The 129997-nt window shown below is 46.7% G+C and overlaps 1 protein-coding gene and 2 long non-coding RNA genes across 6 annotated transcripts; all 3 read right to left on the bottom strand.

The window, feature by feature from the left end:
* Positions 1 to 14242: 14242 nt before the first annotated feature.
* Positions 14243 to 61196, bottom strand: LOC125716616 (ephrin type-B receptor 3-like). 4 transcript variants are annotated; one of them, XM_048989098.1, is made up of 16 exons: positions 61037 to 61196; positions 38212 to 38276; positions 34391 to 35063; positions 31994 to 32149; positions 30850 to 31185; positions 29421 to 29545; positions 28641 to 28803; positions 27919 to 28027; positions 26596 to 26648; positions 26049 to 26255; positions 24181 to 24428; positions 23425 to 23640; positions 23186 to 23335; positions 22690 to 22883; positions 19417 to 19572; positions 14243 to 17805 (listed from the first exon to the last, which is right to left on the bottom strand). In XM_048989098.1, the coding sequence occupies exons 1-16, from the start codon at positions 61107 to 61109 to the stop codon at positions 17697 to 17699; spliced, it is 3033 nt and encodes a 1010-aa protein (XP_048845055.1). In that variant the 5' UTR covers positions 61110 to 61196; the 3' UTR covers positions 14243 to 17696. The 4 variants fall into 4 exon arrangements, with proteins under 4 accessions (XP_048845055.1, XP_048845056.1, XP_048845057.1 ...); XM_048989099.1 differs by having other exon boundaries at positions 26133 to 26255; positions 61037 to 61195; XM_048989100.1 differs by lacking the exon at positions 19417 to 19572.
* Positions 61197 to 92850: 31654 nt separating this feature from the next.
* On the bottom strand, positions 92851 to 108756 carry LOC125717144 (uncharacterized). Its single transcript, XR_007384481.1, has 3 exons — positions 108632 to 108756; positions 102894 to 102976; positions 92851 to 95325 (listed from the first exon to the last, which is right to left on the bottom strand). It is a non-coding gene; the product is annotated as an uncharacterized LOC125717144 (long non-coding RNA).
* Positions 108757 to 113820: 5064 nt separating this feature from the next.
* LOC125717153 (uncharacterized) lies at positions 113821 to 116342 on the bottom strand. The gene is made up of 3 exons (XR_007384483.1): positions 116207 to 116342; positions 115856 to 116122; positions 113821 to 114470 (listed from the first exon to the last, which is right to left on the bottom strand). It is a non-coding gene; the product is annotated as an uncharacterized LOC125717153 (long non-coding RNA).
* Between the last annotated feature and the right edge of the window lie 13655 nt (positions 116343 to 129997).

Raw genomic sequence — 129997 nt, 5'->3', positions numbered from 1 at the left:
CTGAGTTTGTTTTTCATGCAGCTCGTCCTGGAGTCACCCGTCCAATCAGTAGCCCCAGGTTCCATCAGGTACCTGTTTCCTGCAGTGTGCTGTCCAATCAGCAGCCCTAAATCCCATCAGGCACCTGTTACAGGCAATGTGCTGAGTAATCAGTGGCCCCGAGTCCTGTCAGATACCTGTTACCCACAGTCTGTTGACCGATCAGCAGCCCCGAGGTGTGACAGGTACCTTTTTCTTGTAGTGTGCTATCCAATCAGCAGCCCAGAGTCCTATCAGGTAACCATTTCCCACAGTATCCTGACCAATCAGCAGCCCCGACGCCTGACAGATATCTGTTTCCAGCAGTGTGCTGCCCAATCAGCAGCCCAGAGTCCTGTCAGGCACCTGTTTCCAGCAGTCTGCTGCCCAATCAGTAGCCCGAGTCTTGCCAGATACCCGATTCCTGCCGCGTGCTGTCCAGTCAGCAGCCCGGGTCCCGCCAGGTGCCTGTCAGGTACCTGTTTCCTGCAGTGTGCTGACCAATGGTCTCAGGGCCCACTGGGCAGGGAATGGGGTATTGTGGGTGGGCGGCCCAGTCCGGGATGCTCTGTCTTGGATGCTGAAAAATCCCAATAAACATATTATAACTGAGCACTCTGAATCCTGGTTGTGACAGACGACTATAATATATTCAGTCCCTTGGAGTATTCTGCCTCCCTAGGAAGGCTGTTGCTGTGAATCATGCCATTAGACTTAAAAAAAAGAATCCTCATACTTCTATGATGAACAGTAACAACAGTAGTCATTTAGTAATGAAAGTAATTAACCATGTTTGAATCACCTCAGAAAGCATGTTAGCATGACACAACCCTTACTGAACATCTTTATAAAAAGGCATGAGTATGCGTTTGTAGAAAATGCTGTCCTTTCTTTGGAACAACCTGGATGTCGTCAAAAGGACATTAGTCACCCGTAATGCCGCACAGTCATCCAGTGAATGTCTCTTAAGTCATGCTTTCCATGTGATGGGCAGGTGCTGACGTGAGGCTGGGGGACAGGGGTCAGCCGTCCTGCTTATGGACCTCCGCGGTGGGGGCTTGGAAGGGCATGACACCCTGCGGGGTATTGATCAAGCCAACATGTTCCTGCTGTGGGTTTTAACAAGTCTCCTCTGTATCTAGCTGTCTCCTGTCTTCAACTCCGACCTCCCGCAATCCCCACCTGCTGTGGGGCCAGCAGTCGTTGCCGCCTCAGGTGAGGAAGATATTCTCAAACGTGGTTCTTCCACAATTTCCCACAATACCCTTCCTTAAACAGTCGTGCCTGAGAAATCTGTGATACGGAAGGTGTACAGGTCAGCAATAGGTCCGCGCTCCTGTCCTAAATTTGGATCGATGTTTTAGATCCTCGACGGAACGCATTCTTTTTACAACTGAACTGAAGCAAAAGTGAAAGTTTTAACAAAAGGCCTTTTATTTGAACAGCAAGACAAATCAGAGTGGAACATAAATACAAGCGCAGCAGCGGCACACGACTGGCATAAAGACCGCAGATTTGCTTTTCTGACTCAACAGTTTCTCGAGTGCATCGCTCGTGCGTTAGATATGCAAATCTCTTCGCAGCCAAGTCCTGGCTTTTTATGTTTTACGGAAACTTCAATTCCGTTTTTGAGAAGTCAGCAAGGTCTCAAAAGTACGCCCGGGGGACTTGGGGGTAATTGCAGGTGCAGGTTTATCCGGTGCTCGGCTGAAGCAAACCGTCGAGTGATACATCCCAATGGGGACTCCAGCGGCACAACGGTGCCATGATTCTCCAGTCTCTCCTGGTGTGGCCTCAAGCTATCGCTGCATTTAATGGGTCAAGGTTGTACTGAGATCCTGCTTGCATCCCAATGCATCTCCAACATCTTATAAAATCATGTTTCTTACTTTCCACTTCTACGCGTTACCACCCAGTGGTTGAAGGACTGGAGACCAACACTCTGGCCCCATACTCCGACTCACATAAAAGGCAATCAGACAATGGAGATGACTTCCAGATTAAAAAAACATTGACCACTGGGTATGGGGGTTCAAATCCCACTCCGTGTGTCCGTACATCTATTCATTGAGTAGATGTTTTTAATCTAAAGCAACATGCCGTTTCTGAGGAAACAGGATTAGACAGTCCCTGAGGCAATCGAGCTTAAGGACCTCGCTCAAGGACCTGACGGCAAAATCACTTTGCCCAGCACGGGATTTGAACTAACAACCTTTTGGTCATAGAGTCCTACCCTGCTGAGCCACTCACCACCCTACAGTCTCCTTCAATTTGTGTGATGAACTCTAACTTCCTCCTACAGTCACAAAATCATACAGTTTATTAGAAATGGCATCTCTAACCTGCCTGGAGTGTGTCACCTGTAATGAACTCCCCCCCAGGCAGTCCCCTGCCTCGTGCCCTGTGCATACTGGGAAAGCCTCCCAACTCCCTGTAACCCTGCTCTGGATGAGCAGTTATGGAAGACAGATGAAATAACCTGATGACCTGTGAATATTGATCTCAGTGGCTTTTTACTGAAATGCCACATTTGTCATTTTCATATTTGTGCCCTGGTTGACTATGAAAGCCTAAAACCTTTATACACCACATTCTCTTTTTAGGAATTATTCAGGTGACTATTTATGAGAAAAGTAAAACTTCTTCTATATCTAAAACATTTTCCACTATATGTTTCTGTTTGTTATTCTGTTACAGGGCGTGTGTGTGTGTTGTATCTCTGTACCAGTTCACACGCTCTGGTATATATTAATCTTTCAGCCCCAAGCTACTTCCCTCTCTAGGACATTGTAGAGTCACAACATGAAACTTCTTCATGTTTACCAGCCTTCCAGGCTAAAGAGAGAGACAGTCACTCGTAACAAGACTTATGGTGCGGCTGCTCTCATTTCTCCCAGAATTCCGTTTCCATCATTAGCAATTAGCTTGCCAGGCTCCTGTTCTGAAAGGTCCCCGAACCCATTCAACACACTGATTGAAAGCTGTTTATCATGCCGGCTCATCTCTCGCCGCCGTACACCACCACTGTAAGATTCACCCTCAGCCTGGTCCAAAATCGAATTTCTCTCCACCAGAAGTTATGCGGGGAAAAAAGATTTGCATCCCAATTATTAATTTATTTACCTTGTATTTGAAAAATTGGGACCATTTTAATTCTCTGGCATTTCAAATGTTGGTATGAAAAAAGCTCTAATGTCCATCTATGCATCCATCCTACACAACTGGCTATGCAGTGCCACAAGGCCACATGTGAGTTTTTAATTTATAATTGCCAAAACACATAATTGTCAGTGTTTGGCTAGAGCAGGTAAGGTTGCTGTGCTAGTGATCAGGAGGTTGTCAGTTTCAATCCCAGTGTGAGCAGAGTGATTAAACCCGCCCCCCTAATTGCTCCAGGGACTGGCTGACCTTGGTTGTATGTTGCTTTCTTTATAAAAGTGTCAGCTAAATGTATGCGTCTCTTACCAACATAGGCAGTTTACGTCTAAAGAGTTTGTTTGAATATTCAGATCTGAGGTTCCTTAAGCTAATAGAATAATGGCCACAGATGAATTTACTACTGCTTGCTGTCAGAACCTCATAATATCATATTTTTGGTGACAGGATGGGAGAGATAATGACTGCGTGTGGATGAGGAACCTGATACAGGTGTGCAGATTCATTTATTTAAGTTTCTTGTCTGGCTTTCTTATGTATGCATTTCGTTGGCAGATCTCCAGGAAAAAAAATCAACATCTCGGGAAAAAAAATAGCAAAGCAATCTTCAAAAGGCAAGAAATCTGCACGAAAAACTGAGGAAATGGAAAAGCAGCCTTTGCGAAAAAGTCAGATGAGCTTGTTTTGGACATACCGGAAAGCGGTTATTAATCCTGATCTGAAAGGGAACAAGATAGAGACGGTGAGATAGAGGAAGACAGGGAGGGGGGGACACATCCCCCGCTATTACCTGGGTTACCTGAATACACATACATGCTGCTTTAAACTCTAATGGTTCCTCTTCTGGCATTTTTTGATGCAAACAGAAGAGGTAGATTAAAAGAAAGAATGAGGAGCGTCGACGGCGATAGAGAGATCAGGGACGCGGACAGCGATCGCCAGCGTTTTCCTGAGCGCTGGCCCTCCCGGCCCAATCAGAACGAGCGCTTGCAAAATATGACACATCCCCTGACCTTCCAGCTGAAGCAGATGGCAAAGTGGATTAGTGGGTAATAAGCCTCGTGCATCAAACAGATAAAGGGGAGCGAAAACGCAGCGGCTTTCTAAACAGGCCAATTTCCATCAGGCAAAGTGGCGTCCGCGTAATCGGCCGGGTCGGCTATCGGTAGAACGATCCAATTCCATTGGCTGCCCTCCGGGAGGGGACCTCATTACCTGGGTTTTCAAGGTGAGCCGTGAAGTGCAACTGGCGGCCCTGCAGGGGGGAAACTCCTCTGGGGGGGGGGGGTAGGAGGATGTGGGGACGGACAACGGAATGCGGAGCAACCTCGGCTAACGACATCACGGAGCGGGAGAATTCCAGCACACGGCCTCCTAAGCCAGAACGGAATTAAACTCACAGACAAATGACTGTGCATTCGTTTAGGTACTGAGATGATTAAATATGGAGCAATAAAACATCATGCTATTAATTAAGCATTCGTCTGGCTGGCGCCGGCAGGAAGCAGTGGCCCAGGCGTGGGACACCCCCGAGGCTTCCCATTGGGCGGTTCAGCGGTGGCCGTTTTAAAGAGGCGGCGGCCCGGTGTGCGCGCGGCTGTAACGGATGGCGCTGTTTGGCGGCTCGTGCCGATGGGGTCAATTAGGTTGATTAAATGCCGAGGCCCCTGATGGGCCAAAGAAAATCTGCCTCCCCGCACCGGAGCTTAGAGCACAGCAGGTCGGCTGTGTGGATGTTAAGTAGGAGCCCCCCCCTTCCTGCAAAGCCCCCCTCCCTCCCACACACACAGTCCCATACGCCTCCTCCCCTGGCAGATCCACTCCAGCTGCATACAGGTGTGCCCAGACGGCCTGCTATAAAACTGAGCCATCTGTGTGGCAGAGGTAGCAGGGGGTGGGGGGAAGGAGAGGGAGGGGGGCTCATTCTTCGCCTGCGTCTTCCTCGTTTTCCCAGAAATCCCCCAAGGGGGTGGGAAAGCGGCAGGCAGACGGGGGCCGCGCGGTTCGGGGCCAAATTTCCAACACATTACGTGACGCCGTGCACCGAGTGACACATGTGACTGTTGGGCTAATTCTGTGATCATCCCAGGTTGGCTCCGCGTGCAGAACATACGCCTCTCGTGTACCCCCCCTTATGCCCCCCCCATTTTTGTTTAATTACTACTCTGTGTGCTTAAGCCTGACAGCCTCCTGCATCTAACGCAGCCGAACTGACCTAAATGTGTCAGTGTAAAGGCTGGTGCTGAAATGCGGCAAGCGGGGGGGGGGGGGGGGGGGCTAGGCGGCGGCAGCGATGTGGCAGACGGAGCGGGAGCAGGCGTGGACAAAGAGACGACAGCGAGATGGGGAACCGGGAACACCGTACCTCTTAGCGGTGATTAACGATAAAATTACTCCATATCCAGCAGGATTTCGTCTTAAAAACGTCTTACGCAGTACATGGGGGCCTGTCTGTGTAGCTTCCCCACATGCCAGTGAGCCACTATGTTACCATAACTGTACTACATTATTATTAATAACGTTCGAGGTAGGGGCACGCCTTGGCTCTACGCGTGTGGAATTCGCACGCTCCATCCGTGTCATCGTGCGGTTTCCCGCGGCTTCCCCGGGTTCCTCCTGCAGCCCTGAAACTTGCTAAGGTGAACCGGAGCTGCCAAGTTCCCTGTTGGTGTGAATGTCTGTGTGTATGTGTGTGTCTGTGTGGGTTATGTTTATATTTCATCATGGGGACCGAATGTCCACACAATGTCATACAAACCTGTTGTTTTGATGTTGTGGGCACCACGTTTTAGGTCCCCATAAGTGAAACTCAATTTTATAAAAATATGAGACTGCAATAAAAAAACCTAAAAATGTCAAAAGTCTTGTATTTTGTTTGGTTACTTATGGGTAAGCCTAGGGCTGGGTAGGGGTTAAGGTCGTCATTGTTGGAATTAGGGTTTTGCCCATAGAAATGAATGGAGAGTCCCCACAAAGATGAATACAAATTTGTCCCTAGTTTTTGTGATATGCTCTGGACAATAGAATTAGAAAATGAATGAACGAATGAATGAATAAATGAATGGATTGATGGATGAATGGACATGTCTAGAGTACCTCCTGTCACCAGTACACTGTCACTTTCCCCTTGGGTTGGATGTTTAAATCTCCATCAGTGGAGTTGTTCTCCTTATGTTCTCCTTGTGTTGCGTGCAGTTCCAGCAAACAGTGAGAATCCATCAGCTGGATCAGGCTCACCGCGGTTGGATCAGGCTCACTGCGGCTGGATGATTCTCACTGTGGCTGGATCAGGCTCACTGCGGCTGGATCAGGCTCACTGCGGCTGGATCATTCTCACTGTGGCTGGATCAGGCTCACTGCGGCTGGATCAGGCTCACTGCGGCTGGATCATTCTCACTGCGGCTGGATCAGGCTCACTGCGGCTGGATGATTCTCACTGCGGCTGGATCAGGCTCACTGCGGCTGGATGATTCTCACTGTGGCTGGATCAGGCTCACTGTGGCTGGATCAGGCTTACGCAGATGGATCAGGCTCACCGTGGCTGGATCAGGCTCACTGTGGCTGGATCAGGCTCACCGTGGCTGGATCAGGCTCACGCAGATGGATCAGGCTCACCGCGGCTGGATCAGGCTCACCGCGGCTGGATCAGGCTCACCGCGGCTGGATCAGGCTCACGCAGATGGATCAGGCTCATCACGGCTGGATCAGGCTCACGCAGATGGATCAGGCTCACCGCGGCTGGATCAGGCTCACCGCGGCTGGATCAGGCTCACCGCGGCTGGATCAGGCTCACGCAGATGGATCAGGCTCACCGCGGCTGGATCAGGCTCACCGCGGCTGGATGAGCCGCCTAAGAGAAAAGCTCGTCTAAGCCGTCTCAGCTCAACTAACTAACTAGCAACTAAGAGGAAGAAAACTCCTGAAATTAATTTCACAGAAAAATATTGATTATACATGGAAAACAAACGTATAATCTATTATCAACATGTGATTTATTACCACATTTAGGCAAATATATTATGAAATCAAAAATACATTTTTTTATCCAACAATAAATCATGGCTCCATTTGTGAATTTGTGAGTGATGGTAATTTTAAACGATATGTTCCACCTTCTGTGCGTATCACATACATAACAAACATGTCTGCTTGTTTTATTTTCTATGTTTTAATTTTGTTTAATGAATTAGCCCGGGGGCCTATTGTATTTTCCAGACAATTAAACAGACTATTAATTTTATGCTCTAATCAATAAAGGGCTGCGATTGTTAACACTTCATTACTACTTAATAACAGATATGATTATGCATGAAAATAGTAACAGATTATTGCTATTATTTTTATACCATTATTTTTGTGTAATAGTCATTACTGTAGTATTACCAATTATTTTAAAAAATGACTTTGAGCCAGAATGCATATCAGGACCCTATACTGCATAAGCAGTATGGATGGATGGATGGATGTAAGCCGGAATGTCCCTTTAATCTCCTGTGGTGACTCAAATGCACACTCTGTACTTCTTAGATATTATTTACTGACCCACATTAATGTCTGGTCAGTGCTTAGCTTTGGAGGTTTGCAAATCCAGTATCATTCATTAATGTGCATGTCAATACTCTGAGTGTTGCCCTAATCCCCCTCTCTTGCTCACCTCTTTCTCCGTGGCCCCACCCGGGCCGTAGATATATCTGATGTTCATATGGGGATGCTGCCTAACTTCTGTTTTTATTTTAAAAAATAAACTATAACTGGATTAAATCAGAAATGCCATCTGTTTCAAGTAAATTAAAGCGAGCTGGATTCATGTCTCCCTTAAGACGTGGTACCGCCCCCTTTCCCCAGAATGCACTGCTCTGTCCCGCATTCGACCCCACAGATGTCAGGAATTTCACTCCATGGGCGGGGCAACGGGACGGTCAGCCCTGCCTTCACCAGCGCTCCACTCACGCTGATGACGGACGGCGTGACTCTCATCAATGAGTTGATGAAAATGTCAAACGCGTAGCGCTCAGGGCAGGTCTGATAGAGGCCGGTCTGCCATTCAGTGTTGCACTTCATCTTACATCACTCTACTTCTGAGAGACTCCTGGATATTCTGCAGTTTCTGGTTCTTTCAGAAGAAAGCGCTTTTTTTTGCCAGGTGCTGCATGTCACAACAGCTCTCCTCCTTCTCGCTGTTTACAGGTCAGCGCCGGCACAGAAAGGTGATGTAAAAGTCAGTAATGAGTTGGCACTTTGTTCCACTTTAAAATGCTCCCCCGCCCAATTCCCTTGGCTCACACAGCTGCCAAACTATGTGGAATGTTAAACATTACCCACAACCCCCTGCTGCCGTGCCCTTTGTCTGCCTGTCAGCTAATATTAGGCGGTCTCCCTCTCTCACCCTTGGAGGGCAGAGGAAAAGCGGTAGGACACCTGGCAATCGGCGACTCCGCGAGGATCCTCACCGGCAGGACGAGCTCTTCGTATCTCGGAGACGGATTTTTTGCATGCAAATTAACGGTCAACCGACTGACCCGTTCAGGCTCGGCCATGCTAAAATATACAGGCATGGGATGTCAGCAGCATCCAGAGCAGGAGAATAATGTTAGCCCAGATTTCCCCTCTTTTGTTGGTGTCTGTGCAGGAGTCCACTGTTTGTGGATGCTGAGGTGAACGAATAATAGGCAACAGACTGACAAGCAGCGGAGCAATGTGATAAAAAATGACAAGTTTTCCACATCACTATCCTCTCGAGGTATGGACAATTCTGACAGCTAGGGGACCTCGGCGATGTGGCCCTAGGCTTTAGCAGCAGAAATGTCCTGCCCGTTCCCTAACGAAGGTTCCTTCCTTTGCTGAAAAGGTCTGCTTCCTTTCGTCCAATAGGAGTGCTGCTCTGGGTGATCACATGACCATGGGTCTTCTCGCCCATGGGAAGGATGTCATCTCACGGGATGCCAGTCGTCTCGTCCACCCAGCGACTCTCTTCCGGCGGTATCTATAAGACATTTCCTCTGCCCTCACCCCAAGAGTGTGCCGTACAAGAACAACATGACTTTCCAGATGCCGGCGGATTTATTGCCAAAGGCGCAGCGTGTCCGTACCTGCTTTGGTTCACATGTAAACCAGGCGCCTCGCAACACGAGGCTTTGTTTGAGTTCCAGTTTGGCTTTTGTAACCTGCCCTATACACCTTTCTCATGAATGTCTTCATTGTGAGGTTTGTTATAATTGAACTTGGACAGATCCACAGATATGAAAAAAAAGTATCTTATCTATCTAAGGATATACCTAAGGACATCTAAAAAGTTACTCCTCAAAGAGCTTTTGTTTACTGAAATATAGACAGTAAGATTTTGTACTCTTCTGGCGTTGAAGCGTTCTTACCTGTACTGGCGTTGGTGTGAATCGGCTCTTTTTAGTGAATTTGAGTTACTGCAGCTTCTCCTGTGAAAAAGCTCATGTTTCGCCCTCTCAAGGACGGCCAGAAGGCCGCAGTGATTGCTTCCTCACCCAGGATATAATCGCATTGTTGCTGCTGCAGCATTGATTAAATATGATAAATATCTGCATTTGGCTAATGAGCTGTCACCCAGAGCCAGCTCCCCCCTCGGCCGCCATTCCCACAGTCAACAACAACCTACCCTCTGTAATGTCACGACCGTCTTTCAGCAGCGCCGAACACACACCATTAATTATCGTGCACACATGACTTGGCCGGGAGATGCAAGCGAATTCGGCTGTGGGGACAATGACTCGAGGGTATGGAGAAATCAAGGGTATTGGTTTCAATTTTACACAGGGGAGGACTGCAGGACTAACAGGGATACACAGTGAACCAACCGCAAAGCGCTACATGGGGAATATAGCATCACGTCATATGCAGAACCGGTTAAACACGGGAGACGCTTAACGCAGGAAGGCTACGGTAATGAGGCAAGGAGGGCCACTACAGATACTGATGCTAACTGGCTAGCATGGAGGCATTTAGCTCAAAAACGTAAACGCTAGCAAAAATGTGTAAAAACATGCGGCCTCTGTCCTCAGAAATATTTTCGTCAATAAATTCATGGTGTGGGAGTAAGCGAAAAACAGGATTGACGGTGGAAACCTTCTGATTTGGGGCGGGGGAGGGGGAGAATGGTATAATATACAATACAATGATTATCTGGATTCTCACAGTGACTATTGTACTTGTAGTAAAGAGATCAGTCGTATCCATCGTTACGAGTTTCTTTTTTACGCGCCGTAATGAGAGAAGAACTGGACAATGGCAACTACATAACCAACATAACGAGAAGCTAAAATGTAATAAAATCCACGGATTTCCAGAAATCCGAGACGCCTTGTGCTGAAAAACAAGGATATTTTCCTGCTTCCTGTGGATTCTACTTATTTGCCGTTTTTTTACATTCATGAAGATACATTTTTAAAATGCTACAGATCTTCCCGGAAACCAGTCAAACCATTTGTTCTTGCACATAGGTGTGGCAAATGGCCCCATCTTAAAATAAATTGGGGTGGGCATGGCGTATACCACGACAATCCCAACTGCCCATCACTTACAGACAGACTGGAGCATTATCTGTCAACATGGGTGGAACCTTGGCTCAGACTGCTACTTTTTTATTTATTTTTTTTTTAGATGGGGGCCGCCATAATCCCTCAGAATATTCTCCCCGGGCAGGACCCGTGCAGGCTAATCCCACTGAGAGGCCCACAGATGTGGCCCAGGCCTTCCAACAAAAGGGTGACTGTCCCAACTGGGGCCAGCAGGAATGCGACCGCCTGTGGTGGTTATAGTGGTTGCTAATAAGAGAAGGTCTTATCTTTGATTATAGTGTGAGGTAATCCCCTGCGGACAGCCCCAATCAGACGGTCCCCAGGCACACGGCTCACTCGTTTGATGTCCTCCAAGACATGCTCTTCACATGTGACAGATCTAGAAATACCTTAAAGGTCACTTCAAACATGCTCATTTTCTGCCTGCATTATAATCTTCATATAACCCCAGAGGGGGTTAAAAATTTGTACTCAGAATTTAATATTCTTGTTGTTTCTCTCAGACCATCATTGTCATTTGGTGAGATGCAAACGGCCTGATGAAAGACTAAGTTATAAAATGTTAATAACTCAGTTTCAACGCGAAGCTCTCGTTTCACCCCGTCGCTGTTACCATGCAGCGTTCGTAAAAGCAATTAGAGCATCTTCTGACAAACTCTCGACTCCGCAACTAAATACCCCGATCTGGTCGTCGCTCTCCCCAGCCGGTGTTGCCCTTTCCTACGGAATAAAAAAAATCTGCTGCCAATTAACAATATTTCTTGAGCTCTAACAGTAATTAGGATTTCTTGTTAGCCCGTGTCCGTACAAACTTAACGGTACGGGCGCTCAGTCGGAAACGCCGCGGATCGGGTAATGACTCCGGGTCCCCGTGTCACGGTATGTATGTGACCAATTAAAGCCAAAGCAAACAATGGATTAGAGGAGATACAAAAAGAGGTATGGAGGGGGGAAGGGGAAGTCCCTGGCGGGAGTCAAGAAAAGTCAAACGGGGAATAAGGGTTTACTGGAAAACCTGCGCCCGTCTGATGTTTTACTTGCTGCATTGGATGAGTTTATTAGGAGGTTTGCAAACGTGCATCGGAGCCCCTGGGCTGCACGGAGACTGCGGTAATCAATACCACATCCGCAGGAGTCACAACAGTAAAAAGAGGGTTTAAATATTTCCAGCCTGATTTGCTATTCCGCTGTCTAAAACGTTCTCTTTTCATAGATACGGTTTAGTTTAAAATGTCATTGCTTCTAATTAAAGGCCATTCCCGAAATACCACAGCTTCATGTCCGTGATATTTGTTCATATAATTGCAATTGTCAACATATTACCTTCGCTGCTTTCAGTCTGGCGAAATTTATTGGCATGAAATCAAAAGTCCAATTAACTTCCAAAACAAAGAGCACGAAAAAAAAAAACTAAATTAAGCTTGACGTAGGAATAAATACTGAGACACAAATAAAAGCTAAAACGGACAGGGAGAATGATGGGGGATCTGCTGGCTGTGCTGGCAGACGGACACGCACTGTAGCCGCGGGTCCCCCTGCGCTGGCAGACGCACAAAGCCGGGCCGGCGGTCGGTGTCCGGTTGCAGGCGGAGAGACGGCACCCCGACGTGTCAGAGCCCCGTCTCCCGTTACGCCTCTCCCAGCCCCTTTGTAACCCAGCGGAGACACATTCGAGCTCCGCAGTGCTTTTTTGTATTTATTTTCACCTATGCCAGATCAAATTTATCTGGGGACGTTGGTGAGAAGGTAATCCGGCCGGGGAATGGCACCCCAGCGGCTCAGGTGAGGGCACTGCTTCTGGGAGGGAAGGAGGGGAGCACTAAGGGACATGTGAGCAGGTCACAGCATCGACGCCCAAACATCACAGCGTCACTGTAAGAAATCTCTGCTCTCCCCCTGCAGGGTATATGCTCAGCATATCAGTTGCACTGAGACTTTTCATTATTCTGACCCCAGGGTGTTCAAAGCTTGTATTTCCCTAATAAGAAATACTCGCCTTTTATTTTGAATTGTTGAATTACTTTGTTTTCCGTGACTGTGATGACCCCACCACTGCACAGACATCCATCTCCCTCACCTCTTCTGTTGCATGCCAGCCTGCATCATTCATGACAATAACTGCGAAAATGTTACTACTCAAAAACAGCATCGGATGTCTAACTTTTATCTCCATGAAGGATTGACTTTCATAAAATCACTGTGATGTCAATGAGTCAACTGGATTATTTACTTGAGTTACGTGATGAGTGGAACTTCTCCGTATGGAGATACATTTATGAGGTTTAGAGGTCCATCATCCATCCATCTTATAATCTCTAATCATGGTCATGCTCACCTGGAGCTTATTCCAGGCAGCACAAGACTGGGGCACACCCAGGATGGGCTGCCAGACAATGATCAGGTTCATAAACATGATGCAATGATATAGAGATGCTGGCTAACCATAACTGCATTTTTTTGAACTGCAGGAGGAAACCTGCATACCCAGAGGAAGGGAAGAACATGCAAACTTCACACTCAACCAAAGAGCAGAAGCCCCAACCTGGAGGCGTGAGACCACAATGCTACCTGCTGAACCATCATGCCACCCAGAAGATCTTAAGAGCTCCAACCATGTGCTCCTGCAGATTTTCAAAGGTGACCATGACAACAATATCTTGAGCTGATTTTTTTTTTATTTAAGAGAAACAGGAAGGAACAAAGGATGCTTCCATCCCACGTGTCCTTTTGGCGAATGTGCGTTTTTAGCTGAGACGTTCCCCAGAGACCACGTTATGCTAGTGAGCTACCACCAAATGGAGAAGATTCTCAGCTTCACTTCTTAGAATCGCAGAGCAGCTCGAAGGCGCCTGACACATCGGTAAGAGATGCTGGCCAAACCGGATGTCCGTCCGTCTTCCACAGCCACAAACAATGTGGGGTCGCAGAAAGCCGGGAGCCGATTCCTGTCAGTCTGGGACATAAGATAGGGGAGATCCTGTACAAGATGCCAGTTAATGGTAAGAAAACAGGCAAAGCAGGGAGTCCGATTCACTGGGCAGCATGAGGTGGAGCATCAGAGAAAACCAGAAGAACTGGATGTATCTCACAGAAGAGGGGGAGAATTTCTTGGGGGGCGGGGAGCAGGACAAAAACTTCCCAGCCAAAAGTGTTACAAACTCTGTGCCCCCCCCCCCCCCCCACCAAATCCCTGTGAACAACAATGCATGCCTTTAATTTTTAGCGATATTTTAGGCGAAGAGAAATTCCACAGTCTTTAAAGGGCAGTAGCACAATGCAATCTGCATATGTAATGTAACCAAACTGGGCACCATCTTCTTACTGACTGTAGTTAATCCCTTTGTTTAACAAGCACGTGTTTCTGTCGCTTTAGAGATATGCGGGAAATCCATCGCATTCGGGAGCGAGTGTAAACGAATCGACCGCATTGGCGAGGCTGTATCACGGTGCGCTGTGAGACAGCCATCCAAACTGGAAACGTTCTCTCAAAGTAATAAAACAAAGTACACAGACACCAAACATGTATAATAAATTTCTTAAATAATTTAATTGCAAAATGGGTCTTTAAAAATATTTCTACAAGAATGCATCTTTTTTTTTTAACTGTTTTTTCATCTTCACCATTAAATACATCTCATTCCTTTCCAAAAGTAAACCAATTCCTTTCCATTTTTCCATTACTATACACACACTATGAGCTTCTTTCTCTGAACTGGTTCTGAAAGTGACTAAAAGGCGCACAGTTTATGTGTTTGCTTACAAAACTCATAGAAAATCAGTAACAGGGAAGATAAGCTGTAAAATATTAAGCCACACAGCAGGTTGGGTTAGGGTGGGAGTTGGTAACATGGGTATGAAACATCGGGGTATGAACATTTCACAGCAATGAGAGGACAGTGGGAGTAAAGACTGTGGTGAAGCTGGACGAGTAGGACAACAAATGATAACGACAGCATCTTCAGTAGACCTCATTCCCCAGGTGAACATTCACAGGGGGCTGTGGACTATTATCGAAAGGATGACTCATCAGTAAAAAAAATAACAGCGATGAAGGATTGGATGTTGATTCTGCGTCAAAAAACATTTTATGTGGTCTGATGAGGAAAAATAAAACTAAGGATGTTTTTCATGTCCACACCACTTTAACTAAACCCAAAGATCATTGGCCACTGAAATTATGCTGTTTGTCAGAACATACTGATACCTCAGTATCCTGTAGATGTTCTGAAGGCGCCCATCATTCAAGGAGAACGTTTGTTTCTCGTTAATACCGTAGACTACAAAGGCGATCTTTAAAACGTTTTATTTTACAATCACAGTTAAGTGGATTACGATTCTCCCAAAGTTGATAAACATGTTTTCTAAGCATTTCCTACGGTGATACTTAAGTTATTAGCTCAATCAAGAAACAGGGTTGTTTCATTTAAATTAAATAAAAAAAAAATAAAAAAATGTTTTTTTTAACCTTTGCTGAAATATAATCACAGCAATGGTAAGAAAGTACAAGGAAGCAATGTAGCTGGACTGAACCAGTAAACTGAATTATTATTATCATTGGCTCTTTTATTATCAATATTGTAGAGTTAGCATGGGAAATAAATACATCCTTTTGTTTAAAAAAGAAAGAGTTTGCCGACACTTTGCATAATACCCAGAATGGTTCTCAGACCAGAGGAAGACGAGGGAGACTGCGGACTCTCAGATCAGAACTCATACATTAATACAAGAGAAGCCTCTCGCTCAGTGACAGCCACCGTGGGGCGCTAGCACCCTCAGATCAGGATGGGTCATGTGACAGCCCCAACCCCCCCATCAGTGATACAGTACCTCCGCTGTCGCTAATCACATCGTACAGACTACGCAGTCCTGGGTCAAGGCGGTGCCCCCCCCCCTCGACAGACTGTGTTGCATTAATCAGGCCAGGGGCAAAACAAGAAAGGGGGTGATTACAACCTGGGGCGGGGGTGGGGGGGGGGAACAGACAGGTAATGATATGGCGGCTCTGCCTTCTCCCGCAGAAAATGTACTCCTACGGGGCCGCAGACGGCGGGTGCGTAAATCACGCTGACAGGCTGGAGAGCAGGGGCTAAGCGACCTGACAACAGACTTGTGCTTCTGCTTTAGTGTGTGTGTGTATAGGTGGGGGGGGGGGGGGTAATAGGCACCCACACCGTGTACCACCGGATCCCTGGGGGCATGACGATTCCTTCTGGAACCCTCCGCCCACGCAGACGCTGCTCTGAGAGCCTCACCGGGAAGAAGGTATGAAGAGGCAGCTGAGGAAGCAGTGTCACTGATGAGCCTTCGGTATGTCTGAGGTGTGCTGGGGGGGGGCAGGGGGGGGGGGGGCGGCATCCCAGGGGTGCATTTCCATACCAGGCGACGGAGTATGAGCGCGGTCAGTATGGTGTGAGCTTCCCGGCCGTTTGTCTGCTCGCACCTGAAGGGGCTTCAGGTTACCGGTGCTCTGCGGAGAGCTGAGGCTGGAGGGGGGGGGGGGGTCCTCACACCTGTTTCTCGAGCAGGTGGGGGGGGTACAACTGGCAGTTGCTCACATCAGCATGTCATAGGTGTGTCCACAACAAAACCGATTTCCATTATTTTCCCCGACACCAGGCACACGTGTGCCCTGTAAACGCAGAATTAGCGATGCAAACACAGCCGTCCCCTTCACCAAACTGGTTTCGCGTCGAACATGACCACCGACCTCCTACAGCAAACCCCCCCCCCCCCCACCCCCCAAACCACGCCGGGACGGGCACTGTAATTAACCGCGATGCCCAGACATTGACGTCTGCCAATGAATGAAGCGAAAAAAAAAACCTTTGAAAACAAGCAGAGGGATAAGATAGGAAGGTATATTATTGAAGACGTAAGGTCCTTTTCTGCAGTCACGTTTGAATTTCTGAACAATGCATATATATATTTTTTTATTTTAGAACCAATAAAAATTGCAAAATTATCAATAGAATAACAGCTATGCTGTCTCAGAAATAAAGTCTTCTGATCACAACCGAGTTCAGTCCATGCGCTGGGTGTCTGCGGTGGTACAGCACTGTGGATCAGCATCTGTGTGCCGAGCTCACGCTCAGGCAGATATCACACTGGAAAGTGTCTCCATCAAGTCTTTTGCCATGGTCCTTTTGCTCCCTCCATCCACTGTCCCGATGGAGTGATCTTTGAGTCTCACAGAGCGATCAGCCTCTAAGCATCCCAATAAATGATTTTTAAAACTGGCTGACACACAAATGAATAGCCACGATTTTAATTCCTTAAAAAAAAGTCAGGATGATTGCAAAACTGTTCCTAATTGACCCAGACTTCACACTTGGTTTAGTCGGGAAATTCAACACTAAAGTCTCATTGTGGTTCCACGGATGTTTATGTTCCTCCCCTTTCCAGTTCTGGAACGTTCCGGTCCCTTCTGGCCTCATATCTGTCAGGCATGTGCATTTAAAATTAAACATCTTCAATATGAAGATCGGAAAATACAAAAAGAGACAGAATGTGGGAGAGATTGTCTATTACACTCTTTTCCGCTTTACACTCATTTAGACGCCGTGTCCTTTAGTTTGTTTGCCTCGTCATCCACTCGTAGTAAAGTGCTCCCTTCTTCCCTGGTTTCAGCCATCGAGTGGAGAGACTGCGTGAGGACAGATGTCACAAGGAGGAGTCCCAGAAATGAACGAAAGTCCAGCCAGAAAAGTAAAATAAAACAAAAGAAAATTTTAAAAAATCACACACGCATGCAAACACCATCCAGGAAGGCCTGCACAGGTAATGAGACTCTTTGAAATACAGAATAATCTTAATATCCGCTAGGTGTAAACGTAGCATAACGTGGAAAACAGGAAGTGGAGGAAACAAAAAAAAAGGAAAAAATGTCTGAGGCACTGCGAGTCAGTTTTCTGATTGGCAGAGACAGTCAGGCAGCTGGGGTTTCTATTGGCTCACTCTGGTGAAGTCCCTCCCCCTTTACACCTGGATTGGCAGTGTTTGGTTCATCTGTAGTCTCATGTCCTGAATGCTGCCCAGAATCTTTTTTTGATGGCCGGCCAACGTCACTCCTATCCGCAGCAAATCCCTGCGGAGCAAGAGGGAGATACCGGTGAAGCAGGCGGCGGCAGCACGGATGATAAATACGACATGGTTATAGTACAACTCCAGCTAAATGGGACACGGTGCCCAGACCCGCACAGGAGACAGACTGAACGCAAACAGTTTAAAGGGCTGAATCGCGGCCAAGGTCACACTCCGTCCGACGGACGGCTTCGCGGCAGAGTTCACATGCGGGTCTCCTACTTAACGCACCTTAACACGCTCCCACACAGAAAACAGGTGGTAAGCGGAGGGAGAGATCAAAGGTATGGGTGGGGGGGGGGCAGGTGGAGAGAAATCAATAACCCCCCCCCCCCCCCCCGGCCATTCCACACCTCCATGGAGCAGCTGCCACGGTCCACAGGGCGAATCCGATCAGAAAGTCGACACCGGGCCACATTGGATCATGGGGGGTGGGGGGTGGGCATCCAGGGAGGGCTCACCTGGCCGCCAGACCGTGGTACCGTTAATTAGAAACGAGAGTAGCAAGGCCACACAAAGATGGCACTGCAGGGGGGGGGGGGGGCGATAATCCGGGTTGACGTGCGACCTCCATGGAGTGTCTTAAACGACCTGTTTGCTTGGTGCCACCCGCTGGGCTAACCAAGCCCCTATTGTACAGGTTTAGTGGATCAGCCACCACGCCCGACCCCCCCACGCTGCCACACTCCCGCGGGGGATCACTCCCGAGCCCGCACGCTCTGCCCCCCCTGCCACCATGCCCGCAAACAGCCGTTAATTGCGTCCCTCCCCTCCCCCCTCCAGCAGCGCTCTCATCACACCGCCGGCGGACGGTGAAATGATAATGAACGGAGCCCATTACGCGGACGGCCAGGCATTAAGGACAGGAGGAATCCGCCGATCGGGCCGCTTGTCAGGGAGCCAAATTAAAACAAATTACCTGCCCCTCCATCTCCTGCACCCCCCTCACCACCTCCACCGACTGGGCCCACATTTAAATGATTATTATTCTTATTCATTCATTTGATCCCGCATGTACGATCCGTCTTCCTTCCCAGGCAATTTCCCGGCATCTCGGCCGTCGAGCTTTTCCTATTCAGTGACGGCCGACATGAAACATGCTTGTATGACGATGCTTGCAAAAAAAAATTGAGGGAGAGGGAGGAGTGACGTCTAACAGCTCTACGTCTAACCTTGGGCAGAGACACAGCCCTGTAGGCCTTGGTGGGTGGGACTGTTGTGTGCTGTCAGTCAAAGAACGATTGGCTCTAATTGGTTTATTGTTTTGCACGAGGTTAATTTAGACAGTGACTGACAGCTCGTGATAGGTAGGATTATCACCCATCTCACTTATTCTCCTGGCTTAACCACCCACTTAAATCTGCACCCTTCCTAAAACGCCTATCCTCTGCTTAACTCTTCCTCTACACCCTTCTTCTGTAAACAGACTGCATATTTATGTTTTAGTTACCCAGCAGACACCTTTATCCAAAGTTACATAAATTTTTTTTTGAGGGGAAGAAAACACTCTGGGATTTGAACCAGCAACCTTTCAGGCACCGTAGCCTCACCCTCTGAGCTACACGCCACCCCCTGATTCCTGCTTTCCCTAGCTCTGGAGGTCCCGCCCACTCACTCGGAGGTCATCTGCGCCACCAGGTCGAAGGAGGCGAAGCCGGCGTTGAGGAAGTTGTCTCGGTAACGACTCATCTTTATTCCGTCCAGCCAATCGCCCACAGTGGAGAAGGCACTGTAGTCGGGGACACAGCGACCGAGGAGGGGCTGGGAGGCCCTGCAGGGAGACAGACACAGAGAGAGGGGCGGTTAGGGAACCCCTCGGCACCCCCTTCGGAAACCCCCCGCCACCTCTCCAGCCCTGCAGGGTCCCACGACTCCGCCTCCTCCTCCACTGTGAGCGAATGGCCTCGGGATGCAGGTCATATGCTCTCGTACCCAAAACCGGACGCTCTCCTTATTCATGACGTGTCCTGCTCGTTCTTCCCTACCGTGTTAAGGTGGGTAAAAGCTCAACTTTAACAATCGGGAGTGGACCTCCTAGTTACTGTGGTTACGGTGGTTACCAAGGTTACTGTGGTATGCATCTGGACAGGGTGGGGAGGGGGCATAGAGTCATGTCCACTCGTCTGTTTGCTTTTGAAAAACTCAGATATAACCTTCTTATTCATTTCTTTCCCCCAGACTGTCGAAGCCTGCTCAGTTCCTGACACATCCGTTTTGCCTCGCGATGCACGCTGAGGTTTGGATACTGCTGCTGACGACGTAAGATCCAATACACTGTCTAAAAATGCAGCTAATTTGTAGATTTCAAATAGCAACAATATCTTTAGTCTTGCCTACAAACCACATTCTTGTTTATGAAAAAAAAATGGATACAATAATAATTTCTTAATGAAGTTTTATGGCATTAAATTATTTGTAGATAATTTTTTCGTGATACTCCAAAGGTTCCCCAACCTGGACCAAACCCCCCCCCCCCCCATCACCATAGCATCACCCCTGACTGACGTACCCGAATCGCTCTGGTAAAACACAGAAACCCTTTAGCCTTGAGTATCCCTTTGCATCGTCGTCCTACAGATGGAGTAATATGTAATTTCACACGTGGGGGAGCCACGTACGGAAATACCCCCACTACACCAGAATATAATATCCAGTGGGTAAGTAAGCATGCTCAGATTGCCGTCCGGGCAAGCACGCTGACACAGGTAATCGGATATCTCTCCGCGGGGGCATCACACGTCACATTCCAAGATGGGCCGCTAATTGCTACTCATTAAATCTTGGTAATTATTATTTAACAATTACGCAATTGTTTCGTGACATGGGTTTGGCTAAACACGTAGACCAAAATACTGGCATTCCATCCAGGGTGTTCCCTGTCTGGGATAGGCTCCAGGCCCCACTGCCACCCTGTATTGGATACAAGGTTGGAAAATGGGATGTAGACTGAGAGGTATGTCCTCCAAAGACCTGGAGACACACACGGGACACCCCCTGTCATGCACTCTGTGCTTCCTCACCATGACCTGGACATGACTACCAATGGGTATCAAAGCTTGGCTATCTTAGGGTGACGATACACGGGGCCAACTTTTTGAGCAATGTTACTTTCCTACTGATATTAAGCCACAAATTGCTATTTGAAAAACTCTGATGAAAGGCGGGCAACTTTTCACAGTCATCCAGATGAGTTGCCTTTTCTCTCACCTGGTTCGCAGTTGCCTGGCAACATTGCTGAAAAAGTTGCCCCGTGTATCGTGACAATTAGTGTATCGATTTGTCACACGATATACATCTTTCATATCTTGTCCTTCTAAATACAAGTAGCATAGCCTAACATTTCCTCTTCTATTCCATCGACACATAAAGCTACTGTACTTCTCATTCAAATACTGCTACCTTTGTGTGAAAAATATTTGATGTACCATACATTTGGAAAATACTGTGCACCAAGTCTTCATGGAAAAAAATACAGAAAATGAAACAACTAAATGCATTCCAAACAAACCATTCAAACTAAATGCCAAATTTCAAAGGCCCACATTTTTAGACAATTAAATTGTTTAGATTTTTCTGCAGGGAAATATCACACCCGCTCCGACATCAGACTTGCAAGTCCAGCGTGGTATGCGATGGCGTACATTGAGAGCACAGTGAAATATGTCTGGTAAACAGTAGACTACTATCCCATTCGGCGGAAAATACAATTCCGCACCAGCCAGGAGTATTAAGATGGTGTCCCAGAATTCAAATAGGCTCTGGCGTGGTCAAATAGGCTCCACGTGCTGTCCAACTGAGGGTGGGGTATTGAGGTATATTTTTTTCATGGTGGTCAAAGGGGGAAGCAGATTTGGGACCACGGGGTGGGGGGTGTCAAACAGAACCTCGTCACTGCCCTATTGATCCTTGTCATAATTAGTTGGCATCAGATTAATCAACAATTAAGAGCAGGAGTAGGTTAATAAGTCTATACAGTGGTACCATTGAGAAGCTGGGTGCAGATTGATGGATGTAGGAGATTTTTAATAAGCCTGCCTTAAGGGCTGAGGTACTCAGTCATTAACCTAACAGACAAGTTCCTTTAATGGCCCTTTGTTACCGGCCTGGCTCTCTCTCGCAGCGGCTGCTTTCTCTGACGTGAGGGCGACCTCCGCTAACAGCCCCAAAATCCAGTCGCCAATGCCGTCGGCCTAATCCAGGGGTCAGGGGTCAGTCGGAGCTGCCTGTCACCTATCAGAGCACAAGAGGACGTTGTCCTCGGGGAGTGCAGAGTAGCGCAGTTCAGCACAAAGCCAGCTGAAGATCATTCGGGGGCTTCTGGAGTCCAGCCTGGGGGAAATGTGGGCCTACAGACTATGAGTGGGAAGAGGCGTCCACTAGGGGCATCGTTAGGCCAACCAAATCAAGAAGTTTTTACTCATTTTCAGATAGATCAGACCCCCCCACCACCAAGTAAAGGTTTTTATTTACATTTCATAAATCTAGTGACACCCCTGGCATCCGCCTTGAATGATACACACTGAACCGCATACCAAAACACTCCAAAACACACTGACATGCACACCCCTCCCACCATTCATTATGCTCTGTGGCAACACCCGCTCCCCGATGGCCCATTTAAAATCTAGTTAACTAGCTAATTAAAACGAGTCCCCTCCATGCCTCATCTTAATCTCACTAATTGCCCTACTTCAATCATCTCTGCCATCTCTGTGGCAGCAACCATAAGTGTCCCCCACTTAAGAATTGATCCAGCCCCTAGTAACAGCTATGTTGGACGTGAGGTGTTAAAAAATGGATTAGCGTGTCAGGCAGCGTATGTTAGCTTTGATCTCTTTAGGAGAGAGACCCCTGAAGGGGTTTCCCGGGGATCCCCCGCCCCGCTTACCCTGAGTTTGTGCTGGTGACCACCTTCAGGCTGGCAGCGTTGCGGATGAGCTTGTCCAGGGTGTTGACGATCTGCGAGAACTTAGGCCTCAGATTTCTCTCCTTGAGCCAGCAGTCTAGCATCAGCTGATGCAGGGCGGTGGGACAGTCCATGGGAGGTGGCAGGCGGTAGTCTTGCTCCACGGCGTTGATCACCTGGAACGGAGATGGGGTGATGAAGTAGAGGAGAAGCTTAGCAACAGAGACAATCCCTGATACAACACTGCCTGAATGCTCTTAATCTTGAACTTTATGCTGACTGAATAGTAGTATTAAGTTCTTGCTTTGTTTGGAAGACATATTGCAGCTGCTACTCCAATACCGCTTACCTGGGCAGTCATTGGAAGATTAGCTTAGCCGCACTTAGCATTATTGTCTGTAATGTAAGTGCTGCCTACATAAAAGTAACACGTAACCTAAGAAGGAGTCAAAGCTAGAGAGCGGTACGTCATACTCACGTCTTGGTTGCTCATGTCCCAATATGGCCGCTCTCCGTACGACATCACTTCCCACATGACGATGCCGTAGCTCCAGACGTCGCTGGCGGAGGTGAACTTCCTGTAGGCGATGGCCTCCGGGGCGGTCCAGCGGATGGGGATCTTGCCCCCCTTTGGGGAACGCGAAAAAAAAAAGAGGGATGTCAAGCAGGCAGTAATAATAAGACAGGAAGGTTGCGGAGAGTGGGGCAGAGACCCACCAGCGAGCTGGTGTACGTGGGATCCGTCGAGTCGTCTTCCAGGAAGCGGGATAGGCCAAAGTCGGACACCTTGCACACCAGGTTGCTGTTGACCAGAATATTCCTGGCTGCCAAGTCCCGGTGCACATAGTTCATGTCCGAGAGGTACTTCATGCCAGCAGCGATGCCGCGCAGCATGCCGACCAGCTGGATCACCGTGAACTGCCCGTCGTTCATCTGTGGGGACCAGACAGACATCAGCTCAGAGCTCGGCCCGAGACGGTCCCAAGTCGCCATCGCGCTCTGCTTAAAATTCCAATAAGGCAGTGATTCATAGGCAGATGACTCCTATCTAAATGCCAAGGAAGAACGGGACAGGCAATTTGCAGGCGCCTTGGTGCGTTCGAGGAAGGACCTTTCCTAATGAAATGTGAAGAAAGATTATTTATAAATGGATTACGAAGATTAGCTTGCTGTTTGCGCTCATAGCTGAGTCGTGGCCGATCCCACATAAACTCGCAATTGGTCAGTTACCCAGGCTCAGATGGCTCCTTTAAAGCTGTGAGAGACATGCAAGCATATCAACAGGCCACCCATGTTAGGACCCTGACCGTAGCTCTCCGTGACCGCAGCATCTCCGGCACGTCCCCGCAAGACTAAGCAGCACAGATGTCCGAGGACGTGTGCAGGAGAGCGTGTCCTGCCACAAGTGTCAGAGGTGACAGGTACGCCCTTGAGTGTGGCGTGGAAGCAGGTCAAGTCCGTCGTTTCCCTTACTCTGAGGAAAGAGTCCAGGGCGCCATTCTCCATAAACTCTGTGACGATCATGACTGGCCGACTCTTGGTGACCACGCCCTCCAGGCGGATGATGTTGGGGTGATCGAACTGGCCCATGATGCTGGCCTCGCTCAGGAAGTCCCGCCTCTGGCGCTCCGTGTAGCCCACCTTCAGCGTCTTGATGGCAACGATAATCTCCCGCCGCCCCGGCTGTTTGAGGCGGCCACGGCAGACTTCGCCAAACTCTCCTAAGATTGGACGGTAGACGGGCAGAGATGGGGCGTTGTGGGGGGGAAGGCAGACAGAGGGGAGAAGGGAGTGTTACTGGCTGGAACTGAGAAGGGAAACTTGCACTGGGGTAAGAGGGGGAGGGGCAAGATGATGAGGGTGGAGCAAAATTATGGGGGCGGGACAAAACTGTGATAAAATGGCAGCAGGAGGCACCATAAGGTTGGGGAGGTTGGAGGGGGACAGGGAAGAGGGAAGGGGAGGGGACTAGGGGTGGGGGGGCACTAAGGAGGTGGAGCGGAGGGTGTGGTAGGAGGGGAGAGGAGTTTGACGGCTGGAGGGGGGGTGTAGTCTAAATCAGGACATGTGCATGTGTGAAGAAAGAGCGGGAAAGGGTGGGGCGGAGGGACACGACACACTTGTCATTCAAGGCAAAGCTGGGCGAAAACCAAGAGCAGCAGAGAGATGTTAGAAGCACTGCCGTGTAGCGGGGGCGGGGGGAGGGGGGGCAAGCCACACGGGACACTCCGTTACGATGCAGGTCTCCGAGTCGGAAATGCCAAACCCTGGTTCCTGGGGGGCACACTTCTGTAACCTTTGGAAACTATCATAATTACCAGCCTAATTTTTAGAGGGGTTGGGAGGGGTGGCTGAAGGGGTGGTAACAACATGGGGCCTGCAGACTAATTTAGAAGGGAGGGAAAGGTGATATTATTATTATTTAGGGACGGTCCAGCACTATCAAGACTTATCCTCCTGTAACGGGTCTGATCCACCATTAACAGGACAGTCGAGCATTAGCAGGAGAGTCCAACATTAACAGGCCATCCAACATTAACAGGATGGTCCAGCATTAACAGGACAGTCAAACAGTAATGGAACAGCCCAACATTAACCGGACATCCAACATTAACAGGACAGTCCAACATTAACAGGATAGTCCAGCATTAAAAGGATGTCCACCTTTAACAGGACAGTCTGCTGCTAATGGGACAGTCCAACAGTAATGGGACAGTCCACTATTAATGAGACAGTCTACCACTAATGGGACAGTCCAACAGTAATGGAACAGTCCACTATTAATGAGACAGTCTACCACTAATGGGACAGTCCAACAGTAATGGAACAGTCCACTATTAATGAGACAGTCCACCACTAATGGGACAGTCCAACAGTAATGGGACAGTCCACTATTAATGAGACAGTCCACCATTAATGGAACAGTCCAACAGTAATGGAACAGTCCACTATTAATGAGACAGTCCACCATTAATGGGACAGTCCAACAGTAATGGAACAGTCCACTATTAATGAGACAGTCCACCATTAATGGGACAGTCCAACAGTAATGGAACAGTCCACTATTAATGAGACAGTCCACCATTAATGGAACAGTCCAACAATGCAGCATTAATGGAAGTCCACCACTAGCAGAGTAGCTTCTAGATGGTTTAAAGAGAGATATGCACAATTCTGGCCCTGGGTCCACCTTCAGGAGGGGGAGGGTCAGATCAAATGACTTGTCAGGGGTGGGGGGTTGAGAGGGTCAGTGGGAAGCGAATCCTGAAGGTGTCCGTGCCCCCCCCAGGACCAGCATTGTGAGTAAAGCCGACAGGGGAAGGATTCCGTGGTCGAAGTACCGCTTGGGCTGATGTCCTTTAAGGGAATGGCCTGGCAGTGCCTAGCTGTCGTCCCCCTGCTGCTGAGGTGCCTGTGTCGATTACCTGCCCCGATGACCTCCTCGATCTTCACGCAGGAGATGTCGATTTCTTTGGCAAACTCGCGGATGGCCTCGTTCGGGTCTTCGTAGGTGAAGGGGTCAATATACACCTTCATCCCAGGAGTTACTAGAAGCAAAGAGAATACGGACGGTGCCCCTATCAGCCGTGTATTAGACACAAACTGCCGTGAGGCTCCTGTAATTGGTGGGACGCAGATCATGCTTACTGGTCACAGACAGGAGAACTAAACCTGCACCCTAATCAGCGATGAATCTAAGTGGCTCCACTTACGGAAGGTACTCAACCGCTGATGAGATATGACATAACATGCTCTAATAATTACGTACAGCATTGTTGTCATCATAAACCACGCAAACAGAAAGTTAGTGGCAGGTCAGCTGACTAGGGTCAGGGTTTTTGCAATACAAACATACACGCATATATATTTTATAAATGGGAAACCTACTGTACTGTTGAAGTTTCTCTGTGTATTCCAGTTCCGATCCACCACGCTGTTTCCTGTGGGGGGGGGGGGGGGGGCATAATGCAATTCCGTGAGCAGCTCTAGAATCATCGGTGCAAGTCCCCCCCTCCATTAAAGGCTCAGGACCTGGTACCCGCGAGTCATACGTATGTTGTTGTCGAGGAAGACTACAGAGCAAAAGGGATGTGGGTCTCTCACAGGATCTCACCGTCTCAGGTGAGTCGAGGGCGAGTCTCTGTCATCTGTTAAAAAGCTAACGGAGTCTGCTTCTAGTCGGGGCTGCGACTTCCTGCCATTTTTAGCCTCCGTTTGACAGTGTTATGTGAGCCTGTGTTTTAGTTACTAGTCCCACTCATAACATTTCTCTTGTTTTACCATTTCTCATGTCAGCCTATTAATATGTATGTCCGTGTGTGTGTGTGTGTCCGTGTATGTGTATCCATGTGTGTGTGTGTATATATATCTTTGTGTGTGTGCGTGTGTGACCGTGTGTGTGTGTGTGTTGGGAAGGAGGGTGTTGGAATTAGATGTTAATGTGGATCCTTTGTTGTCTAACCAGTAACCGGGACAATAATGCCCGCTAGTAATTTGCATCTCATTTCCAATTCAAATGCGGGATTCTGGGATATGCCAAAGCCTTCTGTCGCAGACATACTGAGATACTGAGACACAATGTATCGATGAAAGGCGAGGCAGAGGGGGCAGAGAGATTATTCAGGCCGGCCCGACAGGACCCGGCTTGCGGGAGAAGAGCGTGGGGAGGGGCGGTGTCACAGGGAAGGCTGGAGGTCATGCCTGGGAACGGGGCCAGCCCCCCCCCCCCCCCCACAAAGTTTTTTAGGCGCACAGGATAGGCGCGGTGACCACATGCATGCGTCTTTCATCCCGCCGGTCTTTGGGGGAGCGGGGGATTTCTTTGGTGGGGGTGTTTTGTATTCCTAAGGACCATTGATGACAGTTGCCATGGCGTGGTAATACGCTCCGAAATTGTGCCGGAGAGTTCCGTGGGCTGATGTTAAACGGATTCACCGGGAGTGTCTACTGACTAACACACTATAGAAAGGTAATCCAGGACTGAAAGACTGATCCTGCCAATTTTCTGCTGCTAAATATATAATAGGCATGTATAGCTGATAATGTAATAATGAGGTATTAGCCCCTAATGTGGACAATGATGGAAAAAATGCACAAAAATGGCAATAAAATGGATGGCCCGACTTATCCATGGCGTGTTTTGTCCAGTGCATTGTGGGAAGGTGCTTACTAAGCTAAACATGACTGCCAGAGCCAAAGGAGCGCCCTTACCTCATGCAGACGATGGCGATGACGACAAGGGCGATGACGAAGACCAGGCCTGCCGTCACTGAGCCCACGATAAGGGGAAGCTGCTCCTGCAGGGACTTCTCAGGGTCACCTGAGGTCGTGGTCAATGGAGAGAGGGGATTAGGCCAGGTCATGTGACACGCAACCTCTGCCGCCAGTGGCCACTCGTCCTCCCTCACTTCCAATGACTGCACAGAGCTTTCACTTGATTAGTGGTGCCAAACTGAATTCAAATGCTGTGATGTTTTTTCACAAAGAATTCATTACACTATATTGGACTGGATTGGGTAACATTAGATTAGATCAAGTTCATTGGTTCACATTGCTGCCTCACACCTCCAGGATTAGGGGTTTGAATTACAGCTCTGCCCTGACCAAATGATCTCCAATGGCTGTATGGGCATTCTGGGTAGTCCAGTTTCCTCCCACAGTCCTAAGACAAGCAGCAAGGTTAATTGGAGCTGAGGGAGGATGGATGGATGGATGGATGGGATGGGATTGAATTGGATTAGATTAGATTATATTAGATTAGGTGCCGCATGACAGTGGTTTGGTGGAATATGCATTGAGTTACAATTAAAGGCTCTGATATGTAGGCTGTGAGGTAAGATCTGCTACAATAGCATACTGTATGCATATATGTGACGAGTCACATACAAAGCAGGGGCCACTACGGGGGGTGGGGGGGGGAATTGCATACGTACTCTCCAGGTTGGTGCTGAAGTCCGCTGGGTTGCTGTAGCGCCCGTAGCCAGCCACGGTTCGCGCCCGCACCTGCACCACATAGCCTGTCCCTGGCTTGAGCCCCTCCACCCGTGCCGAGCTCCGCTGGGCTGTCACTGTGTGGGCGATGGCCTCCTCGCGTCCCTGCAAGGTGATGGCCACGACAAGCCAGCAGTCACGTGATCAGTGCCACAACCGCCCCTTAAACACCCTCCCTGGCCCACTACAGGGCTGCGTGGATCGGGCTCATGCGACACATAATCTGAAGGCAGGGAGTACAGAGGAGTATGGGGGAATGAATGAAGGACGCGTACAGAAGGAGGACTGCAGGAAGTGCAGAGGGGATAGAGAGAAGGAAGTGTGTAGGGGGAGGCGAGGAGCGGAAGAGGTATGAAGGTACAGAAGCAAAGGAAGTACATGGGGAGGAGTGGAGGAGGTGCCTAGGGGGAGGAGAGAAGGAGCTATGTAGAAGGAGGAGTGGAGCAGGTGTGTAAAGGGAGGATCAGTGGAGGCGTGTCAGGAGAGGAGTGGAAGAGGTATGGAAGGGTAATAGCAGTGGAGGATTATAGGGGTAGTTGTGAAGGAGGTATATATGAAGAGCAGTTGAAGGAGGTACATGAGGGAGGAGCAGAGGAGGTGCACGAGGGAGGAGTGGAGAAGGCATGGGGAGAATAAAGCACCTTCGCAAACCTGTCCGAAACATGGAGGTGAGCAGGAGCGACATTAACCGGCATGCTTTTATCATCTGCTCTGCTTCTCACCTTCTCATGGTATCTAATCTCGTAATCCAAGATGATCCCGTTGGGCTTCTCTGGGGGCAGCCAGGACAGGCTCATGGTGCTCGCCGTCGCCCCCATCAGGTGGACTGTAGGTACTGGGGAAGGTGCTATGAGAGGGGAAGTAACAGTTAGTACAGGAAGCATGTAAACTTTACTGCACTGTTACTCTGTCAAGTAATGTTCTTAGAAGGAGTTTGTGGAAGCTGGAAAACATGCAAAACGCATCCAGAACTTACGTTATGTCCCCTCAACCTATGTAACACACCTACTGACATTTTACAGTGAACTTCTCACCATCAGCTGAACACACGCACACTATCTGCTAGCCACATACGCCCCCCCCCGTGCCGGAGCCCTGCCCACCAACTCGCACAGCCTTCCGCATCGGTCCCTGTTCCCCCAGCCCCTGCTCCTCTCATTCTTCCCCCATTCAGGTCGTCCCATTCAGGCCCATTCTCTCTCCTCCAGCGCTGTAGACTTTCCCTTTTCTTATGCTCTCTCCCTGCTCCATTTCTGCTCTCACCCCTTCACCCTTCCACCTCTTCATTTTCCCTTCCTGTCACACACCCCCCCCCCTTTTTTTCTTCTACTTACTTTGTTAAAAGATTTTTTAAGCCCTAAGGCTGATTCTTTGATCCCAGCCTTGTCCTTATTCCCCTAGCCTTTGCCGGGCTGCTAGGCCGCACGGCAGCTGCTCCTCCCCAAAGACAATGCTCCCTGGGCAGATTCCCTCATCACTTTAGCTCCAGGATTAAGGGGCCTCTTCCTGCTGAGACTGTGGGTAACCATGGCGGCCCATCGGCTTATACCGCCCCCCCCCCCCCCGTATTTACTTTTGGTCTTAAAAGGTGAATGAATATTCAGAGCACCCCAAGAAAACCTGTGGTATAATCTGGTGGGGTAGACCCCCCCCCCCCGGTCCTGTGACCGTGTACTCTTGTACGGTACGGCTTTGGGTCATGGGACGGCGTCCCTCTAACCCCACAACTGACCAATACACAATAACAGAGAATAGTCAGGCCTAGGATGCCTGTCACCCCCTCCCCAAGTGTAAACAGGAGGCATTCCAGGGTCTTTGTTCCGAAACAGAAGGATGGGGCGGGCAATAGCAGACAGAGGAAGGATAATCCCACTGTTGTCTCAAGCATGGATCCCCCCCCATCTCACGCACATGGGACCCCGTCGTGTTGGGATCCCAGTCTCAGCATCGTAAAAGAGGTTAACATCTTATGCGACATCTGCTGGGAAAAGGGGGCCAGGTGGGGGGTCCCGTACAGGAGGTAAGACATGGCATTACTTTCCTAGATGCTGGAGGGGAGGCTAATTTGTCTAGGAGAATAGTGAGGATGAAGGCGGCTCTGGAGGGGCTCATGGAGGGAGAGGGTGTGTGGGGGGCAGGGGGGGTACGGACCGGCCTGGTTAGTGGTGATGTTGACGGTGGCATAATGCGGTGCCAAAGGACTCTTGCTGGACACGCCGTTGACAGCCTGGATCTCGAAGCTATACTGTGTGTGGGCCTGCAGGTGGCGCACAGCTACGCGCCGCTGCGTCAGGCCCAGGCGCCGGGGCGTCATCTCCACGTTGTCGTCGCAGCGCTGGCACGCGCCGCGCTCCGGCGGGCATTTCTTGCAGATGACGTTGTAGAGCAGGTCGTCGCGCCCGCCCGACTCTCGCGGCTCGCCCCACTCCAGCACCAGCGACGTCTCATTCACGATGGAGATGACGTTCCGAGGAGATGAGGGCATGGCTGCGGGGGCGAAAGATCCGTGAGGTCACACTGTCCGAGCCCCCCCCCCCCCCCAGCATGTCAGTATGAGACATGCCTGCTACATCCATCCATCCTATCAGTCATCTATCCATCCATCCCTCTGTCTTACACTATTGCATCACTATAAGCCTGTAGCACACACACACACACACACACACACACACTACGGGCAACGCAGACATGCTGATAACATAACTGCACAACCTTGTCATGCATGAGGAAACCGGAACGCCTGTAGAAGACACAGAGACGGAACATGCAAATGTTCTACACACATAACTGGGAGATGGCTATCCACCCCTGCGCCTCACACCCTCACCACGCCCCCTAGAGGCTAAATCCATCTGCACCTCAGGCTGCGTCTGACTGATTATCGGGGCTCATCAAAACCAAGGGGCAAATCTGCTCAGCTGGTGATGAACGACAGTCTTAGGAATGCCTCTCATCTCCAGTCTCCTGGTGCATCCCATGCTTTCAGGAACCATAGCAGCACTTCAAACCCAGTCTATTCCCTAAGCCCTGGACCTGACAAGCGGTCTTCAACATGTCCAGGTTCACTGGTAACCTATCAGAACTGCTCAGAAAGAGACCTCTGGCCCATGTTTACTGAATTATTTGTTCACTGTTTTCCGAGGCCGATAGGCTGTTACCCTTGAATAATATTTTCATGAGACTAAAATTCAGATGAACCACGGAGAACCACAAGAACAGAAACCCGGGAGCAGAACCGTCGACCTGCCGGGTCACACTGGCCATGGTCCGCGAGGATGCGAGTTCCGGAACTTACTGGTGCAGGGGGAGTCGGGCGAGTCGCTGTCGGCGCGGTAGAAGCCGCCGCGGCAAGGGCAGATGTTGGAGGCGCCGGAGCTGGCGCGGCTGTTGGGGGGGCAGGGCGAGCAGAAGGTGTCCCCCTGTTTGGACTTGAAGGTTCCTGGGCTGCAGGCTGAAGAGCAACGAGAGCGGAAGGTTCTGGTCAGGAATATTCCAACACACTGCCACAGCCCTCCCCCACACCCGAGATCCAAATTCCGTTTACGAACAACACAACCAACATTCCGGGCCACAGCACAGTGAACATAATTGGTTTTTCAACATCGGCTGCCGGTTCCACAAAGAAAGGTGCCCAGTACACTTTTTATACACTATTCTGCACATTTGCCATAATTAGGTTCCCATTACGTCTGCTTACAAAAAGGTGTGAAACACACACCGGTACTAGAAAGGAAAACACACACCTCTGAATAGGTTGTATAGAGGGAGGTCTACATTGTCTGTAGGTCTTTAGAATATGTTCCTTTGTGAGGTAGGCGGTATCTCGGCAACAACCGTGATGTAACTACGGAGTTGTATTTTATCATCATTATATTACATTAACGTATTTTTTCCTATTTATGAACAAGAGGCTTCCTGACAGCCGACAGACCGACGTTTTCGTTACAAAACCGAAGCCTAAGATCACCGGACAGATACGGTCGAGGAAACCGCTTTCTTTTTAAATAAGGAAAGAGTCTAACAAAGCACGGGTTTGCACCTCCGTCCTACAATTTCCTTGTCTTTTGAATTCCAGTGAACAGTTTGACAGAAGGTGTGTGTGTGTTTGGGGGCGGGGGGGGGGAGAGGGGGGGCGTTCTCTATGTTTATTCAGATGTTTCTCGACACCCTACATAAAGCCTAATGAACTCACAGAACCTGGAACTGTGGGAAAAAAACAAAAAAAAACAAAAACGGAGAGGTTACTAAACAGAGGACGGAAAAAACAACGGTGCCATCGATTAATATTTATGCGGACGTCCTCGCCGCACTCTGCCTGGGAATTAATGAGCTCGCCGGCCTTCAGATTAAGGCAGAGCGGCCGCGCTGAGCCGCAGCCCCCCAACCCCTCACCGGAGCGTGATTAGAGGGGTTTTTATCACGGCCCGTCGCTTGGGCTTTCACCTTGAGCCGCCAGGAGGAAACAAATGAGCTCCGGAGCATGTGCTGTCGTAGATATTTACCAGCACCTGACTGCCCCCCTCCCCCCCCGCCCCCGGCTCCATCTCTCAGTCCTCTCCTGAAAGTGCTCCTTTGGCACTGGAATAGTCAACGTTTATTCCAGTGACTACTTTGTCTTCCTTTCCCCTCCATGTCCAAACCCCTGACCAACTTGCGTCTCCTAGCCCAGTGCCTCCCAGCCCAGTCCTTGGGGACCCACAGACGGCCCACGTTTTTGCTCCCTTCCAGTTCCCTGTCAGACGGCCCACGTTTTTGCTCCCTCCCAGTTCCCTGTCAGACGGCCCACGTTTTTGCTCCCTCCCAGTTCCCTGTCAGACGGCCCACGTTTTTGCTCCCTCCCTATTCCCTCTCAGACAGTCCACGTTTTTGCTCCCTCCCAGTTCCCTGTCACACGGCCCACGTTTTTGCTCCCTCCCTATTCCCTCTCAGTGGTCCATGTTTTTGCTCCCTCTCAGTTCCCTGTCAGACGGCCCACGTTTTTACTCCCTCCCAGTTCCCTGTCAGACAGTCAACATTTTTTGTTACCTCCCAGCTCCCTACTAGGACCTGCGGGTCTCTGAGGAGTGAACTGGGAATCACTGTCCTAGCGCGTCTCGTCTCTCCCCCACTAGCCTGATGCCTCTTTACATTTCCAGAATGTACTTCCAGAATGCTGCACTTATGGCTATTGAATAGCATTATTAAGTTCTTGCTTTCTTTGGAAGGGGTTGTGTAGGTCTTGTACCTGGGCAGCCCAGCTGCTTTTATGCCTCAATAGCATGTATGTCTGTAACCTGATATTTACCTCACTTATACATCACTTTGGACAAACGCACCTGCAGAATAGAAGTAAATGTAAATGTCAAAGGGTGCACTATTGCCTCCTGGTGATACCTGCGAGGCTGGGAGACCCCTTTTCCCCTCTGACCCGTTTTGCTAACGTCTGCCGCTTCATCCAAAAGGGCCCAGAGAATGAAGGACATTGTTTTAAGTTGCTGAAATTCACAATAAGTTCAAAACAAGTTATACGATTCAACAAACGTCTCCAGCTGCTTCTATGGAATCTGACATATGTCCGTCTATGCTTAGCGGTGACCCTGATGTGGCAACTCGCTCCCTCTCTAAATTAATGCGGATATAAATGATATGCATGTTCCGGACACTCGGCCAGGCCTGTTTATATCAGCTCTGCACTGGCACCACCATTGCTCACCTTGGCACTGGGAGTTCTTCACCGCAGGCTCGAACCCGGCCATGCAGGTGCAAGAGCCAATGGGGACCATCCACTCGCCATCACCATTGCAGTAGAGCTTGATGGGCACGGACATCTCCACGGCGTTGGAAACGCAGACTCCGGGGGCAATCACCAACGAGGTGGCCTCGGCCCCCGTGGCCGTTTCAGGGAACACGGCATAGTTGGCGATAGTGGTGGAGCACTTCTTGTAGAAGACGCGGACGGAGATGAGGGACATGCATGCCCCCAGGTCCTGGAAGGCCAGGTAGAACCCAGCCTTGGAGAGTGGCCCAAAACTGCGGACTTTGGTGTTGACGCGGCCGGACTCGAGCATGGAGAAGCTCTCATCGGGCGCGATGGTGTCCACCTTGACGTAAGGGTTCTCCATCCACGCCGGGCTGCTGTCACCGGCCGTGTCGGCATCCGACTCATAATAGAAGAGGTTGAAGGTCTCCTTGCAGGAGCCCGGGATGTTGGGGATGCTGTTGCAGTCACGCACGGTGAACTTGAGCTCCACGTAGACGCGCAGCACGTCCTTCCGGGGGATGAAGTCGCTACGCAGCCAGTTATTTTGGTTCTGGTCACGAACGTTGCATACTTGGTACGTCCGGATGGGGTTCATGGCGTCGTCGTATCCACTTACCTCCTCCCACTGTGGAAGATAGAGAGAGGCCCGTTTTAGCTCAACATGTATTACATTCCACTAACAAAGCAAAGGCTGTGGGTTTGAATCCCTGGGAAGACATGAATTGAAGTCCTTCTTGAGACATTAAGTCCCTTTGAATGGATGTAGTTGATGGACAAATAAATAATTGGCCAGATGGATATACCATCTTGAATGAAGGGGAGATGTAAACATGGACCAGTAGGATGTATAGAGGGGTGGGACCATGGGGACACTGTCCCCAGCTGAATGATGATTAGTCCCCCCTCCCCTGTCACTCACAAATTCCAAACATACAATTGGTTAATAATAAGCTTGGCCCCTCCTGATTTGCGACGCAACAGTGAAGAGCATGAAGGAGGGGTGTTTACCCCACTTCCAGCCGAGGGGGTCGCAGCGTCACTTCAAGACCAATTACATCCCATTTGGCGGCGCGTCCCCCACCAGCAGCCGGTGAGAGAACAATAAAACCCCCACCCCCTTCCTCTATTATGACAGACAATTAAAAAGCAAAGCGTCGCCTTTTCCAGAATAGTATGCAGAGGTAATAAACGCAGTATATCTGTGGGACGCCCTTTCACTCGCATGGTCACATGTCCACCTGTAATTACCCATAATCCCTCAGCATACTGGAGGCCCTTTCAACTGCACAGATTGGAAGAGTTGAAAATTTCCCCCAAAGAGCCGATTCCATTGTGTGTGTGTGTGTGTGTGTGTGTGTGTGTGTGTGTGTGTGTGTGTGTGCATGTGAGTGCTCCATAACACTGTGATCCATCCCCCCCACCACCACCACCTATCTTCTGTAGAGGATGCCCCCCATGGTGTGTCTTCAGGCTAGTCTACTATTAAATGAGGCTTTTGGGATTTTGGTGTGTAGGCATCTGGGATCTACCTACGGGATCCACCTGGAGTCTTGGGGGATAAGGGGCCCGGCTCGTGTGGAAGCCTGCCTTTTAAATGCTTTAATAAAGGAGGCGGCATTGGAAATACGACTTGCAACGATGAAGGATTGACGATCTCTGGCAAGCACTGGTGAGTGTTGTTTCTGCACTGTGATGAACAGGTAGGGCAGCACGTAGGTCCCCGGCTGAATCACTGCATAGATCCTCGGGCTGTCTCACTGCACAGATCCCCGACTCTCTCAGCATGCCGATCCCCACCTGTCTCACTGCACAGAACCCCGACTCTCTCAGCATGCCGATCCCCACCTGTCTCACTGCGCAGAACCCCGAATCTCTCAGCATGCCAATCCCCACCTGTCTCACTGCGCAGAACCCCGACTCTCTCAGCATGCCGATCCCCACCTGTCTCACTGCGCAGAACCCCGACTCTCTCAGCATGCCGATCCCCACCTGTCTCACTGCACAGAACCCCGACTCTCTCAGCATGCCGATCCCCACCTGTCTCACTGCACAGAACCCCGACTCTCTCAGCCCGCCGATTCCCACCTGTCTCACTGCACTGACCCGCCAGCTGCCAGGCTTCCAGGGGCCGATGCTAGATTCATTTAACTCACCTTTCCGAGCCACTTAATTAAGTGGGCAGATGAGATTCGTGAGCTGGCTGTCAGAGGAATGCTGTGCATGCACTCCTGCCCCCCCCCCCCCCCCCCCCCCCCCAAATGCACGTTATCCACAATGCTCAAGGCTCCTGCGTTTAAACGCCCTTTTCATTCCTCATTTGATCCTGCATATCGTTGAGGCAGCAACTGCAGGGGCCTGCCAGAGAGGAACGCATCTAAACTCGCAGCTACCGGTTCCGGCTGAAGAGACTGGTACCGAGACACTCTGTCGAGGGGCCCGTGACGGAGCCCAATTAGCACGATTAGCTTCAGGACGGCGTTCATTTCCAGCGGCCCATCTGTCCCAGGGAGATAAAGGCAGCTTCAGATGCACCAGGGCTAGTCGTGTCCCCACTAGTGGCTAAGCGGTTAGCAGAGGTGCCTTATCTTAGCGCATCTCAGCATCTCGAGTCCCAAGAAATGTCCGTCTGGCTGACAGGGAAACGTGACCCCTGCCTGGGAACCATTCTCGGACCTTCGGAGTGCCTTTTCAGAATGCCACAGACTCAAAAGGCAGCACACAGCAACCAGGAGAACGATCAAGGGATGGGTACATCAAAGGTGTGTATGGGGGGGGGGTGTCCGGCGGGCTGGCTGGGGGGACTACGAGGAAAAACAGGATGGAGAAAACCTGGGAGAGCAAAACGGCGCTCGACAAAGGACGACGCAGATGCAGAAAGTCATCTGTTGGCCGCCATTAGAAATGGCAGCTTCCAGAGATTTACAGGCAAAGGAACAACAAAGTCAGGAGCCCGGCAGTAATGAGGAAAGAGAGGCAGCTTAGGGGCGGAGCTGTAACCCCCTCAATGTGACATCTGTCAGGGTCCTTGGGGTGCCATTTGCCCCCTCCACTTCCCCCCCCACCGGGGTCCGGCTGGGTGGTGGATTACAGGGGGCCTTTCGTGGGCCAGAGGAGAGGTCGGGGCTGGGGCCGGGTGCGAGCCATCATTTACGGAGGGGAAAGGAGAGGCAGGATCCGCAACAGCTGGGCTGGGATGGGGGACCCGTTTGAGAGCCACCTGAAGGTCAAGGGGAGGCGGCACGGACTGGGATGCCATGGGAATGAGATTTCATAGCTGGCTCTTTCTGCCCGTGTGTACGGGGGCAAAATGGGGGGGTAACAAACAGGGGTCCCACCCCAGTGCGGCAGCACGGCTCGGGCTCTGTACGTACACACAGAGTCACTTTGGGGAGGCAGAGACACACACACACACACACACACATTAGGTACCTGCATCTTTGTGGGGACTCTCCATTCATTTCAATGGGCATAACCCTACCCCAACAATGACGACCTTAACCCCCACCCAGCCCTAACCTTAACCATAAGTAACCAAACTAAATACAAGACTTTTGACATTTTTAGTTTTTCGATTGCATTCAGATTTTTGTAAAATTCATTTTCCCCTTGTGGGAACTGAAAAAAAATGTCCCCATAAGCTCAAAATAACAGGTTTAGATCTAAATTTGGTCACCACAATGTAAAATATACATGCCACACACAAACAGACACACACACACAGACACACACACACAGACACACACACGCACGGGCGCGCGCATACACCTACTCACCCCGCTTTCTGGATGCGCAGTCCAAGCCAGCTCTGTCGTAGCCCACTTGCTGTCCATCAGTGTTTCTGCAGAGTAACAAAAGCGCGAGATTTAATAACAAAAGATTTGTCATGGAAGTAGGTGGCACCACTCGGGTGTCTGTCGAAGCGAATTTGTGCTCAGGGGGAGCAGAATGAAGGTGTCGCTGTGGGACACTCTACAGAAATCAGCTTTAATTCACCTCAGTATTCATGTACCTCTCTTCCTCGGCTAAGCAGGCAGCACCTTTCCTAGACTGGACATTTATGTCCTACAAATCTGCATTTGTGTCGGCCTCAGTCCGGAAGCCTAAACTGCGGAGCCTGGAGTGCCGAAGGATTGCATCCGGGAGATCGGACAGGCAGCGTGAGGTTAGGCGACCTTTACGTCTCTTCTGCCGTCCAGACAAAATAACCACGGCACCAGGAAAATACGGAGAAAAAGATCATCTGTTATTTTTATGCACGTCGGAGAGGTGGGACATGGATTTATTAAAAGCCCTCTGTGTTATTACTGTCTGGGATACGCAGTGGGTGTCGGCGGCTTACGGTGTCTCATACACGAGGCACACGAGCAGCAGAATTACACAGTAGCGTGAGGGAGGAGAAGCCCTTCCCTGTGACAGACCCGACTCCGGGCACACGCTGACGACTCCGGCTATTTTCTCCGCTCCACCTTGCTGTTTCCCTGGAGGACCTGCCAGTGTGGGATGTTTCAGACCTGCTAATTTTGCCGGTCAGAGAGCTGTCTTTAACGACCGTCCACCCTTGTTAAAATGCAGACAGGAAGTCTGTCTTGATAGGCCCGTGTCAGGAATGGTAAAATTGTACCAGGATTCTGAGCCTGATGCTAGAACGTTCCCATAGCAGGTCTGTACCCCTCACCCGCGGAACAAAGACCTTCCCTCTCATTCTCCATAAGCATCCGAGGCGAGCAGGGATGCTGGAGTAGAAAGCACAGCAGCAAGACTTTGCGGACTGGGTGGAGCACATTGTATGTAACAAAAAAACCGATTGGTCAGAAGAGCTATTCACAGTGCTGTCACCTCCCACCGTACAATACAGAAAACTTTGTGAAAACAATTATAGAGTATCAAAGGAAGGGACTGAAAAACACAGTAAGTGGGCTTAAATAATAAGTAAATAGACAATGTTCAGCTGACTCTCTCTGCACCCTCCCTGGCATGCACGCACACACACACGCACACACACACACACACACACACACACACACACACACACACACACAAACACACACACACCAGCAGACTTAACTTGTGTGTGTGAAAAACTGCAAACTGATAAGCAAGATAATCATCTTCAATGTCCTTATGTTCACAAATTCTGTTCTGTATGAGGTTTTTTTTGGCAGCAGCCGGGGTAGTGGGGGGGGGTGGGTGGGGGCAAAGCCTTCTTTGTTTCGGCTCTCTCTTAATATGCAGTCTTGAGCAGCTGAGCCCCCCCCCCCCAACCCCAACCCCCCAGTCCCACCACCAGGCCAAAGGCCCTCAGACACAAAAAACAAGAATATAAAAATACAACGATACAGAAAAATGACACAAGGCAGCATGTACAGCGAAGCTCAGCGTCCCTGACCACTGCTGTGACGAGTTTTATTCTTGCTCCCTTGCTCACAAGAGGAGTTTAAAAAGAAGGGAAGAAAAGACGAGCAAACAGACACACCTGGGAATTGTGCTGGCTGTCTGTAGATCCGAACGCGAGGGAAAACCTGACTGGCGAGTTATGAAACACAATATGTAGCTAAAAAGTTACGCTCCTGCTGTAGATACAGATATTGTTGCTCCCGAATACTTGAAGACAAAAGGAGCAGCTTCCATCTCATCTGTGCGTAACTGGGGCCTCTGACAGTACAGTGCAGAGATCTGATGAGGAATTGATTGTTATACATCTTTCCGCATGCTGGAGAATTACGCATTCACTTAATCCATGGGATACATTGTCAAGAAAATTCCTGCGGAGTGAGTGAGTTTTGGAAAATTAACATAAGTTCTCCATTGGATTACATGAGGACTGAGTAAGTTTCAGGTCCCAACACAGTAGCATATGATGAGGAAGCCTGACTTTAGGGCTGAATGAATTCGGGAATCGGCTCTTCAGTTACGGAACGGGGCCCACTGTCGGCCCCGAGGATGCGATCCGTCGATAAGCAGCATGGCACTATCTCACCCTCGCTTATCTGTCCCACTCCCTCCTACATTCCTGCCGGCACTTTGATGGTATCAAGCTCACGCCATCAGCTCCATTTGCATTTTTCCTCCAAGTTTCCCGAATCATTCCCTGAGCAATCAGTTTGTCTGAACCCTGTTGTAGCAAAGGACACACACACACACACACACACACACACACACACACGCACGCACGCATCCTCAGGGGATGACATAACCAGGCTGGTACACAGTGGCCCCAGCGTCTGTTACACACCGACAGGTAGGAACACGAAAGGGTGCACAGGCTGGGAGACGACGCTTTCCTCTCTCAGTCATTCACACGACCGCCCCCTGGGGGCACGGAGGACTCATAGCAGCTCTGTACCTGACAGATAGCCTTCTGCAGCACGGCCTCTTTTTCCGCTAAAACCACCCCCCCCCCCCCCCCCCGGGGCGAGACATGCGGCAGAGAAGCCCGACGCCGGTAAATTGGTACTTCCTCACGAGCCCCTCCTCATCTACAATCGGTACTGCGAGGAGGAGCTTCGTCAAGAATGACTGACACCCCATCGGGTCGTCAGGGTTGGGGGGGGCGAATAACTGCCCCCATTAGGGGAAAAGGAGCAGTGGATTTGCATAGCTCTGCAACAGTCAGTCAGTCAAGAAAAAGAGAGAAAGACACAGAGAGAGAACCCCCCCCTTTTGAGTTTCTGCTCTTTTCTCCTCTCTTAATTGATTTCTCTCCTGCCTTTGTCTCCAGATCCTGTGTAGAGGCGTCCACGCACGGCTCTCGTACCCCACCCCCGCGCCCCCCCGGCCGTCCCTGTGTCCAAACACTCCAGCACTGTTTAGCTATAAAACAAGGAGGGGGTTATGGAGTGGTGATGTAGGCGAAGAAAGTGGCCCGTAAACTCATTAGGGCTATCAGGCCAACGGCTTTGTTCGCCACCTTTTTATTGGCCCAGGGGGGCGGGCAGGGAGGGGGGGGGGTAAAGGAAAAAGAGAGAAAGGGAGGGGAGAGGAGGGGGAGCGAAAAAAAATGCGATTGGAATTTAAATAGGCTGGGCAGCCTTCGCTTTAGTACAGTGGCTGAGTGCGGTGATTACAGCCAGTTTGAGTGGAACCATCACCAGTAATTGGTGATAGGCCTGGTGTAGGCGGAGCCCCCCCCCCCCCCGAGGAATTTCCAGAGAGGACCCCCCCCGCCGCCCCCTCGCCGTCGCTGCTGTGCACGCTGCTGTCACTCAGCCCACAATAGCAGGCCCTGTGGCTCTGTGTGTGTGTGTGTGTGTGAGTGAGTGAATGTGTGTGTGCGTGCGCTAATAGGGCAGCCTGTCAGCGGCCGAAGACTGGGAGGACATGGTCTCGCCTTCTTCCGGACTGGAACGGGAACTGGACTGGAACTGGATTAGCCTCTCGGAGCCTAGAGGCGAGCCGACTGGCTGGCGGGGCAGTCGGGCACAGAGCTTCACGGACCCCTGACTCCCTTAACGCCGCCCTCCGTGTATCACAGGGATTAACTCTAAGCCTCGAACCCAAAGCAGGTTTATGGGTCCCTGCCACACCATTAGAATTTCGGGGACGTACCATTTTACACCCACCCCCCCACCACCACTGCAGGGGTGGGTCTTCCCAAGAAGCAGGTCCCTCGCCCTGCAGACCTTAGGGAGGATGAAAGGGGAGCGGGAACAAAGGGGCTGTTTCACCACATTGTTTCCCAGGGTGTGTGTCTGGGGCGTGCAGCCCGGTCCGCATCAGCGGTGAACTGCGGATGCAGCACTGTGGAACGGCCTTAATTACAGAGCGGACAACACAGGGGGCCCCGCGGGCCCAGCGCTCCCTCCAAACAGGTGTGTGCGTACGTCACTGCTCGCTCCGTTCCCACACCCCGCCACCCCCAAGTGGATGGTCACGCAATAAGGCGAGGGTGGTTTGAGACTTTTAATGCAAATTAGTAACAAAAGTAGGGGCAAAAAACAGAGAGGGGGCACTACCTCCTGCCCATGATTGTGAACTGATGTGTATATATTATGTCTTTCTGAAAGAACGCAGTGAGCCACTCCACCGTAGCGTCGCAATACACAACGCGCAACGCTGATGCGATGGATGCTATCTCAGAAGCTTCCTTTTTACCTCCCCCCAGAGAAACAGACGGGCCCTTTGTCTCACGTTTACCGGCAGACGCAGTTTACGGGGCTTCTGGAACATTCCGCAGACATCAGATTCAGTCGTGGGCCGACTGTTCTTCGGCGCGAGCCGCACGTCTGCGCGTGTGGTCGGCACGTCACGGCCTCTCGGCCGGACTCTCCAGGCCCCCCACGTTACACGCAGCAAGCCGTTGGGAATTGCTGGTGTTGTTGTTGCATTTTTTATTCTCCACCACCAGGATAACCTCGCCCCCCACCCCCGACCCTGCGAGCCACCTCCGCACTGCTAAGCAACAATGGCAGATTGTCCCATAGCCTTTGTCTCGCCTTTCGGCACGGGTTTTTTTTCATTTGTATCTTCATGTCTCTGCTTGCTCTCCTCCCTCCCATCTCAAAACGTAGGCCTCCTGCATGTGAGTCACCTGCCCCACCTCGGCAGCAGCCTGACAACGCAGGTATTACCCAGGCACAGTGGCACATAGCCGCCGATGCCGGCCAGTCCATGCTCTCCCCCTCCTCCGAGATCCTTTCCACACTCTGCACAACATCATGTCACAAGTCTGCCCCCCCCAAAAAAAACTGTTTTCCCCCTTTCTTGCCTGTGCATTTCCACCGAGAAAAGCAAGATGTTGCTCGTTGACTGCGAGAAGCCTGGCCAGGCTTTGAAGGCGAAAAAAGTACCTAGAACACAAAATCACCACAAGCCGCGCAGTAAAGCCGGTCTGCTCGCAAATATCTGGATTCCCTGACTCTGCTCTGCCACCTCATCCTTACCTGCTGCATCATTCGCTATCTGAAACAGAAATGAAACTTTTTTCACCCAAGCTCTCTTTCCCACCCTACGGAGTGACCGGAATGCTATTTAATAAATCCCAAATTGCTATGCGGTGTGTCCACGAGTTTTTCAGACCAGATTCAGTTTGATACCGCGCACACAACTGGCGGCTGCATCCAAGAAAGCAATCGACTCCGTCAACCCCGGCGTTAACATCCGGCTCATCCCATTTTTCCCTGGAAAGGCCCCCCACCCTGCCTGTCAGGCGCTGCCGGCTCCAGCTGGAACGGGCATCATTAAAGACAACGTGTTTAAGGGGCCCTTTTATCCGAACCGCGTTCAGAAGACAACTCTGCACTCGCCCGTGAGCGGTGCATATAAAAACGTCTGGCTGCAGTGTGTGTATGTGTCTGTGTGTGTGTGTGTGCGCGTGCGTGAAATGTGCATGTACGGGTGTAGCGACAATGTGTAAAGCTGCCGGTTCGGTTTTTAACGTTGACATGCAGTGCCCACGGGGCATGAAGCCGGCAGAGAGCCGTCCGTGGGAAATGACTCCACCAACGAGGAATCGCCGTGGCAACCCTCCACTTTCAGGCACGGCCCTGTTACACTTCCAGTCTTTTCATATTTCCATTCCTTGGCTATCGACGTATTATATTACATACGTGTCAGTGCACTGTATTTTATTCTCATCTTTGTACGGTGATGTTTTTTCTCCCGCTGCCTGACAAATCATGAAGGAATGTTGAGAACTGTAATCATGTGTTATGTTAAAAAATGCACATCAGATACGCTTGTTTTTAAATGTATCCTGTCACTGACTCAGGGCTTAGTAACAGGAAGCCATACAGGTTTTACATACGTGAGTCGACGCGCATCAGATAAGTGGATGCGCCTGACGGCTTGTTGGGCCGAATGATAAAGTAGAGGCGGGGCTGACTGATAGCCCCGCCCACTGGCTACACGCAGGAAACCCCTGCGGACGGACGGCCCGGTTTACAGAAGCCGGTCCCACCAGATCACCAGCGGCCTCTTGCGTCACAGGGCGTCCTCCGGCGAGAGGGCGCGTAGGTCGACCGTTCCCTGAGGAGACAGGCCTGGGGAGGGCCGTTCGATAGATGTGCGCCCCCCCCCCCCCCACCACTCTCCACATGCCGCAAGCCGTCACAGAGGGCAGGCATGCAGCCCGTGATGTCAGAACAGCACCGCCGCAATCCTGCGACGCCTGACTGTAATGTATGCGCCTCTGAATATGCAAACGTCTTACGACTGGGAACTGCAGCCTTTGGACCTGTTTCCTGCCAGTCGTGTGCCATAGGAAAAAAAAAACACTTCTTAAAAATGCCCCTTTAAAACCCAGGGGAACGTGCTGGTTGGACAGAAAACGTGCCGCTCCAGAGACTCAGCGAAGGCGTTAAAAAGCAGACCACTGGCTGTTGTTGCTTGGCCCTCTTGCCTGTTGACTCACTCTCCTGGATCAGTCTTCCACCTGGAACTCTTACAGACCCCCAGCATCAGCGAAGCGGCTCCCTCTCTCTCTCTCTCTGCCCCTCTCTCTCTGCCCCTCTCTCTCTCTCTGCCCCTCTCTCTCTCTCTACCCCTCTATCTCTCTCCCGCCTCTCTTTGCCCCTCCGGTTTTATGAGGTGCCTGTTTATAAACACACAGTCCCAGTGCTGCAAACGTCACGCATCTTCGACCTCCACAGGACGGTGCCAAACGCTGCTCGCTTACAGCGCCACCAACAGAGCCATTTACGACAGACGAAATGGTGGAAAAATGACATCATACTTCCGGCTTCGGGGTGCCATCCGTTCAGTATATTCACGGGGTAGGGAGGGGGGGGGGGGGAGGGGGGGGGAGGAGGTTATAATGAACTTGCTACGACGGTGATGAATGAGCAGCAGTTTCCACATACGCGGCCGCCCACTCCTCGCAACGGAGGGACGAGGATTTTGTCAGAAACAATAAATACGGTTTCTGTTGTTTATTTATTTTTTTCCCGCTGCAAAAGCAGACTCAAGCTGCCACCCGATACACACGCGCACACGTCACAGGAATTATTGCATGTTAGCCAAATTGGGACATTTACTAGGTCCTGTTTGTCTCTCTGCAGAAACCTGGAAAGATGGCTCACATCTTCTCCTTTTTTTTTTGGTTCCATCTCCAGCAGGAACGTCAGCATGTCTGGTTATGCTCTGAGCTTGCGTGCCTACTTTCTACTTAATGCCAGGCCATTCAAACATGCCAACATAAGTACAGACAGGATCCTGGATGCAGGTACCATTCAAACACCTCTTTCAACTCCCATAAATTATTCATTACAAACCGCCACACTTGTAATGTGCATTACTGACAGTAATTCTGAAACTAAACTAATTCCCTCTGTTAATTTTCAGTCCATTAGGGTCTTTTCAAAAAAAAAAAAAAAAAAACATAAACTATAAATAAATATTTGAAAACTAATAAGCTGCAATTACTAGCACTCAACATTCAATTCATTCAGAGCTCAGATCGTCTGCATTGGAGATGCGATTTTATATATTTATAAGCACAATAATTACTCTTGCATCTCACCATGGACAGATAAGGGAAGCAGCAGTTGCTAAATTGCAAAATGTAAATGATTTCGATGACATTAATTTCCCGGGCATGTTGGGGTTCACCCCAAAGAAATCTCACGTAACGACTTTTGCATTCTCCGAGCGATTAGCTAGGGATCCTCGTTAGCCTGACATTAAGCGACGGGTAGCATATAAACCGGAGGCCAGGGGGCAAGGTGGCGGACGGGCGGAACCACGGGCCACACCTCCCGCTCACCGTTGCAGATCCCATTCGTTCACCTGCTCACCCTTCGTTGGTATTTGGGTCACGCAAACCAGACGAGGTTCGAGGTTTGGGTGGAGATCCGGTGGTTTGGGTGTAAAGCCTGCTGAAAGGTGACGCGCCGCACCCCCATGCACCCCCCCCATCACTGTTATTGGTGGTTATTAATCAGAGTCATAGCAGTGCACTGCCAGACTGCCAGACATGAAGTTCCAGTACTGCAGTTCATACCATTATACTTTCAGCGTGAAGATCTAATAATACATAACAGTAAACAGATGCCAGCTCATTATTCACTTCTATTATATATATTTTTTCATCTTATTCTTGCCCCAAAAGTGTGTTTATTTGCAGTTCGGCACCTGGGATTTCGACAAGACAAGAGCAATAATAATGATGAGCTCAGCCTGCAACTGGTGCCGCTAGATAGATGATCGGCTACAGGGCAGAACCTCATCAAATGGCTCCCTAAGACCCCTATCCCCCCCACCTCATACACACAGTTCCTAATCGCCGCTCTGTTAATTAATCTCACACGCTGGTGATTGTGACTCATTAGACCTCCTTCCTAAATTGTTTTCAGCTCTTAAGCACTGGAGACCGCGCGGTTTTGGGGGGGGGGGGGGGAGGGGGCTGGAAAGAATTAGTTATCGAACGGAGGCCGGCGGCATCTTAGAAAACAGCAGAGTCGGACGCCACCGAGTTCGGAAATTCCCAGGAAAACTGAGCCGCTAAGTTCGCCGAATCGCCTAAATAAGTAAGACCAGGGTCCCTTCCACCAGCCAGGGAACATCTTCCTGGTCCCTAAAGTGTCCCCCCCAACCCGCAGAACCTCCTGGTAAATAATTCACAAGCCGAAAAATACAGAGGAGTGACTCACGCTTAATAACAGATGACACTGTGACGGAAGTGCATCTCAGAGCAATTAAACGTATTGATCGATCGATTCGCTGACATCCAAGACTTTGGGGGTCCATTACTGCAGGGAGATTAAGTGTCACCACCCCTCCCCAAAAAAAAATAAAAAATGCAGAAACCCCCCCTTGTAATACTTTGCCTCTATACTGCGACACAGGAGCATAAATGTGAGAAAATCAGGGGGTAGAGTGACATATTAACGCAGGGCAGTGAGTTATGCATAATTCATCATAGCTGAATTTGTCGCCAGTCAGTTCTGGGTTAACGGCATCCTCAATCAGCCAGTTACCGGCTACGGCGAGTTCACTACCGTCGCTCAGGGCGCCGCGATCTCAGTGCTGTGATTCCGACGGCTTTCGGTCGCCACGACCAAAGCTCCTGACTGAAACTCAAACTCATACAACGGGACGGGAGTTCTCATTTTGTCAACCCCTCCATCACCGACGAAGCCCGCGCTCGGTGGAAGCCTCACAGAATCCCAGGAACAATAGACTGTGACAGTGTTTATTTTCTGACACATGCCTGGTATGTGACGCCTGTCAGGAATTCAAGAAAAGTAAAAGTTTCAGGCCTGAAGAAATACGAAGGAGAAAGGCAGGGAGAGCGGGGGACAGGAGGAGCTGGGGCGCGTCGGAGACGGGCGAACCAGGGGAGGTGTGCGCCTCGCCGGTCTGCTGGCGTGTAACCGAAAGGAGGGCTTGGTCCCAGCTCACCTCCGACGGTCCACAGCATCAGGGCCCCTGGGCTGCCCTATCTGTCCACGCCGCGGCCGGGAGGAACAGAGCGGAACGAAAGCGGGCGGCAGACTCAAGCCAACCCAACTCCTGGGTGGTTTGGGGGTGGGGATCCGGGGCCAGCGGGCCGGATTTTAGTGGGGGGGGTGGGTGTTAAGGGGCTCTGAGCAGAGGTGGAGCAAGAAAAATGATGGGGGGGGGGGTGGTGGACTTAAGCCCCTGTAAAACAGCACAGAAATAGACGCCCCGCTGGCTTGCCATACCAGACAGGGATTAAAGGGTGAATCCCATTGTTGATGCCCGAGTGAAACAGAGAAAGTGAGAAAAAACAAAGAATGAAAGAAAGAGGAGAGTTCAGAAGGCAGAATGGCCCCTGGGATAGACCTTCCCCCCCCCCGGCTCTGTAAGGGTCCACCTGCCATTTGCTCACAAGTCATATACACAAAATATTCCCCAATTCCAATAAACCGGAGCAGGGCTACGAGATGGGTTGAGCTTCCCAGTACAGCCTTTTCGTTTGATGGTCGTGTGACGGCCGGGGGGCGGGGCCTAGCGGGCATGGCGTGGGCGTTCTGGCCAGCACTGGCAGACACACGGACACTATGCGTGCGGACACATGGAACACACACCGGCACTGGGCAAGCAGAGGTGGGTCTCCTAATTACAGACCCCACGGGTCACGCCCCCAGGGAGGGAGCGGGAGTGAGCAACGCCACATTTCAAACCCGGCCCGGCTTTTGCTGAGAGGCTTTTAATTGACCCACCGGGGACGGATTCTGTCCCCCGCCCTGTGAGAAGCCAGGCGGGGCAGTGGCTCCGTGAAGCAGGCGGAACATTCCGCGGAACTCGCCGGCCATGTTGCCAGGCTGAGCGCGCGACCAGGAACCCCGAGCCCCCTCGTGCGGGTGGCAGTCACACTCACGCACTTGTAAAATAAAAAAAAATAATAAGAAAGATTATAAAAAAAAACACTTGGCAACATAGAGCAAGTATCTAAGAGTCACGAATTGATCTGATGGTACACATAGAAGCTTTATCTGCACGCATCTCGCCAAACCACATCGAACTTAAGCCTTTATGGGGAAATGCCCAATCTCAAAATCGTTCTGGTCATTCCTCTCTCCGTTCTAGGTGGCTGACGGCAAAGAATGTGCAGGAACCACGCTACCCGTTACCAGGAAAAGACACGCTTCCGTGGAATTATATCGTAATTTTCAGACCCTTTTTATCTCACTGAATCGTCGCTCTACTTTAAGCTAATTACTTATTTATAGAAACTGCAAAATTAAACCAAACTGATAGCAGTTTACTTATTAGAAGCACTTACTTCGAGCCTGAAGGGTAGAGTCTATTTACAATGCAAACTATTGTGATTAAAAGAAAACTTCTTTCTCTTTTAAACTGGCACCATTTTCACGTTCAAACGCATGATCGATATTTATTTGTTTGCAATTAATTTTGCACCCACAACCCCAACCAGAATGACTTGTTGCATGGATGGATGGATGGTTGAATTCTGTACACAAATTCTATGTTGCTATCAAATGCAAAAGTCGGATGATGTAACGATCCCCTGAAGCGGAAATGGCATCAGGGTAAATTCTGTAGGTTTCACACATCAGTGGAGACAGAAATAATTCTCTTAACTCAAGGGGAAAATGACAATATTCTGATCAGCATTTATTTTAATGATGTGGCCAAAAATCTCGTTTTTGTCTTGGGTGTTTTTACTCAGATATGAAATATTATATTCAGGTACACACAGTACACGGAATCCTGACATAATCTAGCCACGAGCCTGACTCCTGACGTAAGCTACCCAGGTACCTCAATCCTGCCCCACCCAGACTCGCCGTAAAGAAACAAACAAGACAGAAATGTGCCCTAAGCTCCCCTGTCTGCCACTGCTTTCCATGACTAACTAGCATCTGCAGGAGTCACTCATTACCAAATGTATAATCTCCACCATTCACCCATCGACAGGGGCCTCGTTCAATCTAACCGCAAAGTAATCAACTCCGAAAATGCACTAAAAAGTCACAGAAAACAGTCGACGCTCACTTAAATGCGACTGACGAAAATCGAAGACCGAAACCTTAAATAATGAGCGGGTGAACAAGGCCCCTTGTCTTCTTAAAGGGAAAATGAAATGGGAAAGGAGAAAGTAAGGAGGGAAAGACTAGGATTACGGCCTTCAGACCCCAAAACCACGCAGATCCTCTACTAGGGCTGCTGTAATTGCCCGACTAATCAGTCAGAGTAGCGTCTAAACCCGATCGAAGTGCATTACTCATGAATAAGTAAGCGGGCTGGCGGGCTGCTTGCTTAATTAACCAAAACCTCATATCCCATGGGACACCCACACCCCGGTGTGTTCCGTGGAGGGGGAGGGGGGGACGGGCCGCTGTCAGCGGCAATCTCTCCCCGCCACTCGCATTGATTGATAGGGGACTAAATTGAATCCCTCGTCATCGCTATCCTTTGAGCGTTTTAGCAACGGTTCCCGAAGGAGACGTTTCAGGGCACGACCAGCTCCGACGCCGACACTCTGACACCCCCACCCCGCCCGAGAATAAATCTCCACCCGGCCGCCGGGTCACCTGACACCGCTGGGCCCCCGCTCTGCTGTTAATCCTTCCTGTGACCTCGGTGTGCCTTTATTTTCGCCATTTTGCATACCTGCCCCCTCCTTTACTGCCACTTCCATCCATCCAAATATTTTCTAAACCCACTTGTTCTATGCTGGATTGCGTGGGGCCCAGAGCCTTTCCTGGAAACTACGGGTGCCGGGCAGGGAATAACCCAGTAGGGGGCGCCGTTCCAGTTTCATTTCCGTTTTTCCTGCAGAGGGAGATAACATCGACCCTCGAAGTTCACCTCGACTGCTACCCCCGCTTTGAAATTACAGACAGTGGCTGCTCTGATGTTCAGATACTCAGTCAAGGGTTAGGGAGAGTATAGGGAGCCTGTCGGAGCCTTATACTCAGCAGAAAGCCCAGCATGTGCGGAAGGCAGCATCTCTGTCCCCTTATGCATATTTATTCATTAACGGTTTTTCTTCAGTTTTATTCATAGATTCCCACTTCCACATTTATCCCACGCCCCCTAGAGCAGAACTGGAACTGAGTGCCTGAACCGCTATGCCAGCTGCTGTCCGGGGACTGCATTGCTCACCCTTACCATGGGGTGGCAGAGGACTGCAATCGACAACCCAGATCAGCACCCCGGGGGAGCAACAATGGGGTTTCTGCAGCTGCTGCCGGGACGAGTCTTGAGTGCCGTCCTGGGATTTTATGGCAGCGACTTGCAGGGGGGGGTGGGGTGATAACGGAGAAGGGGGACAATGCTGCAATTAGAAGCCATCTCTGATAAGACCCCATCTGAAGTGAGGGTCTGAGAGTGGCCGGGGCGGGGGGGGGGGGGGGGGGGGGGGGGGGGAGGGTGAACTGGAGTAGGCGCATTGTGAGCAGGTCGAGCGGAAAGATAGCGAGAGAATAGGGTGTGGGAGCTGCAGAGAAGGGAGCGGCGTTCAATACTAATGCGCGTAAATCCACCTGTTCGGACCGGATAGGCAAACCTGCGACATTCCTGCCACCCGCACACATGCCCCGCCCCCCCCCCCTCCGCTTCACCGCTCCGCTTGGCTCGCGTCCCTGCTCCTTTGGCACGGACGCCTCTGCCGGCTCGTCCGGGGTGCCGTTTATCCCAGCGAATTCATTCCGCCGTACGGCACGGGCATTAACAGACCGGATCAGGCTTCCCGGCTCCATTAAAAAGGCTTTCCTGCGTGGGTCGCCTGCTTCTGGGCAGACGCCAGAGCCTGATCGATATGCCACCATCAGCACGCGTTAAATATGGCGGCCAGGACGGAGTCTGCGTAACGCTGGGCTGGGATTAGCCGTGGCTAATAGTGCTTAAGAGCGATTCCTGTAAGTTAAAGCATTTAATTACAAATGCCTGGGGTCTTAAAATATCAGGAGCGTAGGGAGGTAGTTAAACGACAGCGCAGTTCTGCCAGGTCTCCTGTCAGTCGTCCGACGCTCAGTCGTCCGACGCTGGTCAGGGATGCCCTCCAAGATGGACATTATGCTCACTAATTAAATCTGTCTTCTGAAAGGGAGACAGTGGAAGAGAAATAAGGGATAAAAAGTAAAAAGGTAAGGGGCAAGGATGATTTTAAGTCCGTAATCCATACAGAGGGGCCAACCTTATCATTAGCCAATGAGATGTTTTGAATCGTAGAGTGACAAGGAAAGGTTGCACTCCAACAGCCAATTAGCTTTCACTTGGGTCCAGTACTCCAGTAGCTCCGCCCCTAGCGTACAACCCTGGAGTTCTGAAGACGTGTTGTTATCCGAGATTGTCATAGGAATGCACCACCACCACCACCACCCCCCCCAGAAACACAGGCAGCTGAGGTGCGAACCAGGTGGCAGCCCCCCCCCCCCCGCCGTTTCTCGACACCCTATCAGACGAGCCGACCCATCGCCTTCCTGAGTATCACTTCAGCAAACGCTCTCAGGCGGCGTGACAACGTCTGTTTCCTGCCTCCCGCTTTATCTCCCGTCTACCTCGCAAGTGACTGTCACATTCCTGCTCTGGGACGTATGCTGTGTTTGCGGGATACGCACACGCGGAAGGACTTTCACCACGGACGATATGGAAATTATGATCCCACGGCCGTTCCACGGGCGATCTGAGTGACGGGGGTGCCTGGCGGAGCCGTCCACACAGGGCTCATGTGCCATACGGGCCACAGATGTCAGAGTCGGACAGGGGAAATCTCCAAAAATGTGCGAACGGGCCAGAATCGACAGGAGCCTACAGAGTAAATCTGTCAGCAGCCATGGGCCAATCTGCCTTATTATCCAGCGAAACTCCGGAGCTTCTGAAAGGCAAGAAAACGAGCTGATCTGTGAGCATCACATCCGGCCAGGTGTGACCCGGCCGCGCCTCACGCGTGCCGCACAGATACAGGTCATTAGGGGTTTCATCATGTACTCTAGAAATTTCCGGAAGCTTCTCATCACATTGTCTTGCGCTCTTCTTCCCATCCGCACGCTAAGGAGGCATTGGTCTCTGGGGGGTGGGGGGCAGCATGGGGGAAGGAGAATCTCTTCTCCCGTGAGCTTCACCCACCATGTGCCCAAGCAACTGTCACTGCCTCCCCCCCACATTCCCCCCACAATGCCTGCCAGAGTGAGTAGCTGAAGGCAGACACTGACGAATAGGCCCCAACCCCCATGTGAATCCCAAACCACAGGTGGCATCCGCCCCCATCCTGAGCCACATCTGTACGTCACCCATTCAGGCCCCTCCCACACTCACATTCCCTCCCCCGTACACTTAATGCCAAGGGACCCTGCACCCACCCCACACTGCCCTTAATCCGGTCCCTGTCCTCCATCTCTACGCCACTGTGCCTTCTCCCGCTGAGGGAGGGGGCCCGAGAACGCATGGCGGCCCAATCCCCCCCACTCTCATAATTAAAGCGGCTCACCAAGAAACTCAATTAGGACTAAGCCCACCTGCCGCTTCAGGAGCTGACCCCCAAACAAGGCCTAACCTCTAAACAAGGCCTGACCCCCAAACAAGGCCTAACCTCTAAACAAGGCCTGACCCCCAAACAAGGCCTAACCTCTAAACAAGGCCTGACCCCCAAACAAGGCCTAACCTCTAAACAAGGCCTGACCCCCAAACAAGGCCTAACCTCTAAACAAGGCCTGACCCCCAAACAAGGCCTGACCCCCAAACAAGGCCTAACCTCTAAACAAGGCCTGACCCCCAAACAAGGCCTAACCCCCAAACAAGGCCTGACCCCCAAACAAGGCCTGACCCCCAAACAAGGCCTAACCCCCAAACAAGGCCTGACCCCCAAACAAGGCCTGACCTCAAAACAAGGCCTAACCCCCAAACAAGGCCTGACCGCACACAAGGCCTCAGGCTCTGCATCTGGAAAGAAGGGGGACAAAACAGGTTCCCACCACCTGGGGTCCACTTAGACAAAACCTTGTTCAGTGGGGGGGGACCACACACACACAGACACACACAGACACACACAAACACACACAGACACACACAGACACACACAGACACACACAAACACACACACAGACACAGCTGTATCACAGATCTTGCCTGTATGGTCGGTGCATTCGTCACGTAGCCCAAAGCCTGGAGATGAAGACAATCCCGGCTCCCTCATGAGGAATGACTGTCAGTTATCCCCCCCCCCCCCCCCCCCACATCCCAGGCCCCCACGTGAGACACATGCTGACATCAGCCTGGGATTAATCACAAAAACAAATCTACGGAATGAATGACTTTACCTGCGACTGAGCTCATACCACTGACTCACTCACAAACTTTATTTACAACCCCACCCCCCACCCCCCGCAGTCGGGGGGCCAGACCTTTTGAAGCTCTACACCTTGTCCTGGCACAACTTCTCTGACGAAGGGTATCATTAAAGCGGAGTGCCCAGGCAGTGCCTTGCGTGAGGCTACAGTACGGCACTCCAACTTAAAATGGTTAACGCTGCAAAAAATGACCACCGCTTTGGCCCCCTCACCCCTTAATCACATGTCCAGAACTTTCCGGAAACCGAGAGAATACCCCAGGCAGCCCCAGCGCCTCTCTACTGGGGAAAACATTTCTTTTTTTAAGTTTACAAGCTGGCAAGCGGACAGCGGACCGCCGAACTCCAAGCTCAGCGTACCGCCCTGTAACTTAGTTTCTCTTTATTTTGCCCTTCGTCGTTTAAATCGGGAGAGGAGGGGTGCCGTACCTTGCCCCGCCACCTCTCCCGTTCCGCTCCAATGGCCACGGACGGCCCCTGTGGGATCCTGACATCAGGCAGCCCCAGACACGACCCCCAGCAAGCCTCACAGGGGTGAGTGTCAGAGTCCTGGCCCACGGACACTCCGGTAACTGTGCGCACAGCAGTGTCATTTATACCCGAAAGCTGCTTACATAACCCACAATGCATCCATTTTTAAAGCCGCATGCCTTCCCTTTATAGCATAGTTTACGGATCTCGCTCAAGGGTACAACAGCATAGCCATGTGTAGGAATCGCCTTGCAAGCGTATTTTTTTTACCTTGTTTATTTTTGCTTTCTTTTCGTTTTCAGGTAGCTAGAACGTTCCTGCTGCCCAGGGAACATTGCTTGAATTTTGAGATACGTCGAGTACAGGCTCAAGCTGAAAATATAGGGGCCTGCTCTGTCAAAAACCCACAAGCTTAAATACCACGGATCTGGCACATCGTGCTTTCGGACGAGGCGCTGCCACGATCCGAAGGGGTCCGTAGCCCAGGGCAACTGGAAAACCACCCACAAGTGTACTGGCTCTGGGCCCTCAAAGGCTCTGTGAAACCCTAATCAGATTTTTACATTAATACGACCTAAAGATGGCACATATTTCTTCACTGGTTTGGACATTACATTTCCAGCGGAGCTATTTATAACAGGCATTTATAAATAAGAACACATCAATAACTTAAAAAAAAACACGGCTGTTTCCAAATGAGTCAGGTCTTGAATTTATTTGATTTTTATTTATGTGTGTACACAAATACCTATACATTTTTTCAAATGTTAAAGACAATAATTACTATCCTCATATTTGAAGGCGAAGTACAACCTGAATGTTCGTATTTCATTAAATATGCGCAAACCACTAACGGCGCTTCATACGAGTAAGATTTTGAATGTAAAATAAAATCGCAGACGCCTATATATAGACAGTCATGATATATTTAGTCAAGGCGTCTAGCAAAATACGTATCTACCCTGAATTAAAAATATGAATTTGCTGTACCGCAATAATATTGCTTTTTGGTTAAACTAGTCTGTTACTTGCTATGGCCTTAGCACTCAGAACACCGTAGTACATTTCCAGACTTTGTAAAAATGTGTGTCAGACGAATGACGACATTAAAATAGATAAACCGGCATTTTATTTTAAACCTGTTCATAATCCGGATCGATATTTCGGATCTCGATCTCGATAATAAAAAGACTTTGCCAAGTAACGTTACCTTTGGGAAATCTGCTCCATTTCCGGCGCTTCGATGGTTTAAGAGACAAAAACAGCCTTACTGTAGGCTGTGTTTAATGCAACTGTTCTTAAAACAATAAAACTGGAGTTTACCAAAAGTTTAATCAATCAAACTGGTAATGAAAAGTCTCCACCCTGAAAAACGCCCCGCATTTCGCCCCAGACTGGAGTCACCGGGAAGAAAGATGGATCTTAAGAGGTCTATTGACGTTCCCATGCATTCGTTTACCCGGTGAAACAGAAAGAAATCACTCACTCCACATCATTGATTTCTCGGTTAACAGCCTCTAAAGAACAGAAACACTTTACCTAATTTAGAAAACCACATCGACTTAGCATGCCGGCCCAAATGCTTAATGGTAAATCGAATAATCAAACGCTGCTATCGGCTTCCAGGCGTTTTCCTCCCAGTCAATCTAAACCAGAAGCTCGGAGCTCAAAGGCGTTGAAAACAGCATAAACGATCTTTCGGATGAAATTATTGATTTATCTAATTGAATGAGACAACTGAAAAGCAAAAAGGGAATTATTTATTCAGCAGTTTTTTTTTACCTATTAAAGAGTTATTAATAATTCTTGTTTTAGACTACTTGGAATAAAAATAAAACCACATCAATATGATCCGTGATATTTAGCAAATAACGTAATAGTTAATATAGCCTATAGCCTAGTAATTAAACTTTTGTATAACTTATCTTCCTTACTCATACACAAACTACTCCCGGAAGACAATTATTATTATTATTCATAATATTTATAATTATAACAATAATAAAATGATTACTGATTAGTTAAGATTAAAAATATCTGCACGGACGTTTCTACTTTATGGGAGAGCTGTTTTCTCTGTGTGTTACTCAGTAACCTCGAAGTGTGATCGACGCCACAACTCCTCCGTCCTTTAGCGCTTCATTCTCCGCCCGTTCGTCTCCGACGGCCGGAGCCCCGCCGTTTTCTCCGCTGCCCTGCGGATGCCCTCACATTACACAAGACAGCAAGATCTTATCTGCATAAAAATAGTCCGAGGCTTGACTCATTATTCATCCATTACCTTTTACTAATTGAACTTCACCTTTCTGGAGGGCAATTTCCCTAAACGTTCAGCGTTTTGTTGTTAATTCAAACACAGTGCCAATCATTTTATCTAGATCAAAGTAATAACGGGCTTAATGATGTTTATAATTGTGTTACTACCCCCTTTCAAATAAAATATGTAAATTTCTAAGATCATTTCTTTACACGCAGTTAGTTACCGTTAGACCCCGTAAGCAACTCCCGAGACCCTGCCTGTTTATCAAAATTTATTTAGCAATTAAACTGCATCCAAGTTAAGGCAGCAAGGCAACGAAGCCCGTAACTCATTTCTAAATAAATTTAACAGTCTATATGCCAGAGAGACGGGCGGTTTTGGACATGACGTTCTTCCAAACTCAGAACTAATCCATCAAGCTGTAGAAATGTCAGTCACATTTCTTAAGTTGGGGACAGCGTGCTAAACAAAATGGCTGTGCCCCGTGGCTCCATTAAATGAGCAACTGGTCAATAATAATAATAATAATAATACTATTATTATTATTATTATTAATAATAATAATAATAATAATAATAATAATGCTGTTTCACGTTATAAAAACGTCTGTAGTACTGCACATTATGTGATAAACTTTTTAAAATGTTATAACATCCCTGAGCTCTTTCAATTTATTTGACACAGATTAATGTTGGGAAAAATGTCAGTTGCGTCAGATGCCAGTGTAGAACGAGCCCCTCTAGACCCTGAGTGAAGGGAGACATTATTCGATGCTGTTATATGGATGACATAGGGGCATGTGACAGTACAGAGAGCAGACAATCAGAGGGAGACACAGGTGTTGCTAACCACTGCTTCACTTTGGATTTAATGGCCTTTGGATTTTCATGGAAGCCAACATTGAGACCGGCGCTGTTAGCCAGCTGCTGCATTTATTCATGGAGCTAAGGGTCGATTTATGGAAGGGTTAGTCTGCACTCAAGGTAACCAAGACCTTGGAAATATCGTCTCCATCCAAAACAAGCAGAGGTGTGAGAAAAGGATAATGGCACCGGCTGGCAGACTGAAGAGAGGAATCGGGGGAAGTTTGGAAAGGAACTGGACATTTTCCAGACGTAAATGCTTAACCTGGAGATGTGCACCACCTACTTACCGGCTCACAAATGTGCATAAACAACAAATAACATACAGCCCCGGAAAGCATGACATACACACACACGCATCCCACTACAAAACAGTTTCTTCTTAACTTTGACTTGCATATACGAGTCAGTCCTTGTCCTTGTTCAAAAACTTTGATTAATATCAGCTGTTGCCAGAATGAAAGTAAGTAAAAAATCTGCCACTTGAATTTGTTTACCGAGTTTAAAGGGAAAATGTTTAAAGTGTTCCGTGATCTGTTCTTTGCATATACATGAAAAAATTACATTTTGCTAAAAACAATGTTTCCCTTTAGTGTGACTACAACAATGTATACATTCCTAATTCGCTGACTGAATTCAGCAAAACGTAAACAACAGAAAGACTACAGCTTAGACACAGCTGATGGGGGTTAGCAAATGGAAGTTTCTATACGATACAGGGATTTGAAGATTTCTCAGATTTTTACAAAAAAAACGTTACATAAACCTGTACTAGTGTCCCTTTATTGTGAAAAGATGAGAATTATATACAAGACAATTTAAAGAAATTTCATGGTGGAAGACGGGAATACACCGTGTTTTTGTGATAACACCACTTATTATTTTTTTAAGTATTATTTATTATTTTAATTGAGAGTATTAGCAAGGACTTTGAATCGCGCTAACAATTAAAACAATATTAATTTGAAAAGTAACAACATGACCTGCAATTACTCCACTAGAAACTCACGTGCGACTTTGTATTTTCCCTTTCTTTACAAACACCAAATTCTGACAATAAACTGGGAATAGACACACCGAACATCTTTAATGACCGTTTTCAAAATGAAGACAACATAATTCCATTCAATTCATATTTCAACATCTGTTTTGTGCTTCGCCGTATTATTGCCGTAAAATATCACGTACACCTAAAATTTCCATTTAAGAGACCATCGTTTAACAGTCGAAATGTCGATTAAAAAGCTGGTTAAATGAAGCATTTTAAAAAAGATTATTTACCATTATATTTATTGTTTGAATACGATAAGCTTATGGCCAGCAGGACAAATGGGCTCATTGACTGCTTCGCTTGTATAGCTGGGAAGTGGAAACACTCGAAACTACCATCCTCACAAGTACCGGACAATTACGGATCACTAAGTAAACTGTAAAAGTGACGCCTGAATTGCAGTACAGCAATATACCCGAAATATCCATCACCATCTGTATACAATTTAAACTCGGTTCATAATTATTCCGCAATCAAGCCTCGCAACAAAATGTCACATCACCGTTTTATACAGATTTTGTCTTAGAGCTGCAAAAAAAATAAATAAAAATCACTCATCACTAAATAGACGATAGTTCTTTCTGTCTCATAGGCCTTGGTGGGTTTCGCAACAGACATAATGTGGTAATTTTGTTAAACATAATTATAATAGAAAAACGTTATAAATTTCATTTCTTAAAAATGCACGCTTATCGTTATTGTAATTCACATTATTACCGTATTTATATATTCATTCAGGTGGACAGCAGTGACCTCCAGTATCCATTATTGGTCTTTCACCGGCCTTCTCCAGGGACTCGACAACACAGTAAAGCAGGATTATTTGAGAACTTCATAGGACAGACTATAAATCATACATAGATATTCAAACCGTAATGATTCGACCTTTGTGACTTACTCCATTGTTTAAATGATATAATCTAAAGTATATCCTGGCCTACCAACTTGTCGCAATTAGAATAGTGGTTTTGAGTCGTTTTGTGCATATTAAGCAATATCTAGTCCGTGCTGGAGTGACTGAGAGGAAAAGTGTACCCATTCCATGAAACTGGTGCCTTTTTTTACAATTAAAACGCAAAAGAAACCAAACAGGCATATTCTGAACATACAGTAAAATAGTATTTTTTTCTTAAGTAATTAAAAGAATTTACAATGAATTTACACCATATACTTCCTTGCTACATATTCACAAACCGCCAGTTATTCATTTTATTAAAAATGCATCATTTCAAAGTAACTGCTTTGTAACCTAATTATAGTCAGAATAGTAAGTGATTGGTAATTGACGAGGCTTTGATTTAGGTCTGCGGTTTGAAAAAGTTTTGTTACACAAGCAGTGCATTTTCCATTTCCATTAATATCACACCATCTGTAATACACTGGCTTCGTTCATGTGTTTAAATTATTCATTTACACAGTGAGTCTGAATAACACTACGAGCAAAAGAGCACGTTAACGTCGGACTCAGTGTGTGTGTGTGCGTGTGTATATATATATATATATATATATATATATATATATATATATACATATATATATATATAAATAATGCTACCATACATCAATCCGCGGTATTGTCCTGATTAATAAAATATGGAGATCAGGAAAATATTTTTGACAAATAGGGAATTTTACAAATAAGCAACTTTTGGGGTGAGTGACATAAGGGAATACGTATTTACATCGGGTTATCTATACATGTGAGTCGGAGTGAATATAGAGAGCCTGGTTTGATTTGTTACAGAAGAAAGTCCCGGGTCACTAAAAGCGATAAAAGCTGCGATATTTTGGGTCTCTGAAACCTTATGAAAGCAAAGTGTTCTTTGCTGTGGTGCTTCCTAAAGATTCGGCACAACAAGCCGGATTTGTTAAGCAGATGTCTGACTTTATAAAAGAGCGACCGGTGCATCAGTCCGCCCGCCCCGCCGAAGGAGACGCGCTCCGGGTAACTGCGGCTCTCCATTCAGAGATCTTGTTGCGCTAATTTCCTTTGGGGGGCGAGAAGGAAAGAAAGTGTGCACTTATGCAAAGCCGTCCTTCGGCATTTTAATGCGCTATAATCGCCGCATGTATATTACAGTGAACTATCGTTCGGATTTCGGTGGAAGACAAGCTAGGTGTAGCTGCCATCGAGCCGCAGTCCTAGACGTTTTAGAGGATCTGATCACCCCTTTCAGTCCCCCGGATCCAGACAGATGAAGGGGGGAAAAGCAGAGGAAAAAATGAAGATCAAACTGACCACAGCGAACACAGCATGTGCCCACGATACAGCCCGTTTTCAGCTCAGCGTCGGTCCGGATTGCGCATAACATCGATCGGCACGATGATCGGCAAGCAGGTAGCGACTATGAGCTGCTAATTAAAAAGCACATTAAAAGTCAGGCTACGAGGCGGACCGCGATCTCTTACCTTCAACGGCTATAACCGCAGGCAGCATGAAGCCGCACGCAAACAGCACATAATCCATTGTCATAAACCAGGGACTTCGGACATGAAAAAAAATACGTTCCAGTGGAGAATCTTGGTTAATTCCCGAGAATTGTGATCTTGGCGCAGTCGGGTACACTTGCTTCAGAACCCCCACACCCAGAGAAACCCCTTTCCAAAGAAAAAAATACAGCCACAAAATGAGCACCCGACGCGGACAAGCTTCCCGATCTGAGGAGCTTAAAGCATCAGATCGCAACTGAACCAAAGTGCTACAACGCGTTTACTTCTCATCTGTCCATTCAACTACGGGGCAAGTTGCCCCCTTTTTTCTCCGCTACAGCACCGGTCAAAATCACTGATGCATTTAAGCAGGTCTTGGAATAGAAGCTGTTTTTCACTGAGCTTAGGGAGGTAACTCCAGGAGTCTGTAGGTTTATGTCTTTGTGCTATTTTCTTGCTGTATTGACACCATAGTCCAGTCATGCATATATACCACCATGCATCTGTGCAAATACTTGGAAAATATCGCAGATCGCCGTAGCGCAAAGGCTGTAATTCCCTGAGCGAATTATAGGTGTAGCCTAGTGCTGTTGTTCGCCCGCTCCGTCTGCGTATAGGAATGAAGATTGGGAAAGAGAATGAGAGAGGATTTCGGGGGGTGAGGAGGAGGGGTTATGCTTAAGGGAGCTGCCATTCCTCCTTCTCTAATAGTCACACCTCCACGACTCGCTCTGAATGCAATGGTACGACCATATAGATCTGCCGCTTTGCCTGCTATGAGAGTGCTGGCTCGCAGATGTCCGATTACAGCGGGGAAACAGCGCCCCCTTCGGGATGTTTGATTTCAATGGAAAATATGGCTGCGGTACATCATCTCGTTTACCATGTTAATACAATATTAAGCAGTTCACTGATTGTTTCGTTTCTAACATATATGTACTCCGTATCATGCGAAGTGAAAGCCTTGTAAGGAAAACTGTGCGTGTACGTGCAAAAATAAAGATCGTAGAGAATTGCCCTCTGTCAAGAATGTAAACTAATATTAACCAGGACTACAAGTTATGTATATTTCAGTTACTTTCTACGGGAGCCACATTAAAATGATGATAACAACAACAGCAGCAACAACAATAATTTTAATTGTTATAATAATAACAGCTGCTTATTATTTCAATTGAAGAATAATTGTTTTGTCGAATTTATAACTATTTGTACTACTATATTATTATTATTATTATTATTATTATTATTATTATTATTATTAGTATTAGTATTAGTATTATTATAAGGCTTTACTTTTCCCTCAGTCATCTCTTCCCAACAATCTTTATTTAGAATTTGTTACAAAGACATGTTATTCAAATAGCGTGTCACTGATATAAATACGGCAGCTTTGTTTGCTTTTACTTGCCGCTCTAAAAATTAAAAGGGCACCAACTATCAGTCACAGAAAACTAGGAAATACAAATTCCGGCAGGCCGATCGGTAAATGTCAGGCTTTGGTCGAAAGTTTCAGTAGCTATATATTTTACTGTATCTGAGATATGAATCATTATGTTTCATTCTGATTACAGCTCTCGAAGGAGCTGAGGAGCTAACTGTGTAGCTAGGTTATGTATTCGTGTGTCACTTAATCGGGAACAGAGGCATGTGTGAGGTCGGGCTCCTTATAGATTCAAAATTTTTATCGATGGGTCTTTCTTAGGCCATGAGAGGAAAAAAAGAAGGATTCGGGGAAGCCCTAAAGCGGAATGTCTGCTGAAATAGAGGAGAATTAAAGTGGCTTGTTAAACCATAAATGGCACTTAGGCAGAAGCCAGCACTCGCAGGTCCGACGGCACGACTGGAAACGTCAACAAAACAGGACTCTGCGATCTGCTGGTTATTTTCCAGAATTAAAAAGAAGGCAAGAAGCCTTTTAAGATGATACTTTCATGAGAGACGGAGAGGGACACATATTAACATGTGTGTGCATGGCGTAGGAGTGCCCTGACTAGCACATAGGATACTCCCACACCTGGCGTGCATTAGGAACCGGGTAAGTAAAGTGGCCAGCCTTTTATTGCCATGTGGAAAGTTCTGGAATCCCTCCCCCACATCTCTTATCCGCCGCCTCCTCAGCTACCTAATAGCGGCACAAAGTGGTGCAGGCTTAGCCGAATGGCCTTGGGGCTGAAGGCTTGAGGGGGGCTGAAGAAAACCCGGAGACGCAGCTCCCCCCCCCCCCCCCCCCAGCCGCCCCGGCCTCTGTTCATCATGCTCAGCCCCGCAGCGTGCAGTGAGATCTGTAAATCCTCTGCCTTTTCGTTCACTCTGACCCCCAGCCTTTGAGGAAGCAGACAGGTATTGTTGGCCATTTCAGGTTGATGTATGGTCACACTAAAATAAAAGGGGAGGGGGCTCTAAATACTTCTGCCGTAGTAATACTCAACAAAAAAGGCAGAATGGTGACATCATGTTGAAAAGATATATTATGGTGCTTTGGGTGGTTCCTCTCCTTTGGAGGAAATAATGTTTGCTTGTTTTTCCTTTTCTTTTATATCCTTTTCTTTTTCGCTGCACTAATTCCTTCCGCATTATGACCACACCGCAGGTATCGACTGTGGGAAGCAGAACCCAGACACCAGTACTTCTCCAGTTTGTGAGCACTGGGGTATTTTTTTAAGGGAGTGTTCCAGAGCTGCCTATCGGAATTAAGGCAGCGATATTCCGGTTTGATGTTGCATCAGGACGTGGAGATCCGAACCCGGAGCAGCCTCTGGGAAGCAGATGGCCTCCACGCCAGCCAATTACAGACCTCATATATATTACCGAGGTTTTATTACACAAAAGACGGTTCAAGGAAAGGCGACCTAAAATGTAAGGAAGAAGGTAGAGTGTCTCCATGCCAATGAATCTTCATCAGAGTCAAGTTTAAGCGTTTTTTTTCTCCCCGCATTCTCTTTCCTACAGTCAATGAATCTTCCCCGCAGAACACCCCCCCCCCCACCCCACCCCGGACACCTGGGGTGTAGACATCGCATGAGGAACGTAGTCTTCAGCGCTACAAATTATTGTTGTCGGGTTCAAAGGACTCCCGCGAGCCGACAGTTTTAGCGTCGGTCAAAACGCGAAGGGCTGAGGGGGCCACACTCCTCCTCTGCTACCGCAGAACAGCCGTAACGCGAAGATTAGTACGGCGGCACGGAATCAATTCACTTTCCTGATGTTCACTGGGAGCGGTGGAGTGTCGTTTCATTCAGTACTTTCCAGTTGAAAAATATTACCTGCATTTCTCCATCTGAGGACTTCATACATAAATCCAGGGGATAGCAGTATCTGAGAAAGCTTTTTGCGTTGTCAGTAAGAGGAAAAAGGATGATACCTAATCAGCTTTTACCCAATTGCTGAAAAATCCAGTCTTTGTTTCTGCACTGCAAGTTCCAGTGTAAAACAAGTCAAGGGAAGAGCCGTTTGTCTCGAGAAATCTGGTCAGCAGGAACCTAAATCCTGCTTAGCCAAACGCCAAACACTAAGTTTAATTATCAGGAGCCTTCTAATGCAAAGTATAGACATCGGTGTTTACTTAGGACCAGGTGCTAGTCCTTGAGTGGACTGGCAAGAAGTGATCGGTTCTGCTTTTGCCATTTTTAATTAAATTTATTGGAAACAAAACAAGACCTTAAACCTTTACATGTCTGGCTTTGGCCTGTTGGCTGAGTGTCATTCTCTATGTAATTTTTCTGCAGAAAAACCCCACAGTATTGCATACTCTCTTTCCAATTACTGCTCTCAACTTATACCAGAGGAAAAAATTATTTTAAGTAGGACAGCCTGTGTGGTCCTTAATGCCCTTGTTTTGGCATCCCACAAAATTTATAGACATGCTCTATTTTTCCCTTAATGTCGCCTCATCATTTAGCTGCGCTGCTGATTTTTCCGAAGCCCTCCACACCTCGCGTTTTTCGCAGTTTCTGCGGAGAAGCATCTAGCTGCAATTTACCCTGAATGTGCAGAGGATAATCGCCGTTCGACTGCTCACCGTCTATCTGTCGCATAATAAAAATATCCCCTCTGATTCACGCTGAAGAAGGGGGAGCTTTGCGCTGTACACGAGTGCATCTGTATGGCGTGTTATATAATCTCATTATATGTACTTTGCTGTCTTAAAATGGCTGACACTGGCCAACGTGAGTTCTTATCCAGTGAATTTGGCAAAACAACAGTGATTCATCTCTGTGCAGTGTATTGACGACACGTGAAACTGATTTGAGGGCCGGACTTTGAATGCGTGCATATTTCAGGAGTGGGATCAGTCGGCAAGGCAGGGCAGGAATGTTTCCCGCCGCTGAGTGCCATGTTTCCTGGCTCTGGGTTCAACATGCATGGGACACTCGTCCCTCAGCAGCCATTAGCTACTTCCTGTACCACACTCAGAGCTAAATGATCCCGACACAACCGTTGTCACACAGGAGCGGGAACAAATGTGTCTCTTTCTCTCTCCTCGTTGGTGCCGACACGTTCCGGAACTCTTTATCAATGACTTGAGAAAGAGGTGGGGATTTGGTAGCAGAGCACTGCTGGTGTTGGGGGCTCTTTGGGTGGTGGTGTGGGGGGGGGGGCAGGGGGTGTCACTTTGGGGATTCACGCTCGTTCCAAACAAACTGTCGATGCGCCATCGAGTCCCTGATCAAACGACTCCCCCCCCCGGGAGCCCCTGCCGAGATTCGGGGCGTCAAGGACTTCAGCTGCAAACTCTTCAAAAGCGCATGGCGGCCCGGGGAGTCGGGGATGCTGGGAAGCGGGGGCTCACCCGCAAAACCGGCAATTTGCATCGCAACTAAATGCGGCGGCTGTGGTGTTGCGACACAGATAGCGTGTGCTCATTTACCTTGCAGATTGTAGTTTGTTCCTTTTCTGTTACTGTCTCTCTCGACCACCCACCCATCCCCAAACCCCAACCCCACACAGAGGCACAGATCAAAACACACAGGCATCCACAATGCACCTCTCCTCTCCCATCTGTACAATATTCCCTGGGGTATTGTTAGGGTACGGAGGCTTCTGGTCGGCACACTGCACTGATCCGCATTGCCAAGGTCACTGCCTCCTCTTCCTGTCTTTCATTTCATTATATCCTCATGAATTTCCTTCTGCAGACTCTGTGCTGCAGGCAAAGGTTCTCCAAATTAAAAAGTATGCAAATGCGAATTTAAATTTGATGTAGCAAACAAGGTCCGGATTGTGTACGTAAGCGGTATGAAAGGCAATGCCTGGAGGACGCACGTGTCTGCGGGTGAAGGCGAACGCCACCCGTTGCGTCTCCATGCCGTGGTCCTCGGTGTTACAGGCTGTCTGGATCGCAAAGGCAGCTCCTGAGGGGTTTCTGCGGTTCGAGAGAGCAGAGGGACCCACCAGGCCGGGAGTGTATGTCCTCAGCCACAAGCGTCCGCTTTATTGTGACCCAATTCCAAACACGTCCCGAACCCGACAGCGCAGGAAGAGGCGTGGAGATGAATCGCGTTCCTTGACTGCAGGCAAAATGCAAGAGCGGCTCCCCCACCCCGATCAATCCGCCAGGAGTCGGTCTGGGCTGCAGTGAATCTGACACGCTAGACTCCATCGGGTCAGATTGTCCTCATCAAGGTTCTAGCGTTGCCTGGACGGGGGTTGAGATTTCAACGAATGACTGCCGGCTTTTTCGTATTTGTTGTGAAGGGAGCTGATGTCTGAGCCAGTAGGTTGGGATGCTGTATCTGTGATCAGGAGGTTGCTGGTTCAAAGTCCTAGGTTAGCAAAGCGATTTCACTGATGGGTCCTTGCCAAAGGGTCCTACCTCACACTTTCTTGAGTATCCGTCTGACTGATATTTAAAACAAATTGTAAGTAGTTTTGGGTAAAAGCATCTGTTTAATTAATGGCACTGATGCAAACTGGGTCATGTGATCTCCCCCAACCTAATAAAAATAATGACATTTTATTGATCCCTGTGGGGAAATTCTCGTTTCGTCTACCCCATCGCTCCATGACACAGACACGCATGTGGGTGAGAGCCAGTCGGCCACAAAGGGCAGCTGGGGGTTAAGGCCCTTGCTCGAGGGCCCAGAGAGGTGGCTATTCCACCAAAGCCAGGCTCAAACCAGCAACCTTCCGATCACAGGCATAGAGGCATAGCCCACTGAGCCACACAAAAGAGTCGGGCACCACCCTGATAATAGTCCGGCTCCAATTTACTTACTAAGCAAATACTGGCTTGAATGTGATCATGTCTGAAGTCAGTGTTAGTTTAGTCTAATGGAGTTTTAGTCACAGGGCCAATCAAACTAAAAAAAACAAGACCTGGATTCAGTGGAAACATTTAAGATGCTAGTGTGGTGGCAGCTGGTGCGTCACCTCGACAAGCTGCTGACTACATTTGATTCATCCTGTAAATCAAAGGTTGAACAGCCTTAGGTCGTAATGAATTATGGGTATTGTGGTCGAGACTCCCGCTCGGCAGAATCGCTTGCCTTTTACTCATTTAAAGTTGTTTAACTCCGTTCGCTTAATGTACTTTAGTGTTTTTTTCTTTCTTTCTTTCTTTTTTCGGAGAATTACCGGCTGCATTTGGAAAAAGACCCGCCCTTTCATGTCACAGCTGGGGCCTTGAGCTCATTCCGTCTTATCTCAGGTGAACGCTCAGATTCTGTTTCAGACGTAGAACGTCGCTTAGATCCCGGTTGCTCAGAAATAAACCAAAGTGTCCTGGAAACACTATTGGCAAACAGTAAACCTGATCGACAGGACACCAAACCCTAAACCGCCAGTTCTTACAATGAATTTGCGTCCATAATCAAGTCTAAACCACAGATTATTAGGTACATCGCCGCCCAGTTGGAAAAAAAAGCGAAACAATCTAGCCCTCTTTTCCAAGTCTCCTCCCTGGAGATCAAGCTTCCCTGAATGATACCATACTTAAACAAACAAAGGGTGGCATATGTATTTTAACTTAAACAATACATTGCTTATTTTTCTGCTTATTTTTACATTAGATTACCATATGCGCCCTGCTCTGAAGTTGGACACATAAACAGTCTCTTACTTGCATTTTTAGGGTCCTTATTATTTCCATACAACTACAGAACAGCTGGGTGTAATTTGAACAACGAGCCACCAGATTCGATATGCCCTCGCGTTGCCTGTCGACGGTGTGCATTTCCATCCGAGGCATCTTGTGCCAATATCCATTTGTTTGGTAAAGCAAATATTCAAAAATGCTTATATATATCAGTATGAAATGCAAATTATGATTCTGATTGCCAGCGGGGACAGCAAGGCATCCAAGGATCAAAGGTTCTACGGTCCTGGAGAGAAGGCAGGCCCTATTGGGATATTTAGGTAAGATTAAGCTACATGCTCAACCTGAATTAGTTCTACAAATATGATTTGAAGCATTTAAGATAAAGAAAGTCAGTTTTGGCTAGTTTGGAAAGTGTCCTGTACTGCCTGGGATCGGCTCTTGGTTGACTGTGTCATCGAGTGTTTGGGGCAGCAGGTTAGGATCGGAAAGTCGCTGGTTCAGATCCTAGTGATGGCTGAGTTGGACCTTTGAATATGGTCCTTAACCCCCAGTCGCTCCATTTGTTGTTTTGGATAGAAATATCTTCTAAGGAAAATAAGGTCTCGACCAGCTCCTGTAGCTCAGCCTAAAGGCTGTGGGTTCAAATCCCAGGAAATGGGCCTGAATTGTAACCTTTGCCTGCTAGAAGATGGATGGATTGGAGTAAGGTCTACCTGTAAATGCACCAACTTCATTGTGCTTCCTAATGGCGCGTTTGCAATTGAGTTCACACCCGTGGGCTGTGTTTTTATCCCCTAACCAGTGACAAACTGGGGAAGCGACAAAGTATGAGATTTCACGGTCGAACCCGCTCAGGGGGTGGGGCAGGGGGGCGGCACAACGACTTTGCGGGAATGAAGTGGAACGAGAGCCAAAGCGGAGATAATTAGCTTAGGAGGATCTGGGAGACGGGGAGTGGCCAATGTGGGCGGTGGCCCCCGGGCGCCAATCTTCCGAGTTGAAGGGCGCCCGCTCCGAGGGTAGAAGGGAGCACCCTGCTCGGCTCTCCCAAATGAGGAAGCCAAATTGAATTTTACACACCCCAGACTCTGACTCCTGCCCTGCCCTGATTGAATTTGCCCTTCCCCGTATTCGGGGGCGGAGGGGGAGCGGTCGGGGTGGGCCTCACCTTTCCTCATCCGGTGGGACCTTTTTGTCCTTGCCCTCCCCCAAGTCCACCGAGTCTCTTCCTCATTGGACGAAAGGCGCTCATTTACATACCATAATGCTACCCTTGGGAGAATTTTGACCTCATCATTCTTCCAAAAGTGGGTAACGGACTCACTACTTAATTCTTAGTTCCAGACTCCCCCCTCCCTCCAGTCCTGTTACTCTTATTTTATATTTATTTGTTATTTGCATGAAGGCCCCGTGCATCTGAAGGTGTCTCTACACTGTCAACCAACGTGATTCAGGCCGGAATTAGGGAATCTAACATGTGACTTGACCCAGGACACACTGTGAGCTTCACGTTGGGTTTATAGGTACCACCGTGGTTACACACCCTCCATGGCTGCGGGTTCGAGTTCCGCTTTCAGATCTGCGTGTGTGCATCCCTGTCCTTCCCTCTTGCAATCCAGTGGCGTGCCGTTATCAGAACTGCCGACTGTAAATCGCCCATATCGCGCGAGTGTCTTTGTGAGCTCTCGTCGGTGATTGACTGGTTTCGCCCGCACTGTGCTTCCTGGGATTAAGCTCCAGACTCACCATGACCCTGCACTGGGTAAGCGGTTATGGAAGATGGATGGATGGGTAGATAAGTGTGAGTCACACATTTGAGCCGCAGCGGGGCACTGCATCAAAAGCGAGGCACAAAGACCCAAAGTGTATAAGCCTTTCCTGGGTACTTAAGCATCCAGGTGGCGAAGGACCATTATGGGGGCTCTTGAGCCATCCAATCGGAAAACACCCAGCTTTTATTTGCAATCAGTTGCCACACAGAAATCCGAACAGCACGGCATGTATTAAAGACAAATGCTGACGCAAATATCGGTTGCACTGATTTTAGAATTCCATCTTTTTTGATAGGTAGGCTTCTCCCTCGAGGAAACTCACGCTGCCAAAACAATGCATGTTTTTCTCTGTTAGAACAATCTGGTTATAGCCTAAAATAAGGCGATTTTCCTCTGCCTCATTGGAAATAAAATCATATTCCATCCACGGAGTGAACCCAAATTGAACTTTTCAGATTTATTTAAGGAACTGTGACAGATTAGAATTGGTCGGGAAAGTAAGACAGATTTGCAAAACAATGAAAACTAGCGATGCAGAATGAATCGTCCTTTCTCAAAGGAGCAGTCCTCGCGGTCAAAGACATCCTTTTGGTGCCGTCGACCGATGCATGTGCTGACCACTGAAAGAAGTGCTCTTTACCTCTTTTTTCTTACTACATAGTTTTTTTTTGGATGGGTTTTTATTAATTTCTAGTGCATTCAGAGGAATTCAATTCAGCCCTGAAAATGGATTTAGGGCTGGCGTTACAGAAGCAGCAGTGAGTAGACGGGAACACTCAGTGTGATTTGCTGAATTTCAACTTATCGACTTTCGAGCTTAAAGATCCAACACCCATATTACCCTCTGCGCAGGGCCTGCTTGAGTCTGGTCAGAAACGAGAGCTTTTAATTAAACAGAGTTTACATTCATTCATCTGTCGCTTTTATCCAAAGCAGCTTACATCAGAGGCAAGGGTTACAATTTATGTGCGTTCTCAAGGATTTGAACCCATGACCTTTGCAATGCTCTACTTGTTGAGTTAAGGGAACATCCAGTTAGATACTATTAAATATGCTACAGTGCTCGTGATTGGCCAAATGTTACCAGGAAACGGTTATTGTTCTGCGATGAACAGTCAGTGTAGGTACTACATTGCGTACAGTGGCCTGGCTTCTGCGTTGGAAGTTTATATGACACTTTTGCCACTGCGGTAAGGCTGAATGATTCCCATAAAGTTGTTTTATGGTGATAATAGAGGGAATGTCTTCCTGGGGCCCTGCTAAGCAGCTCCACAACTTTCTGGTGGTCTGTGTTAGCAACAACGTGGGAATCGGGTGGTGGTAAGGTCAGTAGGCGTTCATCAAGCCCACCCCGCCCCCCCCCCGCCGACACGCATCCCCACCCCAAGTCGCCTCACATATGGAGGGGAGAGTGATCTATACCGTATACTTTTACTGATGCTCTGACCTTTCCAGAAACGCAGCAGTCGCCCATTAAAAGGTCTTTAGGATTTCCTGCTCTCCCTCTAACTAATTTAATAAAAAAGGAGTTTCCAAATGGGCCGTGGTATGAAAACCTTGTTAAAGGAAGAAGGGAAAAGCTCCGTCTGTCATAAAAAAATAAATTAAAGAAGTCTTGGGCACTCGAGTTTGCATCTGGTGCAACATATTGGCCGTGTAACTAAGAAAGGCTATTAACCCCCCGCTAGAGGAAAGTGCGAAAAGTCTGTAGCGGGTGGTGTGGTTAATTTAACCTTATGGAGCCGCGGTCGCGACGAGCACATGGTGGCGAATTCTGACTTCCACATCGTACAGGACGAGGAAAAGAACATTCACAGTGAAGATCTGTAGGAACTTTGAAGCATGTGCATGAACCGAAATAAAGTTCTAAAGAAGATCGGGCGAATCAGTTCTCAGATTTGGTGATATTGCACATGGAGGCTGTATCCAAATGGGGGGGGGGGGGAGGGGGGGGGAGTTATTCTGTTTCCACAGCTAATTCTCAGCTTTGTTTTTGGGGGCAAAAAAATAATGTTTGTCCAACCTGTACTGAGATTCCTGATCGTGAAGCTGGGCCACACAAAGGGACGCTGTTTACCATCCAGTGCACTGGTACGGGCTAGCAGGCCTCTTCTTTATGGGGCACGCAGGGCGTCTGGTGCCCTGAAAGGGCATCATGGGAAATCGCTCCTGAATTACAAGGTAGGGCGGGGCCAGTTATAGAAGGATCTGGATCCTGGTCTGGCTCCTGTCTGCTTCAGCTCAGCGGCAGGGCACCAGTAGTGCGTGTTACCCATAAAAGCTGAGCTCGTGAATGTGTGCACAAAACAATCTCCTTAATGATGACATAATCTCTCAGCATGAGAATACTGACAAAGCACCCCCCCCCCCCCCCCCCGCACCCCCCACAGCTGTAATCTGCTCATTTAGCTTAGCTGTCTGACCTTAACCTTCCCGTCATGCGTACAACGCCTCGACATCAATAGTTACCCCAGTCCGTAAACTTGCTACTGGCCGAGCAGGAACCGCGGATGACCGAAACGAGCTGAAATGTCACTGACGGTGGCCATTTCAGGCATCGCAGGTGGCATGAGGTTTGATGCTTGTTGTTCTGTGTTGCTGAAATTCAGGGTTGATGTTTATCCACATTTAGAAGCAATTCAGGGAAATGTTCTGAGAACGGTGTGGAATGTGTATGGAGGGTGATTTTGTGGACATTTTGAACTTTGATTGTATCCATTTCTTCCACAAAATTATTCCCCCTTGGGCTACTGGCCGATCCAGTGTATATTTTTTATTTATGCTGTACGTGTGTGTGTGTCTGTGTGTTCAGGCGTGAGTGTGCATATACACATTAGCCAGTTGCATACTTTTAGCTAAACGCCCCACACATCCCTCTGCATACAAACGCTAGATACGATTTTGTTTAGCCGCCGTGTGAAACCTTCTGGCTTCCTGCTGGTACCACTCGCTATCTTATTGCTCTCTAACGCAACACGCTATTCCCATTCATGCATTATTCAGTAAGCGTTCGCTCATTGAGATGACACAGGAACACATTCGTCACTGACGCAAGCCGGACACGCATGGCCTCGCTCAACTCAAAGTAACCACACCTTGAGTTTGACTCAGTGTTGCATATAGAGGGCTTCCGCATCACCTTAGCTGCCACACATTGGGCTTGTAAGTGTTTTTCCACCAATACACCATAGATCACGCTGAACGTGTTCCTTTTGATATTTTAGAAGAAAGAAAATAGTACATAACCCCGGACACGATTTCCACATGTATTTTCTCTTGCAAAGTCGCCCACTAAAAGCAATTTACAGTCACCAGAACTTAGAAAAAAGCCCAAAGGAAATATCATGCACTAGCTACGGAACCGAAAGGCTTTCAGCACTGAAAGAAAAATCAAACGCGTTCTGTTATGATCCTGATTGAGGCACTTTCTGGATCATTCCAACAATTAAAACATCATTCAGATATAGGGATGACGGTTGATCGTAGTGTTGCGTGTCTCTCTATGTTGTTTGGTCTCCTTTGTTGTGATTTGTTCAGCGTTTTAAGCATTTATGATATTCAGAGTTAATTGTACATTGTTTCCTTGGACTGCACCATATGTGAATGCCCGAATGTGGCATGCGAGGGGACACTTTACCAGTAAACATCTTTGGATGCTCACAGCTTCTGCTTGATTGCCGTAAGTGTTAAATAGCTATGAATTTTATGTACATGCTTTCTTACAAAGTGGACTCTTTTGAAACCGTAAAATTTATTTTTGAGTCTCGGTATCCAGCAGATTGTAAAATGTCCTCTTGACCTTGAACAACTTCAGTCAATCAATTGCAACAAGTTTCCACCATATGTCGGCCATACACATTATACGTATGAGTGACAATGATTCAGTTCAGTTATTTTTTGACATATTTTCAGTCATAATAGTAGGTAAAGCTGTGCAAGTGGTTGTAGAGCAATTATATGACATGATAGCTAAGTAGACAGACTTAAACATATGTCTAAGCGCTATCTATATCATGTTTGTATACTTTTCCAGAAAAGCGATCTCCGCAAATGGCAGTACTTGATTTAATCACACATTCCAGATCAATCATTAGCATAAATACTGTCCACTGGAAGCAATTATCCTAATTATGGTTGGTATGAAAATGAATTCATCCACTCTGATCTCACATGGCTTGTTATTTTACAAGGTTCCTAGTGTCAGGTCACCTTTTCTGTGGGATACACTTGGGAACCAAAGTATAAGGCAAAAAAAAATGTGTATACTTTCACCTTATTTTAAAAGGAAAGCAAGATAATTACATCACCAGGGTGGGTGACAGTCACATTCTCAGTGTCACTCTTTTCAGGAAATTCGCTTTCATACTTATGTGCACACCTACATTTCACACGGGAGCCGAAGGCTGACCTTTGTCAGGCACGTCAAAATCAATGTCACCTACAGAGAAATAGTTCAGAGAGCAGAAATGTTTCTGCAGTTTCGAACATGCCAATCAGCGACGCCGGGTGCAGATCATGGCAGAAATCCATCTCCATTGCTCTGTGATGAAATCTTAACAGAAGCTCTGTCTGTGTGTAAAGCTTTCAGATAGGGGAACAAGGAACGTGTTTATATTAATTGTGCTGGGCAGTCTGCTTCTCCCTTACCTCAGAATTCCATCCATTCGTTTTCGGGAAAATGCTTGTTATATTCTGTGTTGAAGGGGAGGTCTGGAGCCTATGGGCACAATACAGCAAACAACAGAGGATGGGGCGCACCCGGAGGAAAGCCCAGACCAGCATGAGGAGGACATGCAAATTCCAGACACATGGAACTCAGATCGCAGAGGTGTGAGGTGACAGCGCTAACCACTGCGCCACCCTGCCACGCCTTGGTATCACGCTTTGTAAGTTCATCACTCATCTTTTTCTTGCCCTCCCCTTTTCCGCCCATTCTTCAGTCTCCCTTCCATTCTACCCCTCTATGCCAGATTTCATTCCATTCCATTTGCTGCCCTTCCAACTGCCTGAGAAAAAAAAAATTCTTCATAAGTGACAGTACTAAGCTTATCTTACACTTCCCGCACTCTTTCCCTCATGGCGGACTTCCTATCATTTTCCAATCAGCAATCTTCCAATCGGCTATGAAATAAGTACTGGTGGCTAACCTGCTTTTACGGCAGAGCAGACTGCAAACACTCATTACAGGAGGAAGGAAGGGACCCGCTTTGTTAGAGCCTCTTGAGAAAAAAGCCAAATAACAGTCGAGGAATTGGAAATGGAAATTGTGCAACTATCATTGTTTTAGTAATTTCCTCATATGTTTCGTATGACTTTTTTTGTGCTGCTTTATACTGACTCTGCAGGAAATCGTGCTAAATAGCACGCAGAACATTCCACTGGCCAGTTCATTAAATGCTCGAGATTGCTGCAAATGACCAAGCACGAAATCACGCTAGTTTGAAAAATAAAGCACCTGGTCCTTTTTTTTTTTTTGGTTGGGGAGTCGAGCTTCAGGCTCCTTCCTTTCATGAGTCAAAGCGGTAAATGGAGGGACAGTCATTCATGTGGTGGGAAAAGGAAGGAGAGGGTACACACATTTCACGCCGTCCTGTGGCCTTGGCGCTAAACGCCTCACACAGGACGCTGGGGCGTCCAGCTGCTCGATCAGCCCTCACTTTTAAGGTCACATTTACGCTCAGACTAATGGAGTCCCAGTGTTATTTAGCTGCTCTCATAAACCTCAAACTGCATACATTTAATTTTCTAGCATAATGCTAACACACCAACATAAATGACATACTCTGCCAGTCAAAAGTTTTGTACATGAGATTTTTACATTTGCATGTTGCTCAGTTAACATTTACTAAAAATACACTCAATATTTTCCGGTAACAAATAAATTTACAATACGTTCACCATTTCAGTACTTTTATGAGCAAGAAAATGTCATATCTTTCATTTATCAAAGTAACCTCTTCTAGCAGTTATAACAGCAGAGAAAATTTGGGGCATTCTTTGTACAAGGTACATTACATACTGCTCTCTTTCATAGGAAGAGACAGTTAACTAGTGGATTTAAAGTTAAAGGACGGCCTACAATTTGAGCACACAGTCAGTTAGCAGGATGTCAGACACACTGTTACATGCCCTTTCCATGTTCTAAAGGAATCTTCTTTTATCTGACATATTTTTATTTATAATTGTTCACTTTACAATGTTTAACAAGAATAAAAAAATCTGCAGTTTATGAAATAACTGGAAAAGTGGTAAAAACCTGTGGGGTGCAAATACTGACGGGTAGTGAATAATTGATATAGTTATTTTAACTACAGTAATTATCTGTTTCTGCAGTGGTGTAGTTTCAGTCAAACGTTTAAAATATAGGTATATAATAATAATAATAATTATTAGTATTATAATGATATATATATATATATATATATATATATATATACACACACACACACACACACATACATATAAAATCTACATTATCAATCTCTTGAGAGGCTACAGAAAGAGTGCTTGGTCCTTGTGCACAAGTCAGCGGACAGGTTCTTGTGTACCAGAATATTTAGCTCCGACTTCATTATTTGCTCACTGCTACCATAGACTTTCTGCTACTTGATGCACTGGGACTTAAAATGAAGCACTGAGAACAACGATGAGTCCTTTATGTGAGCAAGGAGCAGCCGCTAGCTTGCTGCTATCTGACAGCCTCCCCCTTGGCGTTCAGAGAGGCAGAGGCAAAGGGGAGCTTAGGGATTTCTGGGAATTTCCAGCTAGGTGTGAGGACAAATGGAGTGCGCAGGGGTGTCGCATCCGGCGGGGACGGCAACAATGTGGGAGTTCAGTGGGCCCTGACAGGCTTAAGTGCTGGGAGGAAATTGAACTGGACTCAAACTCGACCGCATTCTGGAGTGAAAGGTGGCCGCTCTGTCAGGACCGAATCACGGCGCGTCGTAATTCCGGAATGCCCTTCCACAGGCTTTAGATCTTTTTAAAGCTACGTAATTCAAAGATAGCATTTCGAATCGTGCAGCACAAACTGTCCGGGAAAAAGGCACAAATGAAAGAAATTAACCCTCTAAACAACTTCCCTTATTCAAATATTTCCTAACATGTGGAAACTTTATTATGGCATATACATTTTTTTTTTTGGACACAATTTTTTTCCCGCGGCTCAGCCTCAGTTATCTGTGCAATAATGAGTGATAACAGGAATAGAAGTAGAATCGTTACTTTGATGTGAGGAGATGACGTCTGTTTACCTATAACGAGTCTTGCTGAGTGAGCCCCCTTGAACCATTGCAAAAGTAACACCTTGGGAATGGGGATTGGGCGTTAGTGTTGGGGGAGGGCATGCAACCAACATCAAGGCCCCAAAGGCACAAATGTTGACACCGTTGACTTGTTTGCGGTAGCTGCTAATGGCACTATTGTTTTCCTACGCTCTCCATTTGTCTGTCTTATCTTATAATGTTGCTAAACGACTGGCGCTACCTGGGTCCTCTGGGACGGCAAAGCATAAGTTCAGCAGAGACGGAAGAAAATAAGTGGGAAGCAACCAACAGTGGTGGCAACTTCAGCCTAAACAAAATCTTTATTTCTGAAAGACAGGCAGCCTCTCAGGTGACTGGGGGTGAAAGATAAAGACGGAACTAAGAGGAATATTCTGGGCTTCGGCAGCTCGAGTTGAGCCAGCGGAGGAGTTTGATCTCGGTCCCGAGTCGTGTTGTACGGGGCATTTATGTAGTTCTCTTATATAAACATGTCTTGAAAGTTAGTTTTTAAAAAGTGCTTTTGCAGACTCGTTTTTGGAAAACCGCTAAGGTGGAACAAGGGGGCTGAACATTAACCTTATAATGCAGAGCGTTCCAGAGCAAAATAATAAACAGTGAATCCTGCACTGAATCTCTTCAGCTCCGGCATCAAAACAAAAGATTTCACAGTGAATATTTCTGAGAGGAGTTTCTCAAACTCCACCGTCGGTCGTATTTTAAGAAATTTTGAAATGAAGGCAGCTTATGGTACAAAGTATAGTTTCAACATGCTTTCAGACTAGAGATTTTAATTAAGCCAATTTGAACCGACAGCTGCCTCTTCCCAGGCCGGAGCACAGTATTACTCAACAGGACCCATTAATTCAACTTGTTTTGATTTCAAAGGAGGCTGGAAATCTGGATGGATAGTGAGCTGGAAGGTAGGTATCAATTTGGACAGAACACCTGCACAGCACTGCTTGTAAAAATAAATGGGGAGAAGGCAAATCAGATGGACATATTTATACTTTTCAACAATCCCTTTCCTCCTTGTCTGGGGCCCTCTTTTTCTGGTTGTGATACGCAAATACAAGGTGCAGGGCTAATTCACTGCGAAGGATATAATTATTTTAACTGGGTATATTAGGTAATCAACCATTAGTTGCACCGAGGTTGCAAGCAGGCAATGAGATCATTTGAAGTTGTGCTTAATGGCTGGTTCTGTAGCCAGAAAACCCAAACTTGCGTTCTTACTCCTGGGGACTTTGCACCAGAAAAATCACCAGCGGCAATGTTGGAGTCCCAGTTGGACGTCAGCTCGATGCATCATCCCGATCGGTCGAAACAGATGTTGCTGATTAGAAACCACAGTTGCTCTCAGGCCAGCTAGGAAGCTGATTAGCGAACGGATCAAGTCTACCTGTCAAATCAATGTATCCACTAAGAGTTTTAGGAGCTGTGAATCGTGAACCGCGCAACGCGCATCTAATCATGTCCTGCTTTTGCCGTCTACATCCGCCCGCCTGATATGTATTTAAAGCAGCCTGACCAGAGTACATCTGTTGCATGGCGGCACTAAAATAGTGGTTACTTAGTTATTGGCACCTGCTCGCCGGCACCGTAGGCGACCCTGACCTTTGGGGAAATGGACATGATCCCTTTCACCTCCCGCTGACCTGTGAGTTGTAAGGTAGGGAAAGTCTTGACCCACCCTGACCTCGGGGTCATGGGGTGTTGGAAGGTCAGTCGTTCTTTTTACATCTTGAAATTCTCTTGAATGAAATATGGCCCCCGGGCACCGGGTGTCGGTCCAAAAAGGAAGCGCCGGACTTTGTTATTGCCACAAAACGTTTTGTAAACAGTCGGGCCACCCTCCGAAGCCTGAGAATCCCCCCCCCCACCTCCCCCGCTGGGTCAGGAGCGACGGAGGAGGTGCGGCGAATTGTAGAAATGTTCTTGCTGCGTGATTGATTGGTGCAGAAGCTTCTGCCATCGCCGATAACGGGGTTCAAAAGGCCGGCCGGCACCGAGCACGACTCCTTTCAGAAAAAACCTCGTTCTCTATTGTTTCCGTGGCTAAATTTGTACACGGGCGAGCGCATTCGCAGGAATATCAGCACGCACACGCGAACACGCGCATGCACAGGCGTGACCAGAGCTCATTCCCGTAGAAAGCAGGAATCCTGCAAAAAAATGTAAAAAAAAAAAATGTATAATTTATTATTTGAAATTGAAATAAAAACATGAAAACACTGTTCCTGGCTGTCTTCCATTTAATCGGCACCTTCCTTACAGCTTGAAGTCTGTTATACATCCCCTCCCCCTCCCCCCCCGACACCCCCTTAAACAGCCTGTTCCTTTCCATATTACGCCCGCAGCCGTTTCACTCATCCAAAGCACTTCACAAAATAAGTCCTTTACTTTACCACTCGCTGCAAATTGTTACATATTGCCTGGGCCAAGAGGTATGACACAGCAGGGCTGAACTCATTACTTAAATAAATACCCTATTGTTCGTGAGCTGCAGGCGACCTCATAAACTCTGCCAACTGTCCTCCCGCCTCCACTAGGGTGCACACTCCCGATATTGACCTCCTCATCCTCTCATCTGGATCTATACCCACTCTGAAAATTGGCTGAGCCAATGGGGCTCCATGTGCAAAGCCAAGCTGGCCACTATTGACTATTACCGACATCACGAGACCTCCCGTGACATAAGATTTATTAGGTTTCTTTCCACTGGTTTTTCGCTAATAATAAAATGCAATTTTTCCACTCGTCCATCTATCTTACAGCTGGGTATCCGATACAGGATCGTGCAGATGTAACATTTCCTCAATAAATATTTATCAGTTTATAAAGCGTATTATTACATTACGAACAATGGTACGTTATGTGGAGGATGTGTGGAGAGAACACTGTTCTGGCACAGGAAAACAGAGAAGCCTAAAGAATTCCTGTGCCGGAGCCCTTGAAATGCTCCTTGTATCTGAACCCAGTTCAGCCAATGGTCACGGTTCAATGCCTGCTACTGGGATGACCGCAAATCTACAAACAAGACTTTTCCTCGTAGATTTTCCACCAAAGGAGCATGAAAAGTGTCCATATTGTTTGGCTTTTCAAGTCAATTGAGCTCTTTAGCATATCTCAAAGTGTTTTTTTTCTATTAATAAAAAAACCATACAAGTCCTAAAAGTCACATATATTAGAGAGAGAGAGACACAGAGAGAGAGAGAGAGAGAGAGAGAAAAGACGCAGGCACAGAAAACATAATTTAACAGTACAACTTATGCAAAATTAACAATGACACAATGAAAACTAACAGCAATTTCTCCTGCTCTCCAAAATGTTACTGATATCTCGTTGGATGGCTAGAAGAACAGGCTTCTGTTCCCAAACCTCTCCTCAGGGGCACCCCAGCCATTCCGCATTTTTGCTGCATTTCAGAACCAGCTCACTTAACTAATAAATTTAATTAGTTAAAAAAAAGCCAGTGAGGTATTGATTAGTCGAGTCAGAAAACGCGTGTGTGTATTGGACGGTTGCTGTAAACACTTTAGGGGAGGTTTATGTACATATGCACACACTCTATGTAATGTGTTGTATATAGGATCTATGATCAGCTGTTGCTCTCCTGTGTTTTTCCATACGGCCACCTGACTGGCCTTTGTGGAGGATGTTTCCCGCTTCCTGTCACCTTCAAAATGCGAAATTCCCACCACCATGCCGGACACACTGCAGGAACTGCACAATGCGGTCACGGGGCCACACCCACCAGGGAATGCTGCTCGACGATACTGAATTTGGGAAGTTCTCCCAAAAGCTCCGGTTCCGTGCAGGTTTTTATTCCCCTGAGAATGCCCCCCACCAAACAGGGAAATTAACCTCTGTTTGTACTGCCGCTGATGTGTGGGGGGAGCGCGATGGTGTGGGTGGGGCTGCTCGATGGCGAGCGCCCAGTCACCGTTCCAGTGGACGATGGCACCAGTGACCGTTCCAGTGGACGACGTCCTCACTGCGGCTGTGTCTCTGAAATATTATCCTTAATGTTGTGCGACGGCGAGTGGAGTCATTTGATCTTAATCTCCAGTGAGCAGCTGAATTATTCTAAACCCCAGCCAACAGAAGCGTATTAAAAAAGCTTTTCAAGCAGATTGATGCTATTTCAACAAATCGTGCATCAATTGTGAAAGAAATTATAACAATTACAATAACACAGCGGTTTGGTACTTCAGGCCAAGCCAGTGTGTGCTTCTTAATCATAGACCCAGTAACCCACTGTAAATGCTGAGTATTGTTCCACAATGGGTTAAGGAATGGTTGTGACACAACTGAAGAAAAGCAGGCTTTCTTTGAAGCTGAAGGTCCATTTGAAATGTGCCACCCAGTCAATCAGCAGCTCCATCATGGCTAATCAGTGGCACAGAACCTAACAGATGAAGTGGATCACCATGGCCAGGATTTCAAAATTTCCTTATGAAATGTTCTAGAATATTACTGTAAACCATGCGACATCAAAACAGATCTTTTAAAATATCTCTGAATTATTCATGTATGTAGATGAACTAGGCATATCTTTTTTATAACATTTAATTTAAGTTCTGCTCCTTATATATTAATAAACTGTTACTAATCTTTTGATAACATATTATATATATATATATATATATATATTCACTTATAGTCAAATTTTGAAATTTACTACAAAGATATCTTACTCCTGCTTCACAAAGTATTTACTAAAAAGCTTGTAAATCCACATTTCTGAGTATGCTCACTATCCCATTGTTTTGTATTCGCGAGTGATTTACAAACTGTTTTGTAAATAAGCAGAGCAAGATGTGATTGTAGTACATGCAAGATATAATTGCACTACATTTGAAATTTGTTTGTAAATGAATGAAACGTTCTATCTATTAATATGTCACAAAATGATGAGCAACCGTTTCTTAATAGTTAAGGAGTAGACAAACTATAGTGTTGCCCTTTTTGTAATATTTAATTATCCGAGAGTTTGAAGTGAACTACCAGTAATGGATTTACAAGTGCGTTTGTAGTGCTGCAGGACGGCCAACCCCGTTTAATTGGCTGCTAATGGCTTATCGATTTGTTCGGCACCGATTGTGCGCTGTAAGGTGCGTCTCGGGCAGGGGGCCAGCCGGCAGCGAGCCTTCGCACGAACACACATGCAGTTTTTTGCAGGGGAGAACCCCGGTATAGTCTAAGTTTAGCTAGTGCGCCGTGAGAGGGGGACAGCATACCGCCAAAGACCACATAAGAACCTCATTACAGACTCCTCATTGTGTTCCGTTGGTGCCAAACCCCAAGAGTCTAGTTTTTTGGGGGGAGAGAAATAAAAGCGAGCCGTCGGGATTGAACTGGGGCCAAATGTTCTCGCCACTCTTCAAACAAAATAATAAAAAAATAAATAAAAAAATGCATGGAGGCCAGCGTTAGCTGTGTCACAGCACACACTGCCTTTATGACCTCTCCATAAGACATTCATAGCTAATTTGATATATGGGACAGTTTCACCCAGAGTTACTCAACCCTTTCTGTGTAACATGAAGTCCTTAACACGTCTCCTGGCCTGTTGAGCGTTTACAGATCGTGACTTCTAGTTTGACTTCTGGCTCAAATAAATGTCCTCTTTGTAACATATAATATATCTAGAGTGGAATAAACACGGTTTTTAAACACTTTTCGGACTGTATATTTAGGCTGTGATTACATGGGGGAAGGAGTGGTCGTTACATCCTCTTTGTAGACGCGCGGAGGGGACACAGACATGCAGGAATGCAGATCCGAACGATCCCAAATCTCTTCATCGTGGCCGGCTCGGGGAGGGTGGGCTTGGGGAGGGCGGGCTTCTGGAACACCTTACTGTTTAATAATGATGGTTTTAATCATTTTCTCTCGAGCCGCAGCCAGCTTTGGAACAATGGCCTCACTTAAGTAAATAGTGAGCAGGGAATGTGGGTTGAGGGTGCAACGTATGGTGGGGAGAGGGATACGAGAGAAACTTTCCTGGGGGGGCGACGTGGTCTCAGGAGATCCATGGCAAAAGGCCCCCCCTGGGACAGTGTCGCCATCTCGTCCCGTCACCTGCCTCGTGACCGCAGAGAGGAAACGTTCCCAGACGTTTATAAATTTGCCCTGAGCCTGGTCACATGACGGAGGATCCCCGAGATAGCTACCAGCACTCGGTGCCCGTTTACAAATATGTGCGTGCGGCAGAGGGTGAGCAGAACGGAGACTTGGGCGATAATTCCTCACCAGGGAGACGGCCCCACCATTAATCTTCATCGTCTGACAGCTCTGAGGATTTTTTCAAGGAACACCATTTCCTTGAGTCATTATAAAGCCTCACTCAAGCAAAGACCCCTTCTGAAAGGGGTAAGGGGGGGGGGGTCTCCCTGGGGTATGCCTGAATCGGTAAAGCCTTGCTGTTCATGGGGGGGGGGGGGGGTATTTTGAAGGGGTGGGAGGGTGGTTGAAGAAAAATTACCAGTGTGCTTACTGTGTGCCACCCACCTCTGCTGGTCAGTAAGTGCCTCCCACTGAGTGTCTTTTAAGCTGTGAAACACCAATTATCAAGAGCTGAATTAACAGCTAATTCTGAGCAGCGGGGGCTGTTAACAAATAATAAATAATCACTTCGTTGGACTAGTTAAAAAAAAGTGATTAGTGATTAATTCAAAACATTTTACCTTTATTAAACACCATGTATATACCTATGTCTGTAACCACCAAGAGACTATGTACTAACTATTTATTTAACACTTTTTAACATTTATTTTATATGATACGATAAAACTCATTTGATTCCTGGGCTGGGGGGAGGAGGGGGAGGACAGAATTGGCCAACATTACAAAAATAAATCCCATCACAAACCTTCCCAAAGAAAATGATTAATAATGTATTGTTATCCAATTAATAAATATTAATAATCAATATATACTACTTTATGTATAATAATAATAATAATAATAATAATAATAATAATTATTATGCTTGGTACAGTAGTTGAATAGAATCCAATGAGTAATTGAGCTGCAGAAGGGTTATATCGGTCTGCAGCCTGTACTTAGCAGAATCAACATGAAAAGCTTAATCCCAAGTGTTCCTTAACCTCTGAGTGCCACTATTTGATGACTTTGGCTTGAGTAAATAACCCAGCTATGGCAACAGCTGCACATACCTGGGAAAGAGAGGAAATAGCTATGCACTGCGTTAAAGCGCAGTGAGATCACTGCGCTCGCGTTCCCCCCCGCCCCATGCGTATCTGCCTCGGCGAGACGGAGGGTTCCGGGGACAGCTGTGCCATTGAGAGCCAGGGCCCGCCATTTGCTGTCACTGGCCATCCTTCAAAGAGAATGAAACCACAGCCTCCATGGTCACCCCACCCGGGAATCCCGAGGAGGGAGGGACACAGGGAAGCGGAATATTGTAACAAGATCCCTGGTTTTTCTGTCCTGGTTCCCCCCACATAAAACAGAGATCACTGCAACGCTAAAGATAATACCTACTGCTAAGAATCACATTCTTCATATTCACTTTCTCAGCGTCTTTATTCACATTTTTAGTACGAAAATGTTTTCGGAACCCTCAGCTGGATCCAAAAAATAGATCCCTGCAGTGTCACAGAGAAGTTCCTCTTCGCCTTCATCCTGCTCCTCTCAGGCCATCCTGAACTGAGAAGAAAAAAACGGTACAAAAACATTTATTCTCCAGATATCAACCAATCATAAATCATAAATTATCTTGAAATCAGAATAACTTCTCGAGCGAGTCATCGGCGCTTTATCATTGCGCAATCAGCAATTTCGGGAAAAAAAATATTTCAACCAACAACGATGCTTTATTGAGTCCAGGTTTTCTTTCATGAAACAGTAAAAAAAAAAAGTCACTTTAAGCAAAACGTTCCTTTGGGAAGGTTGGCAACCTGGCCGATCGGATGTCAGACACGCCATACATCTCTCAGCCCAGCTGGCTCAATGGCAGCGATGAAAAGTGTAGCTATAGCAAATATTTACCACAGTAGGGTCATAACCTTTACCATCAATAGCAAGCAGCTCATAATTATGTGTTAGTCTGGACAGGGTATGATTACATTACACCAGGAGCTCGGAGACACCTGGGCTACAAATGCTAGATTTCCGCCGATTCGGCCAAACGCACAGACTACTCCCGTTGACTCTGTGACAATGAAAGCACTTTGAGTCAGTACGGCTAGCACACTGTCGCCGAGCTTTCCATGCGTTCTGGAATGCGTCCCGGGATGGTATGAGATGAAGACCAAGAAGGGTTTTTAAAAGTGAATTTAATTAGCTACAAATCGTATGGGGACCGAGGGAGCCCAGATTGTGCTGTGCATTCCACCACTTGTCGCCGCCGAGAAAAGGGCACGCTAACTTCTTGCGTACTCAAACGCAAGTCCTCCATTACAATTATATTCTTAATTCTGCATTTGTTCCCCCAGGGTCCTAGAAGGGCCAGTGTTGACCTCACTGTTGCTAAGCACTTCGGTAATTAAGGTACACAGAGCCAAAGCTAGCCAGTCCTTTTAAAGTGTTCTTGGAAATTGCTAACAGCTCCGATTTGCTCATGTACTACATTAGCAAAACAAATAGATAAAATGAACCCAACAGCGGCATCTGAAAGGTAAACTGTGCACTTGTGACCTCGCTGGGATTTTGTGGATTACAATGAAGGGCTGTACAGACCCTGAACTGGACATCAAGGTGGAAGAGGTCCAAAGACAACATTCCAACCTGTTAAAAAAATAGGTCCGTAAGTAAACGCGATCGAATTTCTTGTCTTTATCGCTGGAATTTTAATTTCTGAAACAGTGTTCTAAAGCGATCCACATGTAATATATTGAGATTTCCAGTAAAGGGAAATATATTTTTATGCTGAGATATATTTTTATGGTGAAAGAGAAGCTGGTAATAGAAATTCGGAATGCCAGTGGACTGAGCCTGCGTGTCCGTCATTCTAAGCGACCTGACACGTTCAGCTTTCTAATGAGGCTGAAGTTATTTGTGGGTTTGTTGTGAGCGGCTTGCTGCTGGAGATGCAACTGGGGCTGCAGTCAGTTGCCGTTGTTTTGTAGCTGTACCACCAAGGCTGCTTAAAACAGTATATGGAAGTCTTCGCGGTACTCTCCAGCCCCCGCAGGCTATTAAATGTTCACTAAACGAGGTGGACGGCCCCTCTTTGGCTCATCGGCCGAACCTGTAAAAGAGAAGCAGGATAGTTGTCCTGATGAGGCAGCTCTGCTTCACTGCTCTGTATGGTCATCTCCTCGCTGACCTGCACGGTCCAGGCTAACATCCCATCGCACAATGAGACAGGTCCATTCGCCAGAGAGCAGTTTCAGGAATGTCGGATTTGATTGCCAGTGAGGGAGCCACTGCGATCGATCGCTTGGGTATGTTAACGGCGCCCGGTTCCTTTGTGTTTGGAAGCAGGATCCCTGGAACTGTCGTCGTGGAGATCCCCAAATTGCTGCCCCCCCCCCCCCAAAATCATTCCCTAAAGAAGAGAGGCAAATTAGCCCAAGACCAAAGAAAAGCATCTGATTATGCAAAGCAGAAGAAAAACACACACTTTAATTAAAGATATAATTACCATAATTCTTTTGTCCTCTTTGGTTTTAGTGACTCATATTTGATAGATGTTTGTATTGAATGGTATATGCTATATCTGTCATAAATAAACTGGCCTATACCATGAATATACCAGAGCAGTGGAACATTTTTTAGTTTGGTATTCATCTAGAACCCTTCATCTGTGTGTGCGTGTGTGTGTGTGTGTGTGGCCATGACAGGAAATTTACTATGAAACATTTTTTAAATGGTGCTCCATTCGCCTTTTGCATTCAGATGATTGTCAGATCCCTATTGCACATCTCACGTACAACCTCGGGATGTATGACAGAATCTATAATTCCTGACATGGAATTTATATCGCACGGCAAAACCAGGAAAGCAGAGAGGGCACATCCTCAAAGGTCATGCTCATGAAAAAAACGGAGCCAAGCAAAATTCCAGGTCAGTGCACTTAAACCATGACTACACACTCAAGGCCCAATGTCTCAGGCTTCCGATCACAGTACATGCCCCCATGCCCCGCTGACCTTTGACCCCTGGAACCTGCCACGGTGTCTGGTTCCAGTCCAGATGTGACGGGGAGCTGTGTCATCCTCTCCAACAGGCTCCCACGTCCATTCCGGAATGCCATGTTCTCGTACGTCCGACGCCACTGGCCTGTCAAGGAGACTGCTGACCCGAATGTGCCCCTCAACCCCCCCCCCCCTTCATGACCCAAGTACTACCCTAACCCGTGTTTTATTTAAAGCACGCTTCACACTGCACTCCTCTGCTAACGCAGCACATGTGGTGTTAAAGCGCATCACATTCATCTCCTACCCACCCCTCCCGAAACAACGCATTCGATGGAATCACTGCATTCATTATCTTCGCGACCTGCAGCCACTCCGCCCGCCGCATTTACGCCTTCGGAATTTAACGCTGACGGCGGATCGCGCTGCGGGATCATGCTGCTTATCCCAAAAGGCCGACGACTGCTGACTGCGAGCGATTGTTTCAAAAGGCTCCGAAAGACTCATCATATAAAGCAGAGTTTATGGTGGCAAAAGGGGAACATTTCCATGTGCTGCAAACAAGCCTGAAGTATTTATAGAGAGCGTTTGCCAGCGATTTACATATTAGAATTACTATGTCTGTGGTGGTCCCCCTCATTTTATATGCCCCCCCCCCCCCCCCCCCTCTTGGCCTGCAAAGGTTAATCGATATGATAACGCTCGCTCGATTCTTCATTTTAATTACCGGCCGCAAACTTGCATCATTTACCCAATTAATCATAACCACATGAACACCGCGGTTATTTTTATTTGCCGCTACAATTTGCACGTTATTGCATGTTGATATATAAAGCGCATGAATTTTAATGCGCGCCACTGAGGGGGGAGCGTTACGTAAGTGGAAGGAATGCGTCAGAGAGGATAATGCAGGGCGATGCTCGTTTTCAGCGGACGCCTCACGTTGACAGACCTTGTTGTCCTACTTGTGTATTATTATGTCCTGTATGCATATTGCATGGATATTGTATGGATATTGCATGGATATTGTATGTGTGTAATTGTGCGCTATTGCACTAGTGCTATTTAATGTCCTTCATTGTTACACGTTAGGAGGAACACAAACAAGTATTTCATTGTAAAAATAACTGCTTTAATACTGGTCACTTTAGCACTAGACACATGAACATTGGACATTTTAACACTAGACACTTTGACAACTATCCTTCTTCTATATATTTATTCAAATGTTTATATATATATATATTATTTATGTATATAATAATTGAATACCCTTATTATTTTTGCCTATTGTGATATATTTCTATAAAAAAAAATCTGAATCTAAACGCACTAGCTGCTATGCATCATAGCTCAGTGTGCGGGATGGAGTCATTATTTCAGGGGTGCGGCTTCGTCTGCTGTTCAGGTCCGTTTCATAACCGGCTTGATTTCGGGGTGAGAAGTCTGGCTCGATGACTATGGCCGCCTGTCCTTTCTTTGGCCCGTGAGCCTGTAGTTTGTCCTTGACACATCTGCATTTCTGTTTGCGGTGTTTTGATCCCGTTTATGTTTATTGCCGCTTGTTTGATCCCCCATTTGTGTGCCGGAGTCAGACACCCCCAGGAAGGCGGTGCATCTGGAATGGTGGGGGGGTGGGTGGTCTCCCACCAGCCAGGGCCTCCGACATGTCAGGGCGTCTGCAAGGTGGTGCCCACACACCACGAGCATGACACAAGTCCCCTCTGTCCCTCTCCCATAGAGCCCCCACCCCCACCCAGCTAGCGGACAGCCCCCACAGAACAGGAGGCGATGAGCAGATGAAAAACCGCCATGACAGAGGCTCAATTGAAAATAAGAGAAGCAAGCAGCACGGGGGGGTTGGGGGGGGGGGTTTAATTAACGGCTTCATGTTGGGCAACGGAGGCTGGGGGGGGGAGGGCGGCCGTGGGGGTGTCGCCTCAGAGATGGCCCTACCCTGGCACACATCCCGATCCTGTTCCCGCTTTCATTGCTAACGACAATACCCCCCACATTAAGAGTTCCCATTATCCACACATCTCGTTCTTAGCTGCTCAACAGAGCCTGAATGAATACAGCAGGGCGTCTTGGGGGGGGGGGGGTGGCAGGGGGGGAGAGTCACAACGATGTGTTCAGAGTCACAGCCAGCCCTGCTGAGCTGCCTCCATTGACTGTACACAACTAACACACTAACAACCACTAACTTGGTTTTTGCCTCCCGAGGGTGTATAAGGCGGCTCTTTAAAGAGCTCGATCGGTATCACTGTAGTCGACAAACAAAACACCGCCTGGCGAACTTTAGCCAGTTAGCCCGGAAAGTTAAAGGAACAGCACTGGATGAAGTGAAACGTACTGGCTATTTCTGCTGGAAACAAACGACTCATGTGGAGGCACCCGAATGGAAAAGCAGACTAATATCATATATGAGAAGCACGAAATTTCTTTAAATGACTTGTGGGTATAAATGACAAAATAGGGTCAGAAATTGATTGATTCCAAACAAATCAACTCAATATGGGCTCACAGCTATATTTTGGTTGAAATGTTACATTACTGCCAGTTGATGGTTGTTTGTTCGTTTTGTTTATTTGTTTGTTGGTTTTCTTGCGTTCTCATTTCAGGGACAGCACACCTCTGCATTTCATTATTAACTGCTAAAGTACACAGACTCCCGAACTCCGTCTGACTCCCTCTCACCAAGCACCTAACACTTTGCCATCCCTTGTCTGCCATCAGCTCAGCTGGTGAAGCGATTGTCCTCTCTTCTCCCAGTTAAACCACAGGTTAATGTCACTGACACCCATTGAGGCTTCTTGTTTCCAGGCATATAATTTTTTTTTGTAAAACGGAGACCAACATGTTGCTGGACCACACTGTAAACCAGTAAGATGGGGCACCCTATTACACTGGAATCTCCTCATATTTAGCTACTTCCCTTAGTAGGTACTCACACCTAGTCCAGTTATCTTATACCTTGCCCAAGCACGATGTCCCCCCCTCCCCACTGCCCTACTGGTTTGTGCTCAGCTTGCGCTCAACATTCCAACCCTGAGCACCCTGAGCACATCATCACAGTGCAACTATTTGTGTTGAAGAAAAGCACTTTTGATGCACAGTGCAATAGAACTCATGATTAATGTCCTTTATTTAGTGGCTTATTTAAAGTATTTTTGGTCGTGATGACTCGCAGCCCTCTTGTAGATTTATCGAGTATGCAATGAAGAGATTTTCAATTAATTGTGCTGCACATATAAGAAAATAGTTGTGTATTTTACCAAATACCTCAGAGTTTTTGTGTGTTGCATCCAGTTGTTCCTGGATACTCTCCCCAGGCCAAATTTCCAGCAAACACTGCACCTCTGCCATAGATCAAAGCAGTAAATATTTGCCGCTATCCGATCCGTTCCTTCCGGGTGCAGTTCATGTATAGTGTACTTATATACAGTATGTGTGTGTGTCAGTTGCATCATTGGCATTACGCCTGTGCTCTGTGCCCGGCCACAGTTAGCGATCACACTAGATGTGCACCGTGCGTGTCCAACTGAACTGTGCTCTAAGAGGTATGAAGTGATCACACCAGTCAAACAAACTGGATTTTGGATGCCCAACGTGCTGGGGAATGGTACAAGTCACCTAGTGTGAATACACCCTTAAAGCGTCATTTGAGTACACCCTTAAAGCGTCATTCCTTGGTACTGAGCACAACAATTCTAGAGAGAATGCAGGACATTTTATAAGGAGGCAGTGCTGGTGTGCAGTGTGCTTCAAATAGATTTGCTGAAAATGAACCACAGCCCTAAAACTCTAAAGCACTTTAGCTAGCGATACCTTGAGTCCCGTCTTTCACTCAAGGCTCCTGCCTTCCTTTAAGTATGCACATTTAATTAAAGAAAAATGCCTCTAGTTCTTAGCCAAATGATATAGAAATGAAGTCAGAGGAGGCATTTTGTAATGAAAAAGAGTGGGCTGTTTTTTGTCATTTTCGTAATTGAGTTTTAAACCATTCCAGGATAAGTGTCGCATCTCCATGCAACAATTATTGCATTTTTTTCTTCCCAAACAAATGAAACACACGTGCCGTTAAGTGGGAAAACCTGGCGAGCCGATTCAGATGCGACTGCTGCCGCCAAGGGCACACTGGAAACGACACGCACCAATCAAAGGATTTTCAAAGGTTGCTTGCTGTAATTGGCTGTAACTTTCCTGAAGCTCACCCACCCCTCCCCCCCACCCCCCCACACACACCACTATTCTAATATGATCAAAAAGTAGCCAATGACCAAGCTGAAATCCCCAGCATTCTTACATCAGCCTATCACAGCCAGAGTTCTCCTGCAGGCAAAAGGGAGATCAGTGGGTTTTGCCATCGGTCCCCATAAGCCAAGTGCCGTATTCCATATCTAAGGTTATTCATTCAACAGTTGGGATCTAATTCTTCTGGGTGATTTTTGATCATTTCTTTGAAGAGGACTGGTCATTTGAGATGTGTGTTAAGTCTATTACTACTCTACTACTCTCCTTTTATGTGTGATTGCCTGGCGGAGGAAACAGAAGGGATGTTTCGGTGGTCGTTTTCAAGGGGGAAAGGCTATCTGAAGTGCCGAACAGGTTAAACTGCGCTCCCAGAAAGCGATCCCACATGCGTGACAGATCGAAGCTTTGCGACACGCCTGCAAGGGTCAGGCAGCGTAGAAAACGCCAGAAATGGAGTCCAGGTGCCAGCAGCGTCGTCGCTAATCGCAACCTTGCGGCAAGATCCTCTTTATTTACAGTCCACTGTTTCAGCATCGCGCCACTAAAACCATCTTCCCCTTTTCATACAACCTCTGATCCAAACAGACTCAATGTCAGCCAATATCATCTCAGAAAAGCATTTTGTTCACATTTTGCAGAAAAGAACTTATAAAATGAAAACTTTTGCATTTTCATCCAAGAAGTTATTCAAATATAATATTGCTTCGATTTTCCCAGTTCATTAACAGATATTACACATAGTAATAATAATAATTACTTTACTGATTGTACAATATAATACGACTTCTAATAATAATAATAATAATAATAATAATAATAATAATAATAATAATAATAATAATAAATAATAATAATAATGTCAATAATAATGCAATAATTAGGCAATTTTATAAAAAAAAATGAAAAGAAAACAAATATCCTAAAACTGCTACCCTAAAGTTATGGTAGCCGAGTTGGACTGTTTTTTCATTTCATATGGCTCATGTATACATATAGACCTCATGCAGAACAGAATCTATGTGCTAGAATGCCATGTAAATTGCTGTCGTTCAGTCTATAAATATAAAATATCACTGTACAGTAATAGCCATGTCTATTGACTGAGAACTCCGGCAGGTGTAAAATGGATATCGATTAAACTATTTTACTTTTCACCAAGAGGACAATCCCAGATCACACATCACATCCAACAATCTCCAGTCTCCTTGGTGATGCATCTGGTTCCTGGAGTGTAGTAATTGCTAAAGAGAGTGTTTCCCAGTCCAGTACTCGGGGACCCACAGTTGGTCCATGATTTTGCTCCCTCCGAGCTCCCTGCCAGCGGTCCACATTTTTGCTCCCTCCGAGCTCCCTGCCAGCGGTCCACATTTTTGCTCCCTCCGAGCTCCCTGCCAGCGGTCCACATTTTTGCTCCCTCCGAGCTCCCTGCCAGCGGTCCACATTTTTGCTCCCTCCGAGCTCCCTGCCAGCGGTCCACATTTTTGCTCCCTCCGAGCTCCCTGCCAGCGGTCCACATTTTTGCTCCCTCCGAGCTCCCTGCCAGCGGTCCACATTTTTGCTCCCTCCCAGCTTGGGGTGGGAGGGAGCAAATACATGGACCGGCTGTGGGTCCCCAAGGACCGGATTGGAAAACACTCCCTTAAGGCAACTCTCTGCAATGCCAACAAAATGCCCTGATGGGGCAGTATGCCAGGGGCAGATAACTCACCCAGACCCCCACCAAAGCAATACAGGGTGTTCATATTTTGTGTGGGGGGTGGGAGTGTGATATAACAGCCTGGAATAGTCGCTCTCTTGCATGCATCTTGATTTCGGTAAAATGACAAAATAGGAAGTGACACAGTTGGAAACTGCGAGGCACAGAAGATAAATAATAAATCTCAGAGATAGCCTGTTCAGTGTAAGAGAGGGAATATAATTAAGTGATGCGCTATATGGACACGATCAATTGCATTATGGGTGATTTAGAAGGACTGTGCAAGTCAATAACTGTGGTCATCATTTTTCGGCACCCAAGCACTTCCACCGGCACTATTTGCCTGTAACAAATGTATATATTGTTCCATTTTTTTTGTTTATTATCTGTTAAAATAGCAACGCAGGAACAAACAATACCTGAAACTGCAGGCATATTTTTTAAGCAAAAACCTCACACAAAAACAAGAACCATCAGTTTACAAATAGATGTTGGCCAGTGGAAAATCGTGTCAGAACCCGTTTTGACAACCTGGCATTAGACGCAATGGCCAAGGCACAGAACTTTCTGCGGACCTTGCTGGTCAAAGATCTAATGAGTTGCTCTTCAGTTTTGGGGGATGCCTGTATCTTCTGGTAACTGCGGAGCAAGACAGCGAAGCGGCTATACTGTAGGTGGGTTTTTGGGGCAGCGTTGGGTGGAGGAAAGATTGGAAAGCAGCCAAAGCCAGCCGGGCACAGGCAGACCCTGGAAGCCGACAGGCCGCGATGCTTGACAAGCAACCTCTGTTTTGACAGGTGTCAGATGGTGTGTATTAGCTTCTGGGAGCCTGCAATGCGGGCAGAGCCGGGGCTAGCGCTTTCGCAGGAAAATCACGACAGTGGTCGTGTCTGAGAACAAGACCATTACTCAGACCCCCTCCCCAACCTTTCACGGTGCCAAGCGCTGAAGCATCTGCCTTGTGTTAGCCTGTCTTCAATAGGCTTCTTCCTGCAAGAACTCTAGAACAAAAGCTGTTAGTAAGGGAAGGAAAGGCGAGGCAACTGGTTCATCCAATGGATTTTCTTTATTGCCGTTCAATCTAATTTTCCACATTAGGTCTGTCTAATTCTACGCTGCGTTTGGCAGAGCCAGGACTGTAATGGTAATGTTAGGCAGATGGGCTAGGAGCTCAAGTCTAGAGACATGGACGGCCTGATACCACCAGAGACTACAGGGAAATTATTGTTAGTCTCGTTTATTATAAAAAGCTGGATTCAATTAATAGTTATGAAAAGTAATTGCTGAAGTAATGTTTTATTTCTCTTTTTTTTTGTCTATAACAAAAAATTATGCATGTACAAGCCTTAAAATACAGACAAGCTTTGATTTGAGAGGGGATAAAATGTGGCTTACTTCTCCCAGAGGATTGCACACGTAAGTATGAAAGCAGGTTTGCTCATTTTAATATATTTCACAGATTTGTACCCTACAGCTAAATGAAACATAGAAGGTAAAAATTAACAAAAAAAAAGTTGAAGCTGTATATTGAGTTTTTATTGGGTTTGTAGGCAGTAATTACAAAAATGCGTAATGTGTAATTATCTTGAATAATATTCTTTAGCGTAAAATCCAACATATCCTATTTCGCTGGCTTGGTTATTAGTTAATCATCTGTCTTTTATACCTATATGTGTGTGAAGAATATGATTATGTTTTTCGAACAAAATGTCTCTTTGCATAGTCAGATTCCCATTCACGCGTGCATCTTAGCTAGCAGGGCACTGATATTGCCGAAAAAAAACACAATAAAGGCTCTGCCTGTCAAATAATGAATCTGACACCTATGAACAAGTGAAAAGGAGGGAGTTAGCAGTTAGCGGCGGCTGTCTGTTCCATAACTTACGACCCTTGGATCCCGTGAACTCTGTAACCTTTCAACGTCTCCTCACACTCTGTGGATACAGGCTGGCTTTAAATGCCCTGGCTGAATTTGAACAAAAAAAAAACATTAATTATCTATGAAGTTGCTTAACCGTTGCTAAATTGACAATGCAGATGATAATTAAACATATGACAGTATGACATTGAATGACATTTTTAGCAATGTCCTACGGGCAACTTAAACAAAATAAAACACTTATTTTAATTGCCATTTGTTTGGAAATAAAATTATTCATCGGGACAGGGAAATTGTGGATTTTATGACGTCAAAACACTGCAGTAAATATTATTAAAATTGACATTATTGACATTACATAAATGGGGAACATTTCTGCTGGTTCCCACTGCCAATCATTTTCCAGCATGAAGCCTGACGTTTTGTCAGCCCCTCTGCTGTTTATTCTCACGGCGAGACTTTTCTGAAAGCTTATTTAGACAAAACTGTACGTATGATCCCGCCATATTCTTTATTTGTTAGCTCGCTAATGCAGTTCTCATTAGCTGGCTCAGTGCACCTTCTGGGGACGAATCGAAGTGCTCCTCACGCTTGATAGCTCAACTTTAGCTCGAATGTACAAGATGTGGACGGCCAAGCGAAGGAGCGCGTTCCAAGATCCTGGCTGACGCTAATGACGGCCCATAAAGAGGCTGGGTTTTTTTTTCCCATAAGCCCTCATGCCAGTACTTTGATAATGAAACTTCGGAGTTCTGAGTCATGCCTGTCTCCCGACGAGATTACACCACGAAGACGCCATGACCTCAGAGCAAATTACCGCATTAATTAACTCTACCCTAAATCGCATTACACTGCGAGGATGCACAATATCAGAAATCCCACAGAGCTTTTCTAGAGAACAGAGAATGAGTCACTGTGTCCCAGTGGGACACAATGTAGCCAACACAAAATATTACAGCATCGCAACATATTGTTGCATCTGTTATCATTATTATTGCTTAGTAGACATTTTGATTCTCTATATAATATATAACTATAACATTAATATACTTTATATATTGTATGAATAAATTATACATAAGCAATTGTATATATCAATTAAATAGCTATTCAGTAGACATATATTTAATAATCCTGATATAGACACTAGTTACACTTAAAAGTTTTCCTCATAAGGTCAGGCTTTACATCAGTAATACGTTAACAATTCGATGTTCTCAGAACAAGCAAAACGTAACATTAAATACCGTTTTTAAAAGGCAAACATAGGTTTTAGAGGCTATGATTGGTGGAGGAGGAGCCACGAGTCTCTACTTTTTGAGGAACCGACAACAAAACAGCCAGTCTGGAATGTACTGTGTTTCCTATGACGTTTATCGGCAGTAATAGATAATAGGGTAGTGCTTTAATATACAAACATACAGCCTGTATGTGTAGTTTAAAATTTAATTTTAATAAAAAAAAATTATTTCTCTTATTAAAAAAATATGTGTTATAGGAAAATAAAATAAATAATAATAATAATAATAATAATATAAAATAAAATATAACAAATTAATATTATAGAACAAATTTATAGGATACAAAACTTATTGCGATAGCTAATAAAAAGAGGCATATATATGGTCCAAGAGCCTCCCAGCCCCAATGCAACTCTGAGTGGAAAAACAGCTGGAAGATGGATTTATATATTACTGTCAAATACCTCAAAGCATCCTGTTCTGTATTCCCCAGCCTTGAGGTCCTGGCTTCCACGCATGGAAGACGAATGAAAGAATGCGATCGACTAGTGTTATTCTACAGGTTGTGCTTGTTTATTTTCATTTTAATTGTACCTTCTGCAATGTACCATTGGCATCCATTTTTGCCTCCAAAAAAATGGATTCAGTAGCAAAATCATAGCTACAGGCTGTGAAAATTGAATTTGATAGCAATGCCACCGCATAACAGAATACATTAATCGTTTGCAGGCTTTGGATCCACGGGAGGAAATTACAGAAATTGCCAGTTGCAGCCGTAATGGCAACATCGAGAAACCGAAGTGAAGCTGACGTGATCCCCGCTGACAGTGGTGTCACATAAGACACTTTCCACAAACCCAGCTCAGTCGACGAGCCTCGGGGGAACAGACCCCAGTTCTGTAACCAATCGATTACTGGTCGCTCGCTTTTAAATGTACGCCCGTAACAAAGATCTTTGTCGGAGCTATTTCGCCCACAAAGTCGATAGCTAATCAAATAAAGATTCTGTAACCATGTACCTCGTACATTTTTTTTTTTGGTCAAAAATGGAGCTTGAGTCCAATGGAGTTCTTGGCGAAAAAGAAAAAATCTCAACAGCTGCGACAGAGGGAGACGACGAGACGACATACGATATCTTATTTCACGTGTGAGCCAATGACGTCGTGAGGAGAAAATGTACGGTAATGACGATTGGTGAACTGGGTGGTTATTCTTTTTCTCTTTTTTTACAGGTACGAGTGCAGGCACCCAGTACATAGCCCTCTGGAGGCTTGTGGACAAAGGCAACATTTTTACTGGGGAAATGGAAAAATATCCATATAAAACCCAAGCTGAAGTTTCTCTGTCCCTCCTTGTCCTTTAGCGTGGGGTATGGGGTTTTCATGCCCATTTGGGCCTTGTTCTGCCCTCCCCGGGGCCTACCAACATACGTTGATTAAGTGTTTTGTTTTCCTAACAGACCTTCTGTGATTAAAGTGATGTATACTTAAATGAACAGTTCGGAGCTCCAACTGGCTGTTCCTATTTTATGATGCCCCTAACCAAATAGAAGGAGAAATAAAATAAATGAACGTAGGGAGTGGAGTCGGGGTCCTTTTTTGAATCCGGGCTGGGGGGGGGGGGGGGGGGGGGGTTCTTATGGGACATGGCATGGCATGTTCCCAGTGCTTTCCAAACATAATATACAAAGGTGTTTGGTGGGTGTGTTTGCAGTAGCCTAAGCGAGTCACAGGACGAGTAGCACAGCCATGAACGCATCGCCAAGGAACAGTCTACAAACTTCTGAGTCTATTTGTAAATTAGTTATTAAACAATTGCTTTTTTTTTATTGGAATAGCTTTCTGCCTTTTATTCTCTTCTTGGTGTGATCCCCTCTCGTTTCTTCATTCATTTGGAATAAAAAATAATTCAGCGGAATAAAAGATCATTATGTCTCACTGGAAAGTGCTGCAATTTCTTTTCATTCTGGAGCATCTTCATAGGAACTGTTGTCAGCCCCTCCTCCCCTCCAAGGTTGAGGAATGTGTTCAAGTGGGTGAGGTTCTCTTCTCCTAGCCATAAAAAGGGCTTGGTACAGGTACCCTTCGCTCAGAAGGCCCTGGTGCCGAAGGACAATACTGCCCTGGGTGTAACTCATACTACGTTTCCAACACAGATTTTGGCTTTGAATTACCACAACCATCATTTTAAATAGAACCATTACTTACACACCAAGCGTGGCATTTCACGCATCCATACACGACAACAACTCGGCACAAAATATATGTTTATGTGTCCATATCTTTTGTTTTATGTCATCTTCTATAAATAGGGTCTGAACCAAAGTAATTTGCTTTAGCAGTGCGTTGGGACATCTGGAGGAATTAAATGGGATCCCTGGTTTTTGTCCAGCCTATTTTACTAGTCCTTTTGTCCTTCCAAGTATATTTTTATAGTGCTAAATGATGCTTTGGGTTTTTTTTTTACAGAATTTTCATTTCCTTTCACTGACTAATGAGAGCGTGTGAGAGAGTATGTTTTGTGGTCATGTTACAGATGTCGTAAAGGGTGACCCCAGGTGCGGGCCACTCTCCATCGAAGCTGGAAAGCCAGAAACATGGTGGGGTGAGAGGGTAGGGAACATCATGGATGATTACAATCAGTAGAAATGATCATCGCCAACTGGCAGGTAGCGTAATGGTTAAACATCTGGCCTTGCGACCTGAAAGATGTGAGCACATTCTCGGGTTAGGCACCACGTCATTAAAGCTCTTAAAGATACTTAATGATAGTCTTTTCGCCGAGTCGAGGTAATAATGTCGGTCTGCCGCACACAAGCCATTGCATACGGAATATAATATTTATGAACATGCTAAAAATGTTTGTTCTCGGTCACCTTGAAATATCGAATCCAGAAACTCTTTTTAATCCAATATTTACTTCAGGTACTTATTTAAGTGTCATATTTTATGTATAAGAATATCACAGTGTTCAAGCTATTTATTTAAATATGTTAAGAAAACTGAAATTATTATTTTCGGGGGTATTAAAATGTTAATAGTAAACAATAAATTACTTCTGTTAGTGTTTTGTGGAAAAGAAGCAAATGTCTATTTAAAGAAAAAAAATACTTTTTTTATTTGCGTTATAAGCGTCCCTGATTTCAGTGTTAAAATTTGATCGGCTTTCATGAAATATTTTATGGTACTGTACTTTACTGATTGCCCAAAAATTAACGTAATAATTGGGCTACTGATGCGTCGTATTGCTGCATAAATTTGAATTTTTTTTTAACCCTGCCTGTTTCGTGTGCTCGCTTTATTGCTTTTACCTTATTTACCGATATGTACCCGTTCGCCAGCCGTAGGCGCGTGAAGCGCATCGCCGGCCAAAGGATCACGTGACGGACGGATGCTTTCAAAGGATTAAAGCTTAACAATGTTACCTTTTGTTTTTGTGCATAAAATATTAATAAGCCGTTTACGTCATCGTACGCCAAGAGAAATACTTCTAAGCGAGATTATTAATGTAATCGAAAGCTAAGAATGAGCAAAAAATATATATTAATTATAAATATAAATAAGTAAAGTTTTTAATGGGAAAAACATTGCTTTACAAACATCTTACTGAATTTCCTTTTGGGTGAGATACGGCTCTGCATAGGTATCACAATAAGAAAGGTTTGTGTATAGGTAAAAGCGACGAATGCTTTTTAAAAAATGTTTTTTTAAAATTAAGCAAAATACACAGAAACCTCCTACATTTCTAAAGTACAGTAACAATAACGGCACCTGTTTAAACTGAAATTTTAAAAAGCGACGGAGATGAAAAAAAAATCAAAAAAAATATATAATACACACATTTATTTCACTTAAGTAAACAAAGACGTATTGCTTCCTAAACCGCAGAGGATCCGTTTCCTGAAGCAGCGAACTTCTCGAGTCCAGCCTGGATGCGTGCTGAGACAAAGCCGGTATGTATCATTACATGCACATTTACGTCAGGACTATATATACACAGACTGCCTTTTTCTTTTCTCTAATATAAATGAACTGAGAGAAAATTAATTAACAACATTAATCAATCTATTAGCCTTTACATATGACTAATATAATGTATGGTTATATGTTTCCGAACCAGAACGTTATATACACAAACAGCATATGTAGACACAAATTTGTCATATAGCCAGAAGTTTTGGTTCCTGAGGCACGGGGTTCACTGACGGGATAGATCAGTGTCCCGGCAGGAGACACTCTGTATATAATGTGTGTTTAGGAATTAATTCTAATACTTTAGCTTAACCTTTGTTTCCTGGGATGCTTGTGAATGATTTGTACCACTTGCTTAAGGACCACTAAGCCCCCTAGTTCCTTGATTCAAAATGTATGGTAGGGGCAACATTTACCATGGGGGTTGCCTTAAAGTCCAGGGACAAATTATAATCCAAGTCTGCAGGGGGTCCGTCCACATTATTCTATTTACCTCAACTTGTAAACGAAAGCCTGTCTGCTTAACTGGGAAATAAAAATGGCAGATGACTAGCAAGGCGAACGTTAATTGTAACCCCTCTGCCCTGCATGTTTCATGCACTCAGTATGGCAGGCTTGTTTGATGTGGTGCGTATCTTCCCAACGGGAAACAGACCAACGGCTTTGGAATATCCTTGTAACGTGGTTTACTGAGGTAAGAATGCCAGTAAAACACGACGACGGTTCCTTTTCATTTCTTGCATCTTGCAACCACCCCACATCTAAAGACCCTGATAGCTGTTGGGGCGGCGACGATGCCATCTATGAGAGTTGCCACATACCCGCATTTCTGCATCTTTAGCGTGCAACGACGATAAATGCGGCTTGTAGCCAAGTTCATAGCACTTAAAAAAAAGTTGTCAAACATTTATGCACCACAGCAGGCATGACTGCTGAGTCGAGCGCAATGGGAAGCACCAGACTCTTCCCAAAATGTGGAAAACTTTCGTTTCAGAGTCTCCCATTGACTTAGGATCGTAAACGCAGACTGGGGCAAGAGCGAGACTGAGACGACAAATTTAGTACTTTGCGTCGAATAGCTATTTACTTTTAAAAAATGCTCCTTTACTTCCAGTTAGCTATTACCAGAATTTTATTATTAAAATATTGCCGTATATTTTCCTTCACGAAGCGTATAAGAGGGGAAGCAGGGAAAACAGTCTAATGTGCTTCCACTTCTGTCCTGGGGGGTACATGAAAGGATACACCTGGAATTGATGGATTTTTTCTTGGGATTTTCCAGTTGAGGGTGATAAATCAAACAGAGCGATAACAAACCCCTCCTCTGGAATACCTCTTTAATAACTTCCACAAAAACCCACAGGAAGGCCGCTTTCTGTTTTCATTTTCCCGCAACATTAGCAAACCTGGACCTCCTCACAGTAGCCCCCGGTCCCCCCGCATGGTCCTCGTCCCGGTACACCCCGACAGACTGTTGCCCACAGCGTGCAAAAACCATTACGCAGGAGCAGTCGTACCAGCTGGCTACACTGTTCATGTGGCCGCGCTCATCTAAAGTGCATGCGAGCCTTTTTTTCCCATAATGCACCTCATTCCATCTCATCTTCCTGTCTGAATACAGAAGCCAGATTTTTTTGCACATTACTGTATCTGTCTGATATTAGTGGTACAATGGTAGCAGGTAGTCTGTTCAGAATCGGACGTGAAGTAAGAGGCTGTTGGTCTCATTCCCGAGAGAAGCCTTCATGTTATACTTAAACAAGGAACAAGGAACTCAACTCAAGACTTTGGTTGATAATTTGCCGGCCTGTTTGTGCGAGTTGCTTTGGATAGAAGCCATTATATTTCCCCACGGCAAATTGGCCTTTTATTGTGAAACTGCAAATTGCTTTGTGTGAAGCCGCTTTTGAAAAATTATTGATTTTTATTTTTTTGATATTCCTTCAAATATCGTTATCAGCCGAGCGTCTTTATAGACAGCACTTGGTGCAGCTGATATTTTTCAGGATGTGGGAATGGATACAAGCCCCATGCTGTTTTTGCCGGGACTCTGGGGGCACCGCCTGTAGCCCCAGGCCCAAACTCTCCGCCTGGGCATTTTTTTTTTGTTCTAGCCTGGCCTCAAATGTCTCTGCTGGGATGGTTTGAATTTGGGATCGCTATTAATGGTCTCCGCCTGGCAAAGCTTTGGCACAGTCTAGCTCATTAATCTTCATCTCTGAGGCTGGTACTTTAAAAACCACTGACACTGTGCCCCCCCCCCCCCCCCCCCGCCCCCGCCCCCTGGGACATGAAGCGACCAGCATCCCGTTTAGCGCCCGAGACACCCGGCCAATTTGACCTCGCCGCCGAGCGCGGTGCGGTGTCACTCGGATCCACGAGTCTCGACCACGGCACCTTAACAAGAGTTACGGCAAACTTATCAGCGCTGGAAGACGCTTACCGCTCCGCCGACGGGATTCCTCTCCTCCTGTCGCCTAATGGTCTCCTCCAGGTCGATGAGTCTGTAATCCCCTCGCCTGCTTTCTGGGTACGACAGAAACCAATTAGCGGTGGGTGGGCAGCCAGCGCTTGGCCGGGTTTGGCAGCTCCGCTGAGCGTTTCAGCACAGCCTGGGAACATAGAGAACGGCGAGGCGAGGCTGCTGGGCTTATGGGCACATTCATTTCTTTGGCTCGCAAAGTAGCTGGGGGGGTAATTAATCCTGTTTTTCCCCTGGATTTTCCTCCTATCTGTGAGGTTTTTATTTTTTTTTTGTGAATCAATGCCATCATCTCTTTACACAGACACAGACACACAGACACACACATTCTCTCACAGGCACGCACACAATTTTTCTTCCGTTTGGTGCCTTGGTTGACTTTATTTATTTATTTATTTTTTAAATGTGTTGTGCACATGTGCAGAAGAAGGACGCATGCAGAAATAATACCCCGAACAGCCAAAAAACATTAAACGGAGGTTGTTGTTGAAGTTTGTTTCCCATATGAAAATGGAAGTAATCTTGAAAGTCCCTCGGGCTGGCAGCCCCCCCACCCCAGCCCCCTGGCAGCCCCCCCACCCCAGCCCCCTGGCAGCCCCCCCACCCCAGCCCCCTGGCCCTACTAAATCATTAACTTTCGCAAACAGCTAATATGCATGATTACCTTTTTGTGGGCTCAGCCCCCTCCAATTTGTTCACTTATTATATTATTCTGGTAATTATTTATACCCAGAAGAGAATACAGAAAACCTCTCTGTTAAAATCCAGATTCTAGGAATATAGAGGTGGTTTGTAAACTTTTAAGGGATCTGATTTCTGCAATAGCAAACATTCCTGGCAAAGTTGGACAGATAGAAGACATTTCTGCTTCTTATAACTTATTAATTTTTTTTTCCCCAGTACATTCAATCAGGACTCTTTAAGACCGCTTTGGAAGCGCGGGCAAGCCCCTGAGTTGATTATTCGTGGAGATTTGGGAGTTAAGCCGGCCTTTCTGGAAGCAGCCCAGTTTTTCTTGACTGGCCCATGACTGTCGCACTACAATTTACAAAAAATCATACTTCAGATATTTAAAAGTATGATTTGAATAACTTACATTTTTTTTTCCTCACTGGCTTACCACTGATTTTTCCGCAAACAAAACTATGAAAACAATTTTTCAAATTGTGATTCTGTATTCTTTTCGATTTCATCTTTGTAGATTTGTAGTCCCGAAGTAAATTGACACACAAAACGTTTGTTACATGAACAATTTGAAGTCATTGCGTGTCAGAAATGCAGTCTCTTGTATACATATGCATACTTATGCATTTCTTAATGTTTGCGGACACGATTTACGAAGGGAATTTAAAAACAAAGAAGATATTTTCTTTTGCACTTTCTGAGAGTTTTTAAGTCATACAGCATAATTTATGGTTCTGTTATGATTATATATTTTTCACGGTGGTTTTCACAAACCTTCACTCTTTTTTTCTTCTTACACGATTCCAGCATAAATGTACCTTAAAAAAACTCTGTAGAAACCTTAAACCACAACAGGCTGGCATTAATGGGTCCAAACAGTCACCTACTGCAGAGGCTTGACTGGTCAGCTGCCCCTTAAAAGCTCCACTGATCACCGGTCAGCATATTTATCAGACGCGCCCCAATGCCTCCTCCCCTCCCTCAACCTTTAATGTGTTTCAATTATTGCAGTATTTCCCTACCCAGTCCTCCGGGACCCCCGGCCAGTCCACATTTTTGCTCCCAGCCAATCAAGAAAAGTCAATGCCTGGTACCGGTGTGTCGGGATCTGAGAGGGAGCAAGAAATGTGGATCGCTTGGCGGACCCTGAGGACTGGGTTAGGGGACATTGGTTCATTATGCGTATCTGGTTTTGACCGTCACTGTCCGCTGATGTCACATCACCAGGGGTATAAGGGGATGTAGAAGAGGAGGAGACCAGGTACCACCAAAGACCATAGCAGAGCCTTTTAGCTGCCCCCAGCTCTCGCTAATTTTACAGCAGAAAAGCACTCCGGTGTTAATGGCAGTGCCTCTGAGCTGTGCACCAAATGGGGCCGGCCTCATGGATTTTGGCCTCCTACTACTCTTGATTGGCTGTCACCCAGCCTATGAGGACCCTGTGAGTGTCCCATGGGCGCCATGTGACTGTGATCACCATCGATTGGTGCCGCACGGGTGGGGCAGGGGTCTTGCCTCTGGTTTACAAGGATGTTCCACTTTACCCCAGAGATTACCGAGGTAGGGCTACTCATCGGCGTAGCCGATTGTTCCTAACAGATGAGCACACAATAACACATAATCACTGCTCTTAAATGAACCATCAAAATCACAAGTACGCTAAACAAAGTCAGCCCTTTGTTAAAAGGAGCAGGTAGGAAAGACTGTGAGAAATCCATCCCGCCTTTGATCATGGTACAGGCCTGACTGGGAGGGTCACGGCAGAATGGGCAAAAATAGATCTTCAGTTGCCCGTTTAGTATCCTGGGTGATATTATATAATTTCTTTGCAAAATTAACTAAGATGCAGGACAGTTTAAAAAAAGGAAATGATGTTGGACATCCTGCAGAGTTTTAGGGTCGTCAAACTTCTCGTTTAGTAATCGGTGTAGCTAGAACACAAGAAAAGTGGCGAAATAGTTTGGGAAAATAATCACGGCTGTCATTTCTGTAATTCCCAGCTTTTTTTTAACCTCCCGAGTGCTAAATAAGTCAGCCGCCATAAGCAGATTATCCAGTCACCGCCCCCGATCTGGAGTTTTTCATTGATTGACAATCTCAGGCTTTCCTGGCCCCTCGCCGTCCCCCGGATGCTGATGTGACGCTACATGAGTCAGAGTCGTCGAGGCGAGACCCCCTTACCCTCATCTCCTACCTGCCAGAGGCACCAAACGGGCAGTGTGCCGGTGTCTCCAGTACCTGTTATCTCCACTGGTTCCACCCACTGGAATGAAAGTGTGGGGGTCGACAGCGCGGGGGGCGGGGGGCTGGGTCCTGATGCGAGAGCCAAACAAAAGCCTGCTTCCCTGTCCTGGAGCCCCCATTTTGAAGCCCCCCCCCCCCCCCCAGGAGTCTAATTCGCTCATGATGATTATTAGACAACAGCGGAGGTTTGCAGAAGGATATTGTGCTTAGGAATTTTCTTGGGGTGGCTGTTTTGGGAGGGGGGGGGGGTGCAGGTGCAGGAACGTATGGCTATGATTTGGACAGAATGGGCAAGTGGGATTCAAACCCCCCACCCTCCAACACACCCTACTTAAATGACGACCGGCTTGGAAATACTGTCCCTGAAGAGAGATCCAACTGTGATTTATCAGCAGAGATAAAACGGAAATCTGAAGCCGGCGCATTTAAATTAAAGGCCAATGCCGATCAAGTTGCCACATGCTCTCAGCTCGCCCCGATTTTCGAGACGAATGTCCGGTCCGCCCCTTTCCGGTTCGTCCATTTTATGCTTTCTATTTACCCTTCATCCCGGCCCCTATCTGAATATCCCAGTGGGGATGTAGTGCTTCCGAAGGCCTGGCGGGAGCCTGGGAGAGGGGTTCGCGCACGTAGAGGGCCTATGAATCACAGTCGGGCAATAACAGCTATTGTTTTGCAGGTATTAGCGACACAGTGGGAACAAGCCGGACAAGATCGTGAAACATCGATGGATGCCAGCTTGGGCCGCGAGTCAAGCTGCAATCCAGGACTTTATAGTGGCGGAAATTGGTGAAAATTAGGAGCGGTTTGTCACCAGAATAGCCAAACATACAGCAGCACCAACAGGGAGAATTAAAGTAGATATGCAATGAATCTAAACACATGCAACACATGACTGGGGAGTAGGACTGTCCGTGTAGCTTGTCTGCATTTCTCAGTCATTCCCCTGCTGGGCCTTTGTCCTGTTTCCAAATTTGCGGGGCTATGTCACTTGTGCAGCGCTCTCTGCTATTGGCTGTGGCGGTGTTTAAGATAAACGGCAGAAATTGCACATTAAAACCACGGGCTGCAAAAGCAAAACGGTGCCCCTCTCGACTTTCCTGCCCCATCTGGCACTCACCGGATTCCCACACTTTTTAATCGCAGAAAGCGATTAGCTGGATGTCTGAGCACACTTTCGTGGGTGACAGTGCACAACCGCTGGACTGTAAATACTTTGCATGCATAAATCATTTCCATTCCACCCTGGAATGCGGAGCAATTTGTTTTTTTTTTTTGCATGTGTTTGTAACTACAGTAATTTTGCGGTAAAAAAAATCAGGATAAATATTTCGCAAAACTGTGTCATAATCATCCTGTCTGGTGTAATTAAAAATGCACGGTAAAGAAATAATCTGTACGACAGAAGGGCTGGATGTTTCATTTGCAATCAGCTGTGAAAGATTCATACAACACAGCTAATAATAATAATAACAATAATAATGACAATGGAATAAGATATGATTATAGCAGCTGTTGTGTGTTTACCTTTGCATTAGTAAATTAAACAATACATGCAGATGATTTGAGCTTTTCATGATTCCACAAAGCATCCAATATATGACTCACTTAAAAACACATATTCAAAGTACATCATCATCTAAACAGCATATCTATTTTTAAATATGAAAACCTTAAAAGCATCTCAAGCTGGCCCCATTAAGCTGCACAAGATGGTGTTTGTTATATCTGCACATAAAAAAAAGGACAGACGTCAGATTAACCACTCAGCTCCCCGGAATTTGGAAGCTCCATCATTACCCTAAGTAGTTTCACATCCTACATTCCGGACAGGAAACAATGAGTCTCTGGCTGGCTTTAAATCCACCCCCAGTATCATGTTCCCTCACACCGTCTGCCTCTGTCTCTGCATTACACACTGAATCATTGACTTTATACCTGAAAGATCCACATTCCTAGTAGTTGGACAGTAATAAAACAAAGCTTCTGGGCTTTTCGTTTCTGAAGCTAGGTTAAGAGATGAGTAATTCACGTTTCCCCATAATACTTCGAACATGCTGACATTCCAAAGACTTTTTTTTGTGCTATACAATTTGATCTTTTTTTTTTTACGTGAAGAACCCTGTCTCTCTCAGCTTCTATCCATACCTCCTACAGATACAATGACATAGTGTTTCATCAAGGCCCCATCAGCCTACTCAATGAACTACGATGCCCTCCAGAGGTTGGGGTATGAGTAGGAGTTAGAGAGATGCTTGAGTAAGAGATCACCTGACTCTCGGGACGACACTGCCGGCTCTGTGGAGCCTCGCGCAGAATACAGACTGCAGCTCTTGTTCCTGATCTTTAAAAAAACCGAAATGGATCAGTAGACTGGCCAACCTTTTAAGCCTCACTCGTTCCTTGTAGCTCCTCGTAGGGGTCCTTACAAAAATTTGAGAGACAGAAAGAGATAGAAAGAGAGAGCGATCACCTGCATCTTGTGACACGGCCTCCCTTATGAAGGACTGCAGCGCCCTTGTAGGCGGTCCACCAAAACCGACGTGGATCGGAATATCGGTGCCTTCTTAACCCCTCAGTGTACCCTGTGCTTCTCCATTCCCTGTCTCTACCTCCTCTAGTCCTTTGTGAGCTGCCAAAGCGACAGCAGCCATCCTTAGCCCTGCTCCAAAGAACCCTCAGCTGGGAACTTGTCGTAGAATTTAGAAGTAACCTAGAAGGTACAAAGCGAGAGACCCTCCCCCATCACATCGGCCGCGACCCTTCCTTACCTAATTGCGTTTCCGTTCCCACTGTCACGCAGGTTCTCTCTCTGCTCCTGCAGTTCTCCTTTACTTTTCTCCCACATTTGTCTGTATGCTTTGCTTTATTACGAAACGGAGGAATGTCATTATCCCCCTGCCTTTGTTTGTTTGCTTTGGTCCTTTTGCTTTAGTAGTTCTGGGCTTCATTGTGCTTTATACTCAAAGCAAGGAGAGAATTTTCGGAGCCCTCAGCATATTGTTTGAAAACACATTATTATTATTATTATTATTAGTATTGCTGCTGCTGTTTCTGATGGTGGTGGTGGTGTTATTCTTATTAATTCCATCTATCCATGCATATTTCAAATTTCAAATTCCAGTACAGAAGTTGACATGCTTTATTGACTGATTGATCCATCCATCCATCCATCCATCCATCCATCCATCCATCAATTATTATGATTATCATCCATCCACCCATCCATTTTTATGATTATCATCCATCCATCCATTTTCCAAACCGCTTATCCTTCTGGATTGAGGGGGGCCCGGAGCCCATCCCAGAAGCTGTGGGCACGAGGCGGGGAACAACCCAGGATGGGGGACCAGCATGGTTATCATCATTATTATTGAAGTTGCTGCTGTTGTTCTTGTTGTGGCTGCTGTAGTTCTTACTCCTGTGTTATTCCATTACTTAGAGAAAGCGTCTCGACAAACTGAAACACAACCCAAACAAAAGCTGCTGTTTTTAATGCCTCTCTGTCCGCCGCAGCATGTCGTTTTCCGCAGGGACGCCTCACCTGCACTTCGCTTCTTTATGTTCGCAGGCTTCTCACAGCTCTGACCCGGCGGCTGCGGCCCAGATGCATTTCTCTTTGTTATTCTGAGTGTTTAAGGTACCATTGTTATTACAAGGAAACCCGGTCCAAACCAGAGATCTGCTCTCGCTGTGGGTTACGCCTGCTAGAGTCGCGCCGTTGCAAACCCATACTTTACAGCAGCCGGGCCCAAGAGCGTTTGAGGTAATAGATCACGACAGTGGGAAAACACACAGGTGACATCTGCAAGCAAACAGCAGTATATTCCTCACCGGACTGCCTTCATCAGAGGGGCGATTTGTAAGTCAGACGGTAATTTTACTGCCTGATTAATAATATACATGTTAAATGTGGCCCTGCCGAATTAGCGTGGAACCAACCGGCAGTGGGCCGCACAGCTGTGATCATCCGCGCGCCACATTTGGTGGGAATCACATAAGCAGCTGGGCTTGAAGAGTCATATCCAACATCGCGGTGTGTTCGTGTTCGAGGGACAGGCATCCATAATGCAATTCAATTTAATAGCAAATGTCTAAAACAGCTGCAAGCTGATAGTAAAAATTCTGCATCAGTGATCCCACAGAAAACTGAAAAATTATATTAACATGATTTTTAAGATATAATGCTCTATTAGGAGAAGTATATTGGAATTTTTAAAAATTTTCTGTGTATCCCATCTTGCTCAACTTTAATGTATAAACCCACAGGAGGGATTGAAGCTTGGGGTTTGAGTGCAGGGTCAGCTGTTTGGCAACCCTCCCTTGGGGTATTTTTAGGGGGTTACAGGCCTTGCTCAAGGACCTAACAGACATGTGACTATTCAGCTGAGGAATTGAACTGGAGGCTTTCTAAAACAGGGGAACACTAGCCTAACCCACTCAGCCACTCGTCATTGACAATGTATTTTTTTTCTAAAGACAAAGCTACAAAAGCATTTATAATGTAGGTGTAAGACCGAGTGAGGATAGGTTCTTGATTGATTTAATTTAATTGTGTAAAATTATTGACATTTCTAAGTGCTACTGTTAGAGATGTTTACTTTAACTGGCTGTGAGACACGCCTCTGGTTGCAGCATGATCCCGGGATGGGGAGGAAAGGAAAGGTTTATTGGGGTTTCCTTTTCAGGATTAACAGGGGCTGGTGGGGAGGGAGAGGGGTCAGGACATCGCAAACTGTACTGGCAGGAATGTGAACACAAGGTAAAAATAAATAGGGGTGAGAGGGATGAACGGCACCTTGGATCATGTGACCTCTGGTTACGCTGTACAGATGTCTGAACGCAGACCATGTGACGCCAATCACCCTTAAACCCCTGGGCGATAGCTTGGCTAACAGGCCCCACGTCGGCACCGTGGACGCCCCCAGTGAGGAGGTCCCACTTTCCCTCAACGTTCTTGCCTCTGAGTCTCTAGTAGCCCAAAAAACGGGGCCTTCAGTGTTTCCAGGAGGGGTGGCCGTCCCCTGAGCAGGGACAGCTGGGAAAATTCGCCAGCTGACTCCTGTAGGCATGTCGATGAAGCAAAAGCCAAACGCTGGCCAATTCTTCATGCATCGGGTCACCATTTAGCCAGGTCCATAGTGATGGTGACTCGTCCTCTGCTAAATTCCAGTCAGCTTCTGTGGGTGGCTCATACTGAAACCGGCAAGTCAGAGCACTCTGATTAATGAGTCTTGAATCTTCATGGCCATTTGGATCAGACTTACTCTAAAGTATCACAGAGCATATAGCCACATTTTTATAGAATCAAGGTTGTATCAACTCAAAGTCTTATGGGTAAATGGCTTTTCCTCCTGTCCTCTGTGTTTGTTTCTTAGGTTATATAAGTAACGTCCAATAAACCTTGCAGGATCACTTTATTATAAATCGCTGAATGCGCTGAGTTATGTTATCTTCTTATCTAATTCTTAATACTGTTTGGAATCTGCTGATTGGAGTTTGTGCACCAGTTTACCTAGAATGCTGATTGGATGAAAAGGAAAGAAAAAAACAAGAAGTAGGAAAAAGGAAGAGCCATGTGACAAGTTCAGTAAATTGTCGAAGGAGATATTCCCTTCTCCCTAATGGCTAATTAATTCTGGGGGAGTCCAAACACCTACTTACAGTCATTTTAGTATCGGGCATCCGATGCGTTTCCGTTTTGTAACAGGACATCATAAATTAGGCAGTATGTCACAGTGTTTTCTGTTTAGTTGCTTAGCCAACTCTTTCATCGAAAGGCTACTTTTTAGTGATTTATACAGCTGGAGATATTCAGGTTAAGTGCCAGAGGGCACTGCCGCACCTTGGCTCAGAATCCTCCGGTGGATCCATCACTGTTCCAGGGTCTAGTTCCCGTCTCTTTCTGGTTTCCTCCGGGCCCCGTCGTAGGAAGATAACTGGGTCACTCTGGCTGTTTGTCTGACAGGCTACACACTTCCCTCGTTCCATCTCTCGATCTTTTTTCTTTCCGTTCCTTTTTGATTACTGGAAGTGGAGAAGGCATATTTCACACTGACCACTTCCTGGCCAAAAGAGATTTCGTTCCTCCGGTTTCCACATTGTTGCCCTTTCTTCTCCTTCCATATATATATATGCTTTACATCCGCGAGCGTTTACAGACGACATTCAGATGACATCTGCTGAAATGTGCCCGCAACACCAAAAACTAAACATTATAGCAACAGACAAGCAAAAACAACTGAATCAATAATCAGATTATTTTTTAAAAATACACACGTCACCTCGTCAAGTAAACAGGTATTGAAGTGACAGGCTGTATCTTAGTGTTACCTTAGTGATACAGGTGTGTATTAACACAAAATAATCCGTTAAATATAACGCATAACTATTGGACGACACCAGAGAAGTGCGGTATTGACATCTACATTTTAAATGAGCATCATCTGCAGCGCTGCAAGTGGACAAACGTTTACTCTCCTGTTATACACTTACCGCTCGCCTCAGGCACTGGAATACTGAATACTGTTAGTGTTTAGAGCATTGACACGGCTCATTTAAAAATGTTCTTTTTCTAAGTGTTTTCTGCAGTCTCAAATTCATGTTCGCTCCCTTGAGTATTTTGAGGAAAACTGCGTAAGATTGTTTTTCATCCAAAATTATTCGCCTAAAAACCAACATTTTTTTCTTTTTTTCTTGGTACTGTCCCTGGCAGATTCAAGGTCTTGTTCGAGTGTATGTGCAAAACTAACAGTCCAACAAATTAATTTTCCATTTTGATATATTCCCCTCCTCTAACATTAATACTCGAAAACATCCATTATTTTGATTAAAGAGGCCTCAGTGGGCTATTGGGTTTACAGATTAATGGTGTTAAAAAGTGCATTATTTTAAATGCTAAGGGTAATTCACGTCAAGTGTCACGTTGGTGGCTTACTTATTAGTACTGGAGGCTCATATCATTTTGGGTCTGCGTGTGTGGATGTTTTTCCTGGAGAAACATGGTTATGTAAGTTGGTGTCTCTGACCTGCCCATAGGGTGTGAGCCTGTGTCCTGTGATGGACTGGCATCTTATCTGGGGTGATTCCCTTCCTCGTGACCTGCTTCTTCCCATGGTCCCCAGGCTCGCCACGACCCGGCACTGCATGAGGGTTTGTGGAGCAATTGGTGAGTGTTTTTTTACTTAACTTTGCCTTCAACCATTAATGCTCCTTTAAGAAGAATTCCAAACTACTGTCAGGAAAAAGAAGTACAGCCCTGGTACAGTTTTGTTTCCCAAGGTATAAACAACATTAATGTAACCCAAATGGTATATAGTTCCTCAATGTCCATTTCTGTACCTTAAATTAGACTACAAGGTACATTTACCTACAGCTAGAGCACAGTTGGCAGACCCTTGAGGTTACTTGCCCAGTGAGAAGTAATTGTACCCTCAGAGGTTTTTTTCTGACAGCATACTCCTCCGTTATGTATCTCATACACCTTATAGAAATGAAACACACACAGTTCACAACTGTCAGTGAGAGGTCAAATTCGGTACAATGAGACCATGTATCTCTGCCCCCCATGAAAAAGCCTGCCATGACGCTTGCGGACATGAATTCTGCTCCACCAAGTGGTCAAGATCCCCTTTACTACTACATGTGTTGCAAGCAGGACTGTGTACAAAGGGCATAACTATATATATGAGCAATGCCAAATGAACCATCTACTGATACAACATTCCGTTACCCCCTACCCTGTTTGACAACTTCTATTGTTGCCACCCCAACTCCTTGTCAACAGCTTTTATACTTGCTATCCTCCCAACCGGCTGGCGAATTTTACAGTGACCACCCTACCCCCCAGGTCGACAATTTTCACAATCGCCACCCCCTTCCCCGATCCACTAATTTTATAGTTGCTACCCCCACCCACCCCAGTGCCCACCCAATATCCCAACATAGCCAAATGCCCACTTCTGGATGGCTTGATGAATATGCCACTGCTGTGCATTAACACACAAAGTAAACTGGGTTAGATGGTGAATATTCACGAGCGTATGAAGCAATAGCGAGAATGACTCATTCCAAGGGGCTCACTGCTGTCCCTTTGAGCGTTTCGCATTTTTGCGGAGTCTGTGTATCGATGGATCGAGTGAAACGTGCTCAGTGAATGAAATGCACATGTACCATCGAGCATCGGTTTGGCTAGGAACAGAGAATCGGCCCTGAACTGTGGGACGCACTTGTCGGTCTCGGCGTGTCCCTGACCGTGACATTAGCATTGTCCGCGTGCGCCGAAGTCATGATGATCTATGCAGATGAGCTCCTTTAGATGGGGCCGGAGAAAAATAGTGAGAGAGAGGGATGGGACAGCAACGATGACATGCCATACCACAGCGGTCCTTGGATGTTTCCAAGTCGCCGGCCTCCACATCTTCCACGTATTGAGAGCAGATGCTGGAGTAGTTGGTGCCAAGGGCCTAGGATGTTTTGGGGACATTTTAAGGATGTTCCAGGCGAGAGAGACACGCACTCGTCCTTGGGATGGGACGCTCGCTGGAGCTGGCAGCTCCGCCATGTGGTGGTCGACCTCTGTACGATCAAAGCAACGAGGTAGGGCGGGGCCTAGCAAATGAAGAAAACGTGATGGCAGCTCGACCACAACACAGAGCAGAAAAGCTTCATAAATATGAATATTGTGCATATTTCAACTAGCTTTTGCACCAAAGCAGAAAATTCCAAATGTGCCCGAGCTGTGTGTGTTGCTCAGTTATGAAAAGCACTCTAGGATGCTTCCTGCATCGTGCACCCAGTCACGTTCAGTACTCAAGCCTGATTTTTGTCTGCATGAAGAGGAAACAGTTCAAAGAAGCATAAATATACACAGTGCCGGCTTTGACGAAGCCACTCATTTGGAATCAATTGTCCGGCTCGGTTTTGCGTTGACATAATTTATTAGCTATGTCCCATCGATTTGGCGTCAGGAACCTTAAAAACGTCACAACTGCGTAATGGAGGGAACTGTCCCAAGATTACGGGCCTCTACAACATTATCCCCTGTATGCGGTCTGTGCTTTTCGTTCCAGGTCTGCCGGGGATCAGGTTAACGTTCTCCTGCGAGCAAGCATCTGAGGCGGGGGGTGAAAATCCCGCATCAATCAATTTTGACTCTCCAGTGAGGTCAGAACGAAGTCGCAGAGAGAGATGCAGGTTTTATCGTACAGGCTGACCCATCCCAGCCCAGATGTGCTCGCGTCCTGGAAAACAATCCTTCCCTATGACTATAATCCCGAAATGTTTCTCTGCAGCTGAATCATTTTAGAGCCCACAGCTGGGACCCAAACGTGTGCGGTTATAACCAGCGATGCTCAGGCATAAATGTGTTCAGTGCACTCCTATTAAGAAGATCATTTATTTAAACAGCTGAGAATGAGGATCAAATCACCAAATACTTTTATATACAAAGAATTTACCTTGGGGTAAAACAATTAAGGACAATCAAGACAATATAATAAGTAAATGCTGTAGATAAAAGTATAATACCGCAAAACATATAGTAAAGGAATAATCATTATACCGTATGAATTTGATTTTATTCGGCCTGCAAATTAGCGAGTCAGCAAAGTGACTTTTGGCTATATAATGATTTAACAAGTTATGCTTTGGATAAGGATGATGATTTCCCCCAGTATGTTGCAGGGGGGGCGGTTGGTGTGTGGGTAAGCCAGTGTCAGACATCAGGATCCTGGTGACCGGGGTGACCTTCACCTGTCTCACGCACCATGTGAGCGTGTCGCGAGCCTGTGTCTGTCAGCTGGAGTGCATCACCTCCCCTCCCGTGCGGACCCACTTGCTTTGATGGCGGACACAGATGGGCTCGCTCTTAATTACCGCAGCGTGCCAGCTCGGCGAGCCACGTCCTGATTTAACGGGCACGGCGCAGACGGCGAGGAGCGAACGACGCCCTCGGCGCGGGCCCGCCAGTGCCGTGACAATGCCTAGCGACTCACCGCTCTGCGTGGGTTACGGCGAGTCGGGGTTTTTCCATGCCTAAGACGTAGCGGAGAGGCTTGTTTACAGTCTCCCGTCACACTCTTTTCGGATTTTCCTGGACGACGCACTCGGTCTCGGAAGCTCTTTGCCAAAATGTGCCGGATGCGACCGCAGGATAAAGGTCCGTCGTTCCTTCTGTGTATTCCGGGTCGACCTCATCCTTGACGAGCACACATAAGCAGGAGGCTGGGAAAGTCTGCTTCTGGAAAGCAGGATTTTTTTTTCTGGGAAAAAAAAAGCAGATGAATAGAGGCAGGAAAAAAAAAAGGAAAGATGGCAGCTTGTTCCAGCAACAAAATGGCGCTCACCTCTCTGGCTGAGGTCCATCTCCTCGATCTTATCCTGGGGAATGATGACTCCTAAAACTGGAGCCGGGATTGGGAAGTTACAGGAAGAGTCCCGTGGAAGGCCTGGCAGGGAAGCACCTGGAATGATTTGTGAGATGAGGAGTGTGTGGGAGGCACAGTGCAGGAAACCAAAACAAGTCACACGGGCCCGAGGTCTGCCCCCTGGTGGACGGGGCGCGTTGACGAGAAGGCCAGGGTGATATTGTAGTAGGCCCAGTGCTGCCTGACCCAATGACACCCGTGGCCCAGAACCGTACATGGATACTTAAAATCCTACAGCTGCCATAGTGTGAGAGGTAAATCCTAGCACACATTCAGGACCAGTGGAACCATGAAGAACGTTTATTTGCTCTAATTTCAATACATTTATTTCTTTTAAAACACTTTCTTTCTGAAAAAACCTAAGGTACTTGTCTAGTCCCTAGAGTCCCATATTAACACACACCCTACCAGTTCCTCTCTCTCTATCATTCCTGCTGTGAAATCTTAACTCAAAAACACAACTGGGCCACATAGAGAATAACAGTGAGACCTTCCGTGCTGTAAATCAGCACAGATGTAGCAAAGCAGCAGCTCTAAATCAAAGCGCACTATCTTTCAGGTAAAATGCAGGATGACAGCCTCTCTCTTCTTCATTATATATTACATGCCTCTTTGACAGCCAGTCCGTGCTGTAAAATGATTGAAGGTGAATAACTGATTTAGACTGATTGCACTTAAGGATCAGGTGTGACCTGGCCCACTTCAAGTTAAGAACATTACCGCGAGAAATTCCGCCGTTCGTGGATGTCCAGGTGTAGCATGTACAATTAAATCTTATTTCAGAACAATAAATTGAATTCACCAGTCACTAATATCTCGGCCTATGATATAATTTATACGGCATTTTAATAGTGCTCCGTTTTAAGCCGTAGCGCCATTGCTGTCGGAATTCACTGATTGCCACTTATGCCCGATGGCGTTAATTAGATGGCTGTTTGGTGACACGGGCCGCCTCCTTCACCGACGGTGGCTCCCCATCCTTCATACCTAAATGAACCTGAACGCTGGAGACGGACTTCCAGACCCATCATTTTCATTAAGCCCATAAATTGGAAGTGAGGGCAATTAACTTTCACTCCGTGGAAGATCCGTCATCCTCTTTAAAGTCGAGGGGTGGTTTGGAAGGAAGCTACCGGCAATTTAAACAGGAAACGGACCGGCACGTGGCGGGCAGCTCTCGGCGGCGAAACATGGATTAGTCGCAGGACCCGTAATAGGAGTGCCGCGGAACCGCTCGCGAGGGATGTTTCGAAATGCATAATTAGATCGTTACCAGGGTGAATTGGCACAAATGGCAGCTTGGGTTACTTTATAACAAAATGGGGGGGAAAAAATCGTGTTTTTCCTCATAATGTGCCAAAGGACATAGAAAAAGCAAGCGGGTAATGTACAGGCAAGATAATCAAAGTAATGGACGGTTTGTACCAGATCAATGGTCTCCCATGCAGACTGCACGCTACAGTATTACCGGAGAATAATGACTGCTGAAGAAAGCCAGGCTTTGAAAGATTGTGTCAGACCATTATTCTTTGGATTTGTGTAATGACCACAGGAGGTTATCTGTTAACATACATGCGTATGAATACTGTATAACGTACGTATCACTTACACATCTAGCATATGTAACCTGGTTTCTAATATACATTTGATAATACCTCATAAATTCATATATTATTAAAACTGTTTTATTGTTGCGTCCGTTCTACATGTTGGACACTGGCAATCGTTTTTTATTTAAAATAAGATACAGCTGCGGAGTAAATCCACGGGGGAGGATAATGTATTTTTATTTTTTTTGCTATGTGTCAAAAGTCGATGTGAAATGCCTCAGAGGACAGGCTGAGGGCTCTCTGCAAAGCGTCAGGATTACCGCCACGGCACAGACGTGCCGTTTAGGGAGCGCAAAGACCTGTGTCAAAGCATACACGTGTCTGCGTAATTATTAACGCCCCCCCCCCCCCCCGCTTCCTCCCTGTGCTGGAGGAACGCGTGCAGCGCGTACCTTCTGTGTACCGTGGAACACGCCGCAGATGTGTCCTCTGACTCCCGCGCCTTTTATTTATTTATTTTTATTTATTCGGATTCTATTTTATCTCCTCCTTGACCGCTAGCGCTTCATGTGCCCGACAGATGTCGCGAATGCCGGCCAAATAAAGCCGCGAGTGGAGCTACGTGTTCGCGGACGATGCCAGCGGCGGCAGGATGTTTATTATACGATAGGAAAGGTGACTTCATGGATCCTGGAGTGGAAAAGTACCGGGAGACACGTGGTGGACATGAGGGAAAACGGGCAGGGGGGACAGCTCCCGAAGGCCGGCCCAGGTGCAGAAAAATCGGCGTTTAAGAGAACATCACGCCAGCGGGCCGAGCTAGCGGTACTAATCCGCACCTTCGCTCTTAATCCAGCCTGACAGGTCCAGCAGCATGATATGATTGCACGCGCCAAACAAATTCAAACTCTCTGTTCTAATTTCCTGGACGTTGAAAGGAAAGGCTTCCTGCGGCCCACATGGTCTATGTCCACACTACAGCACGCAAGTGAAAAATAGCTACTTGTATTTTTTTCGTTAATCGTGGCTGGGTTTGTGGACCAACCTTGGGCTGGACAGCAGTTTGCGAAAGCGGAATGGCTGGCGATTTATATCGGAAAACGGCCTAAACCGACGAGTGGTTGGATTAGTTAAAGGACAGTGCTCATGATTAACGTCTTGCGCTGTTGGCCCACAGGCGCACGACAGTGCTGAGAAAACACACTTCTTGACCGTATCCATAGTGGTCAAGCTTCTTTTGTGGTGCAGTCACTGATTCCTGCTATTTGTCAATTTTTTTAAATGGACTGTAAATACCACAGCATCTTATAACTCTAAGTTTCCCCATATATTACTTGCTGAAAAAAAAAACTTCACAGATTAATCAGTTTTACTCATCAGAGGATTTCTATCCATCCTTACGGTTAATTAATAACAGCCACATTGCAGTTCTAATTGCTGATATACTGTACGAGTAATTTAAAATGCCGCTATTTTTGCATGTGGCTAACAACAGATTAGCTTGGAGATGGACGTCTCCCTCTTACCGGTAAAATCTGCGTGACGTAGACCAGAGAAAACCTGCATGATTTAACGTTGGAGCCGTAATTTACAGAACGACCCTGATTTTTAGTGCCCAAAAATGAACGGGAGACACAGAATACTTCCCTCCCCATCTTGTCCAAATAAAACCAGCGAGCTGCCAGAGGGCCACTCTACTTCCAGAACTTTCTCGCCACGCTCCACGTTTGGTCAGACTGCGATCACATATCACGCGGTGTGAAGATTATCATTATTTTCCGCTAAGCGTGCTTTTTTATCCTCCCTTCGACTCGGCGACAAAGCTGGGTGCCAAAGTAATTGTTATATCCTGGCAGCGAGCTCCGGCTTCCTGTGTGTGGGGAAGGGCGTCTGTTGGTGTTTATCTTGCCTGGGGCCCCCCCCTGTTAAGAAACCCCCGGAAGTAATGTACGCAAGGGGTTTGAGCACAGCAGGTACACGCAGGTAGCCTCTTTTTAGTCCCTCAGCTGAAAAACAACCCGCTTCCTTTGAGTGTGTATATGTTTTTTTTTTTTTTTTTTTAATGAATAAACCACACCGGTTCTGCATAATTTATATCTAACACACGCAGCCTGTGGTGTTATCCAAATACACAAACCTTCTTGAAATGGCGGATCACTTCTGTGCAAAACTGACTCCTTCGGCAGGTCCGCGTCTCTCCAAGCCAAACAAACGCCTGCAAGCTTTGCGTGTAGGGAGGTCGTTAAGCCTCCCGCTCAATTCTTTTTCCTCTCCCTCCCTGACCGACTCTAGCCGAGTCATTTCCCAGCTCCAAGGTCTCCCCTTCACCCCGGGGCAGCCCAAGCCTATGCACCCAGCCTCGTTTAACCGGATGACAGCTCGTACGTGAGGCTTTGTAGCCATGCGAGAGTCAAATCCTACCACAGTGTCTTTGAAAGACCCACTATACACTGTCCGATTTGACCAGGGATCCTAGAAGGATTAAACATCCTTTCCTGCGTTCCCAGTCCAAACCGCCATTTCCTCTAAAAACAATATGATTGCTATACCTGTGCTTGTCCCTTGAACCCTTTAAACCGGGATCACGCCGTCTAATTTCATGAGAGACAGATAAAACATTTCCAGTGGCAAGATATTGCCACAGATTACTTATATTAAGATTGGTATGTCAGAATTTTTACAAGAAAAATGTCTTCAGACTAAAAGGGTAGTAGCATTTGGGATGAAAAGATAAAAGGGATTCAGTGGGATGGAATTTACTTCATACTCCTGAATTATACTCCGTCAACTATAGTCTAAGAGCCATAAAGTATATCTTAATTCTGTCCACTCAACTTGAGCAACAGTCCCAGACATATGAGTAAATTCTGGAAATTGCCCCATAAACATTTGCATGTCCTTCCGGCTCCTTATGCTTTCCATACGGGCGCCGTGCGAGGCTAATAAAACTGTCAGTGGGAGACGCAGAAGAAAGTTCTGTGGATTGATAGAGCATGTTACGGACCCGCTGAACCCACGCCTGCCCAAAAGCGGCTTTACTGGGCTTGTGTTCGGGCTTATGGAAAATACAGGGGAACAAGCCGGCCATATCCGAATTCCCCACTCGGCCCCCGCGCTCCCAAACGGTGAACCGCAGGGGAGGGGAAATTAACACGCTGAAAAAACTCGTTAGTTAACAGGAAGAATGACACAGTAATGTTTGGCTGTGGCGTCCATTTGGATAACAACGTCCAATTAAACATTTGCTTTCTAGTAACAAAACCACTTACATTTACTAAACGGAGTACAAGCATTTATTACACGTTTCAGCTGAACACAACCAAGAATTAATCCTTTAATCTTGATGTATTTTGTTTGAAAATTGCATGATTAATAACATTTATTTAATTTGAGCCTGATTGGAATAACTCAGACACTGACCGGTTATTTAAAAGAGATAAATAATGGAGCGTGATCCGAATCAGCCAGTCCTGATGACACGGAGATCTTGGGAAAACAATGGCGGAGAGTCTGAGCTGTGAGACAGAGAGGCGAGGAAACAATGAGGGCAGCAGATTGTTGGGGAGAGGAGAGGAGAGGACGGCGCTGGGAACAAGGAGCTGGGAACAGAGACTCGCCTTCCCGCGAATCCACCCTGGCTAATTGCAGCCAATTGGAAACAGATGGGAAGCCACTGTGCCTTATTCTAAGGAGACCTTAGAGGCCCCGGCATGAAGGGAAGAGGAGGAGAGAGGGAGGGAAAGGGGGAGGGAGGAACATGTGCAGCGGCGACCAAAGAGAGCACATAAACGCGTGCATGTACAAACAGAGACACAAACATACTCAGGAACCTTGAGGAATTCATATGAACAGGACATACAGTCAAACGTCACAACAAGGCAAAGGACTCTTAAAAGGCCGTATTGTGTACGTGTTTAATCTCTTTCTGGCGTATTTAAATGAGTGAATGATGGATGACTGACTGCATGGTTGTTGCGATGGATGAATGAATGTCGCGACGAATGAATGGATGAGTCTCGCTAAACCCTGCCACGTTGTTCGTTCGTCCCCAGTGTGATTCCATCCTTGAATGCCAGCAGAACAAGCCGATAACGAAGTCTGCCTGAGGACGGAATCATGCTAATCACGTTAAGCGTAAAAAGTTTAATTCAATATTCTTCAGAAATGGTAAATAACGATAAATGTGAATTTCCGCACTTTTTCATCATGCAGCCTCTCATGTGGAGTTATGGCAAACCATGAACAGTGGTCTTTACGAACGAGGTGGAATTTTCGGAATTTAAAATAAATAAATAAATAAATAAGAACTTAAGCCACCAGAGGTGAGGGAAGACAGCACTTAAGATTCAAGTCGTTCACTGGAGCTGTGTTTGATTAGTCATGTTTCATTAGTGATTAGCTGTTTATAGCAGGGTTACTTCATTTCAATTAATGGCAACAAGCCCAGTTTGGCACAGTGCAGCAACAGCCAGCCCTTAGTCATGCGTTCTTATGGGAGTATTTCCAATATACTTAAATATAATTCTACATGGTCATTCACACCCATAAGAAAAGATATCCAGACTATTACCCAGACCCTAAAGGGGAATAAAGTAAAATCATATCCATTAATCACAGGCTGCATTTGACCATATTTTTGTGTAATGTCAGGGGCTATGTTTGGTAAGAGGTATGAATTTATTAGTTGGTGCAAACTGATTTCATTGGGGCTGTTTTGGGGGTTTAAATGGGCCTTAATTTGGTGCATTATTCCTTAATGACTTTTTGACCCCTGAGAAGCTGGAGGTTGCAGTGTGGGCTGTGCACTGGCAGTGTCCTCCTGGCCATGCGGGGAAGAGCCTGCCTTGGGATCGTTTACAGCAGATCTGCGTTACGACGTTTTCCGGAGTCAGTCGCACACCCTACGTTGGGGACCCCTGTTTGGGGTCCAGTGAACCTTGGATTCCTAGGTACTTACATTCACTGTACCTTTGCGAGATGAATTTTAAGTTCTTTACTCAAACTGAGTGAAAAATAAGCATAAGCATAAATAATGTCATTGAATTATTTAATAATATAGAAATATACAGTATGAGACAATTATATAGCTTCATAGGCTTTTATTTATGTAATTAACGGCACCTGTGATACTAATCAATCTAATCAAAACTGTGTGTAACATTAGCACAAATAATATTAAGTGCTATTATTATAGCACTTAAAGATAGGCCTTACATGGTATTTTTTTTAGAAATTACTTGGGGGGGAAAACCTGGCCTTTGGGGCGTCTGCTATGCTTTCTGGGTATTTCCCATAGAGGCCTTTACTTGCTCTTGACAGACCTTGAAGGATAGCAACAGCCCTTTTGTTTATCTGCATGCATCCCAGCCCAGAGGCTCATGGGTAATTTCAGACATTCCCCATCATTTCCCAGTTTGCCCAGTCACACAGAGGGTTTGGAGTTTGCGGCTTTTAGTTTGTACCTTCGCAAAATAACTGAGCAAAATTAAGAAGAACATAAACTACACGTTGTATTTAAAATAATCAGATTATTTTGATGATGAAAGATAAATCTCTTAAACCATTTCATAAATATTAAATAAATCCAGCCGTACTATATATTTAAAATTCAGAATTATATTACTTTCCTGTTTTACCCAGTGATGTATCATTTAATCATGAAAACTGAATGAGTGTAAAATAAATGTTAGTTTATGGTATATAAGTCAAAGTGGTATGTAAGTCAAAAGTGGATTCTAAGACTGACAGAAATCAGTCTTATTTGAGCAACAAGACTGTGCACTTTCAATGACATACTTTGAGGGATGTTTGTTTTTCAAGTCAAGCCCTAAATCGTTGCCTCAATCACAGGCGTTTCTTTTCGTAGCGGTAACAGTAATGCGGTGTGCTGGAACACTTAGTGCTTCTCAGCACGAGAAGCAGTAATTTGGGAAGAGTCGCTAAATCACAATATATTACCTGGCCCATTTCGGTGACGTCGGCAGGACCAGGGGATTAAGCCACAAGCCAGGTGGAAAAAGCGAGATGATATGAAACAGGGAACGCTGACAGACCCTCGGAAGAATCCCTTCGGGAAATAAAGCTCCCAAAATGGCATGCCAGTTTAATCATATGCTTGCAGTTCCGTAATTTCAACATCCTTGTGGTATTTTTTTTCTTTACCACAACACACTTTATGTGTGTAATTCCCTCTGATTCATCGATTCGGCCCGGGAAGGGTTTAATATAACGTTTCCATTTTGTTTGTGAGCACATAAACATTTTTTGGTCATTTCGGCTATTTCTGGGAGAAAAAAAACTGGAAAACACTGTCACAGAAATAAGCAAAGCAACTAGGACCACTGAAGAATTCAGTGCAATTTTATGCAAATTTGTGATCTATTTATTTATTACATAATTATCACTATAGTGCTTTTAATTATATCCTCTGCAATTTCCATATAAGTTTCAATAGTTTAAATGCATTATAAGTTATTAAATGTACATTTCGTAGACCACACTATAATCTGCATAGCACCAGTTTCATGTTCTGCTTCGTAATTATCATGCTTTTGTTTATTTACGTTTATGTTTCACGTAGAAGCGGAATAGCTATACAGTCAGTGCATGTAGTAAGAAGGACTAAGGCATAATTCCGTCGTGCAAAAATGCATTTTGACTCGTTGTCTTACTCAATGGCTCATTTCAGCCATAAAGTCATTGGCTTCAGACAGCAGCTGTCACCCGTGACTTTGAGCTTCCCAGCAAGTCAAACGTCGGACGACAACAAGTGGGGCCTCCGTCCCCTCGAGATGTTGTTCTGTGTGGACGGACTTATTGTGCCAACCTTACGTTTTCAAGTGGTGAAGCGAATGGAGCAGGAAGTCAGCATTCTAGAATTCACCAGAATGTGCTAATATACTTCTGTGGTGACTTTTTAAATCATGTGACCTCTGATTCAGATACTGAAAGTACTGATTTTTTTTTTCTTTCATTTTAGTCACAGTTGTTATTTTGCAAATGTGACATAAGATGGAGAAGATAAACTGGGATAGGGTCCATAAATCAAACTCTCCGCTGGACGGGAACTAATAAAATATGTTAAAAATCAAGCGCCAACTGATTAATGAAGATCTTGTATGATGGAAGGCAGAGTAATGGATCAGCAAAGTTACACATTGGACCATGTGTTTCAAAACACAAACAGCCGTAGCTGCAGATCCACTCTTTCAAATGTAACCTCATCAATGGAACGCTTACTTAGCGCTTTGAAACATTAGTCCCACATTATTAAATGACTATCTTTTTAATTTGCACGCGAGTCTCTATGATTCTCCGCAGTGGTATTCAAGGGCGGCAATACTCAAGGCTGATGTTAAATAGTACGACAACCTCGATGCACTAGGAATACATTTTCCATTTGTGCGGTTCTTAAAATGCTTGCTGGAGATGAATGTTTAATGTCTCATATGAGATCCTACAAAGGAGAAGAGTGAAAGGAAGCTTAACCTCACCCTGGAACTAGTTATAGTAATAATTGTGAGATATGTACCCAGAAAACTGTAGGGGAATTAGGCTGGAATAAATCCAACTACACCAGGAAATTAATTACTTCGTAATGCCTGAATGAAAAGCCAGTCGTTATCTACTCTCCTTAGATAAACCCAGTAATCATAATCCTTTATTGAACTCCTTTTATGCTGGTTGCTGAAGTTCCCCATTAAACCAAAAAGAACCTTTTTTGTGTAATTCCTTATAATATGATTTTAGATACTTCTGACATTTTATTTGCTTTCATAGTTTTCTTACTATTTTCCTAAATATTTGGAAACAGATGGCTGCATTTAGCCCTTAAATCGGATTGGGGGGGCGGGGGTTCTCGGCAGTGTTTAGTCTGTCCTCCACCCTTCTAAGTGTATGTCCAAAGCTGTCAGTCCTTTACGACAAAGTTTGAAGGGAATGAAAGAGACGTTTTTCCTCCTCAGTCTCAGGTGCTTTTAATTTCATAGTAGGTGTCTCTCCCTGTAGCGCGTATTACCGCCGCGTCGATGTCTGTCTCTGTAATGGGCAGGAAACGGGAATTTAGAGAAAACCTCAGTGAGTTGGAGCAGACAGCTCCCATCCCATCTGACTTCGGTTGGTTTCCCAGAAGATAACTGCCAGTTTGTTTTGACCGCACGTTTTTTTCCCAAAGATGAAATGTATGACTCTCCCGACTGACGTAAAATTTTTCTGTCAGCCGTCGTTAAGTGTTGGACTTTTCAAGAACTTGCAAATTCCCTCTTGGATTCCTCTGGAATGTTCCAAAACAGAAAAATAAAAAAAACAGACAAATACATCCGATGCACAACGAGCATTAAATAATGTTGTTAATTAAGTTTAATGTTATATGAAATAAGTGCTTTATTCTCTTGGTCCCAGTTGAAATTCAGTCAGGTCTGAGTCAGGATGCTAAACTGGAACCATAAGGACTATGGCTCGCCAGTACAGTGGAGCGAGTGATTCTGATCCACATTCCAAGATATTTCCGTTTCCGGGACACAAGTATTCCCAGAAGGGCATCGGATAGGAGGCTTCGCTGCCTGCCAATTTGCACATTAATTAAAATCAAAAACGTGGATAGAAAATACGCAGCTTAATGGACAGTGCTGTAACCGGCAGCGCCCCCTGTCTTTCTGCTTGCGTATGTGCGAGACACAGACGACCAGCCCTCTGTTGTGGTCTGTGCTTAAACCACCCTCCCCTCAGAAAAACGTCTCCAGTTCTAGCAAACTCGGGCTAATGTCGCTTTTCTGTTCATTAAAACAATATTGCTCCCTGAGCTCATGTATTTCATGTGCTTCGCCAAGAAGGGCCCCAAGAAATGGACAAGAAGTCACACTTTGCGAGTCTCTGGCTTCGGCCTGCAATTCGGCCTACTTCAGCTTTCGGCCCGTGAAAAACTAACTGGCAGGTGGGGATGGACCTTATTTTTCGGTCTGTTGTGCCTCGGCAGAACCTCCTATGTGGCCCGTCACCTTCGGCTTGACTGCTCTCCTACGATTAATTTTCAGCTTTCATTATAATCTTGGAGAACCCTGGTCATCAATTTCAAGCACCGGCATCCTTAAGTCGCCCAAGCTTTTATACACGTGCTAAAAATTACAGCAGTTATAAGCCAGGTATTTAGGGTAGAACAGGTCAACGTGTTGCTGTGTTTGTGCCTGCAAAGCATTCAGCCTCTTTCTTTGCACTGGAAGGTACATCGCAGTTGCCAATAAGGCCACTGCATCACTGCAGAATTGTTCTGCATCATTCGTTGACTCGACTCAGAGCAGCATGGAAAACTGAACTACCAGCCAGGCACTGGGTGAGACATTAAAGACTCACAGAGCTCTGTGCATCACTGGCGAGAGGTGATTAACCACAGATCCCATGTGAGATGTTCAGAACAACTTCGTAAACTATGCATGATGTACGAATGTGCATGCAAGAAATATGGCAGTATTATGAAACTCCTTAAGTTCTAGCCTCTATCTCTTACTTTGTTCATCTATCTATCTATCTATCTATCTATCTATCTATCTATCTATCTATCTATCTATCTATCTATCTATCTATCTATCTATCTGTCATCTATTATTATCCTTAGCCCTTACTATACACAGGTCTCAGGGAAACTGAGTTCTTTGCCTGCACCTACTCCTGTATACTGTAAACTTTGATTTGTTGTTATTTTTATATATGAGAGAAAGCAGTCGATTGGACGGCAAGGTGGCGCATTGGTTAGCACTGCCGTCTCACACCTTCAGGTCTGGCTGTATAGTAAATGGGTAGGGGGAGTAAGTGACTGCGTGGCATCACGTGTCGAACCAGTCGAGGTGATGTCATCGCGGCCTGACAGCATGATGCCTGTCAGCTGGGAGTACCTTCCGTAAAGGATCATTCCCCTCATTTTGCGTGTGTGACTGGATTTGTAGCTCCAGGTATTCAACTGCGTGAAAAAACATGGGCTCGTGCCCATAATTGCAATGAGATAGTGGAGAGTTTGGACAGCTGAAGGCAGCGGCTCACATACGAGGAAAAAAAATTATTGGTGGAAGGGACTATGTCAAGATTCTTCTATTACAGCATGTTACACTATTTTCTCACGTGTTGCTGTGATGACCGGAGTCTTAGGATGGCGAAAAAAACAGGAAATAAGTCCATTTCCTGAAGCCGTGTTTGCCTTATGCAATGAAGACAAACATGCTATCGTAGTATCCCTACACAAAACTCCCCCACATCTCAGCCGTACTGAAAAATAGCTTTATGACACGGAACGAAAACCAAAAAGAAAAACAAAACTCTGATTTCAAAGGGAAGCAATCCCACGGAATGTGTTCAAATAAACCTTGGATTACTTTGAATAGTTCCCTCTGCGCTGATCGGATTGGATATCTGTAACAGAGGGCATTCTTCACAGAAATAATCTGCCCCAGATTTTTCCAGTCCGAACGCGGCGCGAGTCACCTTGTGGCAGTTTCTCCAACACTCCATGTCAGGCAGGCTGGCTTTATTCAAGGCTTAACGTGAATAAAACAGGGAGGGATTCTCCATAAAGGTACTAGGTAGAGTTCTGCTGGTTATTTTGTGGCACTGCGAATATCTTCTCCACCATCACGTCCCAATACAATGTGTAGGAACACCCAACAGGGATCACTGGGAGTTTGAGACAGACTCACTCTTAGAAGTGGACCAAAGTGTAGGGGTGGATTATCTTATCTGGGGGGGTTCTATGCTGAGATAAGTAAGGACACCAGTTTAACTAACTGCCCATTTCTAACCTTCCATTTTTTTTCAAGAGGGGGCAGACCCTTATTTTTGCTGTGGCCAAAGGCTGTATCGAAGGTTAGCTTACAATATGCACCCCACAGTCCGTCCCTTCCGAAGAGTGGGTAAATATGACCCAGCAAAAAGTATTCTTAATCAACAAACATGAAATCACTGTTATTTCATAGAAAACTGAGGTCTCCAAGCAGGTTTCTGATCTAAATAAACGCACTAAAAACAGCCCTTCGCTGAAAATGATACGGTAAAACGCAACGCTGACCAGAGTGCGTCACCCCATCAGCACACTCAGTAGCCCCGCCCACTCTCCACAGCCTTACACAAGGTGCTGCGTGTCATTAAATGAAACCTTTTCTTTTTTTTTTAAAGATGGGGGATCTCTGCTGACAGACGGCCACGTTATGTGTGTGTGGCCATTATCCACGCGGCGCATGCTAGCGATAAAATCAGAGGAGACAAACGAGAGTCCAGCGAGTCATGGAGAGCACGCAGGGGCTGTAAAAAGCCGTCGTCCCACGGAATTCCGCAGGGGTGAAGGTGACAGGCGGAGAACCACAGCCAGTCGGCACATGTGACCATTTAAAGCACCCAGGCCTTGAGTGTGGGCCTCATGGGGGCCCCTTTGGCTTGTATGAGCGCAGGGCCTGTATTTGCAGGGCACGGATTTCAGGTTGAGATGGCAAATTGTTACTCAGCATGGCCATAAAGGTGCCCCCCCCCTGCCCCAGCAGTGAGCTATGACTAGCCCCCCAGCTCCCGATTCACTTTGAATCTACAGCATCCCCCCTCCACTCCATTTCCATTATGTACTTTTTTTGCCTAAAAGTGGAGTCACCTGGGATGTAATTAATTAATTAGGAGGCACATGCATGTCAGAGGGTCACGCGTGCACCAAGCGGGCTGCGGCCGCAACGTTCTGGATGATTGCGATTAATCACGGGCATCAATCTGGCGCAGAAATCCGAGTTGCTAATTGGCCGACGGCGAACGTGCACGCAGCTCTCCGCCAGCCTCCTGTACAATAACATCGTTTGTGTGCACAGATTAGATGGGCCGGGGGGGGGCAGAATGACTCACGTAGTCCTGAGGAATGGGGGTGGGGTGTGGCGGTTGTGTTCCCAGTTTCAGATGCCGCTCAGAGCTCTTAAACAAGCTGGCGTTTAAATTCAGAGGTTTCCTCTTACTCACAACATTCGATCCGCTGTCCCGACTCCAAACAAATGTGGGCGGGTTTTTTTTCTTTTCTTTTTCACCGTGCGTGAAAACAAATAAGTTTCATACTTTCCTTCTCAGGTCTTTGAAATGCCTGGGGGGGTTGGGGGGTTGCAGAAATGCTAATGGAAATGTTATGTGTGCATTTACGACGGAGGGG

Source organism: Brienomyrus brachyistius, chromosome 21 (genome assembly GCF_023856365.1).
Source record: "Brienomyrus brachyistius isolate T26 chromosome 21, BBRACH_0.4, whole genome shotgun sequence".
NCBI lineage: Eukaryota > Metazoa > Chordata > Actinopteri > Osteoglossiformes > Mormyridae > Brienomyrus > Brienomyrus brachyistius.
This window is presented reverse-complemented; position numbering and strand designations above follow the sequence as displayed.

Excerpts from the sequence above, each read along its gene's own strand:
- LOC125716616 (XM_048989098.1), bottom strand. The coding sequence starts at position 61,109 with ATGTTATGCGCAATCCGGACCGACGCTGAGCTGAAAACGGGCTGTATC. Across the intron at positions 35,064-38,211 it reads CTGCGCATCCAGAAAGCGGG|TGGGAGGAGGTAAGTGGATA; the intron begins GTGAGTAGGTGT and ends TATCTTCCACAG. Across the intron at positions 31,186-31,993 it reads GCCCGACTCCCCCTGCACCA|CCATGCCCTCATCTCCTCGG; the intron begins GTAAGTTCCGGA and ends TCGCCCCCGCAG.